We start from the raw sequence: 144,179 nt of genomic DNA, 5'->3' as shown, positions 1-144,179 counted from the left end.
GAGAGTTATGCAATCCTAGTTGCCTTAATTGAATATTGAAGACAAAGGCAGTTAATTGTCCAAATCCTCAAGTGTTTTCAACCATCTTATAATTCTGGGTCATGGGAATTACCTTAGTCATGCCACATAACCAGGAATAAAATGTGCATCAGGAAAATACTTTGAGATTCACTGACCTCAACATTGTGCAAGTTAATTAGAAATTGGCCATTTGTATGTGACATAGCTGCATGGTGAGAGGGTAGGAATATTTCTTTAGCAGAGCTGCATGTGTGCACAAAAGTAGCTCTTGTTCTTTTTCTATGGCACAAAGATATTGAAAATGTGCTTGTAATTCGTAATGCCCGATGGGAAAGCTGCAGGCACCTGACCTCAGGCAGCTTGTGTTTCAAGAGCTTGTCTGCCCCTCTTCTTTTCATGGCAGGCAGATGCAATACATGGTGCAAATCAAAGTCATTTATTTGCTTTCTATCTTCTCTTCTGCTTCTTACTCCTCTTTTCTCCCCCCAAGGAGTTACGTTGATGATCACAGACCTCACGTCTTTTTCCCTTTCAATTCTTAAATGAATATTTGCTACAGAGAAAACACAGAAAACAATTGTTCATCTTCTGCAACCTATGTTTTCTGGGTGTCATCAGACATTATGCTGAGTCCCGGGCTGTTGTGACTCTGAGGTCTACCTGGGTGACCAGAGAGGGCTGCTCCTTCTATGGGGCTTTTCCAGAAACACCGACACATTTGATCCTATGTGAGACGAAATGGAAAAAAGCAGGAATAATTGTAGCTTTGTTTCTAGCTTGAAAGACAGAACTTTGGGTTCTAGGAACAAGAAAACTTGTAATGAAAATAACTACTATAAACTTGACCTTATCAAGAATACAGAGATTTCCCAAGCTATACATTTCTTTATTTTGAGCTATAAATTAAGATCCTCACCTAGTTTTAACCTGAGTGGTTTCTATTCCAAATTATAGAAGATAAAATATTAGGTAAATATCTCCCTATTCCTAAATATCTCTCTATTCCATTGTTACCAACTGGAGGAATGCAACAGCCTTTGATCTGGTGATTTCATTTCCATTGTTGTTTCCCTTTTTTTTCCCATGAAACAGAAAGAATTATTTTTAAAAATGTTCAGTGGTGTCCTGTCATACTAGTCCCCTGATTAAACCCTTCAGTGGGTTCCAGGGTTTGTGTCTCAAAGCACTCAGTGTGGTCTGATAGACCTTTTCTCAATCCAGTGTCATTATTAATGTAACCTGCTTATTTGCATAATATCTGCCTTTTGTATTAAACTATTAGCCTTTTGAGGACACGGACCACATAAATTTATCCATCCATTATTTTTTATTCACAGAGCATGAACAAGATGGTTCTTTGACCACATGGAAAGGGGGGGAAATCACGCAGGTAATAACTTAACGTGCAATCTAATTTTAGAGAAAATAATGCCATGAAGTGCCTGGCCGGGATGTCAGTCTGAGGGATGGGATTAGGTCAGAAAAGAATTTCTGGTGTAAGTGATATGTAAGCTGAAGCCTAAAAGATGAACAGAAGCTAACCAGGCAGTGCAGATAGCCAAGGATGTTTCTGGAAGAGGTGGGAGATGCTAAATAATTATACTGTGATGCTTGTCATACGGTGCAACAGTGATGGTACTTGGTGTGTGAGCTGAGAAGCCGAGAAGGAGGCCAGACTGTTGGGAAGGCCAGTGGGAACCATCAGCTCTGCGGAGCATCGGGAAGCCGTTAAGGAGTCGTGAACAAGGATTCTGAGGGTCACAGTGACACATTCCAGCACTCGGACTTCCTTATGCAGAATGACCTGGGGCAAGAATGGGGGTAAACAAGTCAGAGGACAGCTTCGGTAACCCAGGCAAGCAGCTTGGGTGACTTGGAGTAAGACAGAGTGAAGCTATCGAGAAGAAGAGGCACATCTGAGCGATTATTAGGCAGCAGGTCAAGCAAGGTCAGCTTTTTGACCGAACGTGAGAGTGGAGAGAAGAGTCCGGTACCTCTGAGGTTTCCGGCTTGGGCTGTAGGGGCCTCCGAGGAGAAGCCATTGAGAGGGGGAGTGGAGATGAGGTCTGGGTATACCGAGCGTGAACTGCCCAGAAGCCAGCGTGTGCACGCGAGCCTGGGTTCCACAGAGAAACCTGGCACAAAGATTAGAGATTTACAAGCACGGAGGCCCATGAAGTCACCCACGGTGCCAGAGTAGGGCAGGAAGAGAAGGTGGCCTGGGATTAAACCTTGAGGAAACATTTCATATTTCATATTTAAAGGGCACGCAGCAGAAGAGGACCTTTAAAAAGCCTGCGAGCAAAAGATGGTAGAATTATGGAAGCGGCTGGGAGAAAGTATTGTAAGGGAGGGCTGGTCAAGTGGTGAAGAGTCTTCAGTGGATCCATCAAAGAGAAACTGATCTGTCAGAAATTAATGCAGTGGTTTCAGGAGCACAGTAGGTCAGAAAGCTGGATGGTGGGGGATACGAAGGAATGGGGATTAAAGTAGGGGATGTTTATAAGGTGCTTAGTCACTGAGGAAGAGAGGTGGAGGGATAGCTGGGAGCACATCAGTAATTTTTTGTTAAATACAGGAAATGCTCAAACATGCTACATACTCATGTAAACCATGAGTAGAAAGTGACTGGTTGGAAACATCAAAGTAATTGAAGAAAATGTTCAAATCTTTGTATCGTAGAATACATACAGTTTCCTAATACATAGGTAAAATCAAACGTCAGGAAATTTGCTAATGTAAATTACAACAGGATTCTATTTTCATTCAGTTTCTATTTGCTGTCAAACATTGTGGAAGATTTATGTTAGGCCAGATATTTATTTGACTCATAATTTCCTTAACATAAACTTAGTTTGGATTTTATTATTTACAAGATGTTTGAAATCGGGCTTTTTGGAGCATATCCATCCATTTGTTATGTATTTCATGGCAAAAGTCTTCAATTTTCTGAATAACAGTATTGAGCATTCTGATAAACAGCCAAAGGGTGCAAAGTTATGTAAATGTCTTGTTCTGGGTAAAGTAAAAATGTCTGTGGTATAAACTAGTCAGATATGTTACACTAATAAGAGCAAAATTAGTCTTGACACATTTCTGGCAGGTCTAGAAAAATATGAGATATGTTCTCTGCCACACATGAAGAATTGCCTCAGAGCAACAAAGGGTATCATTGTTGAGTCTAGAAAGGGCAGGAATGTGCTGTACTTGGACAGACCCTGCCTTTCTTCCAGTTGGACCGGAGTGGAAACCTCACTGACTCCCCTGGTTGAGCCAATTCAGAGACTCAGGGGCTGTCTGCAAGCTCAGATGGGAGAGGGAAGGGCCCCAAGTGCAGGACTCAGGAGGTCACAGGTGCCACAGAAGTATGCGTCTGGCGAAGGCTTTGCATGTGAATAAACACTGACCAGCTCTGTATGAGGTGAGTAGAGAGAGACTGTAGAGAACTCTCATGGGCATTATTGGAATGAAAAATAATTTTCTCTTCCTATAAATAAAGCTGTGGAGTTATTCCAGAAAATAACATGGGAAATGCAAGGGTTGATTGCTAGTCAAACAGAAACTCTTTTGATTAAGCGTTTGGGAAGTTTGAAATGGACAGAAAGTTCAGGGCAGCTATGATCAACTACAGCCCCTGGGCTACATAGACTGCCCCCGTTTTTGTTTATAAAGTTTTATTAGAACAGCTTCACCAATTTGTTTACATCTTGTCTGTAGCTGCGGCAGAGTTTAATTGCTGGGACAGAGAGACCTTAGGGGTGATGGAGCTGCAATCATTTACTATTTGGCTCCTTAGAAAAAGTTGGCCAGCCCCTGAGTTTAGTGAATCAGTGTAAAATTTTAAAAATTTTCTCTCCATAGGTTCCTCCTTTTCATCCCACCTATGAAAATATGCTGAAGAAAACAGGAAAGGCAAATGGTTTGATTTATAAGTCGTGTACATATGCTTAAAGGCTTATTGACCTTTCTGTTCTGATCTGAGGGGAAACTGATGGGAAACAATAGAAGGAAGGGGAGGGTGTAAAGGTCAAAGTGACAGTAAAATAGCTAGGGGGACATCAATTCTTGGGGTTGATTGTACTTCCAAAGACTTATTCCCAATTTTAATATCATTTCAATTCTTGTCAGATAACTCAGAGACGCAGTGTTTAAAAGGCTTAAAAATTCATCGAATCAAATGGGATTCATTCTGCGGCGCTCTCCTGCTCTCATCAGGTGTTGATTTCTTGGTACGGAAAAAATAACACCTAAAGGGAGAAAACAAGGTGTGTACCGAAATGACTTTTCTTTACTTCATAGTAGTGAAATTAAATCGAAACTCTCCAAACAAAAACTAGCATGCTATTTCCTTAGGCTATCTCATTTCCACACTTCTCAGAAATTTTTTCTGTATTAGATTAAAAAATACCCTTGACCTAGCAATTCCTTTAGTTCAAAATCATCCTAAATAAATTACTAAATATATAGACAAATATTTAGAGACAGAACATATAATACAAAATTCCTTATAACAAATAAATGTGAAATATCTCTAAATGGCCAATAATAGAGGACTTGGTTAAATTATGGCATATGTATTAAATGGTCTACTCACAGCCATTGAATGATATGTAAACAAATATTTCTTAACATGGAATATGTTCATAATCTCATCTAAGTGATGCAAGCAGGGTAAAACACGGTATGTATGTTTTGGTACAATTTTTATTTCAAGTTGTCCCTTTATACCTATATCCCAGTTCTTAATTTTAAAGTTCTTAATTTTTTATATGGTCTAATTTAAAAATGTACAAATAAAAGTTTTACTTATGATTTTACAATGAAATTATAGATTAAATGTTCAAAAAACTGTATATTCTCATTTTTCCTAAGCAAATGAGCTTTCTTTTTATATTACATTATGCTACATTTACTAAAGCAATTGCCCAATAATTAAATGTAGAAATAAAATAACAGTGTATTTCAGCTTCAACTGCAGTTTTTGTTCATTATATAGATTTTTCACTTGAAATATTTATGGAGATAACTTTGAAAAGTTTCTGAACGTGAAAGTGACGATCCATCTGAATTAGACGAACTTGAGTAAAAAAATCGACAAATAGACGCCTCTTGATCTTCACGGTCCTGACGGGGAAAGGGCCAAGGGCATTGAACCATATGAACTTTGAAGTTCATTTCTAGTCTTATAATTCATGTGTGCCTGAAGATGTGGACCTCAGGTGTTAATTTACTTCACATCAAAGACTGGTTCTAGAAGTCTATAGATTCTGGTTTGAATAAAATATGGTGATTAAAAAATTCAGTCTTACAAGTGGAGAATCCAGTTTAGAGGTGATCATTTGCCAACAAATAGATTAGATGAGCTTGTAAAGGTTGCTTTCTGGTTCTTCAGTTCACAGTGTTTTGGTGAAGTGGATGACGCGTCACACACCACAGCTGGGGTCATAGCCACAACTCTAGGGCTTCCTTTCGAAAGGATCGAATCCATGTTTACGTAACTGATTTTTCCATTATGCTTTATTGGATCACTTATTTGTTGGTATAAATAGTCAAGTTTAAAATTTTAATACATATATAACTAATCAACTTGTACAACAACCTGAAGCTGTTTTCTTACCAGATAGTCTAATTTCAGGGTCCTGAATGACTGAACTTTAGATGAGAGGGATGTGGGCTTCACCAGCTTTTGTAAACTTTAGGGGCATGATGCTGTAACATGTGGTGGGGAGAAGATCTCAGTTTCATCATTTCCTCTTAAACCTAAACTTAAACATATTTTGCTTTCCCTAGAATTACATATAGCAGTTACTTTGGAAGTTCTTGTAATGGAACATTTTAGGAATATAAATATAATATTCTGGAAATATAATGACCTACTATGAGTATTTACATTTTTTAGGAAATTACTATTTCCCAAAAGATAGTAGGTACACTGAGCTGGCCATTTTGAATCTTGAATGCCCTGGTACATGTTAGTACGCTGCTCTTTTTGAGAGAGGGGATTCAACTCAGAATAAATTGTCAACAAAAGGAACATGGACTTGTATGGGTTTGATTTTATATATTGCATATATGAAATAAGCTTCTTTTAAGACAAAAGGGGAGTCAAATAGCTGACTTGCTAGTTATATTTGAAGAACTTGGGAAGAGGATATAAGAAACTAAAATTTTAATGCAGAAGAAAGCATTGGAGTGGTTCCTAAGAACATACTGGTATTCACTCATTAGATTACCACCTTTAATCAACATCAACATTCTAAACCACTACCAGTTAATTTTGTTCATAAAGCTTTCCATCATTATCCGTAAAGCTACCAAAGATTCACATGACTGGGGATCCAGTTTGGTGTTTTAGTCTTTTGGTATGTCGTGAAGTGATAGAAATTTATTTTGTTGGTAGGCTGCCCTTCTTCAAATAATTTTATTAAAATCACTGAATTACTGCTGGGGCTGGATTTTAAGGCTACATTTCTGACCCTTTTTCCTGTGGGATCTGGCATTTTGGCACTAAAGTGAGCCACCACATATTTTTTTAAATGTGAAAAGTGTACTCTGAAGGATTTTTTTGACATTCAACAAAAGTATCTTTTCTTATTGTTACTACAAAATATTTCACATGAGATGGTAAATAAACAAGGGCAGACAATTTCCTTTTCCTGAACTCATCTTTTGAGATGCCACAAAGTGAGAGGGTGGTAGGTAGATCTGAAAATGTACAATGAAATTGGTGTGTATTCATTTGGGAAGGCAGACATGTCCAGTGAGTGTGTGAAATCGAAGCCTAGGATGGGAGAGGAGGTGTTGCCGTAGGTGACAGGGTGAGATGAAGACTTCAGGTCGGACTCTTTTATTTCCGACCCTTGCTCTGGGGGCAGAGCACTGCCTGTCATTGCTTTTAGGGCTGGAGACCAGAGCCAGCTGTGTCACGGAACCCCACAGGCAGGCTGCTGGGGCTCCGAGAAGATTCTCATCTTTCCTTTCCACATCTGCCACACTCCGTGGGTGAGTTTCCAGTGAAAGAGGAATATCTTGGAATCTATGGAAAAGAACAGGAGTGGGGGTAGGGGAGTGACTCACATTAACAGGAAATGGAAATGCGTGGAATAACCACCCTCAAGAAATAAGGAAGGATGTTGGCATTTCGAAGCAAATTAAAAAGAAGAACCAAACAGAAATACTGGCCTCAAAAAATAAGGAGTAAAAGAAAGTATTCAATAGAGAAGGTGAGTATATAGTGGCTGTAGTGAGAGAGTGAATTAGTGCCAAAGAAAATCAGTCCAAGGAGCACTCCCAGAGGGCGTCATGCGTGGATAAAGAGGTGGGAGATACAAGAGCAAAGGGATGCGATAAGCAGGGGGAAGTAAATATGTCAACAGGCCTTTGAGAGGCACAGAAGACTAAAAATCAATAGAGACACTTCAGTTTCCGCTTAGGTTGTAGGAAGCTGCAAAGAGCATCCCTCCCACCTGGCTGTCTTCCGAGCAGATTGACACTACCCCGCCCGTGCACACAGGGGCAGGCAGCTGAGGAAGCAGTGTGCATATTAATTAGGGTTCTTAAATAACGGCGTATATATTGTACATCCTAAGACAGTCATTAAAAGTGCACTAAGATAAGATACAAGTAATAAGTTAATGTTGGAGATAATTGCAATCATTTAAAAACTCAATCAAAAAGGATGCAGGAAAAGAGGAAAACCTTTTTTTTCCCCTAAGAAATATTTTTTATCACATTTTTATTGGCAAAGTTAAAGTTTATTGCCACATTTTATTGGCAAATGTTATTAGAATAAACATATATAATATATAGGTTTTAAGTCTTCAGCAAACACTTGCTGAAGTGCCACATTTTATTGGCAAAGTTAAAGTTTATTGCCACATTTTATTGGCAAATGTTATTAGAATAAACATATATAATATATAGGTTTTAAGTCTTCAGCAAACACTTGCTACATCTCAACTCCCTGTTGGTCTACTGTTCAAATGAGCTTAACCAGACAAACATAAAAAATGACAAAAAGTATATTAATATTTACATCAAATTTAATAATCTAGACATGCTGATTAAAAGACAGAGACTGTCAGGTAAGATAACAGAATAAAAAAGCCAGGCCCACCTATGCTCTCTCTACAAGTAACCAACTTAACATGTAGTGACAGAGACAGATTAAAAGTCAAAAGCTGGAAAAAGATACTCCATGCAAATATTAAAAAGAAGCTAGAGTGGCTGTATTAATATCAGGGATTGTTGACTATACAACAAGGAATATTTCCAGGAATAAAGAGATATATTGTATAATGATAAAGGGATAAATTCACCAAGAAGACATAATCTTAAGGGCATATATACCTAACAAGAGAGTTTGAAAATAACATGAAACGAAAACCAATAGAACTGAAAAAAGAAATAGACAAATCTGTAATTATCGTGTGAGATTGCCACATTCCTCTTGCAAGCAACTGATACAGCTGGTAGATGGGAAATCATGAGGATGTAGAAATCTTGAGAAACACAATCAACCAATCTATGTTTAACTCAATTTAAGAATATAGAAAAAATCAGTAGAAGAGAGAAAATGTTTGAAGACATGAAAGGATATTTTCTTTGGAATAAAAGAAAGATATATAAGACCTCAGAGTAAAAGAGTTCATAGATTTTAGTGCAAGCTAGATAAGAGGAAAAAAACGAACAAGCCCCCCTACACACTGACATGTAAGAGTAAAATTTAAGAACACCAAAGAAAAGCAGAAATTTCTAAGATCTTAGGGGAGCAGAATGAATTTGGTACCATTACAGCAACACTGGATAAAGGAAGAAAAGTATCTTTACTGTTTTTGAAGAAAAAGCTTCAAATCCAATCTCCTACAGTCAAATCAACTAGCAGTTAAATGTGAGGTTGAGCCAAAGAGTATCTCCTGCAGAATATTGGGCTTAAAAAAATATTTTTAATGTTACTTAGAGAATTAGGAAAGCAAGAAAGGAGGCACATCTACTAGTAAACAAATACGCACATACATACAAGGCTGAGCGAATAGCTTTAGCAAGGTTCATTGTTTTCACAAAAGAAAGAAGAACAAAAGCCATCTGTGATGACCTTGAACTAAAATACTAGGTGACACCAGTAGGGCTGGTGCGGCAGGGTCCTGAAGAATGTAATGGCAAAATCAGAGGGAGGGCAGAGCCTGATTACAGGTAATTAGAAATTTAAAACATCTGTGTAGAAAAATAAACACAAATGTGGGTCTTAATAAGTTAAAAGTAATACCTGGAGAATATACATAGAATGCTTTACTTGCAAGCCAGCAGAAAATGGTTTGATTTATTCAATGAAAAAGATGCAAGGAAAACAACAAAAAAATGGAAGTCTGGTAAGTAGGAAGTATAAAAAAAGAGAGTATACCCAAATCCTAAATAAACATAAATGGGTGAAACCAGTCAATAAAAACAGACAAGGTAAAATGTGAGATTCTTCTGGTAAAAGGGATCATATGTCTTGTGTTTGGCTTGCTTCCCATCTGCAGTTGCATGTGCATGACTTCACATGAATTATTTCACAAGACAATGACCACATTTTCACTCCATCAAAAATAGAAGTTTACACAATTACTAACAGTATTTATTTCCCAGATGTGGATGTAGAGGGCTTTACAATGCCCTGGGCAGAAGTGAGGTGCTTCTAGAGGCTCAAGAAAACAAACCAATTGCTTTCATTCTTCTCTACATTCACTTGCCAAGAAAAATTCTGAACTGGCTTTCAGACTTTAGTAGATTAGATTTATGGTAATTAGAAATATATTCCTATGTAGATTGTTTGGTTAAAAGATTTTATGCTGATTTTTAGTGAATTTTAAGGTTATTTAAAGTAATCCACCAAGTTTTTTCCAGAACCTCAACTAAACCCAATCTTTGGAGAAACAAGGTAAGCCAAACAAACCTTTAATTTCAAGAGAGAAGTATATTTCAAAATGAATGGTGAAAGATTTTGACTTTGTTATAATTATTTCCATTTCTTTTTTAACAGAACTGTTAAACTGGTCCTTTCTATAATTCAGACAAATGTTTTTAATAGTCCTCCATTTCTTTGACAAATTAGAAAGATCTAGATTTTTATATAAGCCTTGTCAAACACTTCTAGGTTTGTATTTTTTCCAGATAAATGTAATAATACCCATAAATCATATTTAATTTTGGACTCTAATCTAAAATTGCCTTGAAATAATTGGAAATATGGCAAAAGCTTTTCTCAAGGTATGCAACATTTTGCTCTCAAAGTTTGGCTGAACTATGAAACCAGTGTGAACCTGGACAGAAAAGGGGGAGGAAGGGTGTAAGAGAATGGGAAGGGGGAGGGGAGGAAGAGATCCTGTATTAGGCGGAGTCCAGTGCTAAAATGTGATTTCACATTTGATGGTATCATATTTTATCAAAACCTGCCTCTTTGTGATTTGTGGTGTTGTGTGTGAGTCACTGGAATGACCACGAGCCCACAGGCTGAAGATTACAATACAAATAACAAAAATTGCATTTCCCAGTTTTCAGTAGTTCTGGTTGGGCGGTTTGCCAGCTTTTTCAGGATAAGAGTAAGGAGGAAACACAGTTTCTACAGAAGTGGTGTTTCTTTCAAAAACATAATTCAGACATGCGTGGAAATGGAACCTTTGAATTTGCTGTTCAGACTACCGAAGAAAAAGCAGCATTGTTATGTGACATTCATCATTGGTGCTAAAACGACTGCAGTGTCAGGAGTGTATTTTCCCTGTGAGTTTCCTGGAGTAATGGGTTAAGAAATACGATATGCTGTGGGCATGTCGCAGTCAGACTCAGTGACTCATACGTTGGCAGCGGCCATGTAAACAGGGCTACTGTGTCTGAAGGTAATGGGTAGCTGGCTCGCTACCTTCTTAGCAGGTCAATGTGCACATTAACCTTAAATAATTTCAAAACCTTAAGTATTTACAAAGACTTGATTTCTGAGATCGTTGAGTTCTGATATGAGTCTTTTCACTAAAATACAATGAAAACCTACATGTCAAAATCAAGATATTCAGCATTTGGGGTTTTTATGCCTCTGCCCAGTCCATCCTTTTAATTTTTTAAAGGTAACGAGTTTGATCTATTCTGGATCCCCTATATTATAGATTCCTCGAGGATCCTGGAAGTGTATTTACAAATTATTTTTCAGCAGAGGGCTGTCCTCTTGCCAGGATATATTCCAACGTGCTAGTATAATGGAGCTGAATGTTAAACTGACGCTCTTCACTATTCCAAGAACTTGGTCTAGGCAAATATATTTAATAAGTGATGATTCTGAATAATTTCTCTTGAGGGATTTGGCAAAATAAAAGTCAGTAGAGTTATTAATTGTACTGGAAACCCCAGGCAGTACAAGGGCACCCTAAAGACAGATGGCCTCTCCCGACTGGTGGGCCAGGTTTGACTCTCGTCTCTGGCAGCTGCACACCGTGAAGTTGGGGAAGTTCTACATTCTCTGTGAGCCTCAGGATCTCATTGATCAATGGTTAGAGAACTAATCAAACTGACAGGACTTTTTAAGTAAAAAAAAATGAGACAACATATGTAATTTTCCTAGCACCATGTTAATGTAGTCATTGTTATGCTTTTAGGCTAATAAGACAAAGAACATGAGGTCAGTCCATCTGTTATACTTTATGGATTGATATAAACTGATATTTTAGTAAATATCAAACTTTAGTAATGAAAATCATGCAACGACTCAAAAGCGTTAGTTTGTAATTTTGTTGTATTATTGTTGTAAACATTTTGGCATCGCTGGAAAAGCTTAATTCATCTAAAATTCATACAAAACTTTTATATTTCATAAAGTTTTGTATGAATTTAGTTAGGCTAATATATATATATATATTAGCCTAACTAATTTGGTTTAAAAGCAAAAGACTGAGTTACCAGAAGTAGTTTCATTCTTCTAAGGATCTGTGGGGAAGCTTTAGAATTTCTGTTTCCAGTTAGTTAATTTTGGAGATAAATATTTTTTAAATGTCAGAATTTTCCATTTTTAGTACAGTAGGATGAGAAATTTTAAACATTTTATTTTGGTAAGGTTTCAAGTTTACAGAGAAATTGCTGGAATAGTACAAAGAACTCCCCTGTGTCCTTCACCCAGATTCACTAATTGTTGATGTCTTTGCTCCTGTTCCTTCATCATTTGCTCTTTATAAACATATTTCTAATTTTTTGGAAGTAACAGCAGACTTTACACTTATGTTAAATACTTGTGTATATTTCCTATGAAGACTCTATTGCAAAGCTAATAAAATGACCAAAATGAGAATATATAACACTGATAGAACGTTACTACTTTATCCAAAGTCCATATTTGACTTTTATCAACTATCCAGTAATGTGCTAAATAGCTGTTTTTTCTGGGCTAAGATTTCCAGGATTACTCATCACCTTTAGCTCTCATGTGTGCTGATGGTCCTTTAATCTGGAATAACGCTTTAGTCTTTTTCTGTCATAACGTTGGCAGTTTTGAGCAGTGCTTATTTTTTTAAAGAATTTCCTCAGTCTGAGTTTACGTGATGTTCCCTCTGATTAGATTCAGGTCAAGCACTCCAGACAGGGGAACAAATGGGGGGCTGTGTTCTCTCAGGCCACCCTGCCAGGAGGCAGTGATGTGGGCTTGTCTCAGCCCAGCGCTGGTGATAGCAGTTGCCATCATATGGCTACCCCATACCTGCTAACTTTTTCCACTGTGAAGTCATTATTTTCCCCTCAGTAATTAATAAGTAATTTGTGGGGAGATACTTTTAGGTTATGTAAATATTCTTTATTCCCCAAACTGTCACCTACCCTAAGCACTCAATGGTAATTGTTGTCTAAATCAATTCTTATTAGAAGGGTTGCAAAGTGGTGATTTTCTAGCTCTACCATCCCTCTCACATTTATTGGTTGACATTTTACTCTGAAGGGAAGACTTCCTCCCATTTATTTAGTGTTAATTAACATTTTTATTTGTATAGATTCACAAATTCTTATTGAGTTCTACTTACTGAATTCAACATCTCCACTGAATTCATTACCTTCATCGTTATTAAGATTCTTTTTTCACAATTTTCACACGTGGGTCAGCTTTCTTTTTCCAAGGGGTTTTTATCTCAATCCTTTCTTCCCCTTCTTGTGCATTTTTTCAGAGACCTTTGCTCTGCGTGAGTGATTGCAGAGGGATTTCACAAGTTGACTTTGCTGGAATTTGGTGCTTGTTTTTCTACGTACAGGTGACTTGCAGTGTGTCATGTTGTCTGTCTTCTAGTTGTACCCAAAGAGTGAGTTCTGTGTAGTTTTATTTGTTGTTTTCATTGTTTGGAGGAGTCCTCCCCTCAACTGCCCAGGACTCTTGGAGGCAAAGACTTTAAAAGATGGCCTTGAAGTTCCTTTAGGAAGAGGACTTGCCTTTGTAAAATGATAAAACAATTTCTGGGCATAACACGAAAACTTAATGGCATGGATAACAAGAAAATAAAAAAGAGTGAGACTGGATATTCTTTGTGACAGTGATGAGCAGATTTTATAGGAAGAATAGAGAGAAGAGTGAGCAAGGAGAGGAGGAAGGGACAGAAAAGCCACCAAGTCATGTGACAGACGCCCACGGAGGAAGTGGGCATTACGCAATTTCAGAAGGCAGGTCAAAGAAACGTGGGAACTGAGAATGTCAATATCAACAATGTTTACATTTTTTGAAGCCCTGTAAGTAAACTTCTCTGACATTCCAAATCCTAAGTTCAGCATCTCACCCGGGCAGACCCTGTGCGGGGGAGCAGTTTGTAGGGGTATTGAAAGGATAGGTGTTGCCTTTTTGTATCTTGGTTTGTCACAGAGCAAGGGACATGAGACCAGCTACAGAGGACATGGACAGCGCAGGGGCAGGTGAGCAGAGCTGGAGCAATCAGGACTACGTCAATGCCGGGAATTCTCGGAAGTCTTGGTGAGGGCACTAGATTTCCCAGAGAACACAGGACACAGTGCTTGAATTAATTTTGTCTGACTTTCAAAGGTCAGGATGTCCTTGACAAATATCTTTGTCACACTAATAGTATTAAGGTTTTCTGCCACTTGAAAAGATAAGCAAAATTCGTGCTGCTTAGGTCTCCGTTATAGGCATAGCTTTGGTCTTATCACTCACCAGAGGCTCGCACTCATCTCTGATGTGAAATGGATTTATTAAATTTGTCTCCCTAAGCAAGATTGGCAGTAAATACCTGAACCCTACTACTCTGACAAGATCTCAGGGAAAAGTAAGAACCCAATACAGGCTGTGACGTGGGCTGAGCCAGGGTATGGTGGACTGAAGTCACATTAGGAAGGACACCGAGAGTGGATCTGTTTCGCCTGGGGTTATAGTCGTTCTGTTACAATGACCCCACTGATGTATTTAAAGTACTGTTGTGTAGAAAATGTTTTTCCTCTAACAATGGATTCCGTGTTAAAGCATTATTTGTCAGTGCAGTTTAAAGTTGAAAATTCATGAATAAAACGATGCAAGAGAAGACGGAGCCTTGCAGAAATGATCGTCATGGCCCCTCCCTCTACCACCCACCATCCATCCCAGTCTCCTCTTCCTTTTTTCGGTGAAGACACTAAATATTCATTGCACAAGATTTTTATAAATAAACTATTTTCAGCAGCTGTTACTAATTACATAAATTTGTTTTCATTGTTCATTTATTTTCCTGTCAATTGAAAATTGCTTGAGTATCTTTGGGATGAGATAAATCATAATTTGTTCCATCAAATTAATAGGATTAGAAAAATTAATGGCTTTTCATTTATCAGCAAAGTTTTCAGGAATGAGTTAAGATTACCGAGAAAGGCATAGGTGTGCTTATTTACTGTTTCATCCGTTTGCCATGGACTGCCAAATTCCCATTCAGAAATAAATAACAAACTAGATAATAACTCCTTGATTTCCCATATTTTCATTCCTACAACCGTCTTATTATTAAATTTGTCAGGAGGTTTGCTTATAAGAAGGGAAATGCAATCTTGCTGTCATTGCAAAATTGGGATTTTCTGCAATAGATAATATAAAGGGCTCAGGGAATTGAAGAGAGCCCGGAGGCAGGAGTCCCAGCTGCAGGGTCCGGCTGTACTGGACTCACAGCCCCAAGCTGCCGGGCACTCCTGCGCCCCTTGGTGATCGCTAGTGCCATGGGGTCTGACTTTTGTGTCATTAAGCCTGATCATCCCTTTAGCGTTGTCTCATTTGGTCCCGATGAGGAATAGTGGGCAAGACAGCCCAACTGGCTGCACTTGGACGTGGTGAACAACAGGGTGTGAAAAGAAGCGTCTCCCCCCTTTGCTTCTGCAGCAGGAGTGGGCACGGCAGCTGGGAGTGGGCACGGCAGCCCCTCAGGGTCCTGCGCACGGGGGATTCTCCTGCGAGGGAGAGGGAGGGTTCCCCTGGGAAGCCCAAAAAAAGACACACCCTCCATCTCAGGAGTCATGCCGAGTCTTAACCTTAGAGGTCAGGACTGTTACGGGATAGGACGTGACAATGACAAACTTCCTCACCGAGTCTAAATCACTTTAGAGTCAACCTACGACCTCCAGCCAGGGGGGATGAGGTCATGGACATTTATTCTCTCCTCACCAGCCCACTCTTATTGCATTTCTCTCTTATCTTTTATTTTCTCCCCGGTCTCTCTCTCTCAAACACAGAGGCACACCTCTATACCTGTTTTTTTTTCTTCTGTTCCCTTATTCAGTATTCAGAGAGCTGTTGAAGGGATGAGTTAAGACCTCTAACATAACAACCTGGGTCATTTTTACTGCATCGAAGTTTCAGTAACACAATTTTAAAATTATTTTGCCAGGCCAAAGTCTTCTCTAACATTTGCCCTTGGTGCCAGGCACAATTTCTGTGGTTGCTGAGTGTGCAAGAGACTCTGGGCCTTTAAGCATGTGAATTTACACCTCAGTCCTCCATTAGGAAACAGTCCAAATGCCTTGAATGGGAGGACACTGGGTCAGCCATCAAAATCCTACCGAAGTCATCCTGTTGAAGTCCGTAATTTGGGCTGCACATTAGAATAAATTGACAGTTAATAGAGCACCCTACTACCTAGATTTTAATCTATGGTGATTCCACTTTGTTTGGGGTGGGACTGGGCATTTATCTTTTTAAAATTCCCCAGACGTTTTTAAAGTTCAGCTTTGGAAACTTCTGCTTTAGATCACTTCAGGCCCTAATTACCATCCGTCCCTCTCTACGCCCTGTAACTGAGCCACCCTGGAAGAGCTCTCTCTCCCACTGGCTGGTGGCTCTTTCTGGGGACCTGCTGTGTGGAGAATGGCTGACACTTGTTTCCTGGAGAGTAAGCACACGAACGCACGCTGCCAGTGAACGTCCACTACAAGTAACCCAGTGATGCACTCACAGCAATAGCTCAGTGAGGGCCGAGAGAAAGGACAGATACAGCCACTGGGCGGTTGTGATGCCAAGGAGTCCCGCAGTAGCGGCGCGAGACCTGAGGGAGGCTTCGGGGGCTGAGGATTTCTTCAGTTCTCTGATGCTGTGGGTTCTGGATCTTTAAGGCCTGAAAGTGTAGCAGTTGCTTAGGAAAAAGATAAACAACACAGTGAAAACGTTTTGAAATCAGGAACCTGGGTTCTTGTGTCTTTCTTGTGTTTCACTAGGGGACTTCAGCAAGTGTCACAAGTGACTTGTGTCCTGCAGAAACCTCCCGGGTGGCTTCTAACCACTTCTGCTTAGAGGGTTTCTTCTCTTGTCCCTTTCCCAGACGACAAATCCTCGGTGAAAGTATCTACGTGGATGCCCCTTTTGCTCCTTATTATTCCTTAATTAAGTATCTCCTTAATAATAATATTCCTACCAAGACTTTGCCCAATAATACCAGGTTGCAACGGGTTCAGTTTTTCCAAAATACTGTTGGTCATAAGGGGGTGAGGCAATTAGCATCTGCTTTGTCTCCGGTCCTTGTGGCGGAAAGTGGGAAAGACAAGTTAGCAGGCTGCCACCTCTTCTGGCACATGAATGAAGAAATTCATCTCTCTTGATTTTACCTAAATATTTCCTTTCCTGACTTCCAGCATTTGGGTATTTGCTTTCAGTCCAACTCATACTTAACATCTTCCACTCCATCTCCATCTGAAAGTCCCACACGTGCCCCATTTCACTTTCTCCACCTCCCCAAGTTGTCCCACCATCTGCCATCCACCCAGGGCCTAAAGCCAGAAAGCTATATAGTGTCCACACTCTTTCTTTTTCACCACCGATCTGCAGCTCATCACCATTATAACTGTCAAGTATGCCGGGGTCTATACACTTCTCGCTTCCCTCCACCTCCACACGGGAGCCTCTATGAATGCCCGCACTGCCTCTCGTCTGAGTCACCGTGATGACCGGCCCGATCTCCTTGCTGTTTGCATGGCTCTCTGGATTTTCCATGGAGAAGTTTTTTTTTAGGCTGCAGTCATTTAAAAATATTTTGAAATGCAAATCTGAAAGCAGTATGGAGGTTCCTCAAAGAATTAAAATAAAAACACCCGTATGACCCAGCAATTCCACTTTTGGGAATTTACCTGAAGAAAACAAAATCCCTCCTTTGAAAAGATGTCTGCACCCCTATGTGTATGGCCACATTATATACAGTAGACAAGATATGGAAGCAACTTAAGTGTCCGTCAATGGAAGGACAGATGAAGAAGATGTGGACATATACACAATGGAATATTATTCAGCCATAAAAAAAGAAATCTTCCCATTTGGGACAACATGGATGGACCTAGAGGGTATTACGCTCAGTAAAATAAGCCAGGTGGAGAAAGACAAACACCGTATGATTTCACTTATATGTGGAATATGAAGAAAAAACCAAACAAACACAATGAGCAGAACAGCAGTAGACTCATAAACACTGAGAAGTGACTGGTGGTTACCGTGGGGGAGGGGCTGGGGGGAGTGAGTGAAATAGGTGAAGGGGAGAAAGAGGCACAAAATCTCAATCACAGTGTAAATTAGTCATGGAGATAAAAGTACAGCATAGAGAAGATAGTCACAGTTCTGTAACGTCTTTCTATGTTGACAGGTAGTTACTATAGTGGGGTGAGCATTTGATGATGTAGGTAAGTGCAGGAGCCCTATGTTGTATACCTGAAGCCAGTACAACTCTGCATATCAACTCTACTTCAATAAAAAATTAAATGCAAATCTGATGATGCTACTACTCTATTAAAAACACTTCAAGATTTCCCCATTTTTCTGGATAAAAATAAACTTCTTTAACAAGGTTTGAGACCCTTCTTCATTTGTCCCCTGATTAATTACCTCCCCAACTGTTTTTCTAATTAGTGCCCTTTCTCAGATTCTTCATTTTAGCCTGCCTCAACTGGCTTTACTTTTCTCCAGACATTCACTCTCAGCCCTGAGTCTCTGCACACACACCGTCTCTACTTTAAACATCTCTTCCTTTGCCTAAAGCCTATTGTCTTTCGCTCTTAGTTGGCGCTCCCTCGTAGGAGATAAGGCACCAGTCCTCGCATTATCAACACATAACTGCCTCTTTATTTGTCTGTATTTCCCAGGTGACTATAAACTGTCTGAAAGCATGGTTTACATTTGGCTTGTCCAGTGTCTCTCTGTGTACGGTGGTGTCTCACACAGAGTCCTGTTTCTATTTGTCATGTAAATGGGGAAAACTTTTATGAAGACCCTGGAGAAGTAAATTGGGGTAGTAATAACTTCCAGTTCTTTTTTCTCTGGGTTACTGTGATTACCTCAATTATGCAATGTGTTTGGAAAAGAAACCTTAATTGTGAATATTGCATTAAAGTCCCTTTGCAAATGACTTTCGCCCTGTCTTTCTTAAGGTCTTATACTGATATTCATGTTGGAAATACCCATTGTACGTTCCAGTTTAACGTCTTTTGGTGATAAAAAATGGTGATGACGTACAAATCAACAAAATTAGATTATGTAATTGCAAAGGTCCTATTGACTTAATTACCTATGATTCCAAGCATTTGAGGATTAAATGAGATAAGCAATAAGAAAAGTCCTTTCCCAGTGTAACTTCCAAGTACTAATGATTAGAGGATTTCAAAACAATTAGCCCCAAAGCCAGTCTTCAGAGGGAGGTGAATAATTATGAGATGCAGTCCCTGATATTATTATATCCAAATGTATCTGGAATTCTACCACTGTAAAGTCTCTTCACTTGTTCTTATTTCAGATTATTTGTCTCCATTTCTTTTGTGGGGATACCTGAGAATTCCAATCATTTGTTCCTCAGACGTGCGGTGTTCTAACTCCTCACAGTCTGGGATTGTTTTAAAGAAAAATAATTCTAAGAAGACAAATTTAGTTGCGGTCCCGATACATAAAGCTCATGTTTTCAGTTGCAGACTCAGTTATGCACCTCATGGTGAAATCATGAAATCAATCCAGCAGCTGTATGTGGCTTTTGTTAAAAAAAAAAAAAAAAAAAAAGATTTTGGCAGCAAATCAGGGGGTTTCCTTAAAGTTTCTGAATGTGTGTATTATTCATGGTGGGAGTTTGCTAACAGGACTCTGGGATCTTCTCTAGCTTTGGAAAGCTAGGGAATTCTTATCATCATGCACATGGGAAAATATATAAATATAATAAAAATGTGTTATTTGGAGGATGAAATGAAATGAATGGTGTTCTATCTAGTTGTCAAATTCATTTTTTCTTTTCAGCCCTACAGAGTCTTATGTGTTCATTCTAGCGCAAATGCCCTCAAACCCCTCTTTGCAGGCTGTACAGCAACGCCAGTAATTATTTCAATGCAAAGACAGAAGCCATTGCGTAAGGTCATATTCTAGACTGTTTTACCATCCTTACCTTCTACCCCATCACCATGCCCAACCCATTTTTTGTGTAGGTATTTTCCAGATTTCTCCCTTTCTTTTCATTTCCATAATCACAATCTTATCTTAATTCCCCTGGCCCTCCACTACTGTTACTTTTCTAAGGGTCCTTCCATTTCATCTCATAACCTTTTCTCCTATGAGTAAACTTACACAGAGCAGTAACAATGATGTTCTGCAGGCATTCTTGATCTCAATATATACATACTATTATATTACATACTATAATATTTAAAATATTTTATTATTTATTATGAGTAAAGATAAAAAACCTATAAGTCTTTTTTTAAAATTTCTGTACATGTATTCTTTCTCATGATAAATTTGGCTAATGCATATATTTGATGAGGTGCTTGAGGTTAAAAAAGAGAAGGAAGACAGAAAGAAAAACTAACACTGAAGGGAATCACAGATTTGTAGATGAAACATGCATGTAGACAATTACACTTTTCTTCTTAACATTTTTCAAAATGATAATTCAATTGATTTATTGTTTAATTTTCCCTCTGTCCTCAGGGGGTGGGCCATGGCTGTGGGTTCAGTGTTATTCCCAGCACCTAGTCCAGTCCCTGACATGTACTAGGGTCAGAATTCCGGTGTGTTGAATTGGCGATTGAATTAGAGGCAGGACAACAGCGTTCTGACACTGGCCCCTTCAAGCCTCTGTGGAGGCAGCTATATCTACCTCTGCAGAGAGAGATCAGAGAGGTTTCACAAAAAAGACAATGTCTGTCTGGGCTAAGACTTGTAAGAATCCGTGGAGGTTTAGGACAACAGGCAATTGGCGATTGCTGCAGTCAAGGGCAGATATGGGGGCTCTGAGGAGACAGAGTGGGAGAGAACTTTCCTTCTGTAGGTCAGCATTTCTGACGTGTTCCTGCCTGTTGCTCAGAGAGAGTTCTAGTCCATGGGCAGCAGTATGCTGGTAGACGTTCAGCCAGTGGATTTCTTGGAAAAATAAGACACCTGATTTGTAGCACTTTTTGGGAAGACATGCAGGTCAACACACAGTTTTAATTCTACTATACAAGTACAATAGACATAAATAACTTAGGAACACAGAGTAGTAACAGGTAGTAACTATAGGGGAGGAAAGTTAATTTTCCTTCTACTTTCTGAGTAGCGAGATACAGACGAACCAGAGAAAACGAACAAGCCCATTAACATGACGTGCTCGTGCATCATGTATACATAGGAGAAGCGCGGAAACATGGGTAACTGCCCGAGACGGCTTAGCATTCACGGTTAAATGCCATTTAGTAGGGAAGGGGGAGTGCGATGTGGGCACTTTCGGGACAGGAAGTCATTTTTAGGGAAGATGAGCGGGCCCTTAGGGGAACCGATGGGAGGTGTGGTCGTCTGTGACGGGGCTCCTCCGGGTGACCCGGGGCCTCTAGGCGCCTCTGCCACCAGCAGCGTCAGTCCCCCCTGGCTGGTGGAACTCCTCGGAAAGCCTTCCCGAAGGGGAAGTTCCTCTTGGAGGAATGCACTGCGGGCAGGCGAGGGGACCTCAGAGAAATCCTCTCCCTGCCACGTGCTGTTTCTCAGGTGCCTGAAGCTCAAAATAGTATGGCAAAGTACTACACGCTCTGCTGCCCTTTTAGCATCACTGCAGAGCCATGCCAAAGTGAGGATGTATTACCTTAGTTATTAACAGAATTCATTTAATTATAAGCATCTATAAGTTAATTTTTATAATGGCTGCATTTAACAACTGACTCAAAACTCATGAAACTTTAACAGTTGGCTTTTACACGCTGATAACTGGACCCAGCATACTCAGGTCAAGCATCGTTAATGGAGTGTCCCTTTAGAGTTAAAACGTGAATGTATTTTATCATTAAGGGCCCTGAGAAGTCTTGAAGCAAACACACATATCTGCCTTAGTTTACTTATTGGAAAAGACCTTCACTTTTGACATACTAGCCATCAAGTCTCAGAACCGTGGTGACACGGTATCATGTATTTTGGGGGCTTGCCGACCCATTGTCCAATTTGCCTATCTATTCTATTACTAGAACCAATACTAAGATTTGCTATATCCGATTCCTTTCTTTTTCTCTTTTCCTAATTCCTTATAGCAGCAGTGTATCCCCACTGGAATGCCTACTCCAAATCATATTTTAACCTTCGCAAGTTTCTCCTGAAGCCACACTTCCTTCAAGAAGTTTTTTGTCTGTTTTCAGATAATTGTCTACTGGTGATAATTATGGTAAAAACCTTGATTTTTCAATTTCAGCCTTTTCTGGTTCCTATCCTTATAATTTCTACTTGTCCAACAATTTGTTTTTTATCCCCGTTTCATACAGTTTCTATCAAACATATGTAGTTCTAAAGATAATGTATTTATAACGTGGATTTTTATTTCTGTTTTTCTCACCTCTGCTAGTAGATCACAATTTCATAGACTACCTCCCTCTGTGCTTTCTGTATTTTATAATTTTAATGATGCCTGGTACAAAATTCCATAAGGAGTGTTTGCCCATAAAAACACTTTATCTCTAACCTAAGAAACTAGTGATTATAAAGAAACGGTAACACAGAAGATATTCAAGTTTTCTTTCCAAGCTTGTTAACCAGAGCTAGAAGCCAACAGAATGGAAGATTTAGCAGCACCTGGAAGAATAAATCGGAATCTATGTAACGTAACGGTTAGTAGGGCTGAGGGCTGCCTGTTACCCTCTGTATTTGTCATCCGAACCCAGGGCTCTGACAGGTGCCATGAGAGCAAAGAACCTTTCCTCTGCTGGTGCTCCCCAGCCTTCTCCCCCTCCCATCCCCCACCTCCAGCCCTCCCCCCGCCTCCCCTCTTCCTCTTTCCTTCCCACTTCTGTTCCCATTACCCCCTCTGCTCTTTGTCTTCATTAATTTCAATGTTACACCAAATAATGTCACGATTCCAACCATACACTAGGTATTATAGAAAGAGAACCATCAACTTCAGACAAGCAAAGTGGGAAGAATTATTATCATACAGTGCACTGTGGCCCCTGTGTTCCTTACCATCGGACTCCTGATTTATTTCCCTAGAAATACAGGAAACATGGCCAGAAGCTCCATAGCCCCCACTCTTGCCAAAACTCCTGGAAGTGAAGACCATCTTCTATAATGCTTTTGCGCTTAATCATGGTGCAGAGAAATAATCCAGCCCGTTTATGTTAAAATGCTTTCTTGTGGCATTATATCTATTGTATGTAGAATTCATTGGAGAACTTTTCTTCCCAAATACTGTACTATAAAATTAGAATATTTATTTTACTATTAAATAAGGTAATATATTAGCTCTAGAAGAAATCAGAGAAACCATGTTGTTTAACCAAGTCTACAACATTACAAAGGAGAAAAACTTAAATGTGCATAACTGGCTTGCTGAAAGTAAGAGACAGACAGGAGTTACAGCCTCTTCTTAGAACCATGACCCTGTTTTGTACTAAAATTTAGTGCTTTTAAGGAACACTTGTTCCTTATTCCTTAAGAGATTCCTACGATCTCTTTGCTTAATTTTGGAGCCTCATTCCTTTATTTTACCTCATTTCATTTTTATAAAAGTCTCCCCAGCGGGGAATAAAGCCCTCCCTAGCCCTTCGCGGGAGGGCAGAAAGCTGGCTCGTTCCCCAGAGAGAAGACTACTAGGAACTCACTTTGGAGTGAGATGGCCTCTCAGACCTCACCTCCCTTCTCTGGTCTTTTGTTCCATGCCGAATGGTCTTATGCTGCCCCCTCTGAGGGAGGAACGGCATTTGGCCACGTCTTTCACAATGAGAGGGTAAGGAATGTGCTACTGTCTCTGGAGAATTTGCCATTTGAAGGGTGGCACCTCTGCATTCCAGGCTACTATTGTTATGCAACAGTGAAAGACTGGACAAAACCAAGTATTAAAATTGCCAATGCTCTTTCAAAATCCAGGGTATTTTATTGACCACATGACTGCCAGGAAAGAATGCCAAGTCCCATTCAAATACCTCTTTTTTTTATATATAAAAACAATCTGTCAATATGGGAGGCGCAGAGGAAAATTGCAGCTAGATTCTGATAGCCGGGGAAATAAACGTGGGTGTCGCTGATAGAATGAGTACGTCCAAAAGACACCCCAAGTTAGAGGAATTCTACTTCTGCCCCGATTCACTGGTCTTGATCTGCCCTCCCACTGGCAAAATGTATTAAACAACTGTTCTCACATATGGCAACCTGTCAGCACAGGACAAGGACCCTTGAAGGGAAGGGAGCAAATAAGGTGAGCCCTGTACATGTCTCGGCTTTCCACCGTTCCGGATTGCTTTACAGGAGGAGGAGTCCAAGCAGAGGTGGTGGTTTCACAGATTCCACTGAGGAGTCATTCAGAATTCACGTAGGGTGGGGGGCTGCAACTTCCGTGGCAAAGCCCTGGCGAGGAAACTGGAGAAAAGCTGTACACCTTGAGTCTGTTCCTGAATCTTCATCTGTGCATTGGTAGGGTGAAACTCCACGAGGCCAGGTAAGGAGCTACCAGACAGCTGGTAAATTTCCAGAACTCACACAAGGCTGAGAGGCGTCCAAGTTCCAAATAGCTAGAGTAGAATGTTGACGACAGCTTTGCAAAGAGCACAACCCAGAGAGGGGAGGGCTCTCTACTCTGATTGGGAAAGAACTTGCAATCAGGTGAAACAAGAGCAGGTAAGAAAGGAATTCATTAATGCCGGAGTAGTAGCGAGTGTCAATGTTGCGTAATGCCAGGAAGAGTGGCTCTTACTTGTGCAGCCATGCAGGTAGCAGGAAGCAAGAAAAGAGGGGGAAAAGGGAAGTTCATTGAACTCCTGTTCGGTGTAGGGTGAATCCCTGGCCAACTCCGAAAGCCAGGGTCATCTGGCGTCCAATATCTGCTTGATCTGCACAGCGTGGGAACTAGGTCCCTACACCCAAGGATTTGGGGGAGCTGTGGAGCACTGGGTGGAGGGAGTTTCATGTTCTGAGAACTTGCTGAAGTGAGGAAGGAGACTTTTGGGCAGGCTGCTAAAGAACAGGACTGAACAGGCTGCCATTCTGTCTGGGGGTGCAAGCCCCTCCCTGCCCACAGGTTCTCACAGCTACTTCCCTACTTGTTGGAAACAGGGAGAGAGAAAAAGACTGATTTTAAGATAGAAAGCGGAATGAAATAGCAAAGTGATGAAGACACGTACCACTCGTGGAGGATTTCTTGAGCCCCCTTAACGTCTAGGCCCCTGTCTATGTCTCAAGAAAGAATCAGAGATGAAGTGTAAGGGCACCAGGCAGGTTTTTTATTTAAAGGGACAGCACTCGGTGTAGCTGACCTCAGAGAGGAGGCAGGCTTAAGGGTTTAGGGTTTGCAGTTTTATAGGGCCTTTAGGGTAGGGGTCAGCATAAGGCATGATGTATACAGGTGATTGATAAGCCCTTTCAAAGTGTTGTCTTAAGAATAGGGATATTTAGGTTGAGTGGATCGATCCCGATCTCAGCATCTTTACCCATACAGGTTCTTTTACACTCTAGAGGTCTTTTATCCTGGTTACAGTGTTGCTTAATTGATTAGGATGACTGGAGGAAGGGAGAAAGGCCTGAAGGTTAAGTTAAAAAAATAAGCCAGGCCTTTTTTGCAGGCTAAGCAGGTTTTGCAATGACATGACCTTTGTCCCATGTCCCTGCTCAGAAAGACCTCATTAAGAATGTGAATAAAAGACAGAAGACACAAATTGCTGTGCCAGAAATAAAGAGAAGTCACCGCTCTAGATCCTATTAGCATTTAAAGAAAAATAAGGGAAGATGAACCATGTGGTGTCAATACATTTGGTAACTTACATCAAGTGGAAAAAATTCCTTTAATGATGCAAATTACCAAAATTGACACAAATGAAGTAGAAAGTCTGAGTGGTAAAAGCTGTGAGGCCACCTCACCTTGAGAGAGCCCTTTAGGCTGTCCACTCTTCCGAATTCAGATTTTTTTTGGCTAAGGGAGCAGAGCGACTTTCATCAACAAAATGCAGTGTAGAGGTCGCAGAGGTTTACGTGCAGAAGTGCATAAAACTGAGAGGGTGCCTCAACATCCAGGTAGAGGATGTAGAAAGAATGCAAACAAAATCCCCTGAAAAAATTCCCAGCGAGGACACAAAATGACAAAGTGATGCTTGTGAGGGAAACTGAGGAATATCATTTAGAAAGAATAAAATGAGGACAGTGCAGATCAGCTTGGAATCCAGCCATTTGGGAGGAATTCACGCGGGAGTCCAGAGCTATTTCACAAAGTAAGGATGGAGAGGAGCAAATGGAAAGAAGGTTCATAGGACCAGTACAGGGAATTTGTGAAAATGGGAGCAGAATATTTCTTTCTCCAACAAAACGGAAGAAGTAGACAGGAGGAAAAAAGGTCAGCTTTTCAAATTAGAAAAGAAGGAAGTCATGTCCACTAATGGCTTAAGGTTTTCCAGTGAAATAGCCTCTGGGTTTGGATATAGAGAATTTACAAGGAATTTGAGGAATCTGGAAATTATTTAAGCTGACTCCTAAGGGAAATCATGAAGAAAAAGATTGTTAACTAGCTCAGGCCTGGTTGCATTTACTTAGCATGAGCTTCGAATGGGTTCAGTCAGCATCAGTGGGTATGAGAAGCATGGAAACCATAGGATTAACTCAAGATAAGGGATTATCACTGCTGGAAAAACAAAATGTTAGGAGAACAAAGGATTCTTAATTGACTTGTAGACATCACTGAAACGGTTTGCCATGAAGTCTAGGCTGGCACTAAGATACAAAAGGACATAGGCAGAGCTTAGAAGAAGTTCTGAGATGTAATACTTTTTCTTTCTGGGATAAAATGTTCTAGTTTATCTTCTTAAACAGTCATTTAATGTACACTCCAACAGTATAATCTCATTTTTTTAGCTATAAATTAATATTCTTTTCTCTAAAGTATTCTGCTGCTGCACAAAATTATTCATTTATGCTTAAAACCCTCAAGAAAGGTAGCCAATTATGGTAAATAGCATCCCTCTGTTCTCAGCCAGATATTCCTTATTGTGAATGTAAATCACAAAGGCACTTTCTGTTAAAGGCTAAGCCCGGTTTTTCCTCCGTGGGGAGGCCTACCAGTTGTTCAATCACTATTCAGCTTTCTCCTCCTCAGGATTAATTATGTGACTGTAACCACGTCCCCGTTTGAATACTCCCCTAATAATGTAGTAAGTGGAGCCACACGACGCTGCCATTTTTGTAGGTCACAAGTGGTTATATATTCAGTTTCCTATGGTTCAACCTAGTATTTTGTATTTCATTTCTCTAACTTTGCAAATACTAGAATAAGACCTTGAGTCTGGTCATTTGTGAGTGACTTATAGCTTGCATATGCCACAAACTATTTTAAATATTAAACTTTTAATAGTGTAATAATAGTACCACTGACTTTAAAAAGAAGTGGCACCACTAATTTCTAAAGACTATAGAAACATGGCTCATTCTTAGCTCCTTGCAGTCAGATCTCATTACCTCTTCCCTGCCTTTGTTTCCATTGTGCTTTTTCTCCTTAGCTCTCTGTAACTCTTACTCCATTTTATTTCTTCCCCACCAACTTCAATTTAATACTTGAAGCACCAAATTAGCTTGCAAACTTTTTGAAAATGTACCAGTTTCATTATCCATACAAACAAAAAAATATTTATAGCCTCAGAGGTGGGGCCCAATCTCTCATTTTTTTTCCTCTGACATTGACATGATGAGGACTCTCTGTTGCCCAGGCGTGTTAATTGACAGGTTGCTTAAGTGAGCTGTTGAGGCCCCAGGGCACAAGTGGAATCGAAGGACTGCAGCCACTACGGCTCTGGGAAATCAGCAGTCTGGCATGGCATGGCTGGGTTCTCTTCTCGGGGTATACAAGGCAGACGTCAGGTGTAGGCTGGGCTGGACTGTCAGCTGGAGGTTCTGGGGAAAGATCTACTTCCAAGATCACTCTTCCCATGGGCAGAATTCAGTTCTCTGTGGTTGTAGGACTGAGGTCCTTGAGTCCTTGCTGGCTGTCATTCAAGGCCTGCTCTGTGCATCTAAAGGCTGCCTGCATTCCTTGACACACGGTCCCTCCACCCTCAAGCCAGGAAATCCTCTCCTGCTTCTAATCTCTGACTTCTGCCCTCTCTCTATATATATTTTTTATTTTTTATATACAAAGCTTAAAGGGGATTGTGGATATGCTGAAAACTATAAAAATTCCAAAGTCCAGAGTGCATCACTTGAGATTGTGTGTAGCTCTGATTGCCCTATTTACTCTATAAATGTTTAGCTTAAGTACAGCTATTCCAGTATAATGATGGTGTAGAATATAAGAATCATTTAAATTGATATCTTCTAAAAAAAATAGATGGCATATATTCTGTAGTTTGCGCAACTTTTAGATAACTAAGATCAAATCCTTTGAAATATAATGACTGTTTTCTTCCTTTTTATTCTATAACATGTTTCTAATATTCATCACAGTAAGTCTTAGATGCATTACAAAAAAAAAATTTGTCTTTTCTGTGCAAATTGCCCATCTATCTTGACTTTGTACTTATGACTCATGCTCTTGGGCATCATGGATGCCAACTATGCCAAAGAGAATTTGGGTTTCTTTTTGCTTATTTCCTATCTAATGTTGGCTTGTGAACATGAAATTAGATTTCCCCATTTTTGTTGGTTTTTACCTGTTTTTTCTTTCAGAACAAAATTTTTTTTTCATATAGAGTAAAAATGCTCAGTTAAGTTGGATTTTACTGATAACCTTGTGAGTGTTTAGGTAACATGCATTATCCCTTTCTACCATAAAGATGTTAGCCAAGAGCATCAATTATAAAATTAATAGGATTTACCAATTTAACATGTTCTATTACCTGCTTTTGCATGGATTAGATTAAAACAAGACATAATGTTAGTTTTCCACTTTCATTTTAGAAACGGGAAGCATTTCTAGTTTTTAAACTTAGAGTGTCTCATTCTTAGATACTTTTCAGGATTTAATTTGTGTTAACTGATATTTGTCACTTTCATTTGCCATGTATGTAATTTAACCATTTAGATATGGTGCAAACATCTCCACAACTTGGCTATGAAACACTGCTTTTCGAGTCCACTTTTGGCCAAGTTCCTGAATTAGCATGGTTTAGAGCTATCTGTTCTCCTCAGACAACTCTGACTGAAATAAATCATTTTCTGGTGAATAATTTTCTAAGCTTCAAGGCATCTGTGCACTCTGGTTCATCACCAACAGTAATTCAAAGGATTTGGCATGGGGAAGTGATTGTAAAACATCAAAATTATGTACTAAAAAAAATTCTTTTTAAAGCATTCACTGAAACAGCAGTGTTTGGCAAGTGAACATTTAGTTTATCCCACCTGCCAAACATATAAATGTTTACCTCTTTGAACATTGAAAAATGTGTAGGTTAAATTTTAAAATATTCTTTGTCGTGTATTATCCCTCACCCAGCATTGGGGAGGGTTTTCTCTTCCAGGTAGAGTGTTTTGGGGTTCTGTCTCACTAATTCCATTGCTAGGTGACAAAACCCTCTCTGGTGTTTGCTGGATTTTCATTCTTCTGCACCAGCACCTGGATGTCTCTCTCATGCGTCAGTATCAGGGATGTGTGTGTGTGTGTGTGTGTGCAGGGAGGTAGAAGTTCCAGAAGCAATCTTGTTTTGCAAAATGTATGCAATTATCAAGCACATTAAGCTGAACATCTCTGAAAAGTAGGACAAGTTACAGTTTTCCTTAGAAGCAAATTGATGTTATTCCACTGATTTTCTTAGGAAGCATTTAAACTTCCATTGCTTGTTGTACATCATCATTCTCTGGAAAACCATGCCGACATTTTCTGATTAGGAAACAAGAAAGACTGCAGTCTGCTTATTGGAGCAGCGGAGATGTCTCTCCCCAGCAGGGAAGGGGGTGACCTGAGGTTGGGCAGATGGAGAGTGGAAATGACTTTCCAGCTTTTCTGAGTCAGGTCTCCACGGTCTCTTTTCATTACTTTGAAATGCAAATTCCCAGACTGCCAGACACACCCATATTCCAATGCAAGCATGAAAACAAAATTGAAAGCCAACCACAGTTTTTAATCTCCTGCTACTTTCATTGGTCTTGTCCCTTTCTCTCTGCTTCCCTCTCCCAAAGAACTTGAATAATCGAAAGCTGTCTCTGTTTAATGGAAAAAGCACATGTAGTAAGAGGGCGATTCTCACAAAGGCCTTTCCAGTGTAGACACTCAGTTGACCAGAAGCCCCCTCTTCTTACTGAAGGCTGTGAACACTACCGGCTATTATTATTGAAAGGCTGTTTCTTGGTGCACACCTAACCTTTACTGGGAAAGGTAATGCAGAGACAGGCTCTCACATCCAGCCCTTGTTGATGTTGGGCCTGTCTTCTCTGCTCACACAAGATTAAGGGGTAGGCTTACTTGAGATTCTATGTTCTGGCAAGTCTCAATGTTGAAGTTGGCAGGAGTATTAAAATATCTTTATTAGAAGCCATGAAATAAGTTCCATCGCAGAATCCATCACCTTCCAAATCTGGTTGCCTTATTTGTCAAACCTCACAGAAAGGTGTGGCTTAAAATAAAGTTTGTTTTCAGGGGCAAAGGTCCAATGACAATGGTAAATCTTGTTTTTTGCCTACGTGGGGAGTCTTCATTCAAATTAAAACACATCATCAACCTGTGGTTTTAAAAACCTGTCGACAGAAGTTCTGAATATAATCCAAAGAATTTTGCCAGTGGAGAGTTAGGCTGCCCAGAAACTGTGATGCATGTTGGAAAGTGCCAGCGTTTTCTTTGAGCCTGATGGACATAAGTTGGCTTTGGTTCTGTGAAGATGCGTGTTGAAATAGTTATAATGGGAAATTCTGTTTGTACTTTCTTAGAGCAGAGATTTGAAATTGCTCTCTCAAAACTGCTTCCAAGTTCTAGAAAATCTAGCCTGAGGGAGTCTAAAAATCTCAGAGATCTACAGGGTTTAACCTGCCATTCAGGCATGGACCCAGCACAGGGAAAGCTATAGGCAATGAGGGGATTTGTAAAATACGGGTGAGAGAAATGTTAGCATGTGTATAAGCTCCCAGGCCTGGGCATTGTTTTTATAGCATGACCTGTGGCCTGAAGGCTCCTCACAGGTGAAAGGGGACATACAACGGACAAATCAACAGAATGGGCGACAGAAAATCCCCAATTCACCTTCAGTCCTAGAAATGCTGGTGGAGTAAGCGGGGAGAAGAAGCCAGTCTCCTTATCAAGGGGAAAGTTGGGAAAAGTTGGAACATCCATAGAGATTATGGGTAGAGGCTAACAAAGGGGAGGCAGCCTCTTCAGGGATTGCTTTGGGTGTGTACTATCATGCTGTAGGAGTGGCAGGATGGATGAGACTAAAAGCTGTGGGCAGCTCTGAGAATAGGAGAATTATCCAGATAAATGGGGTATAATGGTATTTCTAGAAGACTGTTAGGTGGCTAGATCATTATGTACATTACAGCTGTGGATATGAATGCTTTATAGGCTTGTTGCTTTATACAAAGTAAAACATCTGTTTTATTACTTTGAAAATATTCTTGGTGAGTTGGAGGCATTAGCTTTTTAATCAAATAATGCTGTTTTTTTGATAGTGTATGTGATTATTTCATAGCAAATAATTCTGTTAGAATAAAGAGGGACAGGTACTTGCTAATTCAGCTTTGATTCTTTGATACTTTGGTAAGTGAGTTTTGGGTTTAGTGGGCTGAATGATTAACATATATTATTTCCGGTTGGGTCTCAGAATATGCTGTAAACACTCCCTGTTCATAAGTCTTACAATGCGAACTTGACGAATAGCTGAGCAAACGACACACCACTGTTTTCCCCTCAGGTGGCATCTATCAAGAACACCTTGGCTTGGAAACTTGTCCTTTCTTCCTATATATCTAAAGCCTCTGTCAAAAATTAAATGGAGTTCCAGCAAAGTTTCAGAGATCTGGGAGCTGTTCGAGGGAACTCCGGGTGTCCTTTTGTGGTAACCGCTGTGCCCTTCCTCTCTGCTGCAGACCGCCTTCACTGAAGTCCCCGTAAATTGAACTTCTTTCCATGAGGTGGAGAGATGAGGAAAGAATGCCTTTGCTTTAGTTTCCTCCACAGAATAATGCATATTTGCTTTATATCACGAGAAGCTGACAGGTTTGGACTCTGCTTCCCGACAGCCAGATGGCCTCATAGAAAAGATAATAATATACAAGACATATTTTCTTTTTCTGATCCAGAAGTCAAGTCAGCTTGTAAGTTGTAAATTGAAGGAAACTGTTATGTAAATAAAGATGATAAAAACAGAAGAAGACAGGGCAGGTAAAGGCACTCTGCCCTCAAAAGAAAAAAAAAGGCATATAATAAAAATAACTTCTTTTAAACAAAAACTGAAATGTTTATATGATTTATCACAGTCTGAGTATATGTAGCAGGTAGCTCTAGCCCCGAAGGTGATCTCAAATCCAATATATTTGCAAACAGCTAGCAGCCCAGAGTCTTTGCTCGACAAATACCATGTTCAAGAAACCACGTTTAAAGTTAAAACTAAAAGACAAAAGAAATAGTCTGAATAAGCAAGTTAAGGCTCTGAAGGCTCACCTAAGGCAGACATTCTGCAATCCAGATACCCTTTGCAGTACATTTGACTTAGGCTTATAGAAACTCCAGAACCCCTAAAAATTAAAACTCTCCTTTCTAACATGGAGTTTAGTGTTTTCAAAGTCTCTTGACTTTAACTTTTAACAAAAAGTGAAGGCTGCGTATGTAGTTCACGGACTATTCTTTTGTTTCACGATATCCACAGGAAGTTGAAAATAGTCTTTAAAGATTCTGCGATTCCATCTTCACTATGACATCAATGTAAGAATAACAAACTAGTGTTTTGAGAGAAAAAATGGAATGGGAAAAATACTAAAGATACCGATTTTAAATAAGAACTAAAAAATGCAGTGTCATATACCATACCCTATGTGTGCAGCTAATATTTGAGACAAATATTGACAGGAGATGCATTTAACCTTTGGAAAAAATGCCTATTTGATGACCATCTTCTGTGTGAAATAATTTAAACATACTTAATACATAATTACTGAACATCCTTAATATTTGACAATATAATATGTGAATATTTTACATTGAATATATGTATGCATGTGTCATATATACATACATATAACAGATACATGTAACACACACACGTATATTCTTATCAGGGACTATCCTAAAAATTCAAGTGAAAGATTCATGAATGAGCTTTATAACAGTTTATATATATAGAGAGATTTAAGGAATGTCCTGGCTATTCAAATAATTTCAGCTTCAAGTAAACGTGCTGAGATGATCAAGGTAATTCTGCTGAATTCTTCAAATCACTTTTTGGGAGGAGCAGGCTGGAATGCGGACCTGACGGGTTCTCACAGCAGGCTGGCGTTTCGGGACTCAATCCTGGGACTATTGGGAACATTGTTAATAGCATACAGGTAAAAATGAAATGACACAAATTAAAAAACAAAAATAAAACTGAGGAGTTACTAAAATCATATGGTGCTCTAACTGCATTATATGTATATTAAATATGATATAAATCACACACCCACATACCTAATTTCTAATTAAAACTCACAACAACCCTGTGAGATAGTTACTGTTAGTTACATTATTCCAATTTTCTATGTTTAAAAAATGGATGTGGAAAGAAGTTAATTACTTGTAGTAAATGGAAATCCATTTATTCATTGCTACCCAAATCTGGCTTCCTGACCAAGGTTTTGATAAGGCCCTCCTTGTCTGTGTAGGAAGGCGTGTTCTGAGACTCGGCAGGCTCGAGGGCCGTGGGGGCAAGTGCCTGGGCCTAAAGCGACATGAGTTCACCAGCGCAGACCGGTCTTTCCTTAGGTAACAATTACTCAGGAAAAGGCAGATGGCTGATTTTAAAAACTGAAACGAGCTCTATCACAAAAGAACAGAGTTCACGCCCAGAGGAGAAGTAACCTCAATTTGTGTGGCCTTCTGCTATTATTCAGGCCTTTGGGTTCTTGGTCACTGGGGTGGGTACCTTACGAATCAGCCAGTGTTTTACCTTGTGGAATGAACTTCAGAGACATGTGGGCGGTTCAGGTTCTAGTCGGCTCTGCCAGGTGAATGAAGAGGCTTTAACTATGTCATGGGGACACTGGGTAATGTATCAACAATAAAACAAAAGCAATACGCTCAAATGCTTTAAGAGAAAGACATTTCAAACTCAAGATAGTATTGCCCTTATTTCTAGAATAAGAAAATAAAACCCATTGCCATAGTTCTAAAATATTTCCTCTGGAGCTTAATTTTCCCAGTGTTTAGGGAATGCTCTGATCCATTTCCTGGAAAATGTGTGTGAGAAGCAGAGAAGCAGAGAGCTAGGCCCATGGGCCGTCCAAGAACGGCTTTAGCAGCCGCAAAGTAGGAAAATGGAGGATCATGTCTTTACTTCATTTCTCTTATGCTTTATATTCAAAGTTTAAAGCTTGAGGTTGAGCTACATATATTATTTATAATTTCTTGTTTAGATTTAGAGGTTGGCTATTGATGTTTGGGTAGCTAGAAAGGTAAGAGTAATAAATTATGGTGGATCCTTTAATGCTGCAAGTGTTGGTTTTCAAAAATGTAAACATTTTCAGTATTTTTTTCCACATAGAATCTCATGGCTTCTGTAGTTTAGTTTTGTTTTGTCTTCCTCTTGGAAAGAGTCCAGGATGCTGAAAGTCAGAAGTCAGACTAATGCATTTACTTCCTTAAGATTCGAGCAAGTGCCGTGCTCCCAGGCTGTCCTTCAGACCATCACAGCTTCTGTCTTCCAGCTGGGGATTTTCAGGGGGAAATGAAAGATAAGGTTCTGAGTATCCCCCTGCCAGTTTTTCAAGTTCGCTTTGATAACTAGTTCATGCATTTTCTAGAAATTGGATTTGGCCTCTTCGGTTATACGAATGGAGTATGGTTATCAGCTGGTCACAGGCACCATCATGAGAATGGTGTGCACATGCATTTTCACAATTTAATTTTTTTGGCATCATACTTGTATGTGTTTTATTAGAGATTTATAAACAAATGTAAATGGATCTTTCTTCTGAGGCTAGGATTCTACGCTACACTCTCTTTGATTTAGTAACTCCTTGGTTCCTTTCTGGATTACATTACTCATTTCTAGAGTGGGAGTCGGGGTGTGGCCTGGGGAGGAACTGAGGAAAATTAAGATTTTGGAGATCTCATGGCTTGATAAACTTCGGTATTCTACAGGTCTCAGTCTACTTCTGCAGAACCCCTATGGTGGAGGACAGGTTGCTGGCAAATGAGCTGATGTGAAACCGGAAAACATAAACAAGGTATTTTTAAATATTTCCTGATTAAGCAAAATGAAAGTAAAATATCAGAATCTCAGAAATAGGAGGATTTGACATTAATCTACTGGTAAATTGGAACCATGGTTCAAAGGAGGCTTGAATGGTCTTCTCGCAAGAGCAGACCATAAACCGGCATGTAGGGCAGGAATTCTCACTTCAAAAAATATATACACACAGTATTAGTTTTCTTCAATATCGTGAATTTGTACACCAAAGAGTTTTCTTAATGTATAATTTTCTTTGTGAAATATTAATTGAATACCAAGTGGTCAAGTGGTAGTTTTATACCTTAATACCTTTCTCTCTCGGTGACAAAGAAAACATATTTTTAAAGTCTTTTATCTATAGAAAGAAAAAATGCTTTTCCCAAAGTGATTTTACAAAGACTTTCTAACTACTCCATAAATATTTGGACACCTCCCTCGAATCAAATAATCTTTTTTTTGATATTTTAGAAAAAAGGCAGTGAAAGATGTAGTAGATGGCAGAATGTAAGGAAAGCAAAATAAGTAAGAGCTGAACCAAATTCAGTCCTGTGTGGATGCTGTTCGCATAGTTAATCATTGTTTTTTTTCAAGGGAGACAAGTAAACGTTTTTCACAAAGCTGGTTCTTTCCCAGTCTGGATGGAAAGCGCAGTACAGAAATCATGCAAGTGTCTTGTAAAGACAGATTCCCCAGAGCATCGCTGCCTGGTAGGATTGGGTGAAGGGAGGGGCATGCAGGCGGGTGGGGAGTAGGAAGGCAAATCGTAAGGTTTAAAATGTGGTGGCATCTATTCAGCTGTTTATAACAGGTTTCTGGCTTAAGGCCCTTTAAGTGCTAGGACTTGTTCTTTGCCGTTTGTTGATGTCAGGTTTCCTACTCATATAAGTAAATAGCCCAAACATAAGGATGCAATTTATCAATATTCTCTACATAGACTGGCTCAGGAGGAAATCAAAGTAAGTGAGGTCAGGTTTTGAATAATTTTTGTCACTTTACTACTTGTCATGGTTCAGAAGCCATTGCTTCTGTGCTTTTCCTCCGTGGAATAGAATTTGTATTCCATTTGCTGAGGGATCTTAGCATTGTTGGAGCTGATCTGATAAACTAATGCCTGCTGAGTTACAGAATAATAAAGAATTGCTCCCATCTTGCCCATCTAAGATAATGATTTTGAACATTAAGATCTTTCAAAGCCTTATCTGGGGAGAATGACTTGTGTTGGGTATGTTATATAATCGAGCCGCTGGTTCACAGAGAGAACATTTTAGACCAAGCAACCCCTAAATGGGTCATTCTCCTTTTGGGGCATATTTTTCTAACAGGACTTTCCAAGTTGATGTCAAACATTTATAAAAAACACATGAATCAACTATTATATCCATACATCTTCAAAAGAGTGCTTGGTTCTGATTAACTCCCCTCTTTCTCCATCTGATATTCTTAAATCCATGAAATGGTACAGTGAATGAAAATAAATAGTAGTGATTAATGTCACCTTTGCTAGGGTCTAGCATTCATTCCCAGGAGAAGTCCACTTTCGCAGATGCTTTATGCACGGCCTGAGATGGTTTCGGCTGCAAACGACAGACCTCCAGCTCAGATCAGCATGAATGATAAACTGGATTTACCGGCTCATGTCTCTGAGAAGTCCAGGCGTGTTCTGAGGGAGGCATTCTGTCGTTTTTCTGTGGCTCTGGGCGGTGTCCTCCTCTGTATTCCGGCTTCTTCCGTAGGCTGGGTTCCATCATATCCACAGTATGGCTGCCAGCAGTGACCAGGGCCACACATCGCTTGGTTCATATCCACGGGGTGGGAGACTGTCACTTTCTATCAGCATTAAAAAAAAGTCTTGAGATTTACTCTGATCGGGCCAATCACTGCAGCCAGGAAGGAACCAAATGCTGGTTTGCCTGGGTGTGGATGAAAACCCCTGCTGGACCAATCTTCATTTGAAGTGGGGGTAGAATAATGTGAGTTGGGGCTGCGTGCAGTCAGCCCATCTGAAGTTCACACCCGTAGCACAGTGGGGCAGGGGGGTGTTCCCAAAGGAAAATCCGAGTGCACTTAGGAAAGGGGAATAGATTCTAAGAATGTCAGCCAATATTATTTGCCAAATTCTTCTATGTGAGTCTAATTCTTTCAACCTTTGAAAAATGTACAGGGGAACAGAAGTATGGAGTTCATTGTTTGCCAAACAGAAAGACTGTATGTGATTCATATCTAGTTTGGAAAAGGAAGTTCTTTCCTACTCTTCAGCATCTGCCTTCCCGCATCACTCAGAACTGGATGTGCCCACTTCGCCGTATGAGAGGCTCTAAGTCCTGTCTAATCCAGTGGCACTTCCAGCCCCTAGCCACGTGACCCAGCTCCGAGAGGCCGCACTCACTTATTTTCAGAGGCACAGAACCAAAAACACACCCACCCGAAGTCACGAACCCCACCTGCTCTGCTGTGAGGCTGCAGTGCCCATCCTGAAACCAAAGACAGGGTTTGCAAAAATATCCAATCAAACAAATAGAATTGTGAGGAAAAAAAAGAATGATTCGGCGCTTGAAGAGTTATCTAGGAATCAATTTCCTGTATCCTCACCTCCCTTATGTCTTCTAACAGACAGTAGTTAGAAATGTCAATGTCAGGCCCTTATACAGCTCTTCCATTACAGTGGTTTTCTTTTAAATAAATGAAGGGAAAGGGGAGAAGAAAATGCCTCTGATTTCTTCACTTTCAAATCATCGTGTTCAAATGCTTAAAGATATCCCAGGTGGCAGAAAGCGGCAAAGAGCTTTTTTTTTTTAGCTTGCTTGGTGTTGACATACGGGCCAATAGCACCGTGTGCCAAGCCCCAACTTCATCGCTACCAGAGCCTCTATATCCCAAAGTATCTCCTGACCTTCCTCTGGTGCTAGAATTCTTATCTATAGGATCATTCCTTGTTTGATTTTAGACCTTGTCCCAGGTTACTTAATACAGCTTACATATACAGCGATGCTACTCATATGCAGCTCAAACCACTGTGTCAAGCTTGGGATGCGAAATGGTCGGCTCCTGCCTTTCTGGCCCTGGCTTCTTTTTTCACTTACCTGTGGCAAAATTTCTAATCGAGGGAAAGGACAATAGAGGTGGCGCTCTACCTGCTGCCCCCAAAGGCCATTGCTGTGGAGGAGATGTGGGTGGGTGGGGTGGCCCTTGAGGTGAAGGACCGGCAATGTGGGAGGAGGGACGAGTCCCACCATGAAATTTTCCATTTTTAATGCTGCGTATTCAGATATTTACTGTTCAACTTAAGTTAAAGCAGTATAAATCGAATCCCCTGAGTCTTAATACCCATGTATTGGACATCTATGGGGTTGTCCGCCTAGCACCCCTCATTCTCGTGGGCACTATGCGCCTCTCTCCGGTCACTGTCCTGTCCAGAGACTGATGCCACACCTGAACTGAATCGACTGGGAACCAAAGAAGAGTTTTAGGAATGGAAACTAAAAAAATAGAAGTCCGCATCTTTCAGTATGCCGGGAATGTAGGTACAAAGATGGAAGCGCGGGAGCACTCAGTGGCTCTGTTTTCTGGTCTGTGGAGAGGCGAAGCTAGGGTGCCCTTATGAGTATGATATTTGAGTCAAATCAAGTTATGAAACATATGCGAGCTCCAATAATTGTTATTTAAATATAAAAAAGAACATAAAAAATAAATACACAATCCAATTAAATGGGGAGAAAGTTAGCTAAAATTTCAGGTGTAGAATTCCATTTATTCAAATCAGATAGAAATATTCACCAAAGAATATCTCAAACCTTATTGATGGTTAAGTACATCAAATTAATGATTTAGCATTAGGATGCCAATGGTGTGTTCACACTTGGTGATATATACATACATATATATATATAAATGTTAGTTATCTATTGATGCTATGATAGTTGATTTTATATGTCAACTTGGCTAGGTTATTTGGTCAAACACTAATCCAGATATTACTATAAGGGGGTTTTTTAGGGCTTAAGAGAAACTACATTTTAGAATTCTTTACTTCAATAAGGTCAATATTAATGTAAGAAAACCCCAGTAGCTATGATTTGTCTTTTCTATGCAAAAAATAAATAAATAAAATGTTTGCCTTCAGAGAAAATGAAATCTTACATTGACCAAAGCCAGTCCACAAAGAGAGAGAAGAGAGAGAAGAGTCCATAGATGGGAGGAAGGGGGCCGTGCTGATGTTTGTAGAGATCTTGGTCCCCCCCCCCACCCCCAGGGCTCGCGCCTTTAGCTGTGTTCCTGCCCTTAAACTCCGGGGAGGTGCCTGTGTGCTTTCAGTTTCTTTCGCTTGAAGCTGAAAACCTGAATTCGTGTACATTTTGTCCCAGAATCTCTTCTGCAGAAACGCAATTTGTGAAATAGAAACCGGAGGCAGTGACTTCTCTAATAGCAGTAAGTCTGTGAGAGCCAGAAAAGCTGTCCAGCAGGGGAGTAATGAGACCCAGAGCTTCATTCCTGAGTTGCCATCATTCTTTTTTCTAGATCACTAAGTTTTTCCCCACTTATTCAAATAAAGGGGATATAATACTTGACCCCTGTCTCATGTGGGTATGGAAAAAATTAATAATAAACACAAAATTGTGTTGCAAAGAATGATCCTAGTTCAAGGTCAGCCACCGATCTTACAGTTACGGTTCAATGATTTCCCCAAGGTAATTTAAGCTTCATTTATTTTCTAGTATCGGAGCAATACTAGTATCTGCCTTCCAAGATTGTTACAAGATTTGAAGCAGGAGACTTGGCACAGTATCTGGCCCAGAGGAAGCCCTCCATAAATGTCACCAGTGATGCTAATGATGTCTCCTTAAAACTGGGTACATGCATCTCGAAAACCTGTGGGCTGTCCTAGGCTCTTTGCCCTTCCACTGCTCATTTCCCACGTGACGCTGGTGCTTGTGAGCCCCAAGTGTGCTTCTGCGTGTGTTTACCTTTCTCTCCATTGTTCTGCATTTATTAAGGCCTCTCTCATCTGTCTTATGGGATTTTGCAATACTTCCCCAAGTCATTATCCAGACTTTTGGACCAGCCCTTATGGATCCCGTCGGAGCACACCCCTCGATTGTCTTCCCAAGCACAAACCTGTTCAAATTCCTTATGAACGTCCATGGAGGTTTCCCTGTTACAAACATGAAGCGCAGACTTCCTGGATGACACGCTGGGTGCTTCCTATCAGCTTTCAACCCCAAGTTTTCCACGAAACTCATTAGGAACTGATTATAGTTTGTTGACCTAATTATTGAATTTCTCCCTGGAACATCTTCCTCCCAAACTCAAAAATATGTCAAGGCTGGGCTCAAGTGCCTCCCTGTTTATGAAGCTTTCTACCTTCTGAACCCCTCAAACAGTTTCCATTATAATTTTCCCATCAACCTTCTACATAAATCTATTACCGTCTTCATAACATGGGATTATGATTTTTTCCTCTGTGTATTTGTTTCCCAAACACAAATGTGAGCTCCTTGAAGGCCAGTGTATGACTTACTCATCTTTGGCTCCTGGGTGTCTAAGTGTTGTGCTTGAAGCTAGGGGGTTAGTCAATAAATGTAAGTGAACTTGAAGGTAGATGTGTTAATATTCTTGGAATTTGTAATATTAAATGTAATTTAAATTTACAATGTAATTAGATTTAAAAAATTCACTCAGTAAATACCCTACTTAAGAGCTCTAAGAAAGTTATTTAACTTTCCTTAAACACTTCTCTACTGTTTCAGAAGAGAAACTGTTTTAGACAGTCACAGAGCACCGAACTGAAGTAAAGCAGGTTTGTCTCTTTAGATAGTGGGACGGGGAAGGATAGAAATGTATTTCATTACTTTAGCTTTTCACATGCAGGTTAAGACACCATTAAGATAAGATGAAATACAGCAGAGTTGACTATCTTTAAGATGAGTATATTTTTAAAAAGGGGTACTTTAAAAAATGGCCAGTGTGGGTAAAATTGCATGATTTCCAGAATCTCTCACCTGGCCTGTGCATCTCCATATCAATAAGTGATTACAAGGGTGGGGGGGGGGGGCGGCGAGGGTATCACTGGACCAGAGAGATTGGGTGGTGAGAGACACGGGTGAGTGGAAGTGGATGACTGATTGTAGGCAATAAATGGGTTTCTCCCACTTTATTTCTCCCTTTGACTGATTTCAGTTTCAAAGGTAATTTGCCCTGGGCGGGGAGAAAGATTCCCCCCCTGGAGTTACAAGTAGTTTTCTCTTTTATTTACATTTTGTTTCCTTGTTAAGGGGGAGAAGCCGAGTAGGGGTGACTCAGGGAAGCTTGTGGTTGAGAAAGACTATGGGGGTGAATTAGCCTCTGCTCTCTGTTACAAAACCCTCCAGTTGCCAAGAGAAGGTACATGAAAAAAAGACACTAGCATTTATTTGCCTTAGAAACCTCTGCAAACGAACAGCATTTTACAAGAGACAGCTTTACTGGGGTTTGCCGTTCCTAATCTTTCTGCCTTTCTGCACGTGTGTGTGTGTGTCTGTGTGTGTGTGTGTGTGAAGAGCTCATCAAATAGTGTTATTCTGCTTTTTTTTTTAATGTTTTGAATATTTTACAGCAATGACAAACAGGACTGTTTGGAGTCAGCATCCCTCATTCGTCACTCAGCACAACTTGTCGTAAGATGAACAAAGATAATGGGAAGCAGAGATCGATCACTGCTTTGCTGCACCATGTCTGAAGTGATATTGAGAAATGGCAACTGACAGCTCTGGGGGGCTGACGTGTGATTTTTAGGACACAGGAGAAAAGAGTGGTCCCAGACAAAGTCCTGGGATGAATAGGACAGTTTTGGATTATGACTGCTTACCTCCCACCCACGCAGTTCAAATCAGCTGGCAAGTGAGAAACAGGTAAGATGGCCAGTGAGGTCCTGGGAATGCGAGAGGCAGAAAGCTGCTTTTCTGTCTTAGGTGCTGGGATTGTAATATGAAGAGCTTATTCACTGCTCCAATGAATAGGGATCAACAACGATTACAAACATCTGTATGCGGGCAATTAAATTCAGAAATTGATTTCTTATGCTTTTATACTAGGCTAAATATGAAAAACATATTTCTTTGAAATGTATCGAAGTCTCTTCCTCGTATCTTCACCCTAAAACTTTCATCACCCCCGAACCCCTGATTTTAATTTTCTTCCACTGGCAGGAATTCTATCCTAACCATCCCCCATGCGCATTGTCCTCAGCCTTCAATGTGGAAATATGTGCAGAGGAGGATGAAAGGGGAGCAAAAAACCAGAGGTGTGACTTGGGGAAGCCTGTAATTGGATAAGGCTTAGTCCAGCTAATGCAGGACTGATGAATTTGGTCTGATTGTGAAAGGCCTAGAATGTTTGGCCAGAAGTTTGGACGTGACGCCTCTGGAAACAGGAGGTAGAGAGCTTTGAGACAGGGCGTAAGCTTCTTACAGGCCTGTATTAGTTACACCAACACAGAATTTAGGGTTCATTGTCTAGGACAGACTTCGGAGGCTTGAGAGTAGTTATGAGAAAAATGAAAATACGTTAGCACATGTAAGATGTTATGAGAACCTGACTGTGGACAGTGGAAGCAGAGCAGAGTCAAAGGGATGGGAAAACAAAAGAGATCCTGGGTGAGAAAGGTCCAATTTTACGATTCAATTTCATAAAATGCAATGTTCATCCCCCTATAAAACCCAAGTGCCGGCTTGTGTTATTCCCATAAAGTTACAACATCCCCTCACTGATAAGACAGAGGAAGAAGAAACAAGGGAAGATAAATTTTATCATAGCACTTTAGCGGCCATCAGATAAGGATGATAAAATTTTCCTAGGAAAACTGATACTCAAAACATCCTCCTTGCCAAGTAGACCTCCCGACCCCCACCCCGCGGACGGGAAGAAGGAAGTAGGCCATTCATCCACTAACATTTGTAAGGGTTTTTTTTTACCACAACATCCAAATAAAATAAGCATTGGGTTTGTCCAAAATTAGGTGATCACTGCGACTCATGTCAGAAGGTCCCTGCCAGGGCCTGCACACAGGCAGCTAGGGGGCCGTGCAACGGGGTAGCGGCCGCAAACGCAGGGACACACGGTTCTGGAAAGCCTCCTACCAAGATACTTCAGATACTAAATAAATAGCAGGAATTTTGGACATCAAAAAAAAAAAGCTAGAAAGAAAGCAAAATAGTGCACAAATACCATAATGGCCCTTTATGATTAAGGAAAGTCTTACTATGAGTGGTATTCACTTTGTTTATACAAACTTAACTGCCAAGACCATTGTATAGTTCTGTAGAATGGAAACAAAGTTAAAAGAGATTTCAAGCTCTTTTGTCCAGCTGCCCTAAACAGACACCGTCTGTCCGGGACCCCTGATAGGGGCTGGCTGGCATCAGCCTCAGCCACCTCAGTGATCAAGGAATTTTCTGCTCCCAGGGCACATGTATTTCATTTGGGGTATCCCAGTTCTGGCCGCACCTTCCCCTCACCCCTTGCACCTCCACTTATTCACGGTTCTGTTCTATTCTACCTTCCTTATAACAGCTCCAAGTATTTGAAGTTTTGTCTATTTCTCCCATTGCACTTAAGATAAAATCCAAACTCCAGATATCCGAAGACTTACTAAAATGTTGTACTTAAACTCAAATACAATATCCTAGAGGTTATCTGATTCATACAAAGAAGAGTGGAAACATTAACTTCTGGTGTTTGAGGAACTGATATTTTCTACGGTGGTCTAGGATGCGTTAGTCATTCAGCACAGATTATTGCATTTACTTGATGCACACCGTGTGCCATGCACATACGCTGGGGTTTGGTGGAGAACAGAAACAGATACAGCCCTTGTTGCAACAGAGGTTGTATGAATGGTAGAATAAAAATTTTAATGAAGTAAAACAACACTGCCTTAGCCATTGAGGTCAATGCACAGGAAATCAAGGCTGTGGAGGTAAAAACAAAAGCAAGGGTGATGTGACAGCCTAGGGTAGGTGGCTAAATGGTCAGCTTAGAGGAGGTCACAGGAAGCCATGCTGAGGCCATATCAGAGCCCAGCTGACTTGGAAATACATGGAAAGAGAGCAGGGGGACAGAAGAGCGAGTGCAAGGGCCCCCAGGGGAGAGGAGGTTGGGCACACACAGGGTTTAGAGAAGCCAGGGAGCCCAGCACCAAGTCAGAAAGGAGGGCAGCGAAAGCAGGTGGGGTCAGAGAAGGAGGGTTGTACCTAACTGCAAGGGGAAACCCCTGGGATTGTAAAGAGACGTACGGGGTGATGTCACATACAAGCCGATCACTCACGCACCTCTTTTCTGCTGGGCCTCCCCCTACATGTACTGATTTTTTTGTCTTTCTTTACTTTGGATTCATGAGCTAATTATTATTAGAATTTCTTCTCAATTAGTATATTAGTTATACATTACTTATCTTACATATCATACTAAGCATGCTTGATTTATTTATATCTAATATTAATTAGTGGTTTTTTACTGAATCTTAGACAATATACTTTAGAACAAAAACTAAGGAATCTCGCTTGACTTTAGTGCTTTTGTAAAATTTAAGTCCTGACAGTCATTATTTCCATTGCTTAATAAGACAAATATTTATTTTTTATTTCCTCACACCTTCTCCTGGACGTTCACACCTCCCAGCTTTTCTCTTGCTCCATCCGGGGATCCTTTTTGATGCCTGAAACACTGCTTGCTTACACTTCTTTGAATGTGGATATGTTGTGAATTCTTTCATTTTTTTCTCTTTTGTGGGGGTATCATTACGGCACCTTGAATTTTGAAAGCTTTTTTTACTGCCTAGTGAGCTGTAGGCTTTCTGTTTGCTTTAGAGGTTTGATATATCATTTCATTGTTTTCTGACATGACATTTGTGTTAAGAAGGCAGTTGCCAATTTAATTTCTGCTGCTTTGAAGATAATGTGTCTTTTTGTGCCCTCTGGTTGGCTTCAAGATTTCTTCTGGTCATTGGTTTTGAGTGGTTTTTACTATCATTTGCCCAGGCATGCTTTTCTTTGTCTTGTCATTTGTATTGTTTCTTGAATCAGCAGTTTTCGGAAAATTCTGGAAATCAGTTTCATAAGTTCTGGAAAGCCCAGGTGTGCTTTTCTTTGTCTTGGCATTTCTATTGTTTCTTGAATCAGCAATTTTTAGAAAATTCTGGAAATTGTTTCTGCCTTGATTTCTCTTTTCCTGGACTCTAGTCAAACCTGTGTTAAGCATACAGGGTCTGCCATTCTCTGTGTTTTCCATCCCCATTTCTTTTTCTGTTCCAGTCTAGATCTGATTCACAGGGTCAGATCCACAAATGCTCTCTTCAGCTGTGGCGAATCTCTTAGTTCATCTATTATTTTCTTAATTTCAGTGATGTATTTTCAGCTCTGAGAATCTTCTTTTATTGTTCTAGTTCTTTGGCAAACTCTCCAATCTTGTCATCTAATTTTTGGATCTATTAATCACAGTTAATTTAAAATTTATTTCTTGTAGTTCCAATATCTAGCCCCTTAGGGGCTGTCTTTTTTGTTATTATTATTTTATTACCATTTCTCTGTTACTTTTTAGTTAAATGCTGGAAATTGTGTATGAAAAATTATAGAAGTTCTGCTGATAATTCTTGTTTCCAGAGAACATAGTTACTGCCTGACGGCAGGCCGGTGGAAAAGGAGTGTATATCGGCTAAAGCCACTACGGGACCAAGCTGATTTGAGTCTGGGGTTCAGTCTCCTCTAGGCCTTGACTCTGTCTCTGGTCTGTGCTTACATGTAGAGAATAGCCCTTCGGTGCTTCCCATGAGACTCTATTTTTTTAGTACCACTTGAAGACATAGGAACTGACTCTTATTTTTTCTCCTCCACATGTGTGACTGATGAGAGCTATACTTAGCTTCTCAGTGACTTAGAGCCATTTGATGCTTAGCTTGTCGGCCTCTATGCCAAGCTGCCTGTATGGATTGTTGAATATCTGCGGTGAAATTGACTCAGATCTTTGGGCTTTCTTTTCTCTACTTTCCTTCTCTATCTACAATATTTCCTCTCAAATTCTGGCTGCTTGGTAGCCCTAAACTCCATCCCCACCCCGCCACCAAACCATGTGACAACGTCAGTGTCCTTGTCTGCTTCTCTGCTATGTAACAGCCACGTCTGCTCTCCTCTCAGCATCCCTGTGCATTTACATATGGGCCAGCATCTCAGAGGAAAAGCAGTGAAAACACAATGCTCGTTGCAGTCAGTTTCTCTTCTCTCAGCATCTCGGACCCTCAAACTCTGATTGCCTGGGGGGCTTTCCTAGGCCATCAATCAGAGTTTTAATTTTAATTTAATTTAGCATGTGCCACATGAGAAAGAACCCATACATTAGTGGATTAAAAGAACAGCTTATGTATCTCACAGTTCTGTGGGTGACAGTCTGGTCTGGGCCCCGCTCATCTGGGACGGGGCCCCCTCCCGCGCCTGCTGCTGGCTGCAGGGGTCTGGGAGCCGCTCGAGCCGGTGGTTGGGCTCTTCCCTGCATGGCTGGCTCCGGCCTGTTCACAAAGTGGCAGGATTCCATACACAAAAGCAGAGGCATGCAAAAGCCTCTTCGGAAATCACCCAATATTGAGACTCCTGTTTTGACAAAGATCACAAGGCCCCTATTCAAGGGGTGGAGAATTAGACTCCACATCGTGCTGAGAAGGGCTGCAAAAATTGCAGCCATTTAAAATAAATTTTTATTTTTGTAGTCTAGGACACTTTCTACAGTCATCATTAATTCTAACGATTTAAGTTTCTTGGACTTCTGTACATTGAAAGTCACATTCACGGCAAGTAATGCCAGCTTGATCTTTTCCTTCCCGGTTTTACACTGCTGTCACTTCCTCTCGTCGCCTGATTGCCCTGGATTGGCCGTCCACTACAGTTGCAAGCATGAGCAGGTATCTTGGACAACCTGGATCTATTCCCAACTGCAAAAAGAAAGATTTTTTAAAACATTTCACCATTAATGTGCTATACTTTTTGAATGGATGCTATTTTTATGAGACTAAAAAAAAATCACTCTTTTATTACTATTTGTTATACTTTCTGGTTGTCACTGTTAAGAATACATGTTAAATTTTATCAAATGTTTTTTCTGCAAATAGTAAGATGATCAGGATTTTTCCTGCCCTTTTGTTAATATGATCATTTTTACGAATTCAATTTGAATGTTAGGCCAAATTCAATGACTATATTTCACCCAAGTTGTAGATCTGTTATTTTTTGATGTGGGGGAACTTTTTGTTACCTTATTTAGGGTTCATTTATTTATGTCCATTATGGCACACGTGTGATTGGTTTAAGCTTTTCTTGTTTACTAATATCCTTGGGCAGGTTTGAAACCAAGGTTACCCGCTGGGGCTTGGCCTTTGTTCTGTGCTCTGGGAGAGCCAGAGAAGAGCTGGAATCACATCTTCCTTAAATATTTGGGAGATTTCATCAGTGAAGTCAGGAGGGCAAGGAATTTTGTTCTCTGTTTATCCTCCTCCTATGTTTTGCTACCAAATCTTCTGTGTCATTTTCACACACTCTGTTCTGTCAGTGCAAGTTTCCAAACACCCAGGTGTATTTTAAGTCTTAAACAGGTAAAGGCTTTTTCAGTCTGATTTGTGATTTCTTCAGCTGAGTGATTCTTTAAGCAATTAGTGGACTTCTGATCTATTTGCTGGCCTCCCATTACATTTGCTGGAAAAAAACCCTTAATATGTTTGTCATAATTAGTAGTCGTAATTCTCAAGCCTGCTCCATTTCTTTGCACCTTATCCCGTCATCCTTCTCGTCTTTTAACATAATGGAGTTACATGAAGACAAGCAGGACCGGCTGGACCTCTGCACTTGGAATTGTGGTCAGAACTATACTTTAATGATCTTGAATGCAGAAAACATTTCTGAGTCTTACCTTTTCATATTTGGAGATTAAAGCCAGTAGTTGAGTTTTCCAGCCCAAAGGCTCTGAATTTCTGGTTTCTCCTTCTCCTTTTCTTTCCATTTTTATTGCTAACTAGCCAATGCTAAGCCGAGCTTGCCCCTTGGCTCCGTACCTTGCTAAGGATCATCAGAAAATGCGAGAGTCCACTGCTCACCTGCCTTCCGAACTCTCCGCCTCGAAGTCAGTCTCGGTGGGCATGGAAGACAGTGTCCTTATCAAATGTTTTATCTTTGCTTCATGTGGTTCTCCATTTTCTAGCCTCACCACTTCTAGGACCTGTTCTAGGTGTGGCAGCGGCGTTTTGGCAGCGTTCCACTGTGCTGGTTAAGGTGATCAACGCTGTAGGAGATGAATCCCCAAATCACAGGAGCTTAATAAGACAGAAATTCATTCTTTCAGACACAAGAATTCAACACAGTTGTACAGTGGGCAACATTCTAGGAGGGTGATTCAGGATTCAGATTCCTCCCATCTTGAATCTCCCCCATCGCTCAGAGCCTCGGTCTAGTCGGACTGGACGCAGACGTTCTCACCTCAGGCTGAGACCTCACTATGCCGACTTGTGGGATCAGAGCGCTGCTACTGATCCGTGATCCTGTTCTTCCTTTTCCAAATGAGAGATTTTTATTGTACATTTTTCTATCGCTGGTCATCATGATAGAGAGAGAGAGAGAGAGAGTGTGCGTGTGTGTGTGTGGGTGGGTGCATGCATATGTGCACATGCACAGGTTAAATTGTGCTTTGAGTTCATGGTCACGAGATCATGAGAAGCGACAGCACTCCGATGGAAACAGGGTGCTGCTGCTGGGGATCTGGGTTTGAGCTGCATGGGGTTTCAGGGTGTTTCGCTTGAGTGGGAATGAGTGTTGCAGTGTGAGAACAGGGGTTTATAGAGATATGAGGTGTGGCAAAGACACAAAAAATGTCTTTGTTCATCAAAACTTCATGCTCCCTTCCTGTTGTGTAGAGTTGTTTTGGGGAGGCATGTGTCTGCAGGGTTTACACTTCCCAGAATCCCTTGCATCTAGCTGGGTCATGGGACTAGTCCTCACCAATGGGCGATGAGTAAAAATGATGTATGTTACTTTCAGGCTGAACTGTTTAGGTATCACCTATGCCCTTTACGTTCTTTCCACAATCGCTGGCTCAGAGTCAATGACCCCAAAGCCCTGGACCGTGGAGCTACAGGCAGGAGGATCCTGGACTACCTCACGGAAAGGCGCTCACCAAAGATCAGCGTTAGATGTTTGTGTGAGCAAAGAAAACAATTCTGTTGTGTGAATTTCGAGCTTTATCTGAATCCTCTGCTACTTTTACTCAATGATTACAAAGTACACATAGTTCTAAAAACGGCTTCATGGATACAGGAGCAAACTATTTGAAAGCCACTGATCTAATCCAGTTCTCTCATGCTTTCATTATGTATATATATATTACACACATAGACACACACATACAGGAATTTATGGGCAAAGAAATAAAAATATGCTTACATTTATGCACTTAGATTTTAGATAATGCTGTCTGATTAGCATGGAACTGCTTTAAGACAACCTAAATCCAGAAATTTACCAGATTATCCTCTTACAATTTAGACTCAGCATGTTGAGCTGAAAGATCTGATGGGATTGACTAGGACAGTCACCATGTTTTTGTATCATGTATGCTTTATGGCATCTATGCAGTGATAGTGAGACAGTGTTTCTTGAGTACATATCTAAAGTCACAGGATAAGACAAATAAGCCATGCGATTTTAAGGATTAGTGACAGGAATTAGAATAAATCCGTATTTCTGTATACCTGAGTGAGTGCACAGCCTGTTCCATGCAATACGACTGCGGGATCATTAGTGATTGTGGAACTAGGCCCCAGAACATCACCCCGTTTTATTCTTATGAGTTAGTCAGATATCTTTACACATGACTTTTAATAATCAGCTTCCGTGGGTGCTAAGTAGCAAGCTCAGATCTAAGACTGTAGCAGGGAAAACATCACACATGCATCCTGCCTGTCCTCAGATCCGTTCCCTTCTGCTACACTACTCAGCTCTGGGTCACGAGGAGCTGACGTGGCAAACTGCATTTTCCTACCCCCTCCCCTCCTGGAAGACACCACTAGGTCACTGGACAGCAGGCATAGGGAATGCTTCAGGGTCATTTCCTCCCCCTACCCTGTCGTCAGGTGGCATTTCTGGCAGCGGTTGCTTTCTCCACAGTCCCGACTCCCAGGAGAGAGCCCTGTGGTCCCAGCTTTGCTCCATAGCCTCCCCGCTGCTGCTGCGGGTCTGGTAATAGCCCGCGCACGTCCCGAGTTGGGAGGTGGCCAGGCTATCCTGCTGCTGTTGGTCTGCTCTCATCCTGTGTTTGGCCCTGGAGCCCTTCCAGAACCTTGGCAACCAGTTCCCCACACTCGATCCCTTCACACCTGAATGCTGTTCTCTAAACCGGACCTTCATCCATGTATGCCTGCACTAATGTTGACTAGAACACAATTTATTGAAACAGATAAATAAAATTTACCGATAATTGTTCAGTAGTTATTTGTTGAATGAGTGCATGTCTGGAAGCGTTGCTTGAAACTGGGAGAAAAAGGATAACTTAAAGATTCAAAGCAAACTTAGAAGTTTCTATTAAAATTTAGCATAACTATATGCTGCTGATGAAATTTTAGTAAGAGGAATTAGAGGTGGTGCTAATAAATTTGAATGGAACCATAAGATTAAAATGGTGTGATAGCCATGAATTCAGACACGAAGGAAGCCTAGCGGCCCGACTGCAAGTGGTATTGAAGCAAGTAGCTTTTGAGCCTTTTTGAATGTTACTGTGATTTGCAACAAGAAGTACTTTTATACTGAGAAAGAGTGCAATCACATATGCATGAGATGACTGCTGTATTTCTTACTCATTTTCTTCTCTTCTATTATCGTATCTTATCCAGTGTGGGTATGCTGTTCGAAAAACATGGATCGAAATATGTTCTGGGAACCAGTACAGTCTTTGCAAATTTATCCAAGGGATTAAGGCCTAGCCAGTCCTTGTTGACTCCTGCTTTGTCTATCTACTGTCTGTGTTGGCTCGGCATGTATTCACCCACTTTCCTCTGGGAAACCAGTCCTCTCCTTGGCTTAGTCCAGAGGGTTCAGGTCAGTCTCCTGCCCACCTCTCCTGTCCCCATCACTCCTTCTACCACCTCCGGGGGAGGCACGTCCCCTGGCTCTGGCCAAGCAGAATGGTCATTGCTCTGTCCACAGGGACTGTCTCAGTCAATGGCACATAATTTAAGCAATGCCCCTGGGCTCTGTTGATAAAAACAAGTTCGTCTGCCAGACGGGAAGCTGGTGAGAATCAGGCTGTAGATCCTGGAAGCTATGGGTGGACAGAACTAGCTGGGAGGGAAGCTGCCTCTCCTAGAGGAAAGAGCCGCAAGACTGGCGTCCGCTTCCGGGACGCTGGCTCCAGTCGCCTTTCTCCAGCCACTAGTAGCCCTGCCTTTTGAAATTCTAATGTAAGAAAGAAGCTGTCCTTCAAATGATAGTTCGTATGTGAAATAATGTGAATTTTATTAAAAATTTACATTTACAGACCTTTTCAGGATCCTAAATTTACAAACACAGAGCAAAAATAGACAGAAATCACATAATCACTTGTATTTTAAATGGCACTACAAGTATCTAACATCATTTTTATATGGGAAAATTAAGTTTTCTGGACATGTCAATGTTGTTAAGTCTTAATCTCTTTTTAACATCCACATATTTTTAGTTTTGCTTCTGGGATCCCTATTTCATGTATTAAGAAAAGTATATTTGAAAAAAACACACTTTATTTAAATTAGGAATGTCCCTGAAAAATACAGTTAAGGAAACTAAGGTTCCCCTGCCTCATTTAATATTTATTTTTTCTCAACCACTTTATAGAGATATCATAATACTATAGATTTATTTAAAGCCATTAAAAATTTACATTATAAATTTTAATGTAAAATAAGGTTTTAAAATATCTAATAGAATTTTTTTTTCAGTTGCACTCAGTATTTGATTTTAAATGTCTGCATAGTTTATTGATATGAAAAAAACAATTCAAAGCACAAGACTGAAGTCTCCCAGCACAAAAAATTGTCCATAAATAAAAAGTTTTAGCTGTTGCTGTGAACATTACAGTAGGAAAATCATGTAAGATATGCGATACTCCACCTATCTCTTATTCATGGATTGGTTACTGCCACTTGTATGGACACATTTGCGCTTTATTACAACTTATTTCCATCAGATGTTCACTGGTGTTTATTTCTCATTGTTTTTCAAATACATTCCATGACACTCTAGACAACAGTTATTCATATTCAAGTAAGTCCTTAAAGGCAAAGGCAATCGATTTCTGGCAGAATTAAAACAGAGCAGGATGTGGCAACACTCCACTGTCTCTAGAAAATCCTTTTCAATCTCACACCGTAGGAGTTGGCATTAAACTGGGAACCCTGGACTTAGCAGGCAGAGTGAGTCACTTATACAATATTTCTGAGGAGACAGTTGCTTTGGAAATCTTGTGCTTTCACTATTAGTAGCATTAATTATTGTTTGCAAATAATGTTAGCCAAAGCAGGTGCATATAATGGTCGAATCATAAAATACCTGACAGGGAAAAGATCACAGCTGCTTTTACCTCTGGTTATTGTGACTTTGTGCATACAAAAACATTTACAACTGAGGCTGCTAAACCTGGTTTCTCCCCCTCCATAGCTATACAGAGAACACTAAGTAACTTCTGGAGATCAGAAAAAGGGTTTATCAAAAGGTAGGCATTTTTGAAATTGGTACAAGTAAACAAAGAAGTAATCTGAAAAAAAGTGACATTTGCATTCTGTTTTTTCTTGATGAGTATATCTGACATATAACACTTAGGAATGCTAACTATCTTTTTTGCTATACTATTAAAAGTTTCATTCCTGAGATCTTTGGGGAAAATTAAATTTCTTACAGTAAGCAAAGAGAAAAATGTTTTTCCTGGAGGGGAGGCAGCCAGCATGGGGACTGACATCTCAGTGAGTTACTTTCTGTCATTTTTCCATAATCAGACTTTACATTTGGGATATATTCACACTGCAATTTATTCCTTAACTACTGGCCCCCAAATATGCCACATCTTTAAAGAGCTGAAATGTTCAGCCGAAAGATGGTATATAAGCAAAAGTTCTTGTCACTAAACATTTGCCACTGTAAGTAGCTTCCCTCGTGCAGAGTAAGGACATAGAAACAAAATGAGTTCTTTACATCTGGCTTGGTTTAAATAGTTCAAGTATCTCCTTTAACATGATGTTCTGAAAAACATGAATATTTAGGACCCACAAATTTAATACATTTTCTGAAAAGCAGCATATTCCTTGAGGAGTCTTTGTTTTGATCATTACTTAGACTCTAAAGATCAAAATTTCGCTTTGGTTCAGTCCTTCATATTTTTGATGGTTCCTAATTTTTTTAATCCACATATTTTTTAACTAATCACTCAAAAGGAAATACCAAATGCATGAAGGAAAGTTTCAAATGATAGCACTTCATTTAAGAAGCCATGTTCAAGTGAAGATACTATCTCAGTATAAGTCGTCTGTGCTTGTTCTCAGTTAAGGCCGGTACCGTCAGATGTTCACTGGGTTTGTGCCTGGATTGGGGTTGTGTCATAGTCTTGAAAGTGAATTCCCTTAGACGTTGTGATCTTCATAATAGCGCCATTTAAAGCATCATCCTCAATAAGTGCTATTAATCCATTGGCAATCACTGATGGGCTGGAAACAAAGGGAAACAGGTGTTTTAAAAACTAGAGTGGAGGCATAATGATCACTTCATCCTGAGTTCTTTTGAAGAATCTACTACTTTTCATACGTAATGGGGAAATGTACAACATGAAGCTATTGCTACCTCCATTTTTTATGCAATTAGGCATCCACTGAATTACATAATAAATTGAGTGGTGTACCGCCAGGCTTAGCTTTCTATCACTGTGACGGGAAGAGTTTGTAAATCTGTATTTTATTTTTTTACCTTGAGGAAGTGATTATTTTCTCATCTTTATCTTTTCAGGTCTTAGATCTCTCTGAATGAAACGTTCATTAAATTAGAAATGTGAAGAATTATAGCTAATATTTATTGAACATCTATTATTTATCTGTTGGCTGTTGTAAGTACCTAACATGTATTATTAATGTATTCGTTAATAATACGTTATTATTATTAAGTAAAAATACCCGAAGTTTTAGCATTATCCTTATTTTACATGTGAGAAAATTGAAGTATGTAAAGGTCGACAGCTCAGTTCGTGCTGAGTGGTGGCCCCGGGACTTATCCCAGATGGTCTGATTCCTTCAGTGCGGGATCTCTGAATCTGCCCTGTGAGACTCCAACTGCTCTAACTCAGACATTGTTTACCAAACGTGTGTGTACATCAACTGTTCCTTGTGAAAACGTTTCAAGTTAGGAGGCTGTGTGACATTTCACAAAGGGAATATGTGAATATCGCCTGGGAATTTAGTAGATAAGGTATCACTGCTTCTTCCAAAGGTAACTAAACATTACCTTTAAAAAAAATGCATATGATATGGCTGAAGGTAATGATGCATTGTTTATATTTTAAAGAAGAACTCATAATGTATATAAACATTCTACTCAGACACGTAGAGAATATTTTCCTTTCAGAGAGCTTGCCAAACCAAAACTTGGAAGCTTGCATTAGTTTCCCAAATGTACACATTTTTTTCCCATTCTGCTGCTTTTGTCTAAATAGTACTAGATAAAAGTTTGTTCCATCATACAAAGAAAGGTAGGTATAATTTTACTTACTCCAAAATTCCGTAGAATTTCATCATATCCTTGATAGGACCTGTATATTCTATATATTGTCCCATGTTTTCTTCTTTTTCAATGGATTTAAGGATGGGCGTGTTAACAAAGCCAGGGCAAATGGCATTCAGCCTCACACCACTGTTCATTAGATTAGCAGCCATCTGCCAATTAGAAATAAAAGGTTGCAGGTTTCAGTAGTTTTATAAATGCATTCACATAGGACAAGTTGATAATTAAAGCTATTTGAAAGACTCCAATGTGAAAAACACTAGGTAGATATTCTCCTAGCTCTATAACAATGAAACGTTAAGCTTGACTGGTAACAAGTACAAGAATATATATCTAAAGCACTGAATTAATTCCTGAAAGCCTCAGCCAATTAACTTTTTTAAAAAATCACTCTTACTGGGCAACTCCTGAAAATGCTTGATTATCTAAGCTGCACTTATCTCCTGAACTCTGCAGGGAACCGGAGGTAAGACACCGAGGCTTAGAATTAATATCCCAGGTTTTCTTTCAAAGATTAGGGCTGTATAATAGAATATGTATTTTAAAAATATTGTTAGTGGAAAGTTTTAGGACTTTAATTGATTCTTGAGATATTCTTAATAATCACCATCTGGAAGACAGTTTAAATATTTTCAGACTAACACATTCTTTGGCTTCATTTTTGATGTATTGGTTTTCTTTGTAAAACAAACTGTAGTCAATTACTTGTGAAATCCATTTGCTTAGTTGCTCAAATATATTCAAAACCCTAAAAATCAACAGCGTGGAGTTTTCAGAGGCACTGTGGACAAGCACAGACGGTGAGAAATTTGAGTTGTCTTGTGTGGATGTTGTGAAATGATGCTTCTCGTTTCAGCGCTTATACTGTAAACAAATGTCCTTTCGCCATATAGTTGGTCCACGTTTTTCTCATTTTTGTTTTGTCATTTTCTCATTAGATAGAAATATACATTATGCTCCTCTAGGTTATGCACTGATTGATCAAAGTGACCAGAGGCTCACAGGAACTTAACCCTGCATTTCCTTTAGGAGCGGAAATCCAGTATTTTCTAATTCAGTGTTTGCAAGTAATTTTATAGAACACACCTACCATAATAATAAGAACTGGCTGTATAAGTTTCCAGTCTTCTAACTTTAAATACATCATTGCTGGTCTTTAAAGTTTACTCTGCTTTGTAATAACTTTAGGCTGTCATTAAAAGCTGAGTTGGAGAGAGGTCTTTGCAGATACAAATTTCTAATCAATTTAAATAAAGAGTGTGAAAGCTGCTTATCTTTGTTTCTGATTGAACAGCAACATTCACACATCCGTGTTCTCTATCCCTAGTATTTCTTCTGTTATTGATCATTTCTTCTTCATCTGCCTGCCCTCTCAGTCTCACCTGGTCTGGCCACGGCAGAAATCACCTTGCCCAGCTGTTCTCTCCTCTGGCACACTTATCCTAACAGTTCTCGAATGAGCAGCCAGAATGGTCTTCATAGAACGGGTGGGACCCTGTCACTCCCGTGCATAAAGACCCATCAACGGCCGCACTTAGAACCAAGTCCAAGCTCATTACCACAGCGCAGAAGCCGATTTTGGCCTGGCTTCTGTTTCTATCTCCAGTTAACCCCTCCTACTTTCCCCTTTGACCTTGGGCTCCGTTCAAGCTGCCTTTTTGTTTTTTTCAATTACTATGAAAAGGCAAGCATTCTTAGTTCATGCTATCAATGCATGTGGTCGACCAGGTCTAAAATATTTTTCTAAGCTCTGCACACCTTCCACCCGACGATGACACACCGTCCTTGCCTACCCCATCAAGTCTACACCAGCCCCACCCCTGCTGCCATGCCCCAGGCTCTTACCCTTTTTTGTCCTACCTCCTGTGATGCAATGTCTGGGGCACGCCACATACTTTACTCAAGGAGGCCTGAGGTTAACCATTTTAAAATTTGGAGCTGATTTTAAAAAGACAGACTATCTCCCCATTATTTATCCTTAGGATTGTTTCTCAATAACACATCTGTGTTTAGAATCTACTTCATTTTACAATGATCTATTCTATTTGGTCCTTGACGTGATTGAAGATGATGTTTTATAATACAGATTGAAGTATACTTTATTCCTCTATCTTTAATCCAGATGTATTAAATTCTGAATTTATTTCCCTTTACTTTATAGAGCACATGTTTCCTATATATAGAGAGAGAAAAAGAGACATTGTGGCTGTTACATCCTCACCGCTGCTGAGCGCGTGAATCCAATTATACCATGCTTTGAAGCACAATAAACTGGCTGTTGTGCAACAGGCATGAGCCCTGAAACAAACAAATAAAAAGTTTAAACAATTTTATTAAGAAATAAGCAGACAAACCCTATAATTGCTATGCAGATGAATAATTTGTGCCTGTTCCATTTTAAGGTCATTCTAGAAAATACACTAAGATTATCACCAGATAACTTTGTAAAAATCACTAGTCTCAGCTCAGTTTATTCCCTCCATGATCTCTACTATACTATCCAGAATTTAGGGTGGCTAAGTAACAGCCAAGGGATGCTGTCCACAAATGATATGTAAATTTTTCTGTCAAGAGGTCACTCTTATTTAAAACACAAAGAGAATCATCATTAAATCCAGTAAATCACCATCTAATTTTCAATTTGTAAGTCTGAATTGTAAAGAGGGTATATTCTACATTTTGTAAGATTTCCAAATGGGTGAAGGAGTTTAAATTGCTTAAGTGAGATTTAGAGATTTTTACTTGTCTTCTCTGTAGATAAGTGTGCATATTATTTGCCTTCTCTACAGATGGGGGCTCTTCCCTGGTAACAGTTGCACTGAATGATGCCTCCTCAGGTTTAAGAAAATTAAAAGTAACTTCTTTTGGTTTTGATCTTAGTAGAGGCCTAGATCTTCACACCCTGTGACTTAGGAAATGAAAACCAGAGATCAAAAATGTAGGGTCCTATTTTATCAACTTTCATAACTACATACTCAACAATGAACATCTAGCAATTTTAGGATTGGTTTAATTTTCCACATTTACATGGTAGTAAGTGTTCAAAAATATGATTAAATTCATGGCCTGGAGAAAAAGTCATATTGGAGCAGATATATGATCTTTTCCTCCATACTTTCTGGCCCAACCCCCGCAAACAAAACAACCTTTTTTTCACAATTGTCAATCGATTGTCTCTATCTAATCAACAGTGAAACTTCTTAAATTGAGCTGGTTTTATATTTTGGTTTTTAACTAACTTCTTGAATTAACTAGTGTGGACATTTTTTAAATTTGTGATTTCTCTGAGTCAAGAACAAGCAATCCTTGATTAGTATAATGCCATTAATATCCAATGTCATGCTAATAATACTGAAGTATTCTGCTGAGGCATGCCCATCTCCACCCAGCTAACTCGTCCACCACCACCCATCAGTTACGTGCGCTGTGCCAAAGTCCAGCAATAAATGCAGACCGTAACCACTCCCTGGGTGCCTTCCAGGTCTCATTTATAAAGTTCGTTTGCTCAAGAGCAGTTTAAATCCCCAAGGAGAGGAGAGCACACTTGGTGTGTCCACCAAATGATCTCAAAGTACCGTAACCTGGTTCTCCTCTTGTTTTTTAAGGTTAAGTAAAAATGTGTAAGTTAATGAGGTTTGTCAGTGTCAGTCAACAAGAATTTAGGATGCCTCCATTGGTACACAGGTGTATTAGGATTTCACAGTAAAGGAAATAAAAAAGGTGCAGCCAGATGCTGATGCTGTTTTACTCTTAGTTCCTGGTTTACCTTCTCCTGAAATGTTTATGAGACAAAGGTCACAGACGGCACAAATGCAAAGTGAACCTTCATCAGAGAGAAACTGGTGGACATGGCCACAAAAAAAATGCAAGAACGCTGTGTTTGCAGTGCATTTTTGTTCCTAATGTGGAGGTCTTGAACGTCTGAACCCAAGCTGGTTTCAAGTGTCACAGAAGAGAAATAAATCAAATACTGTTGGGTTTCTTCTGTCTCAAAAGCCAGCACAAAGCATAAACTTTCCTTTAGAGGTTGGAATCGTCAGTACTACCAGGAGGCAGCGTTATCGGTTTTTTAAATCTGGATTTTTAAAAGTATATTCTACCTTTTGTAAGGCTTCCAAATGGCTGAATTGGAAAGAATTTGTTTGCATAGTCCAAGGGGCACTTGGACGTGGGGGCCTTTCTGTGGCATTCTAATGGCGTTTGGCGACAAACCTGCAAAACTTTGGCTCTTGCTTTGCATTTGATTCCTGGTAATAGATCAAAGCTGGGCCGAATCAATTTCAGACATTCAGAAATCAAGCGTCCTTGGGTCCCTGCTTCTGTTTTTTGTACGGCTCTACGGCGGTGTGATTGACATGCAATAAACTGCACATATTTAAAGTGTACAGTTTGATAAGTTTTGACATATGTATACACCCACGCAACCACGACCACAGTCAAGATAATGAGCATATCCACCGCCCTAAAGCTTTCCTCCTGCCCCTTTACCACCCCTTCCTTCTGCCTCTCCCCTCCCCCTGGGCCACCTCTGACCTGCTTCGTGCCGCTGAAGACAAGTTTGCCTTTTTAATTTATGGAAATGTAATCACACGGGGTAAACTCTGACGTCTTCCACTCAGCATGGCCTCTGGGAGATTCATCCATGCCGCAGTAGGTGTCAATAGCCCATCCCTTTTTCTTTTTTCTGAATTGGATTCCACTGTAAGGATATACCTATCAGTCGCGTAGGCGTTCGCCCATTGATAGACATGTGGGCTGTCCTCAGTTTGGCGATATTACAAATAAAGAGAATTCTGTTTTCTGGTTATTTCATTTAGGCAAGTTATTGTGGAACTTGTACCGCCTCTACCTTGGTTTGCTGTTTTGAGAAGGGAGGCTAAATGGAGGCAGAAAGGCCTTTGCTTCTCTTTTTGTTAATGATATAAATCGGGTTGGAAATATTTCAGAAATTCAACATTTTCTATTGGGTCTCAAGACTCACTTTTCCTTTACTAGCGTAATAACATTGCGGCTGTGGTGCGGCCTCAGCACTGGTTAGCCAAACTTCTGCTCCTACCTTAAACCCCCAACACCGACATGACATTGTTTCTATATACTTCAAATAAAAATGTGTTCTGAGGCCAGTAATCAGGGTCAGCACACAGAACTGGGCAGGGCGTGTATGGTATGACTCTGGGGAAACCACTCGCACAATGCTCGGTGTAAATTGTGCCCTTAGAAGTGCCTGCAGTTTACAGCCTGCACAACTGTACATGACAACCTTCTCTGAAAGATGATGGCCAAGCAAACGAGACCGAGAAGGCTGAAGCAGTGGATTGGAAGAAAACAAGGGAAGTATGCGTCACAGAAAGGACAGATGGAAGTATTTTAAGAAGCCTCCGGGGTCACTGTTATCAAGTGAGGATCAGATGCGAATCCCTCTCCTAGAGGTAGGAACGTGTCCCACATCACCTGTCCAAAAGTAGTACCTCTCCTGGTCTCCCATCTTTCTCCAGCTACCACTCCATTTCTCTTCACAACAACAAGTACTCAAAAGAGTTAATACGTCCATAGTCTCTGTTCTCCTCCCTCCCATTTGCTCCAGGCCTCACTCTGATGGGGCCTTCATCTGATGGCGCTGGAACATCTCACAGTGGTTGTCAATGACGTGCATCTTGCTAGGGCTAAATTTCTTCTTTCCATCTTGCTTGTTTCCAAGCAGGAGCAACTGACACAGTCAATTATGCTTCCCTGGAAACACTTCCCTTTTGCACTGGTTTCCCTCTGCCTCACGCCCACTGGCAGCTTCTTGCCCCTGTGCCTTGCTGACCCCTCCTCCTTGACTGGACCATAAACATGCCGGAGAACCCCAGGGCAGCCCCTGGCCCTCTTGGCCTCTGTGTGCCTCCCACTTCCCGAGGAGGCCTTGTCCATGCCTGTGGATGAAATTCATTCTCTCAACGCCTCTCTCCCCCTCTCCCTCCCTCTCTCTTCCTCTCTGTCTCTCATACACACGAGAGATTATCAAATTTAAATTCCAGATATCCAGCCAAGATCGCTCACTCTGTCTCGAGCCCCATAGAGGGAGCTTTGGGTTAGTTATTGCCACATTTCCCATTCTTTTTCTTTCCTTAAAATAGAGCGTGTGTTAATTCAAAAGGCTTTATAGAAGTGAATTCTTTTTAAAATTTGTGCTTGGTACCAATTAAGTGCCAAACATAATAAAAGCATGTTTCAAATAGAGTCAGTGGAGTACCACCATTTTTACCAGAAGGTTATTTCTTACAATATTTAGCCACTTAAAACTGACCTTTCAACTGAATTTGTCAAGAGGGACACAGTGGTTTGGGGTTTGGGTGCCAGATTGGCTGAGCTCAAATGCTGCTGCATCCGGCAGAACGAGCCACGCTGCCTTAGGAGGGGTAGCCACTGTGACCGCAGCGTCTCCTTTCTTGAGCTGGAGTGACCAGCAGCGGCTACAGGATGTCCTGAATGAGCTCATTTACATAAAATACCTGAAACAGTGCCTGGACCATTCTAAGCATGACTATTTGCTATTGCTTCATGAAGAACCTTTCAAGAACAAAGTTTAAGGAAGGGGTATTGACTCTATAGTCCACTGAGCTGTGTGGAGGGACTCCTGGGGCAGGGGTCGGGCAGGACTTCTTCAGCTGAACAGCCAGTTACCCCTTCCGGCTTCAGGGGGTTCTGCCAGTGTGATGGCCACAGGGCCAGTTGCTGGAATTACTCTGGGTAGTTGGAATCTTTCAAATTAATTCCCATAGGCACAGGGGCATTATTTTGTTTTAAAGGATTTAAGATCAGCAACAAAATAAAAGCTTGTGACAATGAGAACAGCCTGTAAAAAAATGTCCTTTGTTCAACGTTGTAAGAAATCTCTTATCTGTGCTTAAAAATGGATTCCTGATATTAAAACAGTTAAGAATGGATTTTGCAATACTAATTCTGGGGCCGGCACTACGCAAGGTGACTTACAGAATTGCAAAATGGTTCTCTTCTAAATAGAACATGTCTATTTAGTAGCAGGTTTGTATCTGTCATAACTGTAGATTTAGAGAAAAATACCAGTAGAGGGAGAAACTTGACCCACAAAACAGAGAAGTATTTTCTACAACCACTCAGGAGAGTAACATCAAATGGCCATTGACCAATGAGATAATTATAAAAAAAAATTAATATCTGAAAACTACACATGCAATTACAGAATAAACAAGGAAGTCGTGTAAAACAATACATTTCCATTTCCACATTAGTTCTTCTGTCCTTAATATTCTTTCTACCCATATTTCTACATCACGTAGAAGGTAAGAAGTTCAAAAATATTCTGGGCAAAAAACTGAAGTCTCTTCAGACAGGGCAATTGTACTGAATCACCAAACATATTTTCCTTTAAATGGATAGAAATCATGTACAAGACACTAGACAGAAATGTTCAAGAAATTCAACTGAGGAAAATGAATTGAGAACCTACGTAATAAAGTTGATAATCAGCAGCTGCGCCAAAAAGCAGGCAGTAAACCCTTCTTATTTTCTTCACAATCAAAATAACTTTTTTCATTTTTTGTGTCCCCATCTTCCTGTTTTTAGCCATGCTTTCTCTAATATGAAGGAAAAGGGGGAACTAACAAGCACCTACTTATCTCTGTTCACGCAGAAAGCCGCCCACAGTCGCGACTCCGACTCTCCTCATAACAGGACATCTTATCTGATGTTTCCACCCCCTCGGCCTCCTGTTTGCCATTAACGGATCAGGTTTTAAAGTGTGACATGACATGAAAAGTGAGATAAGCTTTCATAAAACCTCTACATCACCTATAATAAAAGTCTTTCTGGAAAGGTAACTTCCTTGAGAATTAACTCTTGTTAATTCTCAGAAAGTCGCTTCTTATGTTCCACCAAAATCCTCCTTACAAGTCCAGTCTTTGCTCACGCTACGATCAGAGGAAGCATGAGCTTTGCAGAAGGTCACCGTACCCCACTCAGAGAGTAGCCCAAGGCCGCTAGAGGCTGGTTGCTCGAAGCGGGGTCCAAGAATGAGCATCAGATTTTTCGGGCCCCACCCCGCACCTGCCAAGTCAGGACGTGCATCTGAACAAAGTCCCCGGGGAATGTCTCTGCACGTTAAATCCCAGAAGACTGTTCACATCCTAGTAATCTTTTAGGATTTCCTAAATCTTTTGTCTTTCTCAAAAGACTGATTTATACATATTTAAGCTTGATCTACTATTTCCTTCTAGTCTGTGTCTTCTTAGTAAGTTTAAGCCATTAAACAGCAAAATGGACACCATGACTTATTCTGCCAGTACTAAACAAGACAGGGGGTTCACAGATACTTAACCGCTGGCATCTGACCAATTAAGATCCAGATAATGCAGGCTCATCCATTCCATGATGCACACTAAAATATAGCAAAATAAAATCGCTTTATCATACTACTAATTCTCCCTACATTTTCCAAGTTATGCCACCTATTTGAGACCAATTGTTCAGCTGTAAGTTGGAGATAATTGAACTGACCACTGTAGGGACTTTTAAGAGTTGAGTGTGACATCACATAGGCAATTATTTATCACAATGCCTGGAATTTGGCAGTTGCAAAATACGTTCAGCCCCCTTCCAAAAAATAACAGTTGCAGACGGTGGTACTACGTGATTTCTCCATTCGGCCTGGAGTTGACAGAAGGTGACCAGTGTTTTAACTCACTTGAAATTTCTGGTCTGTTGTGACATTCCAGTCTAATTACTGTTCTTCAGGCCATGGGGATCCCAACGCCTTGCAACCCCATTGTATGTTTCTGCTTAAATAGACTGTATCTTGCTAATTATTTAGTTTTGTCACAACGGTAAGAGATACTGACATATAATTCTTGGGGTAGCAACTTGGTCTAGTTACCTTTATGTCTCCATTTCCTCTATGCTAATGCTCAAGAAGGGTTTGACTAACTTGCATTCGTTACCTACTGTGGCCACTTTAGCACTGTCACCTTAACACAAACTGCAAGCTAATTATATTCATTTAGGTAAAATTTATAGCTCAAGTGCGTATTGTGTTGAAGATATGCTAAGACAAATTCTTTGATTTACAAGTATATTCTTGATACTCTCCTGTTTTTAATTCAGAGTAAGACTTTCATGGCCCTGCCCACAAAAGCCACGGAGTGACGTGGCTTAGAGATGCACAGGATGCCCCCAGAGCACACCCAGGCCTCTGTGGCTGAGCGCGCAGGCACGTAGGAACGGGATTGCTGGGCAGATTCCCACTCCTGCACCAAACTGGTTTGTCCTTCCCACTGTTTGAAGCCACTGTGTAATACTGTGACTGTCACAGGAGCAAGTGTGTAATTACCTGCATTAAAGCAGACTTCACTCTTCCCTGGCATTCCCTGCAACTTTTACTTTTTTTAGTAGGTAAGGATGGATGTGGCCACATGAGTGCAGGTCTCACAGGATGATGGTTGACAAAAGCTCCTGCAGAAGAGTGGTGGGCAGCGATCGGAACAACTTCTGCAGCCCCCGCCCGGAGCACAGCTGCCACTCCGCAGGCTGAGGCGTCCCTCGGCCCTTCAGCGGCTCCTCTGCGTGGGACACTCACTGACTGTATTGGATACTTGGTCTGCGTCAGTGGTCATTACTCATTAACTTCCCTGCCCAAACCAGCGAAGGCCTCCCCGAGTCCGAGCGAGGCCGGGCGGGACGGTGGAGCAGCCAGTCCTTCAGCAGGGCGGGCAGCAGGGGCAGGCAGGGAAGGTCTGAGAGGAACGAGTTTGGAAAACCCGGAGGGAGCAGGTGCTTGAAACCCTTTCCCTACAGCTTTGTCAGTTGTGCTTAATGCACTGGGGGGAGGAAGTGCTTTGAGCCTGGTAAACCCTCCAAACCCTCCAAGCCCTCCTGGGCCTCTGGCCTTGGCCAGTCTGCTGTGGCTTCCAGGGTGTGACACTGCTGACAGCATTTCTGAGGGAGGTGTGAGGGCTGGGACGTCCTCCCTCATGTTCTTCTCCTGCTTTAAAATCCTGAATTTTTATCTAAGTCATCTCTTTATGGGAAGAATAGCAGCTCTTGGTAAGAGTGGATAAAATATATAACAATAGGTTCTGAGATGGAGGCACCTTAGGGACAACGCTGTGGGTGGGGGGCGAGCTCGCAGGGGCTGTCCAGGCCAGGGAGCAGGAAACCGTAAGTGCACCAGATGTGGCCGGGCACTAGGGAGGAAGGGCACCTCCGTTTGTAAGGATGAAGGTTCCAAATCGCGTAAAAACGGCAAAGACTCACTAACTGAGACAAACAGAGACACCCTGCCGGCGGGGAAGAACAGCTGGAGAAGCGGTCTGGCATGCCGCGATATTCATTAAATTATAAGGGGCCCAGGAAAATAATTCCAAACCATCTCATCTTTATAACCTTTCAGTGCTGTATCTGCCTAACTAGACAAAGATCCACACAGGGTTCCATACATTGGCTCGAAGATAAATAAAAAGGGAATTAATACTCAGGCTTGGGGACTGGGTTAAATCAGGCCCTCGGCCCAGAAGGCAAAGTGGACATCCAGCTGTAACCCTTAAACGGCTCTTCTCAATGGCGTGTATTGACTTGAGACCTTGGGGAGCTCCCCAGATGTTTTCAGGGCTTTAATAAGTGTGCCAAGAGGGGCAAAAGCTTAAGATGTCCCCAAAGGTTTAGTGACATAGTCTGGAGGCTAGAGCGGTAGCCAGGGGGCCTGAAGGTGCTAGCGAATCCTGACGGCTTCCTCAGGGTATAGGAATTCAGTTCCTTTTATTTCACAGTTAGGCGAAAATAGACGTGGATGGAGAAATGATTGACAGACAAACTCAAAATAGCGGAGCTCATCTGGTGGTTAAGGCAAATGGGGTCTTGTATCGGGCTGTTGGCATGTAAATCCCAGTTTTACTGCTTCCTCGCCACGTAAACTTGTGCAAGTCACCTAAATTCCCTACCTGGGCTTCCTCATCTGCAAAATGGAGATAAAAGAAGCTACTTAACAGAAATGTTTAAATGAGATAATATGTACACAGTGTTTAAAATATCATGTGGGCAGTGAGTCCTCAGTGAATACTACTTGTTAGTATATATTTAAATTTTATTAGAGAAAAGGCAATACTACACTGGTTCTCTACTCATGCTCTTTGGGGCGAGTTAGCTCCCTCTGAGGGTGCAGAATCTCTCCCAGAGTGTCCTGAACTGATCTAGCCCTGAGGCCCCCCAGCCCTCCTGAGGATGACACGGGTGCCCCGGCGGGACAGGGCGAGGGGATCCCTGCACCACGCTGTGTTCCTCCAGGCTTTGCGAGCTCTGCTATCGGCAAGGGAATCCATGGAATTGTCTCTTGATTGTCATCCCTGGATTTTTAAGTATTTTTTTCTTGTGATTTTATTTTATAATAGCGTGAATTTAGCCTGTAGGGTCTTAGTCTCCCAGAATCTATAATCTGGTCCTCTCTGGGTCCAAATATCCCTTAAGTATTATCTGCATTATTACCTTTTATTGTATCCTTAGAATTGAAATGATTTATAAGCTGATGTCATACTAGGAAAAAATCACCAGATTACCCTGCATATTTTATAGGATTAGGTCTGTAGTGACTTTAGGGATGTCATTGTGTCTGTAAGCAACCCAGAACATGGGTCCATTGTAATTTCCTCTGAAATCACCACACTAACAGACACCAGCCAGAGAGCTGAAGAACATCTCACTGTCTTTGGACATGAATGCTTTAGACTTGCTGTCAGTATTGATCAGACTTTGAAAACTCCACAATTTCACTGGAACGATTCGCGAACCATTGAGGATATTTTTCTAGAATGTAACAAGCCAATCACCAGTCTAGGTTGAACCCAAAGTTCCTGCCAAAGGAACTTTTTTAGCTACTAAGGAGTGACATGCTATCAGCTGATACTGAATCCTACTGCTCTGAATGAAATGGAGTTGGATTGCCTATTGTGGCCAAGGTATTAGCTGCACACTGAGATCCATTCTTCCCTTTGGTACATGGCCAGGCTACATGCCTGGGCTCCCGGGTAGTTAGGGCTGCCAGGAGAGGAAATTCTGTACTGGAGGCCGAGCCCAGATGAGGCGTGCCGTTGTGGGGCTTAGAAAGGCACTCATGCCTCTCAATGTTCTCTTTCTCCTTCTGTTGGTGAGGAAGGAGTCCACCAGGGCCAGTGTGACCTTGGAAGCCCGTGTGGAAGTGCTCCTGAGAGCTGGTTTTCCTGGGGACTGCACGTAGGAGAGGTCCTTCACGGCAGAATAGCGCCCCAGGCTCACATAGGAGTGAGGAATAAGGTTAAACTCTATTTAAGCCATTGCACATTGGGATCTAGTTCTCACGGCAGTTTAGCATTGAAGGCTGGCACACAGCAAGTGGGAGAAGGGGACTCTGACCTCCCCTTTTCTTCCAGAAAGCAGAAGATTAAACTCTCATGTAAAAGACGCCCTCCTTATCCCAGGAGGAAAGAAACATTCTTATTACCCGAGACAGGAGTCAAGCAGAGAGAAATGTGTACACAGCTCATTAGAGTAACTTCCTTTACCGGGGCACATATTTCAGTTACTTTCCCACCATTGCTTCTCTCTGTTCAACCTAGTTTTTAAACACCTGGGCCTCAACCATTCTGGGGAGGGGGGCTTCCTTTGCTTGCAGGAGGCTGTCACCGACATGTACAACTCTGGATGCAGTGCTCCTGCCCCAAGAAGGCAGAGTTTGGCCCCCATCGCCCGGCCACGGTATATCCCAACTACTCTTTTTACCATTTTTAAAATTGTACATTCACTGTAGTCGCACAGTAGCGACACCTTAGCTTCATTTTAGTACTTTTTATGTTGTCAAAGGTGCTTTCTGCTCAGGAGTCACACAACAACCTTAGAAAACCAGTAACTCTGGGAACACATTATAGACACATTTTTAACAAATAGTACTGCAGTAAGATAGCTTGAAAAATCACACTTCAGAATAAGAGAGATAAACATATGGTTCAACCTTCCGATATTAGGCAACAGAAAATCCCACAGAGCCAGGAGACAAATAAAACAAAACAAAACAAAACACACTTTCCATTTCAAACCAGAGTTGACACTAAATATACTCTGAAGATTTACTTTTGTGATCCAAATTACGAATAGAAATCGCTGTTAACATGGTAATTGTCCTTACCTGCTAAGGACGACATGTTGATGATGATGCCGCCTTCCCCTCCATTCTGTTTGCTCATATAATCCAAACCAAGATAGGTTCCACTGATAACAGAAGCCTAAGCCAGGGACAGAAACGGGGAAAGCAACACAGTCATTATGCTTTCTCATGCAGTCAGACACCGAAGTATTTGGTACTGTTCCACACGCCTCGGGAGATTTCTGCAAACACATCAGAGAAAGGCGTTGAAGTGGATGTTCGTTTTCACAGCTAGTCATTGACTGGATTCTCTTGTTTGCCTGAGCTTGGGGAGCTTACCACATCTCTGCAAAACTTCACTTCTCTTAGGTGCCCAACCTGAGATGTTAGGATAAAGGTTGTATTCCAGTACTGTTTGGTTACTTTCACTCCATTCCCAGCATCTTCAAGAATTCTGTATGTTCTTTTTCTTTTCTAAATAGTGGATGCAAAAGGTATTCACCCTTCTGAGCATGTGGTTCTCATGTCCAGATATTCCACACCACCTGTTCTGTTTAATTCTCTTGGATCTTGGAATGTATAAGGGATACCCTTGATTTCCTGCACAGTCTTCATTTCCTTCTTTTGCTTTTTTATCTAATAAAAATTCAAATTTGCTTTCAAAATTCAAATTTGCATTTGTGTCTACCTTCCCCATGGAACCCAGAGGAAGATGATCTCCCCATCTTTAGTGCAGACACTGATTCATCTGGCAGCCATGGAAACCCCACGCTCCTTGCCAGTGCCTGGTTTGGGGGCGGGCATGTGCCCCATGCTGTCAGTGAGACCTGAGGTGCGGTCGGCAGCAGGTGGGGTCCGGGCTGGGGAGGGGTGGCAGGACAGAGTGCTGAAGGGAGCATTTTCTTTGCTCTTAAGAAAACTAGAGAGAAATGATTACATTACCCCCCACCCTTTTTTCCCCCACTGCTTTGTATGGGTGCAATGGCTGGAGGAACAGTTATATTGCCAGCATCCTTAGGATAAACCACTAGGAAGGACGGCAGCTGGGAGACAGGAGAAGAAATGGTCCTGAGGGCACCATTGGGCTGCATCATAAAGCCATCCTGAACTCTGCCTTGTGCGAGATCACGTCACTGTTTAACCCAGCTCACGCGAGGGACTCCCTGTCGCTCAGACACGCACCCTCTTCAGTGTCGTCCGTCCCTCTGTCTTGTTCACCGTCTTGCGGCTCTTCTTTCCGTGGTTTCCTCTGCTTCGTGACGTCGTCTTGAAGGTGGGTAGGCATCTTTTCTATTTTGCTCTAACATTTAAGAATTCAGCACTACCAAAACCAACTTGGGATATGCTACTTATATCTGAAACCTTATTTTCCCTTTTAGATTTAGGAATTCCTTTCCCTTCCAACACAGACTTTGAAAAGGTGAAATCTTTCTTTTGATGTCTTAATTCCTACTCTTTTCACTCTTCACAATACTGTAAAGAAGAGGCTATAAAATATAATCAGCCTAGAACTAAGGATATATATGTGTATGTGTGTGCGTGTGTGTGTGTTTAACCTTTTTTCAATTTTAAAACGCCCTTTTGGTGTCTCGTGACTGGCATTCAGAGTTGCCTCTTTCCCTGCTGGTAGTTCTAGGATAAAAAAGTAAATTGAAGATTCTATTCACTTATGCCAGGTGTCAACTTGTTAAAAGGACTCTTAAAAGAGAATGAGCAAAATCTCCAGCTGACTCCCTTTAAAAGGGAAAAAACAGAACATTAATGGTTTATATAAGAAGAAAAAAAAATGCAGATGACTGGAATTAGTGCAGTCAGAGTCTTTTCATTTCTGTCCAAGCCTCTAGCAAGTCTGAACAGAAGTTCTGTTTATGCGTATTGACGCTATGCTTTTATTCTCAGGTATTTACAGCTTTGCTGACACCCTGGCTTTTGTGTTTTCAACATCTACAAGTTGCAGCCAGATAGAAAATTTGGAAATGTTTGAGCTTTATTTTTAAGTTCTTTAAAAAGCAAGATTTATGTTCAGGTCTTTGTGAAGAAGGACAAAGGATTATTTTCCCATCCATTACTGGTTAAGAATTGAGTAACTTTTCAGATGAAAGCATTCTTGAGATAAATATACAAGACAAGGTCAAATGCTTAGCTGTGCATATGTGATATTTTCACTTCTCTTCCTTTGCTATAACAAGCTCTTCCTTATCTCAGGGAATATAGTAAGAGGATTTTTAGAAAACCATAGAAAAAGTGTGTCCTGTTAATATTCTAAATATATATTTTGGTCCTTCAGCAATGTTTATATATATACCTTATAGATTTAGTCATTATAATATCAAGCATCTAGAGAAAAAGGAAATGAAAATTACAGACATGTAACTACAAACACAAGATAGCTGGAATCTATAGTATTATTTCAGTCCACTTTGTAAAGGTAGTTAAAATTTTGTATTTGACTCTCAAAAACGAAAAACCTATACCTAATTTCACATAGTGAAAATAAATAAAAGTTCAATTACTGACAAAGTGATCTAATTAACACATGCTTACTCAATATTTTTGGTTATGAAGGGACAATGTTTAAATGAAATACAAAAATTGTAATTATGTTGTATACCGAATCTTAAATTACTTTTTTCACTGATTAAAGCATGCTGTAACTTAAAATAACTCTCATAAATTTCCCTATAGTGGGAATAATTCTCCAGTAATGAAGATAAATGGAAGAACAGTTTACCTGCTTAACTCTTCTTATTACACCAGGTCCTCCTGTAACACACATGTGTATGTATGTTCCTATGACTTATATCGTGCATGTGTGTATATGTATTTGCTACTAAAATTTCCTAATGTGTCATTTCCCTTATCTCATCTCCCTCTGCTCTGAGCTTCCTTTTCATTTATTTAGGGTTTTTGTGTTACACTGTAATTTAAAAAATACATATATGTCATCTAAATCATGAACCTCACTTGTCAGGTTTCTTTTCTTTCTCCAGCCCAATATTCAAGGAAGGCTAATAGAGATGAGCTTGTTTTTCTCAAATTCTTTTTCATCATTTTTTTTCTGTGTTCAATCTTTTTTCCATTTTTGCTTGTTAGGCTGTAAATAGTATTGTTTTCCTCCTTGCAGAAGCTACTTATGATTTAGCAAACTTTGCCTAACTACAATAGTTCAACTGGATCATTAGATATTATAGAGTATAAATAACAGAAAGTAGTTGCTAATTTAACTTATAATCAATATCCTTGGGACCCAAGAAATGGGAGTACATCTGACAATGATGTTTCTATCTATTGTTTCAGTTCTTTATTAAATAGAGATAGAGAAGCAAAGAGGAACCCACCTCATATACAAATGAGGCAGTGAGAATGAAGAAAATGTTGGTTTTTATACTCAAGGAGAAGTGCAATTTCTTGAGTGAATACTATGGAGTAGCTCTGTGATGGATCCCTTATACAAATTATGGTTTCTTTAAGCTTAACCATCTTTAGGGGTAAGGACATTGACTTCATCCTTTCACAAATTGGGAAATTCATGATCAGAGAATGAAATAAAAGTTCATGAATTCTAGATTCAGGACTAAAATCTACTTTTGACTAGTTCTAAATGCATACCCTTTCCAGTGCAAATCTTTAGTCCACTCTTGCACTTTGGAGGAAAAAAACCCCAGCAATAGCCACCTATTTAGTTTACTTTTTATCTGAATATACTAAAGGATTCAATACAAGTTAGTTATGTATCCAAATTAGATTGTAAGTCACACCTGAGTGGGAATGAATTATTTAAGCTCATCAAAGCTTCAAAAAGTAACAAATACATCACAGAATAGTCTTACCAATAAGTCTACCTCAGCCCAATTGCCAGAGTAACCTTTGATAATTATGTGAAGACTCATTTTTTTCCTGAACCTTCCTAGTGAGCTCTGAGCAGCTATACATGAGGCTGCTGAGGTGGCTTCAGACAGAGAAGGAAGCACAGAAAAGCCTAATGGACAAACAAAACTGGGAAGAGATTTAATGTGCCTCCTGTGTGGGGAGAGTGGTGAGCTCTACAAAGTGGGGAATAAGAGGTGAATCTGGTAAGGAGTAGAAGTGGCACTGGTGAGCAACACCTGGATTAGGAAATCATCCAGACATTGTATTAAGACACGGAAATGAATATTCATGCATGCCAAATATCATAGAAGGACAATTTATTTATCCAATAAATAGTGAACACTTAATCTGTACCCAAAACAGTAGTTTTCTGCCATGAAAGGGCTTATGGTATGCTAGCATAAATAATACCTGTATAAAAATATTTCTCATCAAGTTTAAAAATTGGCAGGCCCTACCAGAATGATATAAATATATTGATTTCAGAAGAAGGAGAGAGAACCTGTGAGGTCCTCTAAGTAAGCAGCTATTCTCTGTCATGGACATGAACATGGAAAAACATGCCAAAGAAAACACATGGAATTGTATAAGAAGGTAAATTACATCCAGATCAGAGTTTTAAAAAAATGTATTATATACACCACACACAAATATTTGCATTACACTAAGAGATAATGAAGTTGGAAGGCCAATAATTGGTCAGACTCTAATCTACTCTTCTAGTGGGTGTTGTAAGGTAGGAGACGAGGTAACATTCTTTTAAGTCATATATGGGTAACAAAGGTTATACTTTGTTTTCTCCTTGTAAAATTAAATTAATGCCATCAGTCTCTGGAATTAAACTAAGGAGCGGCCTATGTCAGCAGAGTCTGAAGAAAAATAAAGGGCAGATGAACTTCAGTGCAGAAGGCTCGGGGAGGCTGAGCTGGGACCGAAGGGGTCGGGTAAAGTTCCCTGGTCTTCCAGAACTGTCTGTTTGCAGACAAGGTAGGAGCTTTCCAGCCTGGAGCAGGTGTTTATTCACCTAGGCTACATTAAAGCAAACACACCCTCTCAGCTGGATGGCGAGAGATAATCTGACTATTAATCTTTGTGATAGCCCCTTTTCATGTTTCTTTGTGCTAACTCTAATCATTGCACACTGTTTTGGAATAGCTGATTTCTCCAAGAAGAGACATTATGGAGTCTATTATGAATGCACTGAATATAGGAACTTTATATCTTAATGCCCTTTATCTATAAAATATCTGTAGATATGACTGATGAAACTATTAAAGGTATCAGTACAGTGCTAAAGGAAGGAAGCTGCTGGGTGGTTTGTGCCTTTTCACTAGCATAGTTTGATTAAAAAAAAAAAAACTTGTTGCTTTATGGGGTTTTCCAAGAGGGACGTACTCTTAAAAATTCCTGCAGTTCCTAATTGGTTGTACACACACACACACACACACACACACATTTAATCTGGCAACCAAAAGATGTAAAGAAGTATGGTTCATAAGTAAATCAGAGGTAATCACCAAAGACTAATAAACTGTAGTTTTATACCAGCAGAAGAAAACTAAAGCTATCCAATGGAATTAAAGAAAATAATGGAAAAAGAATAAAAGCAAAAAGAAAACTCAGTAAATGTAAAATATAAACTGAAGTGGAAGAAATAAATCCTAATAGACGCACAAAAGTAAATATAAATGGCTTAAATTCACAAATATAAAAGTGGATGTTCCCAGCTGTGATTTAAAAGATCTTACAGGAGACTGCCAGGAAGAGACAAATTTAACAAAAACAGGTTACTTATATTTTCCAAATAAAGTAATACAAAAATATATGCATAGGCAAAGGTGAACCAGAAGAAAGATAGGGTACCAATTTTATACCTGGAAATACAGAATGGATCAAAAACATCACAGATTGCAAATGGGGGAACAACTTAAAAAAAATCAAAGATCAATATAATTATAGTCACCAGCAATTTATGCTCCAAATATTAGAAGTTTAGAATATAGAGTCCAAACTGACAGAAATACTGAAGGAGGCAGGCAATCTGACATTGGTGATTTTAGATCTGACTACATTGTGTTCAAAAGCTGACAGATCAAAAAGGTAAAAGCAAAGAATAATTGACATCCAAACCAAAAAGACATTTTTTAACAAAAGAAACTTAGAGATATGAATATAAAATTAAGTTACATATTCATTAAGCAAATTCAATGTTGTATTAAATGTTGCTGCGCCATGATAGAGTAAGATTTAGCCTCAAGACTTAAGTATGATTAATGGAAAAGCATTTCATTTTATTTCACTACATTACAAGCTTAAAGTAGGAGAAAATCATAAAATTGCCTCAACTCAGGGAATGCAGTTTTCAGGTCTCTAAGTGCACACACACACACACACACATACACACACATACACACACACATGCACACAACACCCATGCACATCCCAGAAGCATTTTGAAGGAAACTTGACAAGTAGGTTCTAAAGTAATTTTGAAATATAATGAGAATACTTGAGAAATTTTTTAGAAGAAATAGAAGGAGGGTGTTTGTACTTTAAAAGAGTGCTTCTGGTTGTTGGTTAAAGAGTTGCTAAAACCCATCTGTCAAGTCTGGAGAGCAGCCCTGCACCCTTCTCAAAGCGGCGCTTACAGATTTACCTCTTTTGTGAGGCCGAGAATCAATCCCATTGAGTTACTGCAGCTCAGTCACTCAAGGGACTGTTCGTTCAAGTCAGACATTTGCCTGAGCACTATCTTCAAGACACTGTCGATTACTGGGAGAGCGACAGAGAAACACCTACCACAGTTCCTGTTTTGAAGGAGTTTATGATCTCGTAGGAGGGAATCATGAGGTAGGGCCAGTCCCTGTGTGCTTGTCCACGCACGAGTGGCCCCTCTGTACCTTCACGTGCCTGGTCTGCAAGATGGGTCAGAAGGGCCTTACCCAAGACAGGGGGAGCCTGTGTACAGCCTGGCTCTCATGTTTTGCTTCAGCTAAGGTTTGAGTTTTACTGAACCCATGTGTTTATAAAATGGGATAACCATTGTGATACAATGGATAAAAAACATGTTTTATTTCCTAATTCTACATTTTTGAAATCTAAGTAAAAAGTGACTGATCATCCAGCATCATGGAAATTACAAACATGCCACACACTGACTTTGAGGATAAAAATCTTCATAATTACCAAGTCCCGCAGTCATGTTAACCTTGTTTTCTATGTATTCCTGGAATTAAACTGATTTATTTTTTTAAGTAAATATATTAAGCCAGGAATTGGCAAATTTTCCTCTGTAAAGAGTCAGAGGGTAAATATTTTAGGCACCATCCATCATAGCCAATTGCTCATAATTTTTGTTACAATTATTCAGCTCTGCCACCTTTGTATGAAAGTACCCACAGACAATGTGTAAATAAGTCACTGTGGCTACGTTCCAATAAAACTTTACAGAAACTGAAATTTGAATTTCTTATATTCATGTATTTCATATTTTTCTTTTTACATCTTTCAACCACGAAAAAAGGTAAAACCCATTTTTCACTTGCAGGTCATACAAAAACAGGCGGTAGTGTAGTGTGGCCAGTGGTCATAATTTGCCAACTCCTAGGTAATGCAATAAACTATGTTTTTATTTTTTTGCATTTTCCTTCAATGTTTTAAAACTGATTTATTTTCATGACTAAAAGTCTCAACTGTCCTCAGATGTGTAAAAGGAATTGATTTTTTCTAGCTTTCTGTAACTTCCTTTTTCCTATACTGCAGGTCATTGTATTGTTTTCATGAATATAAGAACCTTTTTTCCTTTAAAAACATCATTGCATTAAATAATATTAGGCAATAAACATGGCTTACATCACTTACCAGATTAATCTGCAGAGTTTTTTCCCAGTTTTTCTCATTATTCACTCCAGCATTATTGACCAAAATGTCCAATCTTCCAAAGTAGTCTACAACTTTTCTGAAAGTATCTAATTAAAAAAAACCATGACATTATAGATACATTTTTATTTTCCATATATACATTTAAATCATATCCCATGTCCAGAAATGAATTTTTATTTACCCACCCTCCTAGTAGAAATTACACTGTTAGACAGCAACTTGATACTTGGCTTCTCTAAGTGTGGTTTGTGAGCCAGCACCGTGAGCATTACCTGGGAACTCGTAGGAAACGCAGACTGCAGCCACCACAGACCCACTGAATCAGAATCTTAAGAGGATGCGTTTGCACATTAAAGTTCTGTAAGCGATAGCTTAACGGGATGCATTTTGGAGAACTGAGGACCCTGAATTAAGAACTCTTGGAAGTCAGTTGGGGCAGCCAACATATCTCTGTCCCTAAGTTATTGAAGCTTGGCGACTGAGACGATCACAAACATCCCTTGTTAATAAGCCATATGATCTTCATAAAGAGATAGATTAAATACAAGTCTTCTTGTGTATTCAGACTCATCATGATCATTGTAGGGAGTTTTGACATCCAACTAAGTAAAAGTCTTGTTCTCATTTGGCTGATTTTATTTGATTACTGTAACTTCACTATTGACTATTTCACTTTTTTCTCTTTCTCACTATTGTTGCTACTTTGTATTGCTAGCTTCTCTAAAAATTATGTTCAACCTGGGTAAAATTTGTGTAAATTCTGAGACCTGAGAGTCACTCATTTACATTGTCCAACTACACGTCCTGTCCCTGCAGAGCCCCCTGAGGCAGTTCATGTGAGGCTTTGGCACTTGGGAATGAGAAGCATTTTATTTCTCAAAGCAGCTTTTGACATAGTTCTTTTGATTCTAACTGTCTCCCTTTCACACGGGTTCTCGTTCTGTTGAGTCTGCAGTGACAATGGCGGTGGTTCTTCCAAATGACAGAAATGTGTTCTGTGTTCCCAACTCTTGGTGTCAACATATGAGTTCCTAGAAAACAGGAGATCCACGCCAAATTGATTCTGATTGGAATAAAGTTACAGAATTATAAACAACCATCAGACACCATGAAGAGGGCATGGATTGATCAGCTCCTGGATAGATAAATTACTATGCGAGTCAGTTGTCAAAAAATTATGCAAACACTTTCTGACGTGTACCCTTGACAGTACCCTTTACCATAACGGAATGGAAAACAACAACAAAAGATGAATTGTTTACTTTTTTGTGGACTTTTTTAGCTGCTTAAGATCTCAAATTGACTCAAGAGAAGGTTCTCTAGTAGAAACCATGTAAGAAATATTACTTTTTTTGTTGTTTTTGCATTCCATCCTAAGTATGTTCTATTTCTCAGAACTCCACATGCAGTTATGTTTCTTCACATAAGCAGAACTGCCGCTCCACCTCTCCCTCCTCATGCCGGTCTCCGCGCGTCCTCACCTTCCGCCCTTACCAATGAGTAGTGTGCGACCTTCTTTCTGCCATACCCCTGAGTTTGGGGCTCAAGTGGCTTACGATCTAGGTCTTGCTGACATTCCTATGCTGTGGCACTCTTTATAATTTACACAAACCCTCCGTGTTACATTATTTTATTTGTAAGATGAGTCATATCAGATCATCTCCCAGAATCTCTCACCTCTGTATTTTTATGCTACCAATGAAGTCTCCCTTGGGCACACGTCCAAACCATTTCCAAAGTTGTAGGCAGCAATAAATCCTGAAATTGCAAGAGTCAAAGCCACATTTCCCCCACATGCAAATAAATGCTGATGTCCAAGACAACACGAGGATTTCTCATGACCAACGTGCCTCTCCTGGTCACTGTGTGTGTGTCTGAGTTCCCTCTTCCCAATCACTTATCCTTAAGGAATGTGTTTACAGCCAAGGCACTGATTTTAAATACTGGGAAGCACAACAATTAAGGTTAAATGCCACATGTCAAAGTATGCAAAGTCAGGCAGAACTAGTTTTCAGATGATCTAGACTCTGTTCCCTATTCCATCAGCATGTATGTTATGACATGGCTTTATTCTTGATTCAAAATATCATGCACAATCAACAAACCTTTATCCTCTGGCAAAATATGTTCTGCCAGCACTGTTTCAAGATCTCTTCTACCCATGCTTACAAGCCAAGTTATAGGTCTTAATTTGCAGTTTCAAGTTTTGATGACATAATTTCCTTTAAAACAATTTCCTTTAACTGTAGGGGAACACTCCTCCCTAACCTACCACTCTATTTTTCACTCTTACAGAACATTCCAACACTTTCAAAGAAAGTCACACTTCCGTGTTCCTTTAAGAACAGAAGTACTAGAGAAACTTTGATGAAAACTTTTTGGTCCCTTGATTAAAGATGTGCCTAACTATTCACTCAGTCTTTCAAGAAAACTGTGAAATACAAATATTCTTTTCCATTTTTTTTCCCAGAACAAAAAGTCTTTTTCATGCAAATCTATTGGGCCTCTTTACACACGCCCAAATCTGTTAGTTGTCTACACCAATATTGTCCTTGCTAGTTTCCAGGTAGATTGGTCTATTTTAAGTGGGCAGACGGAAACAGGAAAGCATTGAGGAAAATCTGATAGAAACCTCTCTCCTGCAGTTCTAACACCGCAGTACAGCTATTGCTATTTTAAAAGTCCCCTTTAACAGGGGGAAAACCGGACCGAACATTTGGTGGAAGGCATCTAGCACGTCTGTGGTGACGGCCTTTCATCCTGCGTCCTATCACATTTGAAAGAGAGTCACTGCGCACTGGACTGTCACTGGACTTGGGGTCTTTCTGGAAGCTGTTTCCCACAGCCCCACAACCCACCCCAACTTGCCAGGTTCCATTAGCAGCTTCAATCCTTTGCTGTCTTTGGCTACACAAAGGAATTTTGACTACATTTGTGCTGCCAAATGACTAAAATAAAAGGATTTCTCAAGCACTCTTGGCTTCCCCTTTAGTTCTTGCGGCTGTTGGGATGAGAGTAGGAAACAACAGCCCAAGCTATCTTGTGGAGCCTCCAGGTAGCCAGCCGCCCTCCCGGAGGTGACCGAGCTGCCCGCCCAGAGGCCGGCTCTCCTGCCCAGGCTGCCTTCAGGTTGGTTGCCTTTCCAAAGCGTGTTCCGCGTTGATGGATTGATGCCCCTTACCTCTCAGTTGTTCCTGGTCAGCCACATCGCACTGGATGAAGAGAGTCTTCTGAGGCTCATACTGCGCATCCAGGGCAGCCTTACACTGTACACCTGCCTCCAGATTCCAGTCCACCAGTGCTACCTGCAGACGAGGGGACAGGAGTCGAGATGCGAGGCGGTGGACCTGGCAGACAGACTCGCAGGAAATACCCAGCAGCGCGCTGCTATCCTGGGCTGGCACGGCGCAGTCCAAGTTCGGATTCTCTCCCCGCAGCTTTGGAGGTCTGCCCGCCACCGCCGGCCTCCGCAGCTTTTGCAAGGGGCAAGGTGCACGCCCAGGGCGCAGCCTGCGCGTGTCCCCGAGCCCTGCAAGTTGGGGCGAGCAGGGGGCGCAGCCTGCGTGTGTCCCCGAGCTCTGCAGGTTGGGGCGAGCCGGGGGCGCAGCCTGCGCGTGTCCCCGAGCCCTGCGGCTGGGAAAGAGCCGGGGGCGCAGCCTGCGTGTGTCCCCGAGCCCTGAAAGTTGGGGCGAGCCTGGGGGCGCAGCCTGCGCGTGTCCCCGAGCCTGCAGGTTGGGGCGAGCCTGGGGGCGCAGTCTGCCGGTGTCCCCGAGCCCTGCGGCAGGGGAAGAGCCGGGGGCGCAGCCTGCTCGTGTCCCCGAGCCCTGCAAGTTGGGGGCGAGCCGGGGGCGCAGCCTGCCCGGGTGTCCGGGCCCTGTGGCAGGGGAAGAGCCGGGGGCGGGCGCACGGTCCCGGGCTGGCGCGCTTACCTTGGCGCCGTTGCGCAGCAGCACCTCTGCAAAGGCTCGGCCGATGCCCTGCGCCGCGCCGGTCACCAGCGCCACTTTGCCGTTCACGTGCATGGCGGCCGCTGCTGGCGGTGGGCGGCGCGCGCCCCGTGCGGCCGCGGCTTTTATGGCCCCGCGCGTGCGGCCCGTCGGGCGCCGCCGCCAGTGGGCGGGGAGGGAGCCGCGGCCGCGCGGAGGGCCGCCGCCGCCACCTGGCCGGGCTGCGGGCGCCGCGCGGGGCCACCTGCCCACCTGCACACGCGGGGAGGCTGCTCGTAGGGAGGGACAGCCCCGCAGGGCCTGCAGACCCCCCAGCCCCCGACGGCAGGAGGCGGGGCCAGGCCTAGGCGCTCGGTTCCCCCTCGCGCCCCCACGCCCGAGCCTCCCGTGAGCCCCCCTCAAAAAATAAAAATAAAAGCAAGCAAGCAAAACTGGGGGATGTGGCTCTTTTGTCTCAATCCAAGTGTTTGCCTGAATTCCCATTTGGTGACTTTTGGGGCCCGGCCGGGGAGCAGGGGTGATCAGCACCATTATTTTGTTTGTTTGTTTGTTTGTTTGACCGAGCTGTGTTTTTGACAAACTCATACAGATATTGGAGACGTGAATCCCGCTCTGCAGGGAAACCCCGAATCATACCACTTCCAGGCTGGTCCTTTATTGGCACTTGCGTTTCAAATCAGTGTCAATTGTGTGTCATCCCGAGCGGTTCTCAAGAACTGTCGTCGTGTCCTTGCGCAGGACTTGCAGAGCCAGGCCGCCTCCGTGGGCCGCCTGCCCGTGAATCACACCAGCCTCGGAGGCCAGGGTTAGGCGCGGGGGCAGAGGTAGGGGTCCCCCGGGAACCTGGACACAGCTGAGAGGCATTCAGCGGGAGCTACTCCCCTGAGTCCGCCCCCGCCACCCTCACCCCCACCACCCACAGGCTTCGGTTTTAATTCCCTAAGCTTACTACCTGTTTGGCACTTATTTTCATGACCAAAGAAATCCAAACCATTGGGGAGCTGGGGATCAGGTAAAAGGCTGACACTCACAGCAGAATGAGTGAATCCTTGCGGCACGTCTTTGCTGCTGACTGAGGGGGTCACACGGAGGGTGACTGGATCAGCATTAAAGGCGTGTTTGGGGGGCTTTGTTAAACACCTGCAGTAAACCCCTGAAGCAGAAGTGTACAAAATTGAATTGAGATTGGGTCTTGAAAACATGTTGAGGAATTAAGACAGGGTGAGAGATATTCATGTTCTGATAATGAAAGCATAACATGAAGCGTTAAGTTGAAAGATCATATTAAAAGAGAACAGCAGAAGACAGAGACCAAACGAGAAACAAAAATCCGACCCCTGCAGGTGCGCACAGAGCACTGGAAGAAAAGGGACAGTTTCTCTATCAGGAAAGAAGTAACAAAGAAAAAGAGGAAACCCGTGGAATGAGGGGAACATGGGAGAGAAATGTGCCGCAGCCATCTGGGGGAGGTGGTTTCAAGAAGAAAAGGCTGGTTAATAACGCAAAGTACTCAGGTGACACAAGGGAAGGAAGACTGGAGATACTTTGAATTTTTCAGGACAATAATTAGTGTGAGCACGTGGGAAGGACACTGAAACCAGGTGGCTGAAGTCTAAGGAGCAAACGTCTGGTGGGAAGATCGACAGTCAGGAGCTCAATACATCATGACATGGAAAGAAACGGGACAGTAGTTGCAGAAATTAGAGAGCAATTAAGTTTTTGTTCTACGAAGGGATGGGGGGCTGATTCAGCTTCAGAGGCCAGGAGGTAACGAGAGACCAGAACAGGCAGTGGTCTGGGGGCAGGTGGGCAAGACAGAAGAGGGGCAGCTTTGGGTTTAGACTATCCGGGTTGGATCTGACGTCTGCTGCTGGCCAGAAGTGTGACCCTGGGCACACTTGTGCCTCAGATCCCACATTAATAAAGTAGTAGTTCCTGGAAGAACTGGAGGAAAATGAAATAAGGTGACGCATATGAAGCACTGTTACAGCACCTGCCACAAAGTAATAAAACAATAAATGTTGTTCTAACTAATCATTTTTGGTTTATTAATTGATACATGTGGGATAAAGAAAACATGAGGAAAAGGATTTTTTAGTGCATAGGCAGGACTGGTACCCAGGGCACAGCTAGGATTTCTCCATCTCTTCCTTCCCAGCTTCCCCTGCCCTGCCTTTGTTCAGATCCTCATGCCTTCTCCCCTGAAAGGTGCAGCAGTTAGCTTCCTGAATTTTTCTTTGCTCCAAGATCCCTAAATCCAATCCAGTTTCCACACTCCTCCCAGTAAAAGTTCTAAAACATAGGCCTGACTGTGTTTAGACATTTTAATTTTTAAAATCCTTTAAAGTATCCCAAACTCATAGGCATTGTAGGGGAAGCATTCCATGACCCAGATCTGTCTCATGGCCCCTCTTTGCAGTCTAGGCAGCAGTGCCAGTTAAAACCAATGCCACCCTCCAGGCTTCAGGCCTCTGCTCTCCTGAGCGAGCTTCTCCGTCCCACTTTCTCCCTTGTCTGCCACCTCAGCCACGAACACTCTGCAGTAGAGTGACTGCAGTGACCTTGCCACCTCTGAGTGTCTTCAAGGACAACTGTGCTTTTCTCTCTGGGAATCTCTAGCATGGAGCACAGAGCTGCCCAAAGTGTATGCTCATACATGTTGAATGAAGAAAAGTACAGATAAATATGAGATATGTGTTCATGAGAAGATGAAAAGTTTGAACTGGATGGGAAGATTTCCCACATACTGTGACTATCTTTTGACACAACTTAGAAGTAAGATTGGGAAAAAAATTGATACAGCATTTTTGAAGAAGGATGTTTTGACATTTTATCATACTTTATATTAAATGTGTATTTTGACTGAAAAATAGATATAGGACATTATGTATAGTATATATTCTAAAACCAAAAATATGTTCTTTACCCAATAAACACATCCTTCACTCCCCTGTAGTTTTTGACATATATTTCTCAGCTTCTATGTTTATAGCGTTATTATTGTCATTTACATTATTAGCTTTATAATTCTATCATCAGCATAATTCATGTAATCAGAAACATGATTCTTAGCTAAAACTAAGCTAAATCAGAAACAAACCATCATGCATATAATTTTGTGAGAACAATCCTACTTCTAGGTTATATTACATTTAGTTGTTTTGGACAGAGTTCTCATAAAACAAAAACAAATAAAATTATGAAAAATTAAAAGTCAAATTGAAATAATGGTTCTTCCCTCAAGGAAGTTGCAGGCATTGACCATTGAATGTTTATTCAGGGACAGGCATTCCATCAAGGCTCACAGCATAGCCGCTGTGATCAGTGGGTCTGGGGCTGAATCCAGCCCCATCACATAGTAGCTGCAAGTTACTTACGTTCTCTGAATATCAGCCCCTCATCAGTTAAACCAGGATAGATTATAGTTTCTGTTTTGTAAAATGGTTGTGAAAACTACACCGAGTTAAATAAATTCAAGGCAAGTCTTATATCAGTGACTGGCACATAGCAAATGACATGGAAATGTCATTATCACTAAGTACTATCCTTATATCATTGCATTTACTATTTACATAGTTATTATTGTGGTTACTTACCAATGAGGAAAACAGGTTTGAGTTCATTAGGCAATTTGGCCAAAGTCACTTATCTCGAAAACTGAAGATGGTGGCTTTGAGTCAAGAGTTGGCTGACTTCTACGTGGAACTCCTTTTTTTTTTTTGATTAAGCTTTTTATTTTGAGATAATGTGGTTGAACAGGACTTCTAGCCATAAAGGAATAGTGATTTCTTTAAATTCAAAATAGATTTGAATTCAGACCAGGATTCCTTGATCAAATATATGTTTTCATACACACACCCTAGTCTTTGCTGGCTCAGTTCCGACCTATTAAGACAAGCCAGTCTTAACTTGACTTTCCTTCATCCTGTGCCCAGGTGTGAGCACAGACACCCCCATATGCACTTAGTCACAGGCCCAGCTCAGACAGAAGCCAGTTAGTCACCTGATAGATAGAAGCTTATCTAATTTTTAAAGGGTCTCATGTATATCAGGACCGAAATAGGCCTTTTCATTTTTGAAACCGAAGTCCTGTTGACATAAACCAGTGAATATTGGGATCAAGCATTCTTGTCTTGGCTTAACCTCCGCAAGCTGCAATAGAGGGGCTGTTTTTGAATATCTACTGTGTTCTTGTTCTTTCATGTGTTATCTCATTTGATCCTGTTTCCAATCCTGCAGTGTAAATATTATGCCCTTTGTTTCACGGATGGTGAAGCTGAGGCTCATGGAAGACAAGATGTGTCCCAAGGTCACACTCTCACATTTAGCTGCAAACCTGGGCTCCAGGCTATCACGTGGCAACAAAGCCTTTATTCCCTCTTGCGCACTCAGCTGTCTTAGACAGACTTCCTGTTTGCTAACTACATGATCTTGAGCCGATTAACAACTAGGTTAACATCTAGGTCCAAAAAAATTATACATAAGTTATTGTCATTGGCTTGGAACTATATTATATTTATGTACTGACTTTTTCAATATGGCCTAAACATTGTAAGTTAAGTAAGTGACTTACATATTATCGAGTACATTTCACGAATGTTCTCCCATTGATCAGGTAACGTGCTGTAACTTCTGGAGTAATATTTGATTAAAGCAGCCTTTTATCCTTTCATTTGATCTTTTACTCACAAAGGCCAGAAACAGTCAGGAAAGTCAGGCAAAGTCTATTTTTTCAGATGTCCCTTTTTAAAAAAAGTTGTCATTTGTTATGTTTTTTTTAAGTATATTTGGACATATCTAGAAAACTATAAGGATTTTTGACTGTATGCTGGCACTGAAGTTGTCTTTTCAAGACTTTCACGTTTGTGTGAATATGCTGGCTTGCTTTCTGCTTTGGCATTTAGTTTTCCTAATTGCTGTTGAGCTTTTAAACTTACAAGGTGAGACCTTTTATCATGCTGTGTAAATAATCAGCTAATGATAGAAACGTTCCTACCGATAGGCCTTATGGGTTTTAACAGTAACAAAGCGAGTAACCTGGGAATCTTGTGGAATTAGGAATGATGGTCTGGCTCAGAGAAAGCCTGAGAAAGAGGACAGAAATACAGAGACAAAGACTGAGAGAGGAACGAAGGAAGGGAGGGAAACATCAGCCCGGGGTTCCCCGAACAGGCGGCTCAGCCCCTCCCTTGGGAGTCACTTCTTCTGTCCTGGCGCACACGCACCATCCAGGACGGGCAGTTCACAATCATGACAGAAATGGCAGGGGGCTGACTGGGTAGTTGGATAAGATCTATGTCCTCCCATGACTCTCTTGAAGAGAAACTCAGTTTTTGCAGCATCATGTGGAGGCAATTACACTATTCGTAAACTTCTTTAGGACCAGATGCTTTGTAAATTCACGTGATGCAGGTTTGGGAGGCAGTCCAGATTTCAATAAAGGAAAGAAAAAGAAAGGATGTCTCTTTCCCCTATGTTTCTTGTCTCTTTATTACTATTCTCATCTTTACATAAACTGGAATGGAAGTTCACAAATTCAGTTTCTTCTAGATCTCAATGTTATGAGTGAATTTAGGCAAAATAAACAGATTCCCTATTTTGCATTGGCAGTTTCTTTCCTTTCTCCCTCTGAAGCAAATGTTCTGCCAGATACCATTTAAATTAGATGCTGGGCATTGAGTCCCTGTATGTTAGCTGGTGCTGAGTACCAATATTTTCCTGGACTGGCTTTTAGGAAGAAAAATGGGAAAGGGGCAGTTTTCCTAAATGGAAAGAGCAGTAGACGTGGGCCCCAGCTAACCACTTACCAGCCGTGTAACCAGGAAAGTGATTGAATCTCTCTCAGGTCAATGGCATAAAATTTGAAATGAGGATAATAATTTTTATAACAATGTGAATAGGAAGGTTAAGTGATAAGACGGAAGTGGAAATATCTAACACAACACTAGGAGATTATTACATGTTAGTTGGTCCCCAGGAGTTCCTGGCAAAGTTGGAATGCATATCAAGAGACTGGATTTTAGCAAAAAGTTTAGAGGAAGGGGAAAATAATTAGATAAAGGAAAACCCAGATACTTGGAAGGGTTTCCTGGTATTTCTTAAATGAAAGCAACTGGAAAAAGAATTAAAACACATGAGTGATGGCGAGTGAATAAATGAATGAAATGAAACTGAAACTTAACCATAAATAGGTGAACACGATCTCAGTTGTTACTGTGAACAAGTAAGAAGGCGGTCAGAACTGGAATAATGGCAGGGTGAGGGTACTGCTCATGGTAAAGGAACAGATCTGAGGGCAGGGGAGGGGTTTGCAAAGCATATGCACAATTGAAATTCCAAGAATCTAAAGGAGGAATTACTTGGGCTGTGAAAGATAGAAAAAAAGGAATGAGAAATTCTTAGTTTTATATAGTACATACTGGAATCCAGCCTGGATAAAGCATAGTCAATTCATGTTAACTTAAGGTTACTGTTCCCATTTATAGTCAAAGGTGGCTGGTGGCAGGGATTTTAAAAAATGAAGAACTGAGTGGTGTCTTTAACCAGCGTGTCACCTGCAGATGTGAGTAGAGCAGAGTGGAAAACACTCAGTGCAACATGAAGGCTCTATAGTGATGGGGACGTGAAAAATATGTGAAAAATACTTGGCGTGCTTACTTTTTTATGAGTTTTAAGTCTCTGGAGATAGTTGACGTGAAAAGGAAAAAGTATGACTGTGTTGAGCTCCGACCCAGAAGGAAGGCTGATTTGCACACTGAGAATAATAAACATGGCATCTCAGTTCATTCATTGACCAAAAGAAATGCTGGAAGTAGAATTCATCTTTCAAAAGCCAGATTATGGGAAATGCAGAGAAAAATATAAGAAAGATCCCATGACTTAAAATCAAAGTAAGGAAATATTGGAAAGAGCTGTGAGGCTTGCAGTAATGAAGTTCTGCTGGACACCTGAGAGGCATCCCTGTTTTGGTATGAACCTGAGGTGTCCTAAAAAAGCCAGCAGAGGAAACAGTAGTAAGTTCCCAGACAGGAGTCATAAGCTTTGATCCACTTATTCATTCACCAAGGCTAATACTCAGTCTGTATACTCTCGGGGAGATGCCAGTTGTTCACATCTGGCATCCGTTCTGACCTTCCAGTGTCTGTGCCAGTTAATATTTTGAATATTGGCACCCTATTCAACAGACAGTTGTTTAATATCTACTATGTGCTTGGATCAGTAATAAGCGCTGGGACGGCAACACTATTCCTGCCTTCGCGGAGCTCACCCTTCCAGGCGAGGGAGACGGGAAGCATAATCATTGCAGGTAGTGATAAGTGATACAAAAACAATAAAGCAGGGTTAGGGTGGAGTGACGTGGGTGGGGGAGGAGGAGGGAGCCTCAGAGCCAGCGGGGAAGGGCCGCCTCTGGGGACGTGACATCTGGGCACAGAGGGAATAAGGAAGAGGCGCTACGTGGAGTCTGGTAAGAGTGTGAAAAGAAAGATGCGTTTGCAGAGTTTGATGAAGGTCAAAGCTTCTAATGAACTGAGATTTATAGATCATGGGACAGGTAATAAAAAATGCTCTTTAAAGTATGTGCAGCAAAGCAAAACAAGCAACAAATACATATGGATGTATATAAAATAGAAATATGTAAATCTGCGTAAAGGTGGAGAGGAGCTCCGGTGGCTGACAGTAGTGAATACTCGAGTGTCCGTAGCTTCTATGATGCTGTTTCGTTTGTCATCTTCTTTATCCTGGAGAACCTGTTTGGAACAAGAAAGAACAAAGGAAACATGGTCTGAAGATCACAAGAGGTTTCGATGATTGAAAGGACACACCTGGTTACTTTTAAATGGAGTTAATTATTAATCAAAACATTGACATTTTTCAATGTCTCAGTATTTTCTTTGGTGATTGAAGAGCTGCTATGGGCAAACTTGGAGGAGAATGTGACAGGTGCCAGGGGAACAGAAATGCACAAATGGCCATGTTTTCAAAGGACAAGTCAAGATGTGGTGGGTGGTGGGGTAGGGAAGGAGTTAGCACAGACACATCCCAGAAGTCGCAGTGGGACAGCTTTGACATCCAGCTCCAGCATAATTTTATGCTTGAATATTGAACCAATTATTTTTGAGCTCTTAGTGCAGCAAGACAGTTACCGCAGGACCCAGACTGAACTGCATGAGAATTTCTCATGCCAAACTCACTTGATATATTTTCCAGACTGAAAAGACAAGGAGGAAAAATAATTCTAGATTTGAGAAAGTTGTAGAAGGAGAAAGTGTGGTTTAATGACTTGCGTTTTAAAGTTAACATTTTGCAAATTTCATTCACTTTCCAAAAATGCACTACATTAGAAATGATAAATGTTTTGGCTGATGGTAACATGTCACAGAATTCATTATTAACAGTTCTCTCTTTCACTGTTTCTTTTAAAAATTTACATTCCAAGTAAAATGTATATAGTAAATGGCAAACATAAAGATTTTTAGTCAATGGAATATCCATTTTTGTTTTTTAAGTAATAACTAATTCCAGACTTGCCTTTGAAGAGTATAGATAGGATACTTCTATTTGAAATGAACATATGGTTATATTTACATCTAGTAAAACAGCATGTGACCCTATGAAACACTGAACTTACTCATTCTTTGAAAGTAGAAACATATTGACAAAATGTAGAGTTCAATGAGATACTTCAATCTGTTATGAATAAAATTAAGTATAGAGGTGCAATTTGTTAATTGTGCCAGTAAACTATAATGTTATATATATATATATGACTTATGAGTGAGTTCACGTGGTAAGATTTTTAACTTAGTTTTTATTTTGAAACATCTCAAAATTGGAGAAATGTCTAAAAAATAGTACAAGGAACTTTTTTTCCCAGAATCATTTGAGAGTAATTTGTCAAGGTACTGCCCCATTATCTCACAATATTTTGGGTCACAAGGAAGGACATACTCCTATGTAAGTACAGTGTAACCATTAAAATGTAACAGGGCTAGGGTATAATGGTATCAGTTGCAGAATAATGCCAGAAAATGATTTCCTTCTTACCCCATGTTATAAATAATGTGTTATCTTTATTGTTGTTATTATTCTTATCAATTATAGTTTTATAAATATTATGGTACATATAAATTTACAATTTTTTATTTGTATTTGTATAAACAAATTGTATTTCAAATGTCTTTCTGGTCTGTTAAATTCATGTGGTCTGAAAAGAGAATATAATTAGCTAAATATTAATTATTTGAATTATATTGCCATTGACAAAATTGTGCTAATATATGCATGGCTTTGCTAACAATATGAAACAATGTCATCTATTAACAGGTGAATGGATAAACAAATTGCAGTATATCCATTCAGCAGAACACTACTCAGCAATAAAAATAATAGCATTTATGAATCTGAAGCTAATTATGCAGCATGCCAAAACTCAGAATACAAAAATAAAGCCAACACTTTGCAATTCCAATCATTATAAAATTCTAGGAAATTCAAACTGATTTATTGTCAAAGAAAGTAAATCAGTGGTTGCCTAGTAAATCAGTGAAGCAGGGAGGATTTTAACAGGACACAAGGTCAATAAAGGGCGGATGGATGTGTTCATTAGCATAATTGTGATGGTAGGTTTATATGCATATCAAAATGAATCCAATTGTACACTTTAAATATGTGTAGTTTATAGCATGTGAGTTATACTTCAATAAAACTTCAAAAAACCATGTTTCAACAAAAGTTTGAATTCGCTTTTTTTCAGAAACCAGAAAGTTTGGCAACCTTAGATAGTCTTGACCAACTCTCCCGTCATGTCTTAGGAAGAGCAGGCCTCCCTTAGGGGCAGGCAAAATTGGCAGACAGTAAAGATCATTTCTACCTGAGTGAACAAAAAACACTAGCTGGGGGATAAAGGTCACATCCCTGGACTACGCCATTCCTCACTTCTCTATTCTCACTTTCTTGACTGCACAGCAATGGCCTTGCAGTGAACGTGTCAGAGGCTACAGTAGCAAGCAAACCCCTACTTGCTCTAACAGCGACATGAGCTCCGGTAGAAGGGCCCACACTCAACTCCTACAGCCGTTGCCCATCGGGACATCTGTGGAGGCTCTGTCAGAAGAGGCACACTCCCTCTAGCTTGGTGCAGTCTCCTCCAGACCTACCGATCCCCCACAGGGTTCCTGTACCATTATGGTTGCAGCCGAGCCCCTGTTGTCTTATCATGAAGTGACACTAGCAAATTGATGCTGGCCATACAGGCGCCTGGTTCCTCTGCAGCCCCTGGGAATAGCTCTCCCAGTAGTGCCGGCATTTGGTGTCATCCCCTGGGAAAAAGGGACCCTGTTCATCCTTCTTCCCAGAGCCCTGGAAGTTGACACAACTGCCCCCTCCTGAAGGTTACCTCTGGACCTCATCCAGAGGTAAATCTTAGCCACAGAATAGGACCCAAAGGGCTGTAGTCTTTCTAGCGTGGTCTTTGTCACCAATGCAAATTAAACCAAAACTGGAAGAAGGTAAAACTCTTTGCAAGCTTCCAGCAATATCCAGACTGGGTCTTCTTGGCCAAAGCTGAGTGTGCACCACGCTCTAGCCGGTCAGGAGGAAGGAGTGAGGCCTGCAAACGGCTTGGACTACGCATGGTTTTCTCCAAGGAGTGAGAGAGAGAGAAGAAACATCTGCCTTCTCTTACTACACGCAGGTGACTAAGGCACACAGAGCAGACCTGCCAGGTGGCAGAGGTGACAGAACTTGGCAGTGGCTTGGCCTGGGCAGTTTAAAGGTACAGTGTAACTAATTAAAGCTACCCACATTTTTAGAATTTATGAGGCCTCTCTTCCTGGATATTTTCAGATACCTGGGGCTCAGTTCAGGTGATGCAACTTGATAAAGAAAGGCTCACGCTGAACAAGGAGTGGAGTCTGGCAACGAGTGAGGTGAGCTCTGCGGAACAGGATTCCCCTCATTCCCTGCACTTACACAGTTTTCCTCAAGTGTGAACTCCCCAGGGCTGCATGAGACCAGGGCTTTGTCTAAAAGGTCTCCCACACTGTCCACACTCGCAAGGTCTTCCACACTGTCCACACTCGCAAGGTCTTTTGCTCCAGTGTGGACTCTGGTGATTATTCAGGAAGGAGCTGAGGCTAAAAGATTTCCCACATTTACCACACAAGTGAGGCCCGGCTCCAGCCTGATGAATGACCACGGAGCTTTGGCTAAAGAATTTCCCACACTCATAAGGCCTTGACACATTGTGAATTCAGATCCCGAACAAGTGTGTGTTTGTAGCTGAAAGGTTCCCCGAATTCTCTGCACTGCGATGACTTCCTCTGCTGTGAAAGGCCTCCCCACACTTGTGCTGCCCTCCAGCTGGGAGCGGCCTGGCCCTAGAGGGCTGGCATTGCCCCAGCTGTCCTTCCAGCCCCCCTCAGGGGATGCACAGCCCCTCAGAGGAGGTCCTGTCCACATTCCTGCTCTGTTTCTTCTCGTGCTGGTCTGCCCTGCGCCAGAATTGTCCCCCCCAACCCCCCGCATGCTTCACAGTGCCCAGCAGGTGCACAACCATCAGGACCCAGGGATCACAGGGATGAGCTTTCTGGATGGATGCATCTGGCCGTGCCATCCTGCCTGCTGATATTTTTCTACTGAAACAATCTGTTCAGAAGGTGCCTCTTTGTCTCCCCCACACACACCTAATGAGGTTATAGGTGCAGAGTAGAGTTCTCCACTATCGCAGGGTATGGCCACCTCAAAGCATTACCAAGGAAACCCCATTCTTCCCAGGAGAAGTCATTAAAGTTCAGCCACACTCTTAAAATAGTCACACCAAGGCTGCTTCTCCCTGAGCGTCTGGTTGCAGCAAGCCAGTAGCTGTGCTGACCAGGGAGGGGACCCTGGAACCAGAACGGCCATCCCCAGCTGGCCTGGGAGTGCAGTCATGATGGGGAGCCCACCCCTTAGACTCTCCTCTGTGCAGTGGACACAATGCTCCTCACCCTCAGCACGTGCGGCCACACTGAGTGGCTGCTGATTATGACGGTCCCCTATCCATTGTCTAAAAGCTGACTTCATTAATGATTTATAGGAACCTAGTAGATAAATCTGTGAGCTGTGAAGTTAGCTACCCAGCTTGGGTTCCAATTTTGGCTCTGCTACTTTGTACGTTTAAGCGAGTTACTTCACCCTTTGAGCCTCAGGTTCTGCATGTATAAAAGGAAGATAAAAATGATGCATACAAGAGTGTGGCAATTAATAAACGAGGGAACGCGTGTCAGGCAGCTGGCAGCCAGCAGGGTGTCTGACTAAGCACACAATACGTATTAGTTGCTTTCATTCTTGCTCGTAAAAGTTATCTGTGTCACAAGGAGCTTACTTCTGAAAACCATTTCAATTTTTAAATTTCACTTGAGTACTTCTGAGGTCTTCTGAAGAATGTATAAAAATGTATATGTTTTTGCAATTATTTTTCTTTTTGTTTCCAAATTTTAGGTTTAAAGGACTCCTAACACGGACTCCAAATTGCAGAGTTATCAAAGACAGTAAAACGGAAGGACATGTTTCAATTAAATTGCTCTATATATCTGGTGTGCTTGTCTTTAGATAACATTAAACATAGGAAGAATGATGAAGGAACTGAAAAATCAGGGGGAAAATCCTAGTTTCCTTCATTTCCCAAGTAATTAATTTTAATTCTAAATCAATTAAGAAAGAAGCAATCTAACACGCAGGGCTTCTGTTTTTACATCTATCATATTGATAATAGTTGCAACTATTGTTTGTAGTAGTTATTATTATGCATATTGATATGTTAATGAGGAAACAAGGTTCACCACGCTTAACTAAATCCCTCAAGTTCCTACCATTAGTAAATGTTGTATCTTGGATCTAAATCTTCTCACTGCAAAAAATCACATCTGCAGTCTGCCATCCTCACCTCGTCAAGCCTTGGCAGTCAAGCCTGCTTAGTGTCCCTTCAACAAAGAAACAAATCATCTGAAGAAAGGCGAAGCCCTTTTCAACATTTGAGTTGTTCTTTCACATTGAAAGAAATCCAGTTTAACTGTACCCCCTTTTATTTTAAAGTGCAATGTTAAAATGGAAATCCTTGTAGAGGAAAACTTACATAAGCTGATCTCTGATTAATTCTTAAATTGGCCTGCAGTTTGTGTTATCAGGAGTGTTGCATAGCCCCCTTTTTTTGGACAATAGTTAGACTTGGTCATAGTCTTAAATTTTCTTTATTCCCATTGAAAAAACAAGTGTTTCAGTAGATAATAATCATTGGCCTTCCGAAAGGTGAAATAAAATGGAGACAGTTATGTCAAGGGGGTTTAAGTGTTCCAGGGGTTTGGCATTGACACCTGTAACTTGCTGCAGTAATAGATTTTTGCTTAGTGATAGCCTTAGCAACCAATTATTAGCCAAAATTAGTTTTTTGCCACCAATACTAATTGAAATTCTTTGTACACAGCGTATACAAGCATTGCCTTTTGTTTTTAAAAGGCCCTGACTTTTGTTCCCCAGGGGAACACAGTTGGACTTGTTATCTGAATCTGCGCTCTCCAAATTGCAATTCCGAGACTCCACGGACAGATGCTTTTATTTCACTTCTGCCTCTTTCCTCAGTCAATGACCACAATTTTGTTCCTTTCGAAAATCAAGTTTATTTTCAAGCCTGAATATCCACATTCATAATTTTAAAAGGGGGAGACTGTTACTAGGAGTAAGGAGACCTCCTCACTACAGTGGGTTATCACTCAACTAACATGGGGGTTCCATGCTGCGAAGTCGCCAGAAAAGCGAAAGAGTGAAAGGTTGTGGCTTGAGGTTTCAAGTGATCCCTTTGGCTGCTGTGCAAGAGCAGATGTGAATGGCAAGAATGGACGAGGGAAACCGGTCAGAGAGCAACTGTAGTTGTCTAGCAGAACTGGTAGCAATGGTGATAGAAAGAAGTGGAAAGATGTGTGGGATATTTAGTGAGACTGATGATTTTAGATGGTTTAAACATGTGTATGGGGTAGTAGGGATGGGAGATCACCATAGAGAGAAAGAAATATTGAGAAGTGTTAGGTTATTAAGATGGGGAAAATAAGGACTTTCTCAGACAAACAAACATTTCAAGATTTTGGTGCCTGTAAACCTCCCTTGCAAGAACTGTTAACAGGTCTTACAGAGAAGAAAATAGCTATAGTTCAGAAAGTCAGATCTACATAAAGAAAGGAAAGCATTGAAGAAGTGGTAAGTGAATGTAAAATAAAAACTTTCATTTTTCTTATTCCTAACTGTATGTAACAAATAACAGTTTGTTCAGAAATAATCACAGCAGCAATGTATTTGGTTATGCATGCTCATGTGTATATTTATGCTGTGTGTGCTTATGTATAAATGAAGTGAATGACAGCAATGATACAGTGGGTGTAAGAGGAATCAGAATTGCATTGTTATTGTAAGGAACTCCTGTAGCTGTGAAGAGGTATAGTGTTATTGGAAAGTGGACTCGGATTACTTGTAAATATTGCAAATTCTAGGTCAACCACAAAGAAAAAAAAAGAAGTGTGACTGATATGCTAAGGAAGGAGAGAAGAATCATATAAAGTGTTCAGTTAAAACCACAGAAGGCAGAAAAAGAGTGGAAGACAAAAACAGGAACAAGGAATAAAGGCCACAAAGAGAAAACATTAACAAATACGGTAGATACTAATTCAACCGTGCCAAAAACCACTTAAAATGTCAATTTTTAGTTGATGTAGTTGGTCTAACTCCATCAATTAAGAGACAGAGATGTTAGAGTGGATCAAAAAGCAAGACCCAAATATATGTTGTTTACAAGAAACCCACTTTAAATATAAAGACATAAAGATTAAATATATGGAGAAAAATATACTAGCTAACAGTAATCAAAAGAAAGGAAGAATTAGTATATTAATTTCAGACAATGAATACTACAAAGCAAGGAAAGTTACTAGGGATAAACAGGGGCATTACATAACAATAAAAGAGTCAATTCTCCAAGAAGACATAACAATACTCAATGTGTATGCACCTAACAACAGGGCATCAGTCTATATGTGACAAAAACCAATAGAACTGAAAACAGAAATAGATGAATCCACTGTTATAGTTAGAGATTTCAGCACCCTTCAGTCAGAAATAGACAGATCCAAGAAGCACAAAATTGGTAAAGACGCAGTTGAATTTACCATTAGTAAACAAGATATAATAGGTATCTATAGCCTACTTGATTCAGCAAAAGGAAAATTCACATTCTTCTCAAGCTCACACAGAACATTCACCAAGATAGTTCATATTCTAGAACATAAAACAAATTTAAAATAGTAGAAATCATACCATGCCTGCTCTCAGTCATAATGGTATTAAACTAGAAATCAGTAATAGAAAGATAACTGGAAAATCCCCAAATACTTGGAGACTAAACAACATATTTTTTTTAATTACACATGAGTCCAAAAAGATGTCTCAAGAGAAAGTTAAAAAGACATGGAACTAAATGAAAACAAAGAGATAACTTATCAACATTTGTGTGAAATGGCAAGAGTAAAGCTTAGAGGAGCATTTACAGCATTCAATGAATGTATTAGAAAAGTAGGAAAATCTAAAATGGATCACTAAAGACCAGTATCATTCATGAACATAGATGCAAAAATCCTCAAAATATTAGCAAGTTGAATCTAACAATGTATAAAATTATTATGTATCATGACCAAGTGAGATTTATCTCAAGTATGCATAGTTGATTCAGCATTTGAAAATCAATTAACATAATCCTTATATCAATAGGCTAAAGAAGAAAAATCACATGAGTATATGGATAGATGCAGAAAAAGCATATGATAAAATCCAATACCTATTTATGATTAAAACTCAGTGAAGCAGAAATAGAGAAGTTCTTCATTTTGATAAAGACTATCTACAAAAAACCTATAGCTAACATCATACTGAATGGTGAGAAACTAGAAGCTTCTGCATTATGACCAGGAACAAGGCAAGGATTCCCCTTTCACCATTCATTTTCAACATTACACTGAAATTTCTAGCTAATGCAATAAAACAACAAAAAAGGAATGAAAGGAATACTGATAGGGAAGGAAGATATAAAATTGTCTTATTCACAAATGATGATTGCCTATGTAGAATATCCCAAAGGATCAATGGGAAAACCTGGAATTAATAACATTGCATCAAGGTTGCAGTATACAAGGTTAATATACAAAAGGTCAGTCACTTTCCTATATATTAGCAATGAATGATTAGCAATGAATTTGAAATTAAAAGTACCATTTATGTTAGCACCCCTAAAAGTGAAATACTTTGGTATTTGAAATGAAATAAAAGATGTACACAAACTACAAAATTCTGATGGAAGAAATGAAAGAACCAAAAAATGGAAAGATATTCCTTGTTGATGGGTAGGAATGCTCACTATTGCAAAGACATCAGTTCTTCCCAACTTGATCTATAGATTCAATGTAAAATCCACAAGTTATTTTATGGATATCAGCAAACTGAGCCTAAAGTTTATATGGAGATGCAAAAGACATAGAATATTTAACACAGTACCAAAGAAGAACAAATTTGGAGGACTGACATTACCCAACTACTAAACTTACTCTAATTCTGCGGTAATCAAGGCACGGTTGTATTAGTGAAAGAATAGACAAATAGATCAGTGAAACAGAATAGAGGGCCCTGAAATAGACCCACATACTTATACTCAACTGATGTTTGATGAAGGGGCAAAAGCAATAAAATGGGGCAAAGAAAATACTTCAACAATAATGCTGGGACAACTGGACAACCAAATGCAGAAACCAAATCCAGACCCTCAGAGTATCCTCACAAAAATTAACTCAAAATGGGTCACAAACCTAATGTAAAAAGCAAAACCATAAAATTCCTGGAAGATAACATATGAACAAATCTGAATAATTTTGGGTTAGACAATGACTTTGCAGGTCCAACAGCAAAGGCAGGATCCATGAATGAAAGAATTGGTAAACTGGCCTTCAGTAAAATTAAAATTATCTCCCTGTGAAATGAGAATGCAAGCCACAGACTGGAAGAAAATATTTGCAAAAGACACATTTGATAAGGGATTGTTATCCAAAATTTACAAAGAACTCCTAAAACTAAACAATAAGAAAGTGAACAACCTTGATAGACACCTCACCTAAGAAGATACAGAGATAGCAAATAAATTATGAAAAACTGCTCCTCATTATTTATAATTTTAGAAATGCAAATTAGACAATGTGATTCCACTGCCCACCTATTAGAATGGCCAAAATCCAGAACACTGACATCAACAGATACTGGTGAGGACACGGAGCCACAAACTTTCATTCATTACTGTAGGGAATTCAAAATGATGTAGTTACTTTGGAAGCCAGTTTGGAGGTTTCTCCCAAAACTACTCTTCCTATAGGATCCAGCAATTGTGCTCCATGGTATTTACTCAAAGGAACTGAAAACATGTTCACACAAAAACCTGCATACAGATGTTTATAGCAGCTTTATTCATAATTATAAAACCTAGAAGCAAAATCAAGATGTCCTTCAGAAGGCAAACGGGCAAATGGTCATATGTCCAGGCAGTGGAATGTTATTCAGCAATAAAAGGAAATAAGCTATCAAGCCATGGAGATATAAGAACCTCAAATGCATGTCGTTAAGTTAAAGCAGTAAATCTGAAAAGGCTACCTAGGGCGTAACTCCAACTAAAGGACCTTCTGGAAAAGGCAAAACTACAGAGATAATAAAAAGATCAGTGGTTGCCAGGGGTTAGTGGGGAGAGAAAGATGAATAATTCAGCACAAAGCCTTTTAGAGGGCAATGAAACTATTCTGTATATGGTACTATAAGGGCGGATAGATGTCATTACACATTTGTCCAAACCCATAGGTTGTAGAAGTCCAGGAGTGAGTCCAGACGTGAACTATGGCCTTGTTTTACAGTGTGTCAGTGTCCGTTCATCAGCTATAATGAACGTACCACTCCGGCGGGTATGCTCCGATTGGCAGTGAGGGAGCCTACCTGTCGGGGGCAGAGGGCACATGGGGAATCTCTGAACCTTTTTTTTTCTCTGTCTCTCTATTTTTTTTTTTTTTTGCTATGAACCTAAAACTGCTTTAAAATAAAAAGTCTTTTTTTCTAAAGTGGACTAAAACAGACTCTTTTCTTCAACTCCCTTTTTTTGTCTTGAGAATTACTGGTGAATAGGAAGCCATCCCTCCCTAGCACACGGCTGCGTCCATTTGACTTTGCCCCTAGTTCTGCTTTTACGTCTAGGCCCTGACAATTGACCGAATAAAGAGTCTGTATAGCCACCATATTCAACTACCTTCTGCCTTTTTTTGATAAAACTTGACCTAAACTAATAAATCAAAAATCTCCTAAATCTTTTCTATGTTCAACAAGTCCAAATAAATCCATTTTCTTTGCACATACCTGAATCCCTTAGTGAATTAATTTTTTTTAAACTGCTGAGATGTTGGAAATTATTTAAGATGTGATAGAAGATTGTTAAATCAGTATTTGTCCAAAATATTCTATTATAAAACTTTTTTTCAAAGACTATATATTCCGATGTTTGTATTTTTGACCTTCTCCCATTTTTGGCATTCGCTATTCAAAAACATGTTCTTATAATCCTTTTCAGGGTTTTAAACTTTAGACTCCAAGGTTTCGGATACTCTACTTGTTGTCTATCAGGCCTCTCTCGCCTTTTGCCGATTTCTCATGTTTTCTAGATCCCACAGTTCACTCTAGTGCCATTGTTCATCTATTGGAGATACACTGACAAATTGTTTCAACTTCTCTGTTTTCAACTTAAGGTTGCTAGGCTGCTCTGCCCACTCACGGGCCACGGCGATGAGAGCGCCTCTCTGCTGCTCTCTCACACGCCTCCTGTAGCAAATTCAGGCATTCAGACTCTCTGCTAACCTCTATCTCCATGCGTCTTCCTTCATTGGCAGGAGGAGACCGTTTACTTTCCCTGAAACTACAAAGAGAACTTACTATCAACATACCTGGGACTCTGCATTCGTTCCCCTCGCTGTCACATCTCGCTAAACCATGTCACTTCTTTACCATAATTGTAATCTCTGCATTTGTACTTTGAAATCTAGTCTTATCCCCCTTCACAGGGATATAATTTCCCATTACCGGCTTTCTTTTCCTCTGTCTTTTAGTTCTCCTTTTTCTATTAGCATCCAATCCCATGGCCTGTAAACATTTTCAGTTTTCTTTTCTGTTGAATTAAAAAAAAAAAAAGAAAGAAAGAAATCCCTTGCTGTCATGTTGAACTAATTTATTTTGATGTTGGTACATTATTTGTTGTCTCAGTTTCATCATTCCCCCCATTCATTCTTCAGTCATTAACATTTGGCTTCCCCTTGGCATCTTTATTGTCTGTTTTCCCTCCTCTCGGGATGGACGCACCTCAAGGGTACAGGTTTTGGTCTTGACGTATCCCAAGCCCCCAGAGGGTTCACTTGCTCTTTCCAAAGAACGCCGGTTCCTGGAACATAACAGGCCCTCAGCAAATAGTTTTGAATGAGTGAGGGGATGATGGGTGCTGAGCAAGGCTCCGGGGGGCAGGGAGAGGGAGCAGAGCCGCCTCACAGTGGTGACAACGTCCACGGATGGGCACACTGTGCCCTTTATCACCATTGACTTCCTTCCCCCCGGACCCTCTTTATCTCTCACTTCCTGAAACGTTTTCCTGCCTTGGGTCTCGTGGCCTTGCACTCCACGCTTTGTGCCCTCTCATTTTTCAGTCTTTTCAGGGCCCTTGTCTTCTCTTAACCTGTTGATGTCCATTTCTAAACGCCCATGCCTTCTCTTTTCTCCACTTTAACAGACTCCCAAATATGCACATTCATTCTCGGGGCATCAATTTTATTAAGTGCAGGTAGCCTCAAATCTAAAACCCAGTTCTCACTCCTGCAGTTTCATCTGTGTGTATCCTTTCCCTGCCTCGCTGCCACCACCCCCGGGGTCGGGCCCTCCTCCCGCGTGCCCTCTCTCTGTGAACTGTGGCACCTTGTCCTCATTTTCCCAAGTCACAGGCCGTGGTGACACCCCGACTCTTCCTTCATCTCTTCTTTCCTTTTCTAATCATTTTTCTTAGCCTGTCCATTTTAGTGCAGTATCTTCAGACTAATAATAAAAGCAATAGGTTCATGAACAGTTTCTATTCGCTGATAACCTTAAACTTACCCATTATTGAGGAGATCATTGTACTGTATTATAATTATCTGTTCCTTTATCCCTTTCACTCAAGAAAGTGTAAATCCTTCAGTGATGGGAATATTCTTTACTATATTCCCAGTCCCTCACATGTGGCCTGGCAGTCAGTGTTATCATTAAAAAGCATTTGTTGCAAGGATAAGCAATTCTAGATTAATCATCATTTTAAACAATTGAATTATTTCAGTATCATAAAACTTGGAAGTATATATTGGGGCAGTATTTTAAAGCTTTATTTTGATAGAGGAAATAGACAAGGCCTTATAGAATTGTCTTTAAAATACACTATTTGAATTTAGCCTATTAGTGTAAGAAATTAATGCTATAAAAATTCTCTACAGAATCCTCATATAAATATTGCTACTAAACATGAAGCCCTTCCTTTGTGTGTGCATACACTTGAAACCTGAGCAGAGAGATGGTATGGCTGCTGACAGTGAGAAAATACGTTTAGATGTATGGAAGATTCCCTCAGGAGATCTCTGTCTTGCCAAGAAATGATTATTGGCAGTGTGTCAGAAATGGAAGGAATCTGAGAAATTCAAACTACAGCTTGGCCAAATTAATCTTGATATGCTGACTTTAGAGTTTTTCAATAACACCAGTAGCAGTTGTTAAGTTCCATAAAAAATTAACCTTGCTCAGTAACTTGAAACAAGATCATGACCCCTAAACATTTTATTTTTCAATATATTCTTAAGTGAATAGACTTTAATTTTTAGGTGAGTTTTAGATGTACAGAAAAACTGAGCAGAAAATAGAGCTCCCAAACACCCACCCCTCCCTCCCAACTGGTCCCCGGCTCCCCTCCCAGTTCCCCTTGTTATTATCTTGCATTAGTGTGATGCATTTATCACCGCTGATGACCCGATAGTGATACATTATTGTAACTAAAGGCCATAGTTTCCACTAGGCTCTTTCTTTGTGCTGAACAATTCTGTGGTTTGACAAATGCATGTCATACATCTGCCGTTATAGTATCATACAGAATAGTCTTACTGCCCTAAAAATCCCGTTTATCCCTCCTAACCTTTACCCAAACCCCTGGCAGCTGTTGATCTTGGATTGCCTCAAATTTTTGCCTTTTCCAGAAGGTCATGTATTTGGGATCATAGAGTACTTAGCCTTTTCCAACTTACATCTTCACATAGCGTGATGCACCTACGTAATTTCAGTGACTGCTTTCTGTGTACAGCAAATTGGGTGAGAGACCAGAGAAATAAGAAATCATCCCCCTATTGAACTCATTGATTAATAGGGCAAGCAGACATCTAAATAAATAAATTATAATAGATGGGGATAAGTACAGGAGTCTTATTAAAAATAGATAAAAGTAGCACAAAAGAAAAACAATGCATTTTCTATAGATGGAGGTAAACGGAGGGTAGTTTGTTCAGTTAAGCTTCCCAGAGGAAATGACTTAGAAGCTGGGTTCTGAGAGATAGGCAAGATTTTGCCAGAACAAAGGACGCATCCTTCTCTAATTTCCTTATTTTGACAATTCTAGGAGCCATTTACACTAAATACGTTTCATATATACAACTACTTGCAAATCACCTCCCCTTCATCCATCCTTGATAAGATATGGGATTATATTGGCAATATAACCCGGACGCATGACAAATAGAAATGTGAGCACAGTTCAAGGGACTTGCTGTTCCTATGCGAACAATGATGTTATTGGCTCGGTCTGCTTGGACTTTGACTTGTTTTTCTGTCAGTGATGATAAATCTGTGACCAATAAGGCTGGAATTAAGGGTGTTGTCAGAGACTGTAAACGAAAGGCATCTGTCACACACCAAGACTAAACACACGACTTTCCATTCCATGGCAGGATAAACTGGCAAAAGGGTTGTTCAAACTTAAATATATACACATATATATACATGTCCAAAAATACTGTTGATTTTTCCCCAGGACAAATTTCCATAGTGATAAAATTAGTATTTTTAAATGATTATAGATTATTCGAAGTGTTTTTTTATCCTCAATTCCCATGCCCCCTGAGTATATCTGGGTAACTGAAATTGTGAATGTGAATTAGATGAAAACACTCAATAAATACTGTTGAATGACATGTAAGCACAAGGTTTATATTCCAGAGAATGAAAGTCTGGAAACTAGACAGCACATTGAGGTTATTTTCTTAAACATTTTGATATGTACTCTGGTCCCTCACTCATACCCTCTAATTCAGACCATAGAATCTGGATCACTGCAAATAACTGAAAACCCAAAGAGGTCTTGTCATCAACCTACTACTTTAAGTAACTGGAAGAATAACTGGGTTATTGTGCCCGATAATCTCACAGAGAAATTGTCAGAGGAAGGGTGCAGCTTTAATTGGCTATTTGCCTCAGATCAGAAAGGCTCAACCTTTAGTCATGTCTTAAATAAAAAAGAAACACAGAGGCGCTCAAGTTATTTCCTGTACTTAAAACACTTGGCAAAAACGAGTTTCAGGGTTGTTAAAACTGATATGTTCAATTTTGGCAGCTTATTTTGTCCTCAGCGTACATGGCAACAGCTGCTATTCTGTAATGTGCGTGCTAATCCTGAGAGGCCTCCTTTTATTATTGTTTTTGCCAGTCCTTCAGGTGTGCAGGAAAAATAAAACTCACAGAACCTTTAGTGTGAATAATATTGAAAAATGATTTTTGGCAGCCAAGTTTGGGAAAAACAGATTTTTCTCTCCACTTAAATCCAAAATAAATGAATTGAATACCTACAGAATAAAATGTCCATTTTTCTCCATGCAAAGACCTTAAAAAATGAAGAAGTACATTTTTCCACATTGCATCATGGAGGCTTGCGATGACCTTGAGGGGCAGCAGAACATGCCACCCACACTATGCCCCATCGGCACAAGGATTATTTTGAGCTGAGGACAATTGAGAAATAGATAAAAGAAAAGCTCTCTGCCCTCTCACTGTTTGCCTAAAAGTGGGACATAAATTTGGAAAGGTGTCCCTTCTCCCCTCTCCACCACGAGGAACAGAGATTAGTCACTGGAGGCTAGTCTAGACCCTTCTCAGCCCAGAGGGAGCACCGGAGGATTCTATGTAACAAATTTTGCTAAAACTAGCCCTTATCTATCATTGGTTTCCCCATATATTTGCTTTTCCATGATTTGCTGCCCCTAGAAGCTCATATTCATTTTCTTTTATCTTGACACTTCTACAAAATTATTGTTCTTTGTTAAGATGCTGTATAAACCCAAGTTCCAGCCACCCCTCTGTGTTACTCATCACTAGGAGCTCCATGAAACAACATCTTTGCATTACTTGGGGCCATCTTTGCAAAGCACATTTCTGTGCAGATGACCTTATAAACTGCAATGGTTCTTCTGTGCTCATCTAAGTGGCTATTGAGACAAGTATGGGCATTTCATTTGTAACATTCAGGTATCTGAAGGTGCCATTCTGAATCTACAGCATGGCTGCTCTGGGCTTCTCTTATCTGATTGAAACATTGCGTTATAAGCGATATTAGGAAAATGTATGTGTGTGTGTGTGTGTCTGGCAGAGTATTTCTACTCATCCAGCAGATATTCACTGAGCTCCATTTCTCAGTCAGGCACTGGGGTAGTGGTGCTGACGACTTAGTTCATGAGCCGCCATCGTGTCTCACTCTGCTGATTACCCAGCCCCCCTGTTTTCTATTCCTCGGCTGAGTCTCCCATTAACCCCCCTTGAGGATCAAATCTTAAAGAAACCACATTAAACTGACTTTACATTACAGACAAATTAGATCAGAAGTAAATATTTTTAAACTATAAGTGAAAGAAGCAAATTCAATACATAAATCTCTTGGTACCCAGATGACAGCTTCAAATGTATGAATGAACTACATTGCGGCTATAAATGTAAATCATGAAATGGGGAACAAAACTAATACATTATGGGGGATTACTTCTTTTTCTTTCTTACTTCTAAGTCATTTGTTTCTCAAATGTTTCACAAGTCAAGATTTTCTTAACTTTGTAAATCAGCCAATGATTTCAGTTTCAGCAAGTAGATGCACCCATACTGACATCCTGTGCAATCAAAAAACACTGTCCACTAAAACATAAAATAAGGATGCTGTATAAATCAAGTTTTAGCTCTTGATTTTGGAAATCCTTAACAATTAGAAATAGGTAATTTCTGCAGAGGTTCAATAGTTTTGATATCTGTTTGTCTAAGTTACAAATGCTGTGGCATCCTGTATACCAGGAATCTCAAATTAAGTCCAGGGTATTTTGAAGTGTGTGTATAAAGACACAGAATCACCATTAACAGGTCAGAAATTTAAGTAGAAGTTCACAAATTAAATGTTCTGTGGAATTGGGCATGTGAAAAGGTAAAGTTTCAGTCCTCTGTTTACCATTTATGGGATATTTTTTTCTCATTATTCAAATAGGAAATACTGATACATTCATATGCTCAGCTCTCAAGCATATTACACCAAACTTTCCATCATCTCTTATTGTAAAATATTTTCATATATGTGTTAAGGAAGAAGGCATGTGTTTGTAGATTCCTGGGACTCAAGTTCTTTTGCTCAGGGGCCCTGTAGCTCATTCTAACTCTCCTGAATATGTTTAGGGAGAAATTTGACCCTCTTTTTAAGGATTCACCAGGACTTGACCTCCTCCCCGAGCTAACGATTAAGTGCTAAGGAGACTGTGAGTAGTTTTCCTTTCATCAGTTATACATTTGCCCCTCTGCCTCCTAAGAAAGTAGTAAAAGTCCAGAATATCTATTTTTCTGGAGTAGAAAACCTGGGAACTCTCTAAAGTATTTTTACTGTAGGATGTCCCACCAGAGAGATCTAAATTATCCACTCACCGACATGAGCAAGACATGCCAGTTTAGGATATAAGAGTCTTCAGACACTAAATATTCCACCTTCAAACAGAAGAAGGCTGGAAGCATTGTGGATAAAATGTAAACATTCACAGAGCACCGCATTTATAAATGGGCAATAATCAATGATGAGCGTGTAAAGCCCTTTGGCAAGTTTCTGTCATTCACATTCACGGAAGTACTGTCTCGAAAGTACTGTCTCGTTGAAATTAAAAGAATAAAGTGTTGTCTACCTCAGAGGTGGGACTTTCCCCTGATAAGGTGCAGCTGCCAATTAGTAACCACTAGGTGTCCTGAGCTTAACTAGTCATAAAGAGAAAGAAAGAAAAACACATTTAGTTGATGTTTTCCCTTATTCTGATGCCAGTAAACCAATCAGTGATGCGAATCCTGACCTTGGCCCCAAGCAGTAAGGAAGAGTGTTTATAATCAGAGCTTCTCCCGTCCGTTTGTGAGGGCGGCCACAGCAGAGCGCAGCGAACTAGGTGGCTTAAACACCCCTTATTTCTTGTCTGACACTTCTGGAGGCTGGAGGCTGAAATCGAGTGCCCGCAGGGCATGCTTCCCCTGAAACCTGCAGGTGAATCTTTCCGTGCTTCTCTCCAGGTTCAGGTGGTTCACTGGCCGTGCACAGAGCAAAAGAGCTTTGAGTGGGGCTTTTATTGGGCAGATTCTGTCTGAAATCAGAGAGTAGCGTTTGCTGTTTCAACAAGTTTCAGACAAGAGATCTCTGCTTAGGAGTTATCTCCAGAAAAGTGATGTGGAGCAGTGAGGGTCAGGTTCAGCAACTCCCAAAGGCCTGCACGTAAGTGTCAGGCGTGGACCAAGGAGATCAGGGGGACAATAGAGAAGCTGGAGGAACAGCAGTTTGCCTATCCTTACAGACGACTGTATATGCCGCTTCTAGACACTTATCTTAAGAAATAATCAGAAATGTGTGCAAAAGCATCTGTACAAAAAAAGTTTTCGTGTGGTTTGTAATAAAAAGTAGAAGCGACCTAAATGTCCAATGATAGAACATCGTTTGAAAAGGTTGTTGTGTATCTATAGAGCGGAAGAGCGTGCAGCTGGTAAAAAACGTATTATTAAGTGCCAAATCTCAAATTTTTGGTCTCAGGATTCTTTCACACGTTTAAAAATTGGGGAGCACTCCAAGAGCTTTTGTTCTTGTGGGTTCATGTACCTCGTCAATCAATCTTACTGGGCTGATGGTACCGCTCAGTTCGGGTTCCTCTGCACTGTGCAAAGGAACCAAGGTTGTCAGACATGAACTAATGGCTTCTTAGACACGCATGGAGACATACCGACACAGACTTTCTATGAGGAGGAGGAAGAAAAGGAATATAAAGGTAAAAAACTTCCTCTATGAGTGACCCCCGAAAGTTAACTCTTGAGAATTCCAAGCAGACTGTGTGAGTCAAGCTGCCTCAAAACTTCAAAATCTAAATCTAAAATAATTTACTGCCTTTTCTTCTAGAATCTATCAAGGTGGTTCTAGGGAGAATTCATGAGTGACTTTCTATGCAAGAACCCGTTTGTGAATGAGGACCAAGTACAATGAACCCCCTTTCTTGCGCATCCTTGTCTCCTGTTTGGTGACAGCCTGAACAGGCTCTACAAGATGCTCAGAAAATGGTGTCATGGGCGTCGTGACAGGCCAAACAGGAATGCAGACGGGAGAAGCAACAGGCCCTGCTGGCCTCTCCGGGTGGCCCTGTGCATTTTAAGAGGCCTTCCTTAGGTGACAGGCACCTCCAAGCCAAACCTACTTCCCTTCACGCCTGTATATGCGAGGATTCAATCAAATCGTCCTGGTGCTGTAAGGAACCTTAGTGCAGTCAGATACCATCCTAACACAGTCTTCTTAAACGATTCCTTATCAGATGTCAGGGCAGCTGCCCTCGCTACCACAGGCCAGGCTTCCTTTAATACATGGACGTGTAAAGCCCACCTCCTTCAGGCAATTTATTCTTTTACTGAGTTGCTCAAGCTGTTTGTAAGGTTGAGCAGCAAAGTACCTCCTGAGTAGAAGATCTATTGTTCCAATCCTGTCCCCTATGATAACATAGAACAACTGTCATACTTTCAAAAGCTCATGTCATCCTTTCATATCTCTGGGAGCAACCATGGTATTTTGCCTGACATTCTTGTTTTCACCACAGACATTTACAATTTGTTCATCACAAGGTTCCAAGTCTCTCTACAATCCTCACATCTTTCCCTGCACATATTTTGAATTAAACAGTTTCCCAGATCCGAATATAAAATTCGAATACGTGTGCTGAGTGTAGCAATGAGTGGTTCCACCAGACTGTACGTTCCTTGGTGCTTACAGTCAGGGAAACATTTCCAGTGTTTCTCAGACACATTGTTCTGTTACCTTTTTCTCTGTGCTACAGTTTTTTTTTAGTGTTTCTTTTTACTCCATATTTGAATTTTACTCCTAACCCTATGAATTTTCACAGTTGACACAGTGTAACAACCCAAGGATACTTTTGGACCTCAGATTGTTCATGCAAAAACTTGTCTGTCCTGACCAGCTTCTAGGAGTATGTTTTTCTTTCGTATTTGCAAATGATGGCCCTGAACATATGCTCCATCCATTTTGCACAGGCACACCTATGAAGCGGGCATATGGTTGGTGCCTGCCCCTATGCCCTGGCGCCCAGGACATGCCAGTTCCTAGAAACGCTGAATGTCACTCACTCCTGGTTTCAGCTATGTGTCAAAGGGATTGAACATCAATTGAGGGATAAATTTACCATAAAACATAAGAATGATACCCACATGTGCTCTCCTTTAAAGTGATGGAGAAAAAAAACTTACAAAAGCTATGCTGTCTATAATATGCACATGAAAGAAAGATGCAAAAAAATTCTTTTAATTAGCCAATTTCTCTATTTTTGGAATGACAATCGTTGCAACGGTCAAACATCAGCCAACCTTTAGGAATACAGCTATTTGATGGTTTCTTGAAAGGTTCATCTCTTTTAAGCAAAATGTATTGTTTGGAATGTTGAGCTCTTTCTGTTTGGTCCAAATGTAAAATACACATTATTCTCAACTAAACTGTTCTGGGTGGCTGTCTTCTCTTGGTCTTTGTTCTTCACGCCCTTTTGAATCCGGATACACCGTTTTCCTGCCGGAGGTTAGTGCTTACTTCTCATTTGTTTTTATTTCCTGTTGCCTTCAGAATTCCAGAGAGAAGGTGCTATATCAGCAACCTCTAAGATGTGCGGCCTTCCCAGGCAGACTGCTTATTTAACAGAAAAGGTAGACAAGAGGCCCGCTCTACTTGTTTGCAGTTATACAAATATTCTTTAAAAGGAGGATTTCCTATTTATACCATTTTAGTCATCTTGTTTAGGGAGAGTTTTAAATGCAAATGCACTCACAATGCAATGCAGCTTGAGTTACAATTTTGTAACTGCACCAAATACATTGAAAGACTCTGGCAATAAAGAAGGCAAAATGGAGTAACAATTCTCAGTTTCTCCCCATACGTATCTTATAAATGTGAGGGTATTACATATGAATGTATTCAAAACCAATCTCTCATTAATAAATCCAACAATTAAAAACAGCAGACATAGTGCTATGCTAATTGCTGAATTTGGTTGAAAATCAGCAAAGTAAAGGCTAATAAATAACTGTTTTATATACTTTATAAGTTTTACAGTTTTTTTTCCCCCTTTATCACATTCTTCCAGATGGGGAGGTTGCTCATCAAGTAAAAGTGAAATCAAAAAACTTGTAAGAAGGCACCCAATTAGAAAAATATTATCCATCAGAAACAATTTGTCTTATATTACTCTTGACATCATCTTGTGGTTGAAGCTTTAAAATAAGCATGGAACTCATATAACACTGTTGATACACCATAAAACATTTTACATGACTGCAAACCTAATTAGTTCTCAAATATGTAATTTGATGGGAAAAATGGTATTGTAGAGAGAAGAGAAACAGCAATGATTTTAACAACATTGAGAATAAATGTTACTATTTAACATAACCTATATTACATATAACATACCACACAATACCTGTATTTACAATGCATACACTACAGCAGTTATAGTTTATATTTGAATATAGAATTTTTATAATGCGTAATACATAACATTTATAATACATATATATTTAATATAATAAAATAACGTAATAGTGTTTTGTGCTTGATACATTTCAGGACCCACGGTCTAGGCTTTCTATGTCATCTGTTTAATGATCATGCCTCTTAGTGAGAGAGGTCCCCCTTTTTCTTCATGTCTTATATGACAAAACAGGAGGAGAAATGTTAAGTGACATGTTCACAGCAACAAAGATGAGTGGCCTGGGTGGGGCAGGACCCTAATTTTATTGTGCCTCCACATTTGAACACAGCCCCTTATAAAAATAACAGACAGTTCAGATTTTCATATTAGATTTACCTTAAAAATTGTATTTAGCCTAGTATAGTATTGAAATGATTTGTTATTCCGGAGCTCAGAATCTCCTGAATGACCAATAGTAACCAAGGCTGGGATTTTTAATTTGCAGGGGTTAACCTACAAAGTAAATACTCATGTAGATAACGGCAAAGCCTAGCATTAAAAACTGCGAGAGAGGATATTTTGAAAGATTGTTTTGACAGGATATTATGGGCTCCCTTGAAGAGTTAATATGTGATTTTATTAGAAATTACCTAATAGGAATAAAAAACTTGTTGTAAGAGTATATCACCTTTATTATAAGGTCTATTGCTGTCTGTAGCCACAAGAAGAAAATCCACAAGAAAATAAACATAATAATCAGCCAGAAGTTGTAAAAAATGAGATCAGCATCACTTCCACGGACAGCAATAGATACCATGTTTCCTGCTTTATTGAAGTATCAGCATTGTTGGTAAAACAAACTTGTGCAGAAGGATAGATGTTAAACCATTATGCAAAATCCCTAACTACATTAATCACCTAACTACATTAATCACCTAACTACATTAATCACCTAACTACATTAACTTTTCAAAATCTAGCATGCAAAAACTGTGAGGTACCGCTGTGTAGGAAGATAAAAATGGAGACCGAATCATGAGAAATAACATCCAGGTGCCTAATTATTTAATATTATGCTTATCAACTAGTGTCCCAACCTATACAATAGCATAAATACCACTTAACCAATATTTTGTTACCTGAGGGAACTTTCACTTCTACTTTTTCATTCCTGAGGAATTAAATGTAGGTACCTTTTCTATTCAGACTGAGCAATCACATTGAACAATGGAATTCCTATTAGAAAAAAGACGTGTGTAACAGTTTTGTCTTTTGACTCTAAAATGGTATGATAGTAGCCTAGATTTGTATTGGTCAAGCATTTTTACACTGTTGAGGTTTGAATTAAATTAGCACTTTTTCATTGTATAGGGTGAATATTTTATGGGTCAGTCACTGATATTTTTTCTCAAAACATTTTTATAATATGTCAAACATTCTAGTATAAAAATAGTGAAATAAAACCACCAAAATGATTGTACTAGTTCAACACACGTACTTAAAGAAAGGAAGGCAAAGATATATAATTTTTATCTAAATCATGATATCCATAAATTTAGATGACTTTTTTTTTAAGGAAAAAATAAATGTATTGAAATCACAGTGAAACAGCCGAGAAAGGGAAAATGCCTTACATGAGGGATGCGGTATGTTTCTTTTAAATAATAACACGAGGTTGTCAAGTGCTTTACCACAGCTTCTTGAGGTTGACACATGACCTTTGGATTCCAGGCATGGTACCTGGTTGTTTCTTTGAGATTTGCACCGATTTTATTCTGCAACGAGGTACATTAATTGCTCTATTCTTATTATTTAGAATTTTGGACATTATGCCCAGAAAAGTCATAGTTTGAATGAATTACCTCAACTTCTTTGAACTCAGAAAAGTGAAGGAAGTTATTTTAATTTAATTAAAATGCAAGGTAGAGAATTAGGACAGTCGTTGGAAGCTCATGGCTAAATAAATCTATGAGGAAATCTGCCACAATGGGACATGATTTTATCTATTTTTCTATGCTTTAACTCTTACGTTCTGTATTTCCTATTACCATAATAAGAATCAGAAGCTTAGATTTTAAAGGAACTTCAAACGTCATAAAAATTAAGGAACCATGAATACTTTATGACTGAATATTTCTCTATCAGCTGGTTGTTTGAGTGCAGGTATAAGTGATGATACTTGGCTATGAAGAGCTATTGATTTTAAATCATGGAGTCTTTTTCAACCTTACTCTAATCTTATCAGGAAATTTAATCAGCTAGGAGCTTCATGCAGATCACCTCTAGAAAACTGAGTAACTGATTATTGTCAGTGGTGAGGGATTATTTTCTGAATATATGTATGTAAAGAAATAATAGACTTCCATCTTATTTTTATAATTGCTTTAAAAATAAATTCAAATGCATTTAATGGAGGTTTTATTTAGTTTAAAAATTGGTTTCAAACTTCAGTTACTTGAATTTAGTTACTTCCCAGTCCTCACTGTAAGGCAAAATGCAACTGGAATTTAAGTCAAATCTGTCACACACATATAGCACTTGCCTGAAATCAAGCAAATCCACTTAGTATAACTTGTGAATCATTCTCATAACTGTTGTTCAAAAGACCTGTTTCTACACAGAACTTGATTTATTTCAGAGAAGGTGAGGCAGAAAGATTAAATGTACCAAAACAAACTCACCTTCTCAATTTCTCTATGGCATTTTCTTTTATAAAATATTTACATATCAAAAATAAACATTGGCATGGAAACTTGAAATCAGATAACAAAGGTTTAAAAATCTAGCGATTGTAAACAGGCAGCTAACTGATAAAGGGGGTGTGTTGATACATCTTCAAGACCATCACCACCCTTTTTAAAAACAGACCCGATTCTTTGGGACTTAGGTTCTATGGGGAAATAATACAACTCTATTTTGCTTTATAATTTTAACTTTGGAAGACAAAGCCCCAAATAAATGACTAAGTTTACTTTGACTTTCTAATTAAAAGTTAAATGTAAAAATTCAAACTTAAAAGAGGGCATGTATCTACTGTTGGGGAAATATTAGAGACAAAAAGTTTCCCTGACACAGAAAACCTCTTTTCAAAGGTAGCAGAGAAATAAGCCAGTATAATTATTGAATAAATAGTAAGCAAAATGTGATGCGCATCACAGGCAATCTGTAAGAGATTGCCAAGACGGAAAGGAACTTGCGTCCTCATGTAGCCAAGCAAACACAGCCCAGGACACACATGACTTCAAGATAAACACTAGTCCTCAAGTAGGAGGGCTTGGCAGCTGCTGCGGTCACAGTTCCTCCAAACTCTGTCACGGTTTTTGGGGAAGGTCGCTATGCTGGCTTTACCCAGAGGAGAAACAAATTTCTTGTAAATCTGAGCAGGGGTCTAGGGAAGTTCGACTCCGAGGCTGTCTCAGACAGAGGTCTGCTGTCTCCCTTTGTATTCGTATTTCAAAATGATGGCTCTGAAGTCCTTAGGAAAGGAGACCGGCAGACACGTTTTTAGTCATTATAGAGATTTACATACATTTGAAAAGGACAGAGAAAGAAATTCTGACACAAAATAGAGAGAGAAGTGTCTTCCCTTTTTTTCAACAGGGAGAAGTGAGCTTCTTATTTTTAGTTTATATTTGCCCTTACCCCCCATAGGAGCATAGAAATAGTATAGTTTTGCTACAGTTCCTCACCTTTTAACCATCTGAAAAGCCTTCCAAGGGTGCTACCTATTTTTTTAAACCAGTTTTTTGAAGTGTGATGGTCATACAACAAACTGCACATATGTAAAGTGTGCGATTTGATATTTTGACATGCGTATGCCCCTGTGGAACCATAATCACAATCAAGACAGTCACCCACAATCATTTTCGTGACCGTCAGGGTCTCCTCCCGCCTGCTTGTTCCCCCCCTCCTTGCTGCCTCCCCCCTCCGGGCACACATGTCCTACTTCCCATCGCTGCGGGTTAGTTTCCTTTCTAGAGCGCTATCTAAATGAAATTACTGATACTTACTGTTTCATGTCCGGCTTTTCACTCAGCATAGTTATGTCCATGTTGTTACAAGTAAGTTTTTCATTGCTCAGTAGCATTCTTTCCAGTATTTATCTGTTTGCTAGTACATCCACCTATTAATGGACATTTAGCCTGTTTACAGTTTTTAGCTGTGACAAATAAAACTGCAATGGAGAGTGTATGAGTACTAGTTTTTGGAAAGACATATACTTTTTTTTTTCTGGGATAAATACCTGTAAAGTGGAATGACTAAATAATATGGTATAATGAAGAGTAACAGAACATGCCATCCTAAAATATGCCTCTTTGGCATAAGGATTATTTTGAGCTGATTATTCTAGAAAAAGCAGACATGGGTAGTTCTGAAAACACGGAAGTTGCCATTTTGTAAGGGAAATATACATTTCTAAAGAACCTTCCATTGGTATGGATTTCTGTCTCTCTTCCAGGAAGGGAGGGATGAGTCTAAAATCACAAGAGTTTTATCAATGAAGAAGGCACTCCCATAAATCTGCACAACAGAACTGCCCCTGTGCACCATGGCTTTACAGGTAACTGCCCCTTCACCGGCCCCCCTCCCCTCACACCTTTCTGTCTTTCTTTTTCAGTGGAGATGGTACCTAAGCTGGAGTTCTAAGCCACTGTGGAGAGTTACTCATTTTTCCTTGGGTGTCTCCCACGTACATAGAGGTAGACATGCTGCTACATTTCATTTGTTTTCCTCTTGTCAGCCTGTCTTTTACTATAGGAGTCTTGGTCAAGAACTCAGAGGACAGAGGAAAAATGACCTTTCCTCCTCTGCAGAGGGCATATGCGTGACTTTTTAATAAACTGCCAAACTGTTTTACTGGAGTGTCTATGTCATTTTAAATACCCCTGGCACCCTCTCCAACACTTAGTATAATCTGTTTCCTTTTTTTTTTTAACTTTTAGCTGGTTGATAGGTATGCAGTGTATCTCATTGTGGTTTTAATGTGCATGTCCCTAATTATAATGATTTGAACATTTCATCATGTCCTTACTTGCCATCACAGGGGATCAGATTATGCTACCCCAAAATACGTTACTTTGGCATAAGGATTATTTTGAGCTGAAGGCAACTGGGAAGCAGCAGGCACAAGAAGAATTCTCTGCCTTCTGTTGGCCTGCCTAAAAGCAGGACATAGATTTCTCTTCATATAAAGGTGACACAAGTTTCCATTTGTAAAGATATTCCTGTACCAGGAAAAGGAGGACACTCTTATCTGCACAACACACCTTACTGAGCAATCCTTATGGACCCATACATTTCCTAGCAACTTTTCTCCCTCTTTCAATTTTGAGGGGGGCCAACCCCTCTTTTCTTCTTCTCCACACTTATTTCTCCAAAATGTATTACACTCGACTCTAGTGGGCAAGTTTTGCCCACCCTGTATCTGACTCTAACGTTATCCATATTTTCTGTGGTTTTGTTTTTTTTCATCATCTTCTCTTATCTTCATTTACCCATACAAAAAGATTCATTCATTGTTTTCTATTTGTTGTTAATGTTGCTTTTATTGTGCCCAATTACAAACTTCCTTATATACTCAGTAACCTAATTGCCCCCCACCTTTATGATCCCTTATCACTAATGGGCGCTCATATGCAACCCGACCAGCAAATGTCTCTTTTTCATAGTCACGCCACATCATTAAACAGTTATGATGGCTTTCTATTACATCACCTCTTGTAATTAACTCTCTTTATGTAACCAATTCAATTGCTTTTCCTTCTTAGGCTTTTTGCTCTGGGGGAAGGGGAACAAACATTCATTCGCTGTTTTATTTCCTCCTCTACTACAGCCTTAGTAACTGTGGGAAGGTGGGCTCCTAGTGTTTCCTTGAACTCCTGTGTACGTACCTCTTTAAAAATTTGGCATCTATCAACATACATTTTGTTCAGTTCACATAATGGGAGTCTATTTTGCCAAGCAGTGAGAACTGTGTAGAGAATATTGACAAGTTAGATAACCGCTGAGTCAAGTTTTAGAGACAGTAAAATCTAGTCTTCTAAATTCCCAGTCCTGTTTCTTTTCACTGTTGTGTTTCACATTGAATTTCTACTGTTTCAAAAACTCCTGCACTTTAGTTAAATATTATTTCTTAATGTGTTTCCTCTTCTTATATAATTTATTTTGGTTGTGGAATATTTTTCCCTAACTCTGAGCATTAGGTCCTCCTAGCTGACCAGGTTCCCCACGGACCTTAAAACAATTCCCCACCATTATCAGCTTTGCATCCCTTAAAGAAGGTGAAGGATATTGCTGATTGGAACTAAGTCTTCTGTTTACCCGGGTACTTGCAAATAGAATGCTTCCTACAGTCCCCATGGGATTCTAGAGCACATATCCCTGCTAAGGGGGACGGATATTTGCCAACTTGCATGTCCTCCTTGCAAACATTTTGCTCACCCTCTTTAAACATCATCGACTTCAGCCTTTCAGGTGTCTGTATCTTCATTCCTTCTTTCCCTCCAAGTATTGCTCTTTCTTTTTTCAAGTATAGAAAGCAGGATTTACTGTTTCACTGAAGTGCATATTGATTATTGGGATGTTTTATTATATTGTCTTAACTTGCATACCTAACTAACCATACTTGAGAATATAGTTCCTATAAATCATTCTTTACTGGAAAAAAATTCCAGTCTTTTGAAACTAAGTTTCTAACATAATTTCTAGAACAATCTGGGTCTGAAGAACTCCTGCTGTATTATGAATAGAGGTCATGAGACTAAGAAATACGGAAATGCGTGTAAAGGCAATGAGTGGTTAAATTGTTCTCTTTTCCTCATGGTATTTTGGATAAAGTCAAGCCGGGTTGCTTATTTTAGTGTGGGTTCATAATCAGAGGAATATGATAGTTGTTGAAACTTTCTAAGTGAGGCAGACCAAAACCCTGAATCAAATACAGCTTTACTTGAGACAAAAACGACCATTGTAAATAATAAATCAGCCTTTTTTCTCTTGCTGACACACTTCTAAACATCACATTGAACTTTCCCTCATATTTAAAAGGATGTGTTATTGTTATGGTGACACAGTCTAAACATGGTAGTAATTCAAGCCTCAGAACCTTTTGAAGTATGCAGAACATTTTAGAGTTAATTGCTTAAGATATAAACAAATCATGATAGTTTGTACGGCAAAAAACCATTTTATATGAATCAGTATTTTATGAATCATAACAGCACCTCATACATCTAAAGTAGTGACGTACACATATAAGTATGTGTAAAACATGTTCTTCATTGATCTACAGAAAATATCTAGAACAAATGTGGGACTGCAAACAGCTAATCAGCATGTGGAGCATAAAAAGGACTGCAGGCTTGGTCTGGAAGATGAGAGACACTTGTGATAAAAAATAAGTCAAAGGGAGGTAGAGATGGTCAATTTCCTCTATAATAAGAAATGCCAGCTTTTGGCCAGACAGCCCCACTCCTGGCCTTCCTAAAGCTAGGCAGGCAGTGGGCATTTCAGATCAAAGGGAGGCCAGGCCAAATGCTCAATACGTCAGGCAGGAAATGCTCTGTGCCGTTCGTGATAACTATGTGTTCTCACTTCTATTTGTGGATTCCCTGTCTCTGGACAGAGTCAGGGACTGCAGTATTTTTGGAGATCGGTTACAAATTTGATCGTATTTTAATGTTTTCTCTTCTGGTGGAGTTTTTACCACCTTAGCCCCATTGAAACATAGCTAATGGAACTGACCACAGATGACATTTTGCTACAAAGAGTTCAAGGGTATGGCTCAATTAATGGAAATAGATTTGTGGCGCCTCCACATAAATCCAAGGAATTCTGGAAGCTGAGCCAAGCCAACCAATATGAGTTTGAGCCAATGATGAGTGAAAATAATTCCTCAGGCCGCTGTGCACAACTTAGACTTGAAATAGCAATGATTTGATTTATATTGCCTTTATGTTTTTACAAGATCAAAACTCCCTTTTTTGAGAATTTTTTTCAAATGTACTTTGAAGAACAATGAACAATCCCTTGAACAAAACTGAGGAAATGTAGGGAACGGTATTGTGTCAAACTGTTCAAGGCAGAGGATATGTGGTTTTTTTTCTGCCTTTTTGCATGCTTTGTCTCCATAAGACACTTATTTTTCTCTTTTATCCATTTAGGTTAAAAAGATTTAACTATCTTATAATAAATAGCATCCCCATCCCCCTGAACTTTTCAGAAACTATTTTCAATTTATCCCTCTTGAGACGGATATATCAATTTTGAACATGTCATGATTCATTTAAAACAAGGTAATAAAGGATAGGGGAAAGCATTGAAATCAGGATAATTTTCCCAAATCTTCTTCTGCCTTTCCCACGCCCTGAAGGAAGACGCATATATTTTGAAGAATTGTAAAATGTTGGTATTTATTTTATCAATACCATAGGAGCAGAGAGAACATTTCCCAAACATTTACTTTAAAACCTAGAAGAACCATTTTATTTAACCAAGATGAATAAGGAATCAAACAACATGATGGACTTTAAGAGAAAGGCAAAAAGAAAGATTGTATTTAGGTTTAATTTTGTTTTTGCAAGAAATGCTACATAAATTAAAAGAATTGCTAGAATCTTCTTTTTTAAATGTCAACTTTCTCTATTTAGTCAAAGTGAGACATGCACAAATAAAAAAAAATCAAGAAAGTGTTAAATAATCACAGTCTTTTGCTCCCCTGGCCTACTTACCCAAATTCATTCCTCAGAGAAACATACGGTCAGATCTTTTAGCTATTTTTAAAGCATTTTCTTCTGTATTTATACATTACACTATTACTGTTTTTGAGATCTGCATCTGTATGTCTATTTATATAGACATAGAGAGAGAGAGAGAGAGAGAGAGAGGGAGGGAGAGAGAGGGAGGGAGAGAGAGGGAAGGAGACACCCTCTTACATTAGGGAACTAGACCTATTTTACAATCCTTCATGTTCAGTTCCCATTATTTACCATAAATTCCCTAAATTCCATAATTTCTAGTTTGTGAGCCTTCAGTTTAAGAATTGCCTAGCTTTCTCTGGTACTTAGTGGTCAAGATATCAGTTTTTAATAATTCCCAAATGTTCCACCCAATATATCAAACATTTATCAATAAACTTGCCAAAAGCTCAAGCACATCTAGTTATTTATTAGTTACACTTTTCTGTTTGGATTTCCCCTTCTGGAGCCTTCTGGAGCTCAAGTCAAGTCAGAATGGTTTGTTTCTAGGCCTGTAGGACTCACTTTTTATTTTCTTGTTCTGAATGTCTTTTTTTTAATCTCATACTTTCCTCATTCTTGATTTCCTCCATTTACTTTGCTGAAACAAATTGCCTAAGGGTTTCTGAATTTTTAAAGCTTTATGTAAATTTTCTTTATTATGTTCTCACATTGATTAATAATTTAGCTGAATATACAATTACAGTCAAAAATCAGCATCCTCTGGAATGTTGAAGAGGACTCTGCCTCACAGTCTTCCAATATCTAGTGTTATTGGTAGAAAAATATCAGTTGAGATTGAACACTTCCATTCTATTTCTTCACGAAGAAGAGGGAAAGATTTCCTAAAGAGGACACAAAACCGCTACTGTAAAAAAAAAAAATACTAAGAAATTTAACTATATTAAAACCAAAAAGTTTGTTCATCAAAAGATACCATAATGAGATTGGATAAATAGAGACAGAGTGGGTAAAAAAGATTTGCAACTTATTTATCAACTTATTTATCTTACAAAGAATCTAAACAGAGAATACTGAAAATGCTTCAATAAGAAAAAGCTGAACTTCCTGATAGAAAAATAGGCAAAAGTCTTGAACAGGAACATCGCGAAGGAGGATGTTCAAATACACAAAATACTTAGGAGAAATTGTTCAACCTATTCATCAGGGAAATGCAGATTAAAACCACCGTGAGATGCCATAACACATCCACCAGGATGGAGTTGCCAAATTTAGTAAATAAAAATAGGGAAATCTTAGATATATTTGAATTTCAGATAAACAGTGAATACTTTTTTTAGTATAAGTATGTCCCAAATATTTCAAATGTAAATGGAAGCCCTATTTTTTATCTGGTAACATTAACCAGAAAGGCTAAATGAGAAATGGATGGCAGTATTAGACATTGGTGACAATGTAGAAAAACTGGAATTTTCAAACACTGTTGTGTGAAGGAGCAATTGGTATAAAACACCTTTGGAGAACTCTTTGGGAGTATTTATTAAAGTCAAACACAATAAATCCTAGCACTCAGCAACTCCTCTCTAAAGTATACACCAAAAGACATGTGTTCATCACAGGCTCTTTGCATTAAAAAGGCATGTGATATGTTTTTTCGTATATAACAACAATAATAGTATTATACATAGCAGTAATAGTAGAATAACTCCTTTCAGGGTTCCAGGACCTGATTCCCATGTGTGTGTGTATATAATAATAATCTTTTATTACCTTGTTCCAATGCATCATAACATTTTTCTAGGCAAATGCGTGTGTGAGGGGATCTCCTCACATACAATACCAAGCAGTTCTCAAACACCAGCAGAGTGTCCAAGAACTCAGTTCTGACACTATCTGCCTGGAGACAGCACCAGATTGCCCAGGTTAAGGGCTCCGTCCTACAAGACTGCTCATCACCTCCCACCCCATATGGTGGTCGCAGGCCCCAGGCACTTGCCTGTGCTTCTGACCAACCAGCTACAGATTGGAGATTCCAACCACCTCCCCCTTAGGTTCAATTGATTTCCTAGAGCAGCTCACAGAGCTCAGAAAAACATGTCTACCAGTTTAATAAAGGATACAACAGCCAGATGAAGAGATACATACTGCAAGGTCCCAAATAAAGGAGTTCTATCCTCGTGGAGCTCGGGGCCTGGCTCCGTGGCACGTGGAGGCGTCTGGTTCCTCAAGGGTAGAAGCTCCCGCTGAGAAGCAGGATCTGAGAGAGTGACAAGCTCTCCTCGGGGGTTTTTGTGAGGGCTTCACTGCAGAGTCATGATTGACTAAATTATTGGCCACTGGCTAATTCAGCCTCCAGTCCCCGCCCTTGGGTGGCGGTCCAAAAATCTCTCATTAACATGACAAAACACCCATTTTGCCTTTAATACTCTGCAATGTTTTCAGGAACTGTGGACAAAGACCAAACACCTGGGAAAAACATTTCGTCATTAACATGACCAAATATATATTTCTTATAACTCATTATATATCAGTACATATTTTTAAAAAAACAGAGATCTATTAGTAATGTAATGAATAAAAAGACTATGGTATAGTCATACAATGGAATATCAAATGATAGTAAGGAAGAACAGACTAAGGCTACACCCAGCACATTGATAATGCTCTGAAATGGAATGTTGAATACAGAAAGGCAGACCCAGACATTTTCAATGGCTCCGTTTGTATGCAGTTCAAAGGCAAAAGAATTAATCACAGTGTCAGAAATCAAGGTAGTGGTTACCACGAGGAAGGTAGTGACTGGGAGGAGGTGCAATTTGATATTATTCTATTTATTAATTTGAGTATCAGTTACGCAGTTGTGTTCATTTGGGAAAATTCATCATCCTGTATAGCCTGTTGATTTGTGCACCTTTCTTTTTACAGGTCCTTGAAAGGTTTGTGTGGGTAAGATTGCAGTATTTCTAGATCTCTCGCCTGTCCTTAGTGAATTTCCATATCAGTAGGTGTTTCCAAGGGGTGGAGAGACATGGTCCATCTCCATATCAACAGGTGATTACAAGGGTGGGGAAAGAGAGGGTATATGGAACAGAGAGGTTTGGTGGGGTCCCTTTTTGCAGCTGGGTCACCAGAGATACAGGGGAGCAGAACTGGGCAACTGTTTGTAATCAATAAACAGGTTTCTCCCACTTGGTTTCTCCCTTAGACTGATTTTGGCTTCAAAGGTAATATATCCTGGGCTGGGAGCATATTTTCCCTCCCAAAGTTACATCTAGTATAGTGGCAGGGTCTCTGAACCTGAAATCTGTCTTCTTGGGTGCAACTCTTGGGTGAGCTGCCCCTAGAGATGGTGGGGAGATGCCCGGAACCCCCCTGTGGATGCTGGTGAGGCCCTGGTGTCTGTCGTGGTCGAGGGTGAAGCTTCACCTGGGAGCCCCTACCTGTGGGGCTTCCACTTGGGGAGCCCCTGGGGGAAACTGGTCTCAGGTAAATCACCTTCAGAGGAGTGGGGCCTTCCCCAGAGTTGGGGAATTGGGGAAGGGTGGAGACACCAGAATGTGGAATTAGTCCTGTGTGAGATAGCAGACTGCTTAGAGGCCCTGAGTGGCCCCGTAGCAGCCAGGATTGTGGGATGTCTTTTCCTCAAGACAGTGAAAGTGTTATCGAGGAGAGAGAGACTTTGGCAGGAGAGACACACTTCAGCATTGCTTGGATGAGGTGGGCGATGACCTATGAGATGACCTTAAGAAAGAGACAGTTACTGAGGAGACAGGCCATTCTCCTGGAAGATGCATTAGCAGCAAGGGAAGTCAGCAGGAGAACAGCATTGCAGGAGGCCGTGGGGGAGGGGGAGGAAAGGGCAGGGCCTGCAGCCCGGAGATGGTAGATGAAGGGGTGGGGCTGAGGGCCACTCTACTGCCAAGGTCACCACCCAAGGCACCGGCCTCTCCCGTATTAAAGGTCTGCCTGGTTGTAATTAAGAAAATAAAAATGCAACAACCACAGGCTCCTTAGTGGGAGAAGAAGCTCCTCCCCAGGTTGTGGAGCACCCCATGCTCCACCCTATACCTAGGAAGAGCTGGTGGACATGAGGGTCCAGTTTCAGCAGAAGCTGTCAGAACCTCCACCTACGTGGCCTCTGACCTTTTACGAAGTGAGCAGAGCCTGGAAGGAGTACCTTGTGTGCCCTAAGAGGAACTTACACGAGGTCCCACAGCAACATGGCACAATTGTAAAGGGGCCAATACCCCTTGTCAGGTGGCTGATAGATTATATTGGGCCTCTGCCCATATCAGAAGGATCTTAGTAAGCCATGACTTGTGCGTAGACAGCTACTGGCCTGTTGGTTGTTTTTCCTGCATGTCATGCAGATGAGCAAACCACCAAAAGGGGCCTAGAGCATCTCTTGGCCGACTATGTCTGGCCATAGGTGATTGAGAACAGTCAAGGCACTCACTTTACTGGACATGCATTACAAGAATGGATGCAGTAATTAGGAATAAAGTAGAAGTTCCATGTACCATGTAACTCTACCAGAGCAGGCATGATAGAGACGTACAATGCTTTGTTGAAATCTGGCCTGAAGTCGGAAACTAATAGTCTATGGGGCTGGTCAGTTCCCTTATGGACAGTGTATTTGAATAAGAAGCCCTGAAAAGGAGCCTTGAGCCCTGTGGATAAGCTCTCGCACCTGCTGCCTCTCTTATACAACTGTTCGTGCAAACCAAAGAGGGTTTATTGAAGCAAGGATACCACGGCCAGCAGAGCAACATCCTGCTGCCAGCCCCCACTGCATTAACCCTGGAGACACTGTTGAGTGGATGTGGCCCTGCACATTTTGACACATGGACCAGCAAGGCTGGGCCTTCTGGCACCTTGGGGAAAAGGCCTGGAAGCTGTGTGTCCCAGAGTAATAGCAGAGTGGCCCCCAAAGATCACAGTAGTGTACCCAAAAAGTCTGGGAGGGAAGAGCATCTTACGGGGAAGTTTTGCTTTATCTTTATGGCCAGGTATATATAGAATACACCTCCCGTATCCCTATACATTGACCCATCTGTAACTCCCACAGAGAGGGGGTGAAGAGCTGGTATACTAGACCAGGACGAGAGCCCATTCCTGCCACTGTGCTGTCACAGAACCATTCTCTTGCATGCATCCTACGTGATGGACAAGATTTGCCTATGCCAGTGTCATTAAAACAAGTATCTTATTGCCCTTAAGGTTGCTTTTTTTTTCTAGTCCCTGTGGCCTGGACCCGCCCCCTGGCTGCAGCTGCCGCATGACGATTGCTCTGAACTCCTTACCCATTCAGCTTCTGACCACCTGTGGGATAGGCAAGCTATGGACTTAATCTGCATAGAACTTTGAACCTAGCTGAATCCTCTGGCTTGAGGATTATCCTGATTTTATTGCTGTCATTACTGTATGTTATTGGTCTGGTTACAGTGCTCCGATTCTCCTGCACAGGAGCCATTGCAGAAGGCTGGGAGTGAGTAGATTGTGAGGTGAGATTTCTGGAGGTGTGGGCTGTCGGTAAAAATGCAATATTTCCAGAACCTCTCACTTGGCCTTAGTCCATCTCCATATCAACAGGTGTTACCAGGGGGGTTGGAGAGCCAGTGCACACTCGGACCGTACAGGTATTTTTGGCTTCTTCATAGCTGGGTCACAAGAGACACAGCAAGCAGGAGTAGAAGACTGCTTATAGGCAATAAATGGGTTTCTCTCACTTTGTTTCACCCTTTGACTGCTTTCAGCTTCAAAGGCTATTTGCCCCAGGCTGGGAACATATTTTCCCCCAAGAGTTGCAGTATTTAAAAAAAAAAAACTGAATCATTCACATATTTAGTAATTTGTTTTTAGTTAAAACATTATTTTTGATACACGTGATGACTGATTTCACATGGTAAATTGCAAGGGTGTATTTGAGGTGAGCTGCTGAAAATAGCACCGGAGCCTTTGTTCAGGAGCAGTGGGCCGAGGCATCATTTCTCCTTGTCCTGCCTGGGGAGGAGAGAGGGGACCCTCCTGGGCTCACTGCACATGTCAGCCTGGTCGAAAACAACCATCCCACAGACTCAAGTAATTGTCCCGGAATCTGCTGTGCTCTCTCTGGTTTGTCCTTTGTCCATCTTCCTAGCAGGCAGCTGGGCTTTGGCTTTGCATTAAAGATTACACGTTTCCCCTTTGCATGCTCCAGCTTCACATCTCATGCTTATTAGCACCCAGAAAAATATGGGTCGACACTCACGCTGTTCCTTGACCTGTGTCCTGGGGTTCTGTTTTTCTAGAATGTAGATGAAACTAAAAGCATCATAATTTAGAGAAGACACATTGCTATCTAGTTATGCAACTATCTGGGGTCCCTGTCTCTCAGAACAGTGAAGGAGGATGTCACCACTGAGACTGTCGCAAACTCTAACACCTCACGTTACCACTTATCACTGTCACACACTCCGATGACGATTATTACGCTGATAATAATTAGGAGGAAGAGGCCGCAATGTGCCATTACTCCCGGCATGTGCTTGAAGACAGATTTATCGTCTCCTGCTAGCTCTTCCTAAAACTCCCCAGGATTTATTACTATTTTTTGACTTAGGAAAGACCCATAACTTTACAGCCTCTCCGTGACCCTTTCCTGACCTTCTACAAACTTTTGTACAAACTGTTGGGAACACATGTTCTTCGTGTAGCCAAGAGAATGCTTTGCAGTGAGACAGCCTTGGCTTTCTACCCAGCTACTAGCTATGTGCAGCTAAGCAATTACCCTCCGAGCCTCTGCTAACCTGATGCTAGAGGTGATGTTGACATCTACGTCACAGAGTCATGGTGTGATGATATGAAGTATAAGGCCCTTATCGCTTTGCTTAGAGTACAGGAGACTTCCAAAAAATGCTAGTTGCAGCCCTTCAACCTTTCTCTTCCATTCCTACCTTTACACCCATCGCCCAGCAGGTCATTTCTAAGTTAGTTGATCAAAGGCCCAAAATGTATCAATTATGGGATAGTAACAACATCATCATGTACATACTGTTTGAAATCCATGATCCGCCACTTACCACTGGAAAATGTTATTCAGTCATATAGCCTGAAACTCAGTGTCTTAATGGGCCAACTGGAGGTAAGAGTACACACCTGTAGGACTGTGGTGAGGAGTCAGGCAATGTTTCTAAGGCCTCCAGAGCTCTGCTCGGGAGCGTCTGTGACTGTCACTGCCACCATCTCAGCCACTACTGTCAGCACCACATCAGTGACATTCTCACCCTTTCATGTTCTGTGTCCACGCAGGTCTCACAGTCAAAAACAGATCCGTTCTTCTGTTTAGGATTAGAGACCCCAGGCTTGAATTCCAAAATAACGTTAGGTGGCTTTTCAAAGACACAAGGTTCCTCACTGCTTCCAGGAATCTTGGTTTTCTGACTTTTTTCCCATACGGAACTCCTTCTCAACCATCGGGAGTTGCAGAATCCCCTCTGTCTTCTTCTTTGGGGAACTGAAAACAAACTTCAGTTCTTTACTGTTCGGTGTTGGTGCCCCTGGCTTAATGAATGTTAGTGAATTTGAATCCCCTCCATACCTTCCCAACTGCAGATGAAACTCAGCAACACTGGCAGGTCTACTGATGGTTCGTCCAACTTTAAATTCCCTTGGGCTGCATAAATCGGATGTCTGTGTGGTTCAGTTCGTGTGACTGGGTTGTAATTTGTTTTTATAACTTAGCTTTTTTAAGCTGAGCCTTGTCATCTATCAAATTTATGTAGGTAAAAACTCAATAAAAATTCTGGCAATGTAAACAAACATTTCTGAAAGCAGAACACAGCGTTTTCTCATAATACATAAGACACGTCTCCCTTAACAACATTTTCTGTAGATTTTAACAAAAAAAAGTTACTGGAATAAACTGACATTTCGTCGTATGGGCTTCTTTTCCCTCTTTTCACATCATTTCTGCAATCTGAAATGCTTTGTTGTTGACAGTGCTTATGTAACCAGTTTATGACATCAGCAGGATTTGAATGGGCACAAACATAAACAACTATGTTCCTTCTCCCCAAATGCTCTTTCTGTCTTTAATCTGTCAGATTGTTCTTTTCTATCCTTGGATGAAGATTCCACAAGTCTTCCAGCAGCTTGCAGGAATTAATGACTAGTGTCGCTCTCAGGGAGTAGAAAGTGCAATCCAGGCAATATGAAATCATCAATTTTTCATCAGAATTAAACCCTTTCTCCTTCCCCAGCTCCAGGAACTCCTGCGGTAGGAAGGCACGCACTGCTGGCTTTTTGTAGGTTCCCCACCTTTTTTTCCCTTCTTGCTCCCCATTCACAGTGCGACCTCTGACTCTGCCAGGGATGGCGCCGGGGTGGAGGTTGGGTCAACGGCAAAGCGGTTCCTGATGCCTGCGGCAGTCCTGCTCCTGCATTCGAGCCCCCAAAGTTGGCAGATGCCAAATGCGGATTATTTCTCTCATGAGCTGTCTGTGGGTTCCCCTGCTGGGCAGCCGCCTTGGCAGTTTTCTGAGGTGGGCAATCTATATCTCCGCCAGCCCCTGGCCTCTGGCAGCCGCCCTGCATTGCCTCCATCCATTGGGCACTGAATTGTGCAACTCCTTTTCAAAGTGACACAAATTCCTCTGGTCTGTTGGGAGCGCCAGTTGTAGCAGAACACAGAAAAGCACCCAGGGGAAAAGCTCCCCCTCTTGGCCCTTGCCACAGGTTGCCTTCCTAAACTTCCTGCCTCTAGACTGCACAGCATGAGTCAGGTACAGCCCCTGCTTCCTCAGTTTCCCTGGAAGCACCCCATCATCCCCAGTCCATCCTCCTCATGGAAATGGGGAAATTGCAGCTGGGATGCCCAGGGAAGCAGCTATGAGGTGCTCTGATGCTGAAAACTCCTTATCTGAGGAAATCCATGCCCTGCCATCTCTCATTTTCTGAGCCTCTTTATGTATATATTTGAGGTAACAGTGATGAATGAAGGCGCATGGGGATTTTTCTTTTTTAACATCCTGTTTGTAACTTCCACAAAGATGCTGGAATTTCTCTTTAGACTCTATGGTTCCTTGAAATCCCTTATTATCTGCTGTGGAGGTGTAGCTGAGAGTAAGACAAAAAATGTGTTGTACATACCTAACAAAATTACATGAAGTGCATGGCAGAAAGGTCATAACAAATTTCTGATAGGTAAAACATTAATCATAACATATTTAAAGCTTTATAACAAAAGCATTCAATAATGAAAGTGATGTCATTTATGATACTGATATAAAGACTGCAGTAGTTTATCAATTGAATGGGAGCTAGACTATTTCCTCTTATTTTTAAAAGATGTTTCAAGATCTGCCCTTTCTATAAGTGTTATCATCTTTATGTGGATAACTCATCATTTTCCTTTGGAATGGGATAAAAAAGGCCTCTATACAAGCTATAAGCATCAATCAAAATACTCATTCTTGAACAGTATAAAAATGTCATTTCAGAAGTTATTTGTGATAACCCTTAAAATAGATCTGTTATAAAATTTGTAAATGCTCTTTGTAGAATATTGGAAAACATGAAATATACAGCAGATTGACATCACCAAGAATTCAGAAAATTAAGGATAGTTTCTTTTGTTTTGATGTATAGTCTTTAGTTCCTACTTTCACAGAGCATATTTTGTTTCTATTAATAAGATCATATTGTATATATGCAGTTTGTTCTACTTTTTAATTTAATGCTATACGTTAACATTAATGTAATAAAATAGGATAAAATTAATGTATTGTAACAGCTGAAGAAAAGTCCATCATATTGTTGTAACGTAATATATTTCATCACATCTTTTATAAACACCTGGTTCCCATGTTTTATTGTAAAGACACCAAGAAGTATCTTTACACATGAATCAATAAATACAGTTATTATTTTAATTCCTTAAAATGCATTCCTGCACTGAATGAATCAAAGATCAAAGGGTTTGAACATTTGGGCTTCCCAAAAAATATTTATAATTTACTTTCTAGGTTCTACCTGCAGTATGTAAGTACAGATATTACCAAATCCTACTTGATTAAGTATTGCTTTTTAAATTTCAATAAAGTCACACATGAAGATGGTATTTTATTACATGTGTCTATTTCTATGATAATCATGCCTTTTAAGTGGCTTCCATTTACAGCACCTAAAAATCTGAACCATTGGGGATATTCCATCTGAAGCTATATTTACGGAAAAGGAAATATTCAGGGAGACTCTTTCCTAATAACTGAAAAAAAATTTGACCATTTTAGTGAACTGGTAACTATGTGACCGGAAATCTGGGCCAAAACCATGTCAACTTTGGCCTATGTTCTGGAACTCTGTGGCTCTGACTTATTTATTTTGTGTGTAGGAAAGAACTAAAGGACCTCCCGGCTGCGGCTCTGGCCCTACTGAGTGCACTCCACTTCAGTTCTGTGTGGGGTCAGCCCTGCATTTTCCTCGTCGGCCTCTCTGTCCATCGGGGCAGCCGCCCTGCTGAGCCAGCGCCAGGGCATCTCAGCGCCTGGACTCCGGCAGCAGCCTTCAGGGGCCGCTCTGCGGAAGCTGGGGTCCCAGGCCCACGGAGCCCTCTCCAAGCTCACAGGCACCGCCATCTGCCCAGTGGCAAACTCCTCCCTCATGGAGCTCCTCCTCCATTTCTGTTTAAATATTCTCAACTTTTCTTCTGCATTTCCCCAGCCCTGAGGAGATCAGCTGTTTCTGGCTGTTGTTACCACCTCCACGGTACCTTCCAAAGTCCTTCTAACCCTACTGTTAACTGGTTAACTTTGATCTAGTTAACAATTCTGTTATTGAATGATTTTTCCTTTAAATAACTGGTGAGATTTCTCTCTCTGGCCTGGACTCTGACTGATACACTCAGAAAAAGGCAGTAGCAGAAACTAGGAACAGATTCTCTTCCTCGGAAATAAGAGGCAGGATGCCAACTTCATAAAAGGGCCAGAGAGTTGACATTTGCTAATATGTGGGAAACTTTGAGTTAGATTTGGATTTCATAGTTGGAGACGTGTCAAATAGTACAGGATAATAATGCCTTTCAAAGCTGAGAAGATAAAAATAGCAAAAGTAAAAATGAGGGGTTTTGGGAGGTGCTGTGAGCTGAATTGTGTCTCCCACAAATTTAGATGTGGATGCCTCACCCCCTCTTAAAAATTGAGGGGTAAATCACCTGCCAACCGAGGAGGTAATCAACTACTATATGGTTTATTCCTTTCAGGTTACTTTTATACATATACTATGTAAGCTTATTAATTATAATTTTAGTGAAAATATAATTTTTCATTTTAATATTTTAAAAATTATGGAATGAAAATTTTATCTAAATATTTCAATGACAATATCACACATACCAAAACTATATATTTTACTTATATATAACACAGTATACATAATATATATATTCCATAGCAATTATGTATTTTAATTTAAATATTCTTTATTAGAAAACAAGACTTCGTTTTTTTTTTTTTTCTACTGGAAGCAATGCTTCTGTGAATACTTTTGTTTACACACCTTTTGGGATTGCGGTATTTAATTGTTACCAAAGACAGCAAAATAAAAGACCTCTATGGGAATGAAGCCCGTAGCTTGGAAATCACGGATGCAGTAATGGAATCAGCCAGTATAAATTAGCTGGAATTGCCAAGGTATTCTTCATTCGCTCAGCAGGTGCTTTCTTTAACATGACCTTCGGAGGATGATGGGAAATGAGCCGGAGGCACGTCAGAGTGGTTCCACTCCTGACTCTGATCTCTGACTCTGGGTAGTTTCTCCTGGGACTGGTTGGAGACCCCTGAGTCAGTGGGGTAGTTGGTCACTATGGAAAACAAGCATATGGCAGTGCCGGGCTCTGAAATGAGAGCATTTGGGAGCAGGATCCTACTGGGCTCACTGGGGGGGCTCTGTATGAGCTGGAAAGGAAAATAGAAACAAAAACCAAGACATTCCAGCAAAGGAAGAGAGAGCCGGAGATAAGAAAAGCAAATTCTATGAAGTTTTCCTTAGAGGTCATGACCAGAATGCTATTAAAGGATGAAAAGAAAGAAGATATTTTTGTTTGCATCACAGCTTCTCTATCTGCCGTGGAAGCATTCAGAGTGCGCAGAGGAAGTGTCTTTTGTCTAAGGCTGAGAAAAATTACCTTTGATTCAGTAGGCACTACTTAAAACAGACATTTGACTACTTCAAGTGACCTGCGACCAACAACATCTGCTTTTGCCGGTTTATCATGAGCTCAATTTGAATCAAGCTGCCAAAATAATATTTTAATGGCTTTTATTGGTCAGTTTCAACTCTCAGTTAAATATAAACACACAAATTCATTTAACCTCAATATGGTCTTATTTATAGTATACGTAAGGCTCACATAGATTTGTAAAAAGAAGTCTTCCAGGCCCTGAATATGTTTTTAAGACTTGTTGAACTTGTTGACTAGGTTTTTCCAAGAAAGGTTTCCATGGATTTTTGAAAATAAACTCAAGTGTACCCACAAAAAATAGGACATGAAGATATTCTTTCTGATCCTCTCTTGACTCTTTCCAAAACAAAAGTTGAAACTTAGTCTGACCTCTTGTACCATGATGTTTGCCATGTATTCCAGAATCAAGTCACATTATCACCACAAAAAAAACATCCAATGAAGCAGCTGCCATGCAAAACTGATTTTGAATGGGGCAGAGTCCGGTTATCGGCAGCATCAGCATCAGATAAAACTGGAGCTCTCGTAGGGTGCTTGGTTCTCTGTTTGGCAGCTTTTATATTTGTCCTTTTTTAAAAATAATTTTCGTGATGATTCAATTAGTATTATTTAATAGACTACTAAGTAGTACCACTTGGTTACCTAAAAGGAGTTTTGACTGGAATACTTTTTTTATTGAGAAAAACCTAGAAGGAATCTTTTTATTCCATTGGTAATGCAGAAAGGGTGTCTTAAGCCAACTCAGTGGACTCCTGAACATTTTAATTTGATTTATACAACACAGCCCTCTATTGTTATAACATATATTTTGAGTTGGTCTTCATTTTTTCCCCATCTCTCCAGCAACCGCAGGCAGCAGATGGGCATCATATCCCCCAGGAAGCATCCTCCTCCAGGCCCTGGCATGGTGCTCACCCTGGGGCGCTGGGCATGAGGTGGGTACCCATCTTCCAAGCTGCTGAGGCAGGGTGTTCTGTTTTTTTCTCCTTCAATGACAGGATCAAATTATGAGCAACAGTGTGTTTCTAAGGAGACATGGGACAGACAACAATAGGGTTTTCTTTTAAAGTTCTTGTATCTCCCCAGATATAATCAGGCCACTGACTCATTAGACAATAGATAATATTAACGGAGACACTCATTTACCTATAGTTATGGTATTTAGATGGTAACAGTAGCTCACACTTACCTAACACTTACTGTATGCCAAGTAGTCTCAACCATGTACTTATCTGAACCTGAGTAGGGAACCTTGTTACCCATTTTGTAGATAAGGCAGCTGAGGCTCAGCTTAACAGTGTGAATAACTTGCTCCGGGTCCCACACGCTGTGGTCTAACGAGCAGAGATGATCGTTACTCTGGGGTTTGTCTCACTAAGATATTTTAAATAACCTAGATTTTTCTATCTCTGGTTTTCAACTTCAATTTAAACTTAAAGTGATACATTTTAAACTGTAGAGTTTATCTCTAAGAGCTGGCTCAATCTCTAAGACAGAAAGCATGATATATTCAAAGACATTTGAAAGCTGTACATTAATAATCTAGAGATTATTATACATGAGGTGACTTACGGAGCTACCGGTGAGAAGAGAAAATAAAGAAGCAGGTGTGGTATCAGGCCCAAGAGTCAAAGACACATCTTACCTGGGTTCTTAGTGCGTCGGTAACTATTTAGCAGCCCCCGCTAAGGCACTGTGCTAGACACTTTGATAGTAAGTTTTCATTTAATCAGTACCACTTGCAATTAGTTTATAGACGAGACAGCAGAGGCTCAGGGGGGGTATGCAGTCTGCCAGCTCTTACAGGAACAAGTGACAAAGTTAGAATTTGAACTTGAGGCCGTTTGAATCCAGAGCTCTGTTTTAACAATCAAACCAAACTTTTCCACAATGTAGGTCTGACTCAAGAAAGACTGGGTGTAATGCGGGGGCACGTTGGCCCATGTGGACCTTCAGAAAGGTCAGAAGCCCCAGCATGTTATACTCCGGGAAGGGTGATGCCCTCCCCAAGGCTGCTGGCCACTTTATCCTGGTGGGGCTCTGCGGTGAGAGATGCCAGTGCGTTGGAAGGAGGAGGAGGGCATGCCAGGAACTGTCCTGGGGACTTCTCGTTAAATCCAGGGAGGACTTAGACTGACTTCTCGTAGCAAACACACCAGAGCCCTAGTCCGATCTCAGTGCTAATGTTGCTGTGTCCCACTTGTATCTACATGCTTGTGTCGTCTGAAGACATTTGAGTTATTAGATACCCTTTTATAATATAAATTAACAGATTCCTAAGTGCAATAAGAATGCCTAAGATAGGTAAGTGAGACATAACCTTTACTTTTCAGAAATCATCTGTATGTAAAGTCTGTACCCATGTGTATCGACTGTAGGACACCGAGTTCCTCCATCTCTTCTCCTCATGATGCTCTTTTTTTCTCTTTTCAAGATGAGAAAATTGCAAATATCAGGAGGGAATTTCCTCTACTCTTTAGTGATTCCAGTCTGCTCGCTAAGGGTATGTGACTCTTCCTATTTGTCCCTCCTTATCTGTCTCTGGGACTGTGATTGTCTCTTGATCTGGGCCTGCTTCTTGGCCTTCTCTTTAAAGGTTTATGCCTTTAAAGGTTTATACGTGACCCACAGCCTTCAAATTCCAGACTTCTATGTCAGGGATGCTGAGGACAGTGACCTTTTTTGAAGGCAGGGACTGAGGGATTTATCTTGCTGCCGTGTTTGCCTAGACAGTGCATGACTTTGACTTACAGTGGCATCCATTTCAGGGGCTGCAGGAAGGCTGTGGGAGGGTGTGGAGAGACTTACGGCCTCAACAGTCCTCTCCCCCATGAATGGGAGTATTCATGCCAAAAAAGCAAGTGTTTCAGAATTTACTGAAGTATGTCTGAGCTATTTATTGTGATCCAGGAGATATGAATTTCCATATTTGACAGGTAGCAGGAAAAGAATGATAGAAAATATCTCGATTTGCTTTCAGTTAATAGAATTTGACTGAGATGTTTGTCTTAATAGGACAGCAGAGCAAGAACACGGATGACTCATTGTTTAGTCTCTCATCTGTTAATATCAGCAGAATGTCTTGTTTTAGCAGATTTCATATTTAATTACTCTTTTTGCTCTGTTGACTTAATGTGAAATAGCAAGTTACAGTGGCGATCTGTTTGCAGCCCCTACACCTTTATCGTGGAGCTACCGTGTGGTACGAGTCCCATCATCCTGCCTCCCACCCCAGGGCAGAGCCCTGATTGTTTTAAGTTAATCAGAGCGATCCCTTAACCCTCTGCACAGTGATCCTTTTCCAGACCAAACCAGTCCTTACAATGATATGGTGACCCCCAGGGGTCGCATCAGAAGGGCGCATGTCACGGAGAAGGAGCCATCCGGACTTGAACTCAGAGCTTCATACCGAGGACCGCAGGAGGAGATGCCTCTCCCGCCCTGGATGGGAATGAGGCAGACATACTACATCCTTCCCTGTGGGAAGCTGCCCGGAGCAGGAAGCTGCCATATGGAGAAGTTCAGAGCCTAGAGAAGCAATTGGAGTGGGCGCCTTGCCCAAATCATGCCTAACGTTTATCCTTCTGGGCCTTCAGTTACATACATTAATAAATTACCAGGATTGATGAAGCCTGATTTTTCTTTCTTTTTTTTTCTTTTTTACTCACCACCAATGCCATTTTGGTGTGATTTCATAAGAATAATATGGTATCTCATCCCAAATGAAGACCTTTGGAATTCATTTTCAAGAATTTACATATGTTTTCACATGAATACATACAACGACTGGTACACAATTTTACGATGACCCTTGCTTCAAAAGAAAATGGTGATGAAGAGAAATTAAGCACTTTGTTGCAATCCACCTCATAATCATGCAAAGTTAAGAAGTCAGAGAGGAGGGCTTGCAGGATAATCTAGAGGAAGAGTCCCGTAACAGTCATTTAAATGAGAAAAGAAGTAAATGGAAAATCTCGTTTCATTTCTTTTGTTACCAAATTAAAGCAGAGCATATGGTTTAGACCTTACAGTTGGAGGGAGAACATTTATATCTTTAGTCTCCGTTAACACCTCAAACTCCAAGGTAATTAAGCTCCCTCAAAGCCTAATACCTGGGAGTGAAATGCAAGAACGCACAGTCCTAGTTGAACGCTGGATGCAAAGGAGGATTACCAGGAGGAGGATAAGATGATGAGCTTATTAATATCTTCTTTATTACTCCCATTTTTTGAATTTGTCACAGTCACATATTAAAGAGTAAGAATGAATACTACTTTTCCTTTTTTAGTAACCCATGAAGTAACCATATCATATTTAAAGGAATCCTGGCACCCAGGGGCATTCCTCCCAAAAACGAATCCAGGGGCATTCCTCACAATGAACAGAGTAAGCCTGAGTCAGGGGCTGTGGCTACCACCCAGTGAGCCTCCAGTTTTTATTTCCACCATGTGACTGTAGTCACACAGCTATGCTACACGCCTGGGTGAGTCAAGGTTCATTAGCTGACAGTTATTCTATTGCTAGAACTTTCCATTTGGCAAATGTCAAAATTGGAGAGCTCAAAAGTCCAAACAGATTTAAGAATGAGTTCCCAATTAAAGCTCAGCGTTTGTGTGGATTAACAAGAGAGGAAATAGTCCCCAGAGTCCTGAAATGCTCTCATCTGATAAAGAGCAGTTGGAGCCGTGCACACTCATGGCCTGTTCAGCCTTTCTCTTCATTGCAAAATGCTGATCCTCAGGTCGCAGCCAATATCCAGAATGTCTCCTTCCTAAGTCTGCCACGTGAAATTCTTTCCTCATTTATATTAAGTGGCATTCTATTTTATGAAAGGTTGTTCAGGTTTTTTATAAGACATGTTGTATTATTGAAGACACTTTCCCTCACTTTTGGTGCCTCTAAAATAGAAGGCATTAATTTTTCAAAGACATTAATACCTTTTGTGTTTGGCTATACATAATATCCAACCATCGTATCAATATTGATTAACAACATGTCCAAGACTGATTAAGTCATCCGATATTCAATGACATCTGCCACTTATATACTTTCAGCCCCAGTCTGACATTTGCATTTCAAAGCTTGTGATAAAATGCCTGTGTTGGTCTCCAAATAATGACAACACTATAATTCTCACCTCTGACCTTGACCAAATAGACTTCATTGTTTTATTACTCAAGATTGTGGCCATATTCTGGATGAAGCCCCTGCTTCCTTCTACCCCCACCAGTTAGAAGGAAACTAAAAATTTTGAATGTGACGCATAAACTTTGAAATCAGAAGGATAGCAATTGCTCCATTCATCTCTTTAAAAAAATAATGTAAAATAGTGAAAGACAATGTTACTTAAAAAATAAAGTTTTTTTGACAAAAATACCCTCACTAAAATTTCCATTTTTACACTTCCATTGTTTATGCATATGCATAAATATTACATCATAACCAAAGAGTGCATACTTTCTTGTTCTCCAGTGTTGACGATAATTTTTTCCATCTCCATTTTATTTTACTTAATTGATAAACCACAATTTATTTGAACACTCCCATGGAGTCAAACATGTAACTTTCTAACAAGATTTTGCTCTAATGAGTGCTTCTAGGATTAACAGCTTCATAAAGGTCTTGTGCTTCTGTAAAACAGATTTCCAGGGGACAGAGTTCGCTAGATCATAATGAAGATAATTTTACTTTGTCCTGATCCATTTCTAAAATAATCGCTTCAATTTACAATGCTTCAAGCAGTGTGCGAATGTTCTGGCATTACCACAGGGTGGTAAATATGAGTATGGCCATTCATGCAGTCATTCACCAAAAATTTGTGCCAGGCAGTCTTCCAGGAGTTTGGGATACATCAGTGAATGAAAAGCATACAAAAACATCCGCCTTGTAGAAAGAAAAATACAGTCTACTTAGTACCGGCTCAGTTAGGCTATACACTTGGTTCTAATATACATTCTTTTAATTGCTAGTGAGAAGGGACCTTTATGTGTTTATTTATCATTTCATTCCTTTGTGTGTGAATTTTCTACTTATATATTCTGAAACCAGTGTTCAAAGCAGAGGTTCTGTGCCCATCACGGCCTTAGAGACCTCAGTAAACCACTGCGACCTTTCAGCCAGCCAGGACTGTGGACACTCGTCGCAGTGTCTTAGGCGCTGATGCAGAATTGTACGTCGCATACCTGCTGGCAGAGATTTCTGGCAATGCTGCAGAGCTAGTCATTACTTCAGGAAAGCAGATGCCCAGATCATGCATACGGGCCATGTGCAGCCACAGCTGTCAGTCACTCAGGAGAATCACCAGACTTACTTTTGATGCTCTGTTCTGTCAGCTTGTGGAATTCATCAAGGATTGGAGTGGATTAAATAGGCGGGGTAGATTACAACAGCTTAAACATAGCCATTTCTGCCACATTTCCTGCCCCTTCACTCGTGTTGAGTTATTTAGGCGTCATGTTAGGTGACCTTGAGCTGTGCCCCCAGTCGTCTGCAGTGCCGTCCGGGCGTGCCTTAAAGGGGAAGGTCCCTGCTGGAAAAGCCTGTGGTCAGGATCCATAGTGACAGGATGGCAACAGTTCTCGTCAGATGGCGTCACCTCTGCTGAATTGACTATAAGCACTCAGAGAATAAGGAATCAGTGCCCATGGCACAGAACTTAAATGTGAGTGCGTTGTTTACCATCGTTTTGATGACAAAAAACAAAACAAAACAAAACAGGAAATAACTCCAGGGGCCAATATCAAAAGTTAATGTGGATGATTTTGCTAACACGTCTCTCAGTCCTAAGCATCTCTAGGCTCGTGCATATTTTCTGGGATAGCAAGTCCATGAAGAGATCCTCCATGGCCTCTGTAACCAATGCTCACAGAGACGCCATGCTCCCCCCAGAAGACCTGTGCATGGAACTGGAATCTACTTCCCAGAAGGCTTTGAGTGTGTTGACACTGGATAGCTAAATATTGTTCCTGTTTGTTTTGCTTTTAATTGACAAAGCATGATCTTTCTAAAGTGAAAATTTGATAATGTCTCTACATCTAATATTAAATGTAACAACATTTTCTGCTGATACTCTGTCCAGCTACGTTCTGCCTATACTCTGTTGCATCTTATTTTCTGGAACTTTCTCTCTTCTTCTGCCCATAAAAGTGGTTTTTTCCTTCCCTTGCAGGATAGCTCAAGGATGACTTCCTTTGGAAAGGTTTTTCCTTTCCTTTTCCCCCAACTGTTTTTGAAATATAATTGGCATATAACACTGTGTCAATTTAAGGTGTGTAACGTGATGACTTGATACACACATATATTGCAAGGTGATTACCACCATAAGGATAATTAACACATGTATCAGCTCACATACTTAGTTTGTGTGTGTGTGATGAGATCTTTTAAGATTTACTCTCACAGGAACTTGCAATGCAATGCAATGTAGCGCTGCTAACTCCAGTCACCAGGCTGTGCACTGGCTCCCAGGAAGTTACTCAGCTTATAACTGGAAGTTTGGACCCTTTGACCGACATCTCCCCAGTTCCCTTACCCACCAGCCCCTGGGAACCACCAATCTACTTTCTGTTTCTGTGAGTTTGGCTTTAATGGATTCCCCATAAAAGTAAGATCATGGAGTGTTTGTCTTTCTCCCTGTCTGACTTATTTTGCTTAACATAATGCCCTCATGGTTTGTCCATGTTGTTACAAAGGACAAGGTTTCCTTCTTTTATTTTTTTCCCTTTTTTATGGCTGAACTTTATCCATTTTTGTTTATCATGGATGTATTTCTTTAACTATCCATCCGCATTTTCGTTATCCATCCATCCATAGGTGGACACTTGGGTTGTTCCTGTGACTTGGCTGTTGTGAACAGCCAGTGAGCATGGGGTGCAGGTGTCTCTCCGAGGCAGTAATTTCATTTCTTTCAGAGATACACCTGGAGTGGAGTAGCTGGATCACACGATAGTCCTATTTTTGATTATTTGAGGAAACTCCATGTTGTTGTCCATAGTGGCTGCACCAATGGGCATCCCCTGGAAAGGTTTCCCACATTCTTTCTTCCTTACTCCGTCCCTCTAAGCTAACGGCTTCCATGACACTGTGTACAGTACTTATCACATGACACTAAATTTTAATATTTTGCTCCCTGGCCTCTTTCCTTTACTACATGAGCTACTTGAAGAAAGAAAATATTTATTTTATCATTATGTTTCTAATAGTGTTTGGCACATACTAGTTCTTGATACAAATTACTTGAAGGAACAAATCATAGAAAAAAAAAAAACAGAAGAAGCAAGAACTTTCAGGCAATGGGGCCTGATCTCAGCTGGGGGAGCAGGGCAGGGGAAAGCAGAGCGCAGCGTGGGGTGATTGCCGCCACTGTCAGAACCTCTCCATTTCCACGTGGACCTTTTTGACAGATTTTCTCTCAGCAACTAACTCTGTGCTGTTACAGTCATTCATGGGCTGCTTTACAAATCTCCACCATAAAGCACCCCGCTTTAAACAGGGAGTAGCATTTTCTGTGACTGTTAAGTGTTTTAGTAACAGAAGCCAACAGAAGTGAATGCACAGGAAATGACAGGTGCATGACTACCTGTTACGCCCTCAAATCCATGATGGTGGAGGTGATGGGCTGTGGCTGTTTTACCATCCAGTGCAGATGGAGTGGGATTCTGGGACGGAATCTTCTGCTCACTCTTTTCCGTGTCACGGAGGTAGTTCTATAAGAAGAAATGCGTTGGGTCATGTTTCTATTTTCTCCGCATGGCAAAGAACAACTTTGTAGCAATTTTCAAAAGTAAGAGGTGTTGCCATTTACATTCAGAGAGATTAGTAAACAAGAGAAAAATAACTTAAAAGTGAAAACAAAAATACTTCTAAACGTTAGACACTACATGAAACAAGGAGGGAGGAAGACAAATTTTATTTGTGGAAAGTAGAATTAAACCTTTTTGAAACAATCAGAGAAGGTAAGGTAGAGGGTTAATAAATATGTCAGTCATTAACTGTTTTTACTACAAATAATCGTCAGTGAGAACATTTATAGAAGCAAACATTTCATTCTGAAAGGCAAGTCACATGATCACACATTGGTATGTATTTACCAAGTAATGGGCACGGCTGTGAATAAACATTAAAACTCTACAGAAAGTTGTAAAATTGAAAAACTGAAAAATACTTTAGTAAGTGGAAAGATACAGTGTTCTTCAAAAGGACAGCTTAGTATGTGTTAATTTCCCATAAATTAACCTATTGATTAAAGATGTAATTAACATGGGGACAAGATTGTATAGATCAATTATCAAAATTATACAAAGTTTTTCTCTGGATACATAAACATATGAAAATGCCCAGAAAATTTTTGAGGCAGAAAAGTAATGAGTAGGTCCTAGCTCTACCAGAAATTAAAATGCATTATGAAATTACAGAGGTTAAAATGGTTTATTTCGAGAGAAGACATAAGAATTGAGCAAAATAAAAATAAATGTAAATGAAAACAATTTATTCTTTTACTTTCAGGAAGGCCAAAACTATAGCGGTTGATGATCTATTTAATGGAAAATCTTGGTGAGGATGTTAGTGAATATTCTCATACATTGATGATGGGAGACTGAAGTGGTACAATAGTTCTGGGAGCAATTTGGCAATAGTTACAAAAATAAAAACATACATTCCCTTTCATCCAGCAATCTCTTTATTAGCAATTTTTCCTGTGCACATGTGTGGAGACACTTACCAATACATATGTAAAAGATATTTATTGAACACAGTGTGTTCAAATAATAATTAAAACAATAAATAAAAATGTCCATCACTGAGTGAATGGGTAAAGTTTAATCAGTACATGTTATAGAATATTTTCCAATCATTAAAGAGCAATAGGTGGGTCTCTATGTATTAATATACACACACATATACATGTGTAAAATGTGTTCTTTGTTTAGTGGGGTGAGTGCTGTAATACTGCTTAAGAATAAACGTTTGCTTAATTGCTGAGCATTTATCATCTTAGTCACCCCTTTCGTGGCCAGTCTCTGTGGCAGATGCCCTGGATTAGTGAGGATGCTGGTTCCACCCTGGTCGCTTGGATCACCTTCTCTGTTTCCTCTGTGGGGTGGGGATGTACCCTGAGAAGCGCCTCTGGTGGTGGCCCCTGTACAGAGAGCTGCCCTGCAGCCACTGGAGCTGGTTAGTCAACTACCCTGCACCCTGACAGCTGTTAAACAATCATGCTGGGTGGCAGAGTGTGGAGGGCGCCCCCTTACTTCTGGCCGGAGTCCCTCTGAGGTGTGATGTACCCATGTTCCCGGGAGTCCTTCCTTGAAGATGACTTGAGAGTGCATCCTCATCTCAGCATCTGTCTGGGGACCCAGACTTAAGCCACTTACCCAACCACATGCCACTGCCCCTCAAGGCTTCTTCCTGTCACAGGGCCTCCCTTAAAATACGGCAAAGCCCTGGGCAACCCCAGATTTCTCTCTTAAGCTATTTGATATAAGAAAACAGAAGCAGTCCATTCCTGGGAGACAGTGCAATTATATCTTTAAAAAATACATGAACATTATTACCTACTAAAACAAGTTCCAACTCTAGACATTGAGTTTTTCATAAAGTAGCGCCAAGTTCTCAAGAAACGATGATATGATAGGACTGTTCAACCCAGGAGACTGGCTTCATTCCTTCCCTTCCCGAATCGCTCGGGCAGTGTAGTTAAAAGACCTCAATGCCTTAGGCCCTGTATTTGTTGGCGGGGTTGTGTGTGGGGGGTGCTTTCTTACCTTTCTCTGCCAATTAGTTTGGTTTGTACTGTGCACCATTGTTCATCAGGAACGAGTTCAGAGCATTTAGTATCAAACAAGTGCTAAGCAAGCTGAAGCGGGTAATGGAATTCTGGGCCCTGTCCCAGCTCCTCCGGTCCTCGCCCCGTGGATGACAGACGTGTGGGGAATAAGAGTAGCTCTCTGAGTAACTCGGGGCTCCACCTGATTGCTTTTAGTAGTCACGGCCTGCAAGCATGAAATGAGACTAGATTTCAGGGAAAACTCATTTTGCTGTCGCAGGTTGGGTGATCTCGGCTGACGTTCTTTAACTATTCCAACCAGAGTATTGTAACTCCCGTGATGGAACACAGGCTGGTACGAGCGCCTGCTGCACGTAAAGCACGCAGGAGACGAGGCCAAGGGCGTAATCAAAAGATTTCCATTCTACGGACAACTGTGAGGATGCAAATTCTACACTGAACACTTACTGCCCTTTCCCGCCCATTTCTTCAAGAGAAGAAATTCCCACAACATAAAAGCATGCAATTTCATGAGTTTTGACCAATGCTTACAAGTAGGATACATTCCTATTGCTGGAAAACTCCCCCATTCCTCTTCTCAGGGAGTTTCCACCCCCATCACAGCCAGAGGCAACCACAGCTACGTCTTGTTGATCTGTGCTGATGTTTACCACCGAGTAGCTGTGGTCTGGGGTGGGACGCAGCCCAGGCCCCCGCCATGGAGCAGCCTCTTTTCCCCCCGCGTCGTGAGGAGTCCTCGTGCTGGGACAGTGCTGGGCCCAGCGTGGCCACAGTCAGGGGACCCCACCCCACTGGCCTGGTTACAGAGACATCACCTGGCCGGGGAACCATGCCCACCTCCTTTCCCATCCCTCTGGATTCATTACTATTTTGTACTCTTGACACTGGCCAAGAGAGGTTGTATAAAGTGGAAGGCTTTTTTTTTTTAATTTTTATATTATTTTTAGTATTTATTCTTTTAAATACTCTTTGCATATCTTATTTCCTGTTTTTCCATTGGCTGTCATCTCAAGTTAATGCAACACAGCTTATCTTACATTTTCTGGGAGAAGAATTAGGTTTGACCCCGTTAGACTTTAAGAAAAAGGGAGAAGACTATAGGTCGTTATGATTAGATACTAAATATCAGTATTTTAGAGCAGTGATGTTTTTTTTTTCCCCACTGAAAATCTTTTGTCCCACTGTGATGTCAAAAGATTAAATGAATGGTCTGAAAAGACTTTGGTACTGGAAACAAACTTCAGAGACTACAAGAGGAAATACCCCACAGATAACAAGATTTTGCATAAAATAGGGAAGATTTCTACATGATCAAATTTAGAAAATTGAGCTGCTACTACAATTTGAAAGTAACTCATATTTCAAGAGGAAGATAAAAATCTAGTTTGTAAATGATAAGTGACTACAGATAGAATATTGAAAATTAAGGCAGGATATTTCCAAAGGCAAACCAAAGAATGGTTTTCCTGTGTTCTGGGAGTACATGAATGTTTACTAAGAATTTGTCAGCCTTATGTAACACTGACTCAACAACAACTTGCTTTCTGTTTTTGAAGGACACAAATGCTCAGATCACCAAGCAATGTGCTTTTTAAAGTAGAAGGGCTGTTTCACCCGGACTGTCCAATTGCCTAATTAATTATTGCTGTTGCCATAATAACTTAGATTACGTAGGAGCACCTGTCTTCCTATGCTGACACATGAAATCGCCGAGACTAAAAACCTACTAGAATATTTGCCGTAGGGTTTTTCTTGTTTATCTCATGACATCAGTGCCCGGACAGTGTCTGGAAACTAGGTGGCACTCAGTAAAACTCATTGCAAAATACAAAGAGTTACAGGCAGGTGCTATAATTTTCATCTTTGTGTCTCCATTACCTGCTGCACACTAGGAATTTAATGCATACTTATAGAAGTCAGTCCCTAACCTGCTTTCTTTAAAATGATGAGCTAGAGGACTTAAACTTAAAATAGAAAGGTACTGTGACATGTCAGGGGTTGCAGGAAGCCATATTTCATGGGAGCCTTACGAAGACTTTATTCTGAATATTGATCTGAACTCACTTATTCTATTGATGCTTTTCAATCATGGTTGAACTTAATCTTGGTTTTAAAAGCCAGCTTGTTGGCATGCTGAAATTATTTTCATGATGTTTTCCAACCCATATATTGTGCACCAAATTTATGTTATCTTAATGAGAAAAAAATGTGGATTTGGAAGGACCCCTCCCCCTCTTACATAGAACATCTACAAGCTGACTGTTCTTCAATCTATACCTTCAATTTCCACTTCTTTCAAGCTTCAGATTCATAAGTCCTACAGACAAGTAGGCATATGCACTTCCGTTCTTCAGGCAGCACACGGATGTGCCCTCTATGGAGTTAGCTGCCTTCTCCCACCTGCTCTTCCTGGTCTAGTGTTTCCATGTCAATCCATGGCTTCAGTTTCCCCAAGCTAGTCATTCTCAATGTCATTTCAATATTTCCCTCTGGATTACCATTGACTAGGCCTAAAGTGAAATATGTTAGTAAAGAGTAATGTGGTCTTGAGAAGGTGAGGAGACCGCGGCTTCCACACAGGCTCTACCAACCACAGCCAAACACATGGGCACATTCACACGGTCCTCCACTTACTGACCTGAAAATGTCAGATGTTGGAGTTGATAATCGCTAGGATTCTTCCCAATTTGCATTGGCTTCTTAAAAATCTCTGTGATGGATCAATATCTGATTTCATGTAGTTCCCAAATGTAGCTGACAGTGAAGGCCAATGTTTAACTGTAAATTGTAAAATAGTTAACTCATTAACAAAGATGAATGTGTCTGAATTCTCTGATCCAGACAATGTTTGCCATTTCCTCTCACTTGAAGATACGTCCACTCATTGTAATGACAGCGCTTCTTTTCTCTAACTATTGAATTCTGATCACTCCTTCAAGGCTTACTCAACCTCTATCATGATGTCTTCCTTACTTGATTATTCAGGTCTGCCCTGAGACTTCATACCACAAGCCATTTTCATTTAAAAGGCATGTGTCCTCTACCGCTGCATAGTCAAGTTATCTGTAAACATTCTTGGACGTACCCACTGAGATCAGCAGGCCTGTTGTATTAAGAAAGATACATTCATTTTCCTGAGGTCCACCACCCAGGAGAGTTTGAGTCAATTGCTCTGAAGCTCTTTGTCTGGAAACAACTTTTGTACCTTTTACAGCAGCAGATACGTGCAGGGGAGAGGTTACATTAATGGTTAACCAAGACATCACAGTGTACGTCAAGGATACATCTGGTTAGCGTCTCAGAAGAGCAGCCTGGACACATTCTGGTGCTAAGTATGTGTGACAGGAGGCGCAGAACAGAATTGTCACTCATTCTTCCAGTGAATTCCGTCAAGGGCGCAAGAAGCACTCTCTCCGTGTTCCGTTCAGGGCATCAGGCTGTGTCCCCCGACAG

General features: G+C 40.5%; 1 protein-coding gene and 4 long non-coding RNA genes across 11 annotated transcripts; 2 read left to right on the top strand and 3 right to left on the bottom strand.

Moving 5' to 3' along the window:
• Window positions 1-3,026: 3,026 nt before the first annotated feature.
• On the top strand, window positions 3,027-5,332 carry LOC118968479 (uncharacterized). Its single transcript, XR_005056181.2, has 4 exons — window positions 3,027-3,442; window positions 3,883-3,940; window positions 4,150-4,286; window positions 5,018-5,332. It is a non-coding gene; the product is annotated as an uncharacterized lncRNA (long non-coding RNA).
• Window positions 5,333-34,645: 29,313 nt separating this feature from the next.
• On the top strand, window positions 34,646-47,216 carry LOC118968456 (uncharacterized). Its single transcript, XR_012129670.1, has 4 exons — window positions 34,646-35,263; window positions 35,860-35,975; window positions 39,981-40,115; window positions 41,858-47,216. It is a non-coding gene; the product is annotated as an uncharacterized lncRNA (long non-coding RNA).
• A 4,538-nt stretch (window positions 47,217-51,754) lies between these two features.
• HPGD (15-hydroxyprostaglandin dehydrogenase) lies at window positions 51,755-80,021 on the bottom strand. 5 transcript variants are annotated; one of them, XM_036998813.2, is made up of 7 exons: window positions 79,866-80,021; window positions 79,118-79,241; window positions 75,916-76,022; window positions 68,227-68,323; window positions 57,283-57,359; window positions 55,050-55,213; window positions 51,755-53,998 (listed from the first exon to the last, which is right to left on the bottom strand). In XM_036998813.2, exons 1-7 carry the CDS (start codon window positions 79,956-79,958, stop codon window positions 53,860-53,862), a joined length of 801 nt encoding a protein of 266 aa, XP_036854708.2. In that variant the 5' UTR covers window positions 79,959-80,021; the 3' UTR covers window positions 51,755-53,859. The 5 variants fall into 5 exon arrangements, with proteins under 5 accessions (XP_036854708.2, XP_036854712.1, XP_073088891.1 ...); XM_073232790.1 differs by lacking the exons at window positions 51,755-53,998; window positions 55,050-55,213 and adding an exon at window positions 59,595-59,760 and having other exon boundaries at window positions 57,284-57,359; window positions 68,227-68,426; XM_073232791.1 differs by lacking the exons at window positions 51,755-53,998; window positions 55,050-55,213 and adding an exon at window positions 59,595-59,760 and having other exon boundaries at window positions 57,306-57,359.
• A 7,410-nt stretch (window positions 80,022-87,431) lies between these two features.
• LOC140848259 (uncharacterized) lies at window positions 87,432-119,993 on the bottom strand. Its single transcript, XR_012128830.1, has 2 exons — window positions 119,866-119,993; window positions 87,432-87,631 (listed from the first exon to the last, which is right to left on the bottom strand). It is a non-coding gene; the product is annotated as an uncharacterized lncRNA (long non-coding RNA).
• Window positions 119,994-129,258: 9,265 nt separating this feature from the next.
• Window positions 129,259-143,923, bottom strand: LOC108405800 (uncharacterized). Of its 3 annotated transcripts, none has more exons than XR_005056180.2 (4): window positions 143,365-143,923; window positions 140,704-140,931; window positions 138,519-138,645; window positions 129,259-130,965 (listed from the first exon to the last, which is right to left on the bottom strand). It is a non-coding gene; the product is annotated as an uncharacterized lncRNA (long non-coding RNA). The 3 variants fall into 3 exon arrangements; XR_005056179.2 differs by lacking the exon at window positions 129,259-130,965 and having other exon boundaries at window positions 134,133-138,645; window positions 143,365-143,504; window positions 143,812-143,917; XR_001855297.3 differs by lacking the exon at window positions 129,259-130,965 and having other exon boundaries at window positions 134,133-138,645.
• Between the last annotated feature and the right edge of the window lie 256 nt (window positions 143,924-144,179).

This window comes from Manis javanica, chromosome 3 (assembly GCF_040802235.1).
Source record: "Manis javanica isolate MJ-LG chromosome 3, MJ_LKY, whole genome shotgun sequence".
In the NCBI taxonomy this organism is placed as follows: domain Eukaryota; kingdom Metazoa; phylum Chordata; class Mammalia; order Pholidota; family Manidae; genus Manis; species Manis javanica.
This window is presented reverse-complemented; position numbering and strand designations above follow the sequence as displayed.

Excerpts from the sequence above, each read along its gene's own strand:
- HPGD (XM_036998813.2), bottom strand. The coding sequence starts at position 79,958 with ATGCACGTGAACGGCAAAGTGGCGCTGGTGACCGGCGCGGCGCAGGGC. Across the intron at positions 76,023-79,117 it reads TGACCAGGAACAACTGAGAG|ATACTTTCAGAAAAGTTGTA; the intron begins GTAAGGGGCATC and ends TTTTTTAATTAG. Across the intron at positions 57,360-68,226 it reads CAACATGTCGTCCTTAGCAG|GGCTCATGCCTGTTGCACAA; the intron begins GTAAGGACAATT and ends TGTTTGTTTCAG.